This window comes from Hetaerina americana, unplaced genomic scaffold (genome assembly GCF_022747635.1).
Source record: "Hetaerina americana unplaced genomic scaffold, ioHetAmer1.1.p SCAF_4, whole genome shotgun sequence".
In the NCBI taxonomy this organism is placed as follows: Eukaryota; Metazoa; Arthropoda; class Insecta; order Odonata; family Calopterygidae; genus Hetaerina; species Hetaerina americana.
The window spans coordinates 9,964,156-10,108,334 of record NW_027286985.1 but is presented as its reverse complement, the minus strand read 5'-3'; the positions used below and the strand labels follow the sequence as shown (position 1 = coordinate 10,108,334).

At 37.4% G+C, this 144,179-nt stretch overlaps 1 protein-coding gene across 1 annotated transcript; it reads left to right on the top strand.

Annotated features, from left to right (window-relative positions):
* The first annotated feature begins 27,405 nt into the window (after nucleotides 1-27,405).
* LOC139692064 (uncharacterized) lies at nucleotides 27,406-130,021 on the top strand. The gene is made up of 12 exons (XM_071590093.1): nucleotides 27,406-27,566; nucleotides 80,032-80,129; nucleotides 80,857-80,994; nucleotides 107,152-107,277; nucleotides 109,601-109,840; nucleotides 112,193-112,321; nucleotides 114,927-115,056; nucleotides 121,977-122,099; nucleotides 122,585-122,798; nucleotides 124,169-124,426; nucleotides 128,750-128,841; nucleotides 129,719-130,021. Exons 1-12 carry the CDS (start codon nucleotides 27,459-27,461, stop codon nucleotides 130,019-130,021), a joined length of 1,959 nt encoding a protein of 652 aa, XP_071446194.1. The 5' UTR covers nucleotides 27,406-27,458.
* The last annotated feature ends 14,158 nt before the right edge of the window (nucleotides 130,022-144,179 follow it).

Below are 144,179 nucleotides of genomic sequence, written 5' to 3'. Positions count from 1 at the left end.
TATCAATGTTTAATACTTCACGTCTTATCTTTTATATAAGTATGATGGGGTTCCGTTATTAGAATATTGATTTAAGATACGTGGGTCAGTCACTAAGTTATCAGTAAAAAAATAGAGAAACTAATTGTGTCGGTAGTGTTTTTTATTTTTCAACATCTTTTTTATCTAAATACATGTTTTCCAGAGTTTCTCCAACTTTTTTAAGCCGTCCAACTTCAAAATAACCATCTAATAGGTATGCTTTCAGAACATGACGAACTAAAATTCCAGAGTTTTATTTACATCTCATTTCTAAGAAAGACAAATAATCCAAAAAAACATGCGAATTTCGTAATTAAAATATGGAAAAAGGGTAAATTACAAGAAACTCTGGGAGACGCCGCGACTGTAACTTTTTGACTGAGTCACCCTGTAATATGTATCACAATGTAACAATTGCAGAGTGTACAAATCATTCGCCTTGACCGGGATTCGGACCCGGATCCCTCGAGGTCAGGTCGAGTGCTTTAGTCAGTTAAGCCATGATTCAATTTAATTTCATTCGGTCCATAATATTGCGCAGCTGTGTTCATCTTATACATAATGTCAGCTTACAGATTATGGTTACAGCGCATTTTTTGCCTCATATAAATATATGTATACATATACATAAACAGCATACAAATAAATATGCATATGCACTGATACATACATGTCAATAAACATACATCCATATACAATTGTAACCATGAGCAATATGGTGGAAAGTTAGAAATGAATGCAGGGTTCACAAGATATAGTAATAAAATTTGGATTAGCAACGAAACATTATCTATGGTTGGAATTATTGATAGCTTTGAAGCACAGTTATTCGGAAAAACAATTTTTTAACCTCGGGCGAAGTGTGTCCGGCACCGGGGGCAGCCACATCCGTTCCAACTATGCTTGCATTCCTTTTTCAGTTCTTAATTGCATGAATTCCACGAGTAGGGTGGCCATTATGATAGATTTGATACTCGGAAAGAGCAAAAAGTTCAGGGTGATCAGATTTATGTCTGTAATGGCATCACCACCGAACAAGTCCCAGGTTTTATATAACTCGAGGCATCCCCTTGCACTCCGAACGTTTGGGGGCTTTAAAGGAACAAAATGTTGCGACAAAATCCCGTATATAGTATACAGTGTCATAGGCTTTCGTAGTCATTCGCGATGCGCCACTGTCCACGAGGTTAAAGCCAACTTTAAACATTAAGAGAGTGGGAGATGCCTTAACAGTAACTTTTCGACGGAGTCATCTGCTAATATGAGCTACAATGCAATTTTACAGTGTAAAACCGTCGTAATGCGTATGCGTTTGGAATTATCAACTCCCTTCCTTTCAATCCAAAAACTCTTCCGGATATTAAATAATTTTTTGTCCACCAAATGAGGCATGTTTATATCTCTCTTTAATATTAATATTTAATATACATACGTGTTGACCCTTTTACACATTATTTTCCGTATAAAACCAATGATGAAGCAAAAAACCGTTCAAAAACTTTGTTGCGGTTTAGTAAGGGTAATACTCATCCTAATGTGCTACCATGGCGTTGTCGGAGGTCCTAAGTAGATAAGTGCAATGTAAAATCGCATAAATTTCTTGCTAGTTGAGGAGAGCACAATTGCTTTTTGATTAGATTGAGACCTTTTGATGATTTTTTTTGTTTTTGAAACTTCAAGTTTTCAAGTGAGCGAAATTTTTGAAATAAAATAACCATACGTTTTGCACAACCCGCAAATCATTTTATTTCCTAACTGGTTTTTGTGAGGCGGTTTTCACTCGAGTAGTATCCAAGGCATGAGCTTTAAAATCTGTGACTGTGCCTCTGATGTTCTCTATTACCTTAAGAAGACGTGTATTCTTCCCTAGTGCTGTATTTCCCTCTATCTCAAGAAGGTATTTATTTTAAATTATTTAGTGTTTTCATTTAATTTACTTAAGTGTCATTTTATTTGAACAAATGATGTTTTATGACTTACGATTTCTTTTTTTGAAAAAAAAAACACCGCCTCCAGTCATTTGGTTTCAAAGGATGAGAAAGAGAAAGGAGACTTTATTCTGAATCTTTTTGCCTCAGTATTTTAATTAATATCTAAAACACCAACTTTCCTTTAGATGTGTTAAGAAAATCGGCGTTGGTATTTTAACGAAATTTAGCGGAGAGGCGAAATCTTGACGTTTCTAGATCCCATTTCGCCGGTGAACATAGTAATTAACCCTTTATAACTCCCCGGTAATTCATTCATACCAAGTTTACCACGCAGTCTCCTCATCTCGGCGATTTAATTCGCCCCTTCTGCGGCCACGCTGGTGCGGGAAATGGGAAAACGAGGCTGGCTACATGCGTGCTTTTGTGTTTGTGTGTGTGTGTATGAGAGAGTGTATGTATGTGAAAACTTGATGAGGAGTTCGGAGTTCAGGGAAACCCCTTTCCCCAAGAACAACATCGACCATGAGATGAAGTTTTGCACATCTCAAGGGCAGGGATGCACAAATAAAGCGGTTCGGCCTTCGAAAGAAGGCGCCACACTCCCCAATCCGACGGCCGTCCTCCCCGTTCGGTTCAGTGGGGGGTGGAGGGGGGGCGCCTCATCCCTTGGCGCCACCCTTCCCTCCGCCCCTCCGACTTATTTGTCGATCGACCCTGAGAAATCGTAAGTAGTTGGCTTTTGAAATACCCCAAGTCCCCCCTGCCTCTCCCCACAGCTGTTTTTCCCACTTGCGGAGATGTAAGATAACATTTATTTCATCTCAGGATGCTTTGAAATCATGGCAACGGACTAATTTTCGGTCTAGAGAAAGACCTGATTAAGTGGTATATTTTATTTATAACGCTCTACTAAATCGATGGTTTAAAAAATGTACATAAACATTGTCCTCACGACAGTTGATGCTTTATGGTTTTTTTTATTAATATCGCTTTCCGAATGAATATCCTGAAATCGTGTTCTCTATAATTTTCAATGTGTTTTGAAAATTTTCTTATTTTTCGGATAAATTTGCCAAACTGGATTTTCTGTGTTCATGCATCAAATTTTTAGTTTAGGAGTGGACTATAAATCGAACACATCAAATCCCTTTTAAAAGAAAAATGAAACAAAGTGATTCAAGGTAGGGTATTTCATTCGGATCTTGTATAACGGAAGAACCGAATGAATTAGCAATGAAAAAAAACCTCTGAATTCGCCGAAACGAGTATGTTGACATCGCAATGCAGACTTAATCAATTGAATTAATTCCCGATATAAATAGGAGCGAAGACTTCGAGAAATGTGTTCCATCTAGACAAAGAACCTAGATAAAACTCTTCCACTGCCTTTTCCCTACCTCATACTGAGCCAGGTAGTCAAATATCAGGTCCAGGGAGACTATTTTCTCTTCATGCTGACCCTGAGAATGTTCGAGAAATCTCATCAGCATATAGCCCTACAGTATAGGTTTCTCTCGGGGCCTTAGCTAAATCCAAACCCACACATCTTTCCAATTTAAACACAATCCTCCGATCAGTTTCACTGCTTCCAACGTATTAATCTAAATCCTCTTCCGAGTGTGAGGATTGGAAATTAGAAGAAATTAAACGGAATTCAATGCCATGTCGTTTTATAAAACATTTTATTATGGGCACAAGTCATGCGTGAGTGGAAAACAATTAAGAACAGGTGAAGACAACCGCATAGTGATCGCAGTGCGATAAATTTACAGGACTTCCCTATATCAATTACTCTTCAGGTACCAAAGTCAGCCATATAAAGCTGGTGCTGTCCTTATTAGCTCCTTGCAATTTGCAAGCTAGAAAAGAGCATGAGATTTACCTGAGACGCTTTGGCGCGATTTTCCCATTCTCAATTTAACTTGAGGCTCAAGAAACGGCAAGGAATGGAGCAATCCCAACCTTTTTCGGAGCGCCTCCGACCCAAGCAGCCTCGTCTTTATTGAGCTTCCCCCCCCCACGCCCTTCCCCGCCAATAGGCGTCCCTCAGACCCCGAGGCCGCCCACACCTGCCGCCGTGTCGTGTCGAACAAAGGCGCCCCCGTGGAAAGGACGGATGCTGAAAAGAGTTCCTTCGGTAACAGTCAACGTCAAGTCGGTGTGGATGAGACGTATATTGTTCCTGAAGAGACGTTTCGAACTCGATCATAGCCGGCTTCTTCATTCGAGGAAATAAAATTAAGGTTTTTATTTCCTCCCTTTCCGTCAAGGACTCGGTGAGATATTATTATCCCGAGTGGTTCACTCATGACCGACATTTATTTTGAGGCCACTAACGCCATGGCCCATACGAGATGCTGAGATGACAGCTATATCCACGATCTCAAAAAAGAAGTTTTATTTATTACCACTAAAGGTGGGCTTTTTGACAATCCCAAAAAAAAAACTAAAAAAAACATGATCATAGTCTATTAAGGACTAAAAGATCCCTTTAAGCTCATGACCGTATCGGGCCCAGGAGGCGTGTACTACAATTCTCCTGTGTATATTGAACAGAAGAGGTGAAAGTGGAAGTTAGGAGATGTAAACGGTAGAGGGGAAGAGTGGAGGCAGGCTTGAATAAAATGGTAGTAGTATTAGTTAGAATAAGAGGAAGTTAAGGTCAATAGAGCCCTTGGGGATAGGTGTATAATATGGTAGAGATAGGATGTTCAGTGAATGTAGGACGGGTTGAGAGAAACCTTGGGTCAATAGTCTGCTAGCACCAAGGGGCCACCACCCCCAGTCATTCAGTCATTAAACATCCGATCCAACGAATGATGTACTCCTTTCGAGTAGAAAGGAACAGGATAAAATTGAAAAAGCTTGCCACTGCAGGGCTTCAAACCCGCTCCTTCGGGTTGGGAATCCATTACGTTTGCCATAGCACCATTCTGATCATCAAAATGTGCAGGCAAGAGAAAATCGACGGTTTTAGGAAAAGATTATTATCTAATTATGGACAATTCAAACGTTTTGGGTAGTGGAGACAATGTATTTTATATTTAATATAACCTAAGCCACCGCTCGGACCCATCTTTGCATAATATCTGACGCTACTATGACAATCTTCGCCAGGAGACCGTGTGTCGGGATCGTTTCTGTGGCCAGGGCAGTTTCTCTAATTTTAATATCCGGTGGACGATAGAACTTTGTCCATGCAGGAATACCTTGTCCTACCCTTTCCACAGGTATACTTTAAGGATTTAAATGGGTGGGGGTGACGTACCCACAGATGACACAACTTTTGCTATTGTAGGAGATTTTCCTATTGGTCCTAGCTTTTCCTTTTGGAGGAGAAAAGCTCCTATAAAATAAAATCCACCGCTCCATCCGACCACACACACCACATAAAACAATCCCACCCCTGACGCAGGACTCAACCTTTGTACTACCTATTTCCCCGGGTCATACGGACTTAAAACCTTCCTTAAAGAACTGTTTCCAATTTTACATGACAATGACGCGACCTCATCCTTACTACCCCAATGCCCATCTATCGCATACAGACGACCCACCAATCTCAAAAACCTTCTGAGATCCACCAAACCTTTGGCGCCCCCCCCCCCCCCCCCGTGACAAATTTCCTAATATTTCCCCTACTTGCAACCGCCCCCGATGTAAAACATGTCTACTTATTAGATCTACTCCCCTCTCCCTACATCCCCTCATTGCCCCCTCATCTCGTTCCCACGCTAATTGCCTCTCAAAAACATTATTTATCTTTTGCCATGCAAACATTGCACTTCCTTTTATATAGGCGAATGCATTACCCCCTTATCCATTCGAATAAACAATCACCGGTACTCCTGCAATTCTGCCTCACTCTCTTCTTTTCCTATCCCTTCACTCGCCAATTCCCACAACCTTTCATTCGACCAGTGTTTTGCTCATAGCATCCTAGAATCCCTACCTGATTCAGCCACCAACATAGAGGTGAGAACTCGTGAATTCGCCTACATATTAGCTTTCCGTTCTTTCAAAATTCCAACCCTTAACCGCCATCTTTAATTTCCCTCTCAGCATTCCCTGCACCACGCCTCCCCTCCCCGCCCATACCCACTACCACACTCCAGCATATTTTCAGTCTTACTTGAAGATGGCCTCGGAGAAGGCCGAAAGCTCAAACATTTTACCGTGTGAGTGTCCTTTTAAATGTTTAATTGTGTTCTATTGTGCCGTCCCATTAGTATACTGCTCGTGTGAGTGTTTCCGTATAATCGATATATATATATATATATATATATATATGTTTGTGTGTGTATAAAAAAATACATATGTATATGTATATGTATGCATATATATTATATATCTATGTATGTATATACACATATGTGTATACATATATATATACATATATATATATATATATATATATATATATATATATATATATATATATATATATAACTTATGTGAAAGTATCTCGGATGCAAATAATAATGCATATCAAGATAGCGCTAGCGAACAAAAAAACAGAAACACACAAAAAAGAAAAGAAAGACATTTCCGAGTTATTGGTGATATCATCTTTCTCAAGGGAGATAAGAAAGGATGAGACTACTACTTCCCTCCTTCTCTCCCTTGAAAAAGGTGATTTTGCCCCCGAAAATTCGGAAACGTGTGAGTTTCTTTTCTTTTTAGTGTGTTCCTGTGTTTTTGTTCGCTAGTCCTTTCATGATTTACATTATTTAATATATATATATATATATATATACATATATATATACATATATATATTGTTATATGTATACATATATATATATATATATATATATATATATATATATATATATATATATATATATATATATAATCGTCTAGTTATTTTAGTGTTCCAGCCTTTCCATAGCATGGGTAATCGATGGGCAAAATTATTGAATGCTTGGTCTCATGAAATCCTTAGACGGTCAATAAACGTCAACAAAAATATTTACTGCATACATCCCTGCTTTAGATACTTTTTTTCACGGTCTGAAAATTTTCATGTCGGCTATGTCGCCGGGAAATTGGAAAAAAGCTATTTCTTATTGGAGAGAGATGTTGACAGTCTCTTTTGGCTTTTCCCATTCCCTTGGGGAAAGTAAAGCGTTCCCTTAGGAGGAGATGGAGATGATCGCGGCTGGGACAGGGGGAAGGGAGGGTGAGGGGAGGGGGGGAGGGGAATCGCTTTGTCTGATGTGGAAGGGAAAGCTGGAGAGAGAGAAGCCCGCGGGGGTGGATGGGTGGGGTAGGAAGGAAATCGAGGGGGAGTGGTCCGTGGGCGAATGGTAGTTGAGGAGGTCGCAGTTAAGTGGAAGAAGTTGAGAAGAAAGGGAGTGACTCCGGCCCTGAACAATTGACGGGCACATTGATCGACGACAAAAGTTTTAAAGCACCGAAGTTTCCTCGGACCCAGATGCGTCCCATCAAAACGCGCCGAATATCCATCTCTGTTCGACCACGGCCGGAGAGGCCTTTGTAGAACCGCTAAGTGATGATGAACTTATCTACCCTTTCCGACAATGCGTTTCTCTCCTGGAGGAATGATAATGTGGGTGTTCTAACCGCATTTGTAGTCTCAAGTCACAAGAATCGATCGCTATTCACACCGCAGTGTCATCCATTTGAAGGAAATTTCCATCTCGACTACACTTACTCTTTCCTCTTCGTTACTATTCCGTCTGAGAGACGTTCTTTTGTTTAATATAATCGTACCAGAGGAATAAGAAATCTCTTAAAGGCAAGAGAGATTTGCGTAGGTTAGGCAGGACATCGTGGTTGCAATATTAGTTGGGTAATCTTAAGACTAATAATTTCCAATATTCTGAATATAATACCACTATGGACATATTGAAGAGCATTGTCTAATATATAAATACCACCCTGTCCAATAAAAAATTGAACTGAGGCAATAAATACTTTATTTTGCAAATTTAGTCTAGATCGATTTTGTCCCCTGTTCAAAGTACTCTCCATTCGTTGCTATGCACGCTCGTTCCATCTTCTTTTCCACTGTCTAAAGCACCCTTGGAAGTCGTCTTGGCAGTTAGGCTTTTTAGCTTTTTTGCCGTTCCTTACTTTATTGTGTCTTCCACATCTTCCCCTTGATGTCCCCTCGTCAAATTTTTGCATTTTGGGGACAGGAAAAATTCGCAGGGGGTGACATCTGGGAAAATGGGAGGATGATCAAAGATTGTGATTGAATTTTTTGCCAGAAACTTACGAACAATCACTGCTGAATGCGCACGATTTTTGCACACAATTTTTAAAACCCAAATGTTCGGTTAAAATAGTGTGCACTGTTGATTTTCCTAGATTCATTTCATCAGCTATCTTTTGGACAGTTTTTTGACGATCGATAAGAACAAGGGACCGCACACGATCAATGTTGTCGTCAACACAGGTGGTTGAAGATCGTCCCGGCCTTGCATCATCTGCGGCATTTTCTCGGCCATCCTTAAAACGCTTAATCCACTTTAAAACGAATGTTTTCTTCATAGAATTTACACCGTAAACAGCAGTCCATATTTCAGTAATTTCTTGGTAACTTTTACCGCACTTCACCAAAAACTTGATGTTTATTCGTTGCTCCGTGATTTCTTCAATTTCCATATTCGACAAACAGTAAAAACAAGGACAGCAGAAACTAAAATAACTGGCACCATGCGCACAGCTCGACGATCCGCCAAGCACAGACGGCTCATTGGGTCTCAGGCAACTAGCGCCGCAAGTGGTCGGGGCAATAGTCGCGTTATGGCCGCTGGAGACAAAAAATACGCAAACTGGTGCCATAATGCACCAGTTTTGGGTATTTTTTGGGTAGACCACGTATTCTATTTAACATTGGCTTTAAGAGAATTTGCGAATAAGTAAAAAAGAATCATTAAACCCAGTAGCTTGATCAAACTTTTACAATTGAACTCTTTACAACTCAATCGTCATCCTCTGAAAGATAGAATTTAATAGTGACATAACATAGGTGAAAGTGGAAAGAATAACCAAACGAGGGAGACGATGTCACATTCAAGTAAATCAAGCGACGAGAGATGTTAGCTGAAATTAGTTTCAAGGCGTGTAAGGTATTTACCATCAGAGAGGAAAGAATGAAGGGCTGCAGTTTTTAAAATATACGAACATTGGATTGAATTTGCGAAAAAATGGAAAGCGTATTTATCATTAATTTCCTGTATTTTAAAGGTTCTAATGCTCTTCAGGGAAAAGGAAAAACTTCACCATTTCAGCATATCATTAGGATAACCTTTGAATTATTGGTGAATCACGAATTGAAACATTTGGTGAAAATCAGGTTGAAATCTAAAACCAGAATGAAATCACTCATATTTTTTATGCTCCACCGAGAATGTATCACAAAATCTACCCAATCATTTTATTTTAATGAGCAGTTAAATTTCCGTTTATTACATACTCTAAGAGTATCAATCTTACCTAACCTAATGACTAAGTGGATAATTAAGAATATTTCAAAATAAATTCTAGTACCTGAATAAATGTGCTGGCGATTTTAAAATAAATTAATCACCTTCTTAAGGTGATTTTATTTGGTTAATTAATCTTAGAATGCTGTTTACGTTTGATCACTCGATTTTATTATTACATTAATGTCATAGTTATTCTGGTAACATTTTTACAGATGTAAATTTCACAGGTTTAAAAACTCCTAGATTGGAACTTGAATTTAGGTTTCGTATAAACGGATTTTCCAAACGAAGTTTAAAATTTAGCCATATTGATCAGATCGAAAAAATTGTTTTAAATTTTTCAAATAGCTCCCATACTGGCCTAGATGTAAGTTACCAAGTACTAACTTTATCGTGACGCTATTTCGTAAAACGACGTGAAGGGAAATGTTCCATTTGGATTATATCATTTAGTCACCTCCAATTAGTACTTTAGAAATAATCGCAGTTTTCAACCCGAAGGTCTGATTGATAGATGAAGATAGGCTCAACTGCCTTGTACTTATCACAACGGCGTAGGAAATCAGCACATCAGAGCAAGGGAGGGGAATTTCCTTTCCTTGTAATTACTGCTTACAAACCGACTGATATGCACGGGATTAACAATGGTTAAAGGCACTTTTTGTTATTCCTCCAAATTCGACTTCTTTTAATTGGCTCTGAAGTGGGAGAGTTTGCGGAATAGGTACACGTGAGTAGATAGGAGATGGTCTTACGGGATTTTCCAAACCCATTACGTCGACTCAGTTTCGGATTAAAGAGAATTGTATTGCTACAGAGCCATTTTAAAACCAGCAACTCCATGGAAAACTTCACGTCTCAGAATTGAGGTAGTTTTTTGCTATCCATTAATGTGTTTTTCTGTAGTTTCGTTTCTAGCAGTCGAATGTGATTAGGGTATGATGGAAAGTGTAAGTAACAGCTGTGAAAGCTTTTTCTTGCCCCATATGGATATGAATACAGAGCCAAACTAATTCCAGAGTTTTTCCGAAGAGAATTCGTTTAAATTAGTGTAATTGATGAATAAATACAACTGGGATTAGCTCAAATAGAATTCTGCATTTATTCTTCCATGGAAATCAGTGAGATGTGGTGAAATGATAATACATATAAAATGATGATTCTATGGGGAGAAAAGAAAGGCTTAGTTTAACTTTCAAAGTTGATTTTGTAAAATAATTCAGGTTGAACGATTCACGCAATCGACCAGTATTTTGAAGAAATAGTTTTTGTTACCACGGATATTCGAATAATAATTCCAAAGAAAAAAAAGGAAAGTAAGCAAAAGGGAAATGAACGAGATTTGAATTCGAGAGAGAATAATTCCGTGAGTAACGTAATAATAATTAGAGCTCGGATAGAATATGTGTTTATGGAGAAGGATGAAGAATATGAGGTGGATAAAGAGAGAAAAAGGAACGACTATTTGGCAGATACTCTCTGGAAAGGGGACACGACGTATGAATGGAAATGGAACTAAAGGGCATAAAGGGCAAAGGAGACGAGGTCATTAAAAGATGCCGAGTAGGAGGTATAAAATGTGGTTCCGGCATGCAAATTGAGATAATTGTATGGAATACCTCTTTGGACAGCATTTCCTTACGTCCTTTAGACCGCTAGTATTTTCCAAGTTCAGCTTGTTTATTTTCAATGGGTTCCTATGGATACTGCTAACGAGTCTTGTTAGTCATAAAATGAATTCTCCTATGCAACTTATTAAATTGCAAAAGAGGTATAGTATGCGTTGTAGTACTCCTTCATTTTATATTTCAGTCTCTTCTCGAGAAGCCGGGTCGCTACTATTATCTCAATCAAAAGAAACACATACCATGTAGTTATGTCGTAATTATTAAACTCGTAGAAATGTTAATTATCTAAAAAAATTTAAATTCAGATGCACAATTTGCACACAACTAAATGATTAAACCGTTCTTCAAAATGCTGCTTCGCCGACTTTTACTGGTCCGGATACTCGTCCATTTTCGTCTGAAACTATGATTGCGTCGTGAGCAAGTGTGACGAGTTGTTTCCGAGGAGACGAAAAGAGTTGCGACGCGACCGATGACGCGTGGCGCGTGGGTGAGGGAGATAGCAGGCGGGCGAGAGAACCCGCCCCCAGCCCCTCCCCCCACCTTCGCTCTTACAGCGGGACCCCATCCTCCTCGTCACTGGGCCGCTGCGCCCTGAGCCCTTATCGCACTTGCATAGTGGCCGTGTGCCGCCGGGATACCCTTGGCAGGGAATGACGCTCTGCGCATCCGGGAAAAATGGTCTGCCCTTGACATGGAGAACAGCTGCAACGAATGCTCTTCGGGACATCCTCCTGGAGATAACCGGAATCCATCCTCCCTCCCTCGCACGCCTCGACAAGGCTCACGTCAAGCCTTATCTCCGAGGTGTTTCCCCCTCTTGATAAACACGCTGAAACTGATGAGGGAAGGGAGAAATTTCGCAGCTGATCGCCTCGCTAAGTGAGGGAATTGCAATTTTCTCTGGCGCTGAAAATATAATCACTTATCTCGGAAAATCCTTCCCCGGCTTACCATTATATAAGAGTACCTGGAGGTATATGACCGCAAATTTGGGGCAAGATGCAAAAATTCCATATCCATCACAGAATAAATTTCCCAGAACGGTCTGCTGACATCTAACCTAAGCTATTAAGTGCTATGTAATATGTACTGCCAATTCGTCACGGAATTGCAAGAATTTTGTGGAATTTTTGTGAGTATTTCAACCGCGTGGAAATGTCTTCTAGCGATCGAATAGAGCCATAGCATGCTATCCAGCCAACTCCAGTATTGCATTCCGTCTCAGAGAGGAGGACTGTATTTCAGTTCAATGTACGTATTGTTCTAAATTAAACCAGAAGTAAAATATGACCTCAATCCAAAGAAACTGCTAATGTGCATTTCAATGCAACAATTGGCGGACTGTGGCGCGTCGCGCACGACTACGAATGCCTGTGACATTGTGTGTACGGTATTTCGTATTAATTTATTTGATCAATTAAACAAAGTGGATACGTCCCTCATTTTATTTTGAAATTTGCATAAGTTGGTTTCGATAAACGGTCAAATAGAAATATGAGAGCAATGCTTTTCGAGAAATGAAAAGTCGTTATCGTCAAACAATCAGCCGATCAGGTTGAAACTCATCATAGATGGCATCCGAATCATGTCGCTATTCATGGATGCACGTTCGATGCTTTTAATGAGGCCATATTACTCCGTGTAGTACACCATCATAACGGTATAAATAATTAGCTACGCGCAACAGATAATTGCTCGGCAACGTGTTTTGCGCGTTGATAACTTGGCAAATTTTGTGATTCGTGATCTCATATTCGAGGATAATTGGTCCTGATTCAATTATTCTTTAGGTGTACGAGAGATGAGCTGATAATTTCTCAAATTTTATGGGAATAGATTCTACTGAAACAGCATTTGGAGTTGATAATTAGCTCCAAGGGAGTCGCGGTAGTAGTAGTATTTAGGGGAGGCGACCGACAGCTGAGGTCATTTGCGCCATTGGGGATGGGCAGGAAAGGATGAAGGGTGGAGAGAAACCTGGCGTCGGTATTAGCCTACTCTTTACGAAAGGCGCCAAGGGGTCCGCAGTTTAACGTCCCATCCGACGGACGGCGTACTCACTCTAAGTGCCCTCCACTAAGCATCTCAAGTAGGGATCGAGGTACCTCTGAAAAATATTCAGCACCGCCGGGATTTGAACCCGGGCCCTCTGTTTAACTTGACAAAGAACTACTTATATTAAAGCACATTACGCTTAGTTCCCCGAAATAATATTTTGATGATAAGTAACTTTTTTCAAGAAATGAATGCAGCAACACTCACTACCATTAAAGCGTTGCATATCGGAGGAAATTTCATTCATTTCAATCGCAATGAATGGATTGAGTGATGAATGGATGAAGAGTTGAGCTCACATAATATTTTTCGAAGGCACAGGACATTATATCTACGTCCATCCCATCAACACTTGGAGCAGTATGAACTTCGATTTTAAGATGACCACGAATATTTCTCAAGATTTTGAATCGTTTGATCAGTCATTGTGGATCGGCTCATGCTTTTCCTCTTTTGTCAAATTGGTACTGTGAATTGAAGCTCTGCAGGTTCCCTGGTAGTTCACTTGTAAGATTTAATGTGTGATAAAAGAATGATGAAGGACCCAAGTTATTTAAGGAATACGTTTTAAATGCATCAAAAACGTTTTTGCGTCCGACTAGTTCTCGAGGCTTGCGGAGTCTTTAGTGGGCCCTCTTTCATCCCGTGTTGTAGCGAGACCATCTTCAGCAGCAAAGTACCTACATAGAACACCGTCTTACCTGCTCCTTTCAAGCCTTTCACTTTTTTCATCGCTGTCTGTTGAGGAAACCTGTTTCTGTTTGAATGTTTTACTTAGCCGTCGCTGCTAACCTTTTTTTTCACCAAAAACTACCTTGGCGGACTTCTCATGACATTCACTTTGTTCCGCCCCCTTTGGGAAGAAGAAAGGCTTTTCCGCTCCCGAACCGGATGTAAATTAAAGTAGATCATTAGTTTCGCCGCCTCTGACGGGTGCTCTCGAATTTCACGCTCAGAAGCACGAATTGAAATAACAGCTGGAAAAAAAAGTCGACGACTTTTCGTTTCCGCGTGAAACGCGATGGCGGATGTGGACAATTTGTCGACTCTGCGTTGAGAATGAATCGTTAATGCTTAGATGTCATCTTTCACTAATGACCCCTGAGACGACAGCTTCACCAGAAGAACCATTGAAAAAAGGCGGCAGGGAAGGGTAAAGGAGAAGTGAAGAGGGTTGGCCATGTTTAAATCGGTGTGAATGAAATATTAATGAACTCTAAGGAAGAAAAATTTTGCGAATAATAACTAAATTATTGGTCATTAGTTAGCCAGATAATGGAGCTCATCAAATAAAGTACATTAGATATGCAACACATATCGGCACATCGGACATATAACACAGATCAGCACATCAGGAATATAGCACTTCAGAAAATCATATCCGCTTTTCTATGAGCAAAGAAGTCATCCACTGAATAAAGAGGCAAGTCATGAATGCATTTTCATGAAGTTTTCTCGGGTCTTCCACTGGGTCAGGGGTTCCATCGTGGCCAAGAAGGAACCCCTGACCCGGTGGAAGCCCCGAGACAACTTCATGAAGCAAATACGCCGGGTAAGCACCAGATCTTACTTCATGAATGCGAGGTTTATTTAAATTTGGCAGAGCTTTTTTTTCTAGCAGCCTGCAGCAATTGATTGAATAATTTAATACCAAAGTTCCTCCAGCAATATTTTAACTTGGTTATTCTACATTTGCCCATGGAGAGGTGATTATTATTCCTGATTACTATTATATTTTTATTATTTTTCAGCAATGATAGAAACCAGGAGGGTAATCTCCTCAGCGTTAAACCAACTGCGTATATGGAAGGGGTACACTTGAGGGACATGCATATACTGTGGGAGCTCTGCGGAACAGACTGAAGGGTTGCGAGAAATAAGCGCTGAAGATATAGATCCGAACGCTTCCTGGGATGACGAATATCTGTATTATGCTTTCAGCAGGGTTATGAAAAATAAAACACGACCCTTATAAATTATTAATAGTCTAGCAGTCTGGGCCAGGGTTTTAATCAACCTAGTTTAGCTGCAGAACTATGTAGCAGTTCTCTCGGTACTTAAGCTGCTACTTTCCTGATTTCAAGACGTGAAATCACTGTGATTAATAGCCTTTTTTGAATAAACATATATATATAATATATATATAATATAAAGATAGGTAGATATCAGCTTTCACATTTCACATTACACTTGTACATGTCCAAACTTACCCACAAACATATTTATCTACATTTATGCAGTAATATGTGCGTTCCAAAAACATTAAATTAGGCTCTTTGAAATAAAAATGTGATTGATCGGATTTCATTTTGTTATGAATATATTCTGGAAGAGGAATTATTTTTTTGGATCCTGATGAACCAATCAACTAATGCAATGTGGGTGACATAATCGCTATTCCCTCGGTGTCACGAGTAAACTCAGTTATTCTGCGCCTCTCTAATAGCCTTAACCTTGCTTTATCAATTCCGTTACGTCTACTATCGACTCTTGCCACTTATTTTACAAGCCTGAAGGCTTTCCTCGGAACTATTTCCAATTCCCTATGCATAATTTTCTTCCATGGACCCCAAATACCTGCCGAATATAAACATAAGCAAAAACATATCTTCCTTTTACTTTTTTGTTACATTTTCTTACAACTCGTTTAATAAGCCTTTCCGTGCATATTTTTGTTAAGCGTGTGTCCCATGAAAGGCTTGATTCAAGTATCACACCTTAATATTTGGTCTTTCCTGAGCTGCATAATTGGAACCCCTCTATCATATAATTTATTTCCGCTTCCTTTTCTCTTGTAATATGAAACTTCATTCGCTATGCTTAATTCTAAGCCCCATTCTCTCAAACCAATCCAATAGTTGGTCTAAATTCCTAGGGAGTGGCCCCAATACGTATCAGTCCTTCATTCTCGGTAAATATCTGTGTCGTCTGGAAATTACCTGAGGAATTACGTGAGAACTGTGGCCCGTTAACAAGTATAAAGAAGGATTGGGGCCTTATAACATAGTGGGCCAATGATAGGCCTGGAACTATATTTACCTTTAATAAACTGGGTTGGGTAGTGACCATAAAAAGTTCCTATTACATTTGATCAATTTTCTCATGAATATTGTGGAAGCCGTCGTTGATATCCCAAAACACTACACACACTTTTTTATTTCCTTCCACAGGTGTGAATGCATATTGAATAAAAATACTCAAATGTGTTTCGAATGATCAGTTCGGTCTTTCAAACACGTACTTGATACTTTACATACACTGCATTTCTTCTTATTTACATTGAGTTTTAATTTTTACTATGCCGAAAAATGTAAAAAAATATATCTCAGGCGGTCCATGCGCGTGATGTTATTCACATGTGTACAATTTTTATTAACTTATAACTTTCAGACCCTTTCGTACTTAGTAAATTTTATGTACTTACAACTTAGCACTTCTACTGCTGCCTCTTACTTACCTCAGTTAATAAACCTCTAAAGGTAAAATGCTCAATATGTTAAAATGGTGTTTTAGTTCATATTATACGAGAATGATTAATTTTCAGGATTTTCGTAATTATGATCTCTGTTCGGGGTCATGAACTTTGAAGTAAAAAAATAAAGTGAAAAATATAAATAATTGCTACTAAAACCATCCCACGGTCGAGTTTGGATTAACGTGAAATGTATATAATTTACCATATTGAGAACTTTTACGGATTTCCGTAAATCCCTCCAAATTCTCATTTCAGTACTTATGTCGATGAAATTAATTCAAATATAACCCTTTTAAAAATATGTTTGCTGAATAAAAAGGAAATTAAAATTAATAAATTATGTCATTGAATGAGTCGCTATTTAGTTGACAAGAAATGACGAAATATCCGGGAGATTTTTTGAAATCATAGGAATGAGTCGATTTTAAGCATTCCAAGCACTTTACGCATTGCGGCCTAGTTCCATACTTTTAACTGGAAATTGTGTGTTTAATTCATGTTGGTTTTATTTCGTAGAGCTGAGATATAAATAAATCTACTCTGGCATTTACGCTCGTCTTGTTCTGAAAAATTCCGATTCGCCACATTTTTATGGGAGACACAGCAGAGAAAGCGGCCGTAAAGTGGGTCGATGGAGTAATATAGGTCGGCCAGAAAAAAATAACGATTTAGGGAGTGCACAAACACCCCTCTCCCCTTGTCCCTCAATGTCCCCGTTTTCAATTTTGTTGTCCAATTTTTTTTCCTCCTGAGAACCGCCGAAGGAAGCACTGTATCACTCAAGTCCCGTTTTCAAAACCGTAAATTATCCCGAATTCAGTCACTCTGCAATACGCCATAACTTGGGCCTAGTAAAGCGGTAATGGATTAGCTTGCAGCAAAATTGATGGCAGTTAAATATTGAAATACATCTATGTTTATTTATGTAAAACTTTGTGTAATTTAATTTGACTTCCGAACTTCTATGCAACAAGCCATTATTTTACGAGGCTGTCGAACGTAATGGAGGAGCATATTACTACAAAACTATTATAAACCTACCGTATTTTAAAAAATACTAAAAGACTGCCATTTGTCTATAAAAAGGTGTTAAATCTTAGCGGTAAACTTTGAAAAAACTTACTCGTAAAAATGTAAGGAGTCACAGTACACAGGAAATATTCAGAAATATTAAACCTGCTATGAGCATCGAAGATCGTTTCCAAATTCTCTGAAATGTTAAATGTTTAAAATTTAAATTTTATTTTTCTGAGGGTAAACATCCTAACTGAAAAATTCGACTAGATAAAATTAGTCTGGAGGCGAAGGCAAGGTTTTTTAAGCTACCTTTTGTAGTAGTTATCCTATCTGAACTCTTTTTAAGATATTGTGGTTTCTAAATCTTTATAAATATATAAAATAGAGAATGCCCTGTTAGGTAAAACTGAAAATTACAAAAAATATAATTCGATGAAAGAATTCAAGAAGAATCCATTCTTGGTGGCTGTTGAAAGTAAAGCTATGCAGCGACGGTTGGATTGAAAGCTTCGTCTTCCTGGAAATAAGATATACTGAAAGAGGATTATAAGTGGAGTAAAATGGGAATGATAAAGTGAACAGATTAGAAGGATAAACGGGGAAGTGTTTGCCGGAGCGTGTTTTTGTAGGATAAGAGAGAAGAAGACTATATTTCCGAAGACAATTGGAATAAAATAGAAAAAATGAATGGAGGGGTTATTGAGAGATACGTTGTCTTACTCGTATCTCAAGTCTATTGTAGATAAACGATTACTAGGTAGGTACTCGGGTGAATAAGACGGACAGAATAGAGGATATTTACTGGATGAAGTTACTGAAAATTGGATGGAATAAAGGAGGAACATTTTGGAAAATAGCATAGTTTAATCTTCGGAAATAAAGAAGGAATGCGAATGGATATGAATAAGTAATCAATTGCCTCTCGCAACTTGGAAGACTACCTGAGTGTGTAAATACATCTTATAAAAGGTGGTTTGTTACGTATCTCTACGAGAATATTTTTGTCTGTTATTTTTACTATCTAAAAGGGAATTCAAGAGCATCGTTTAACACTCGCCGGACCGATTGCAATTCTACGTACACTAATATGTAACTATAAACCATTTATTGTGTGACATTTTAATCGAATGGTACAGCATGAAAAGTATAAGTCTACTAGGCTACTTGTAAATTGACTGTGTCTCTATTAAATGATATGGAGTGTGTGGAAAAAGAGTTACTGGCCACTTACCGGTTGAAATATGATACGCCACTTGACCCATGTTGAGTTTGTTTATCGAGACGTAAGTTTGAGATATGCGCTATAAACGAGTCATAAGAATGCTTGCAATTACAAAATTTCGACGAAATAAACCTTTTGGTGACCTACAGTGACCACAACCATTAATTAATCAAATTAAGTATCATCATTTTTGGCCGATAAAAGACACTCAGGTCTCCTTCAGGAAAGATTCAAAAGCGACCGGAGGAATTCTTGACGATAGTGTAGTAAAATGTTACGCGTGTACAGAGAACGTCAAAAATTATTCAAATCGTTCAATATATGATGAATTTCATGAGGGGGTGCAGCAGCGAAGTAATCGCCAAAATTAAGTAATCCGTTGCATTATCTTTCCGGTTTAAATGCGCCAACCACAAAGCGGAATGAGATAGGAAAGTTCTTGCCATGGTATTGAGACATATTTGCGAATGGCGGTAATGAGAGATACCCCGACCACACTTGGAATAAGAGAAGGAAGTTCCTGCCTTAGATTTGAGAAATGTTTCTGGATGACGTCATACGTTTAAAACCAGGAGAGACTGAGAGATTTCTCGATTCATTTCAAAGAATGAAAGTGAGGAAATTTTATCATTTCTCAATTCTGTCACTACCTATCTATGTCTATCCGTCAATCGCAGAGTCTAGGAAATAATTAGTTTCGCTCAAATTCATACACTTTCAGTAATCTCGTGTGTTATTTTATCAAAACTCTTCCCGCATGACCACATGGGACTGCCATTAAAGAATGTAGCGCTCGTTACAGTACTTCATACCCTGCTTTGTTTGTTTTCAAGCTTTTTCTGCTTCCATCCCTCGTCTCTCTCGCTGCCTGCCTCCTGCGGTGTGTCACATTCCCCCTTACCTGTGTATTTGGGGGCGGATACCTAGGGTTCCACGTTTATGCGATAGCGTAGTTTCCCCTTCTTGCTTTTCAATTCTAATTTACGCGTGACTGGATAAATGTATACTACCCTCTATGGTGCATGATTATGTTAGTTGATAGTATATGTATTTGTACGAGTGTAAGTTAAAAAGGTTTTCTCGTGGATATCACATTCGCCTCTGTGGGTTTAGGTTTGCATGGATATGTTGGTTTTGCATTTGGTTTTATTCTTTTTACGGATTTGTGACGTAACAACCCCCGCCACATGCCCTTTCGGCGGCTTGCGGGGTATTGCGTAGATGTAGAATTCATGCAATGAAATGCATTTTGGGTGGTGGATGTGATAAGATTACTCCGCATAATTTTACTCAGATATTCGGATATGCGATCCCGTAATCCATATTGTCGGACTCAAATCGGAGATCCTGCGTTAACTTCTTCTCCTATTTATTATATAAATGTATGTAAGTGTAAGTAATAGTTTATCTCGCAAGCGTTTAACATATCCCAGGAAAAAATGATCATTTAAGTTATTTTCCTTGCGAGAACAATATATACCTTGACACTTGTTGTTTTTTGTGTTGAGGACGTTTATTTTTTACAGCCTACACTTTTACTCCGTTACTTTATTTGACTAGACCCTTGATGCATGTCGTGTTGCAGATAAACTTTCTTGAAATGGAATGCGGAACCTTTTCAGATTTATTTCCGTTTAACTTCAGGTATTGTCGTCTGTAAAATGCAGTATTACGCAGTAAAGAATGGAGCGGTGCTCGTGGCAAGCCGATAACACCCACTGCAGTGGCGCACCTCCAGCATGTAAACGGAGGATGCCGAACCAGGGAGCGAACGAGCCTTTGCTCCTCAAACAATGGAGCAGCGCGCTGCGAGGAGTCCGTCCCATTTCGGTGGCGATTGCAATATGGCAAGCGTACAAGTTGGGATTTGATTCTAATGGGAATACAGAGCCTCCACAGTAGCGAGCCCTAAGGTCTTCTTCGAATTCACGATACTTGGCGTTTCCGTGCTCCCGAGTCCGGATTTCGCTGCGGTGGTGTGCCCTATCCTCCTCCAACCCCTATTGATTTCCCTACGGCTGCACGTGCGATCATTGTCATCGGATTGTTCTAGCCATTTTAATGAAGGGTTACAGTAAAATGAACCATTTGACGGGATTTTCTTTCGCCAGCACAAGGGGAGGAAGGAGCGAATTAATTAAATCGTTTCCGGTTACACCTCGTGACGATGGTTTGTTTGTTATTAATTAATCAATCTCTAGGGTAACGAATAATTGCATAAACGAATAATCGGTTTTGATTTAGGGTGGGTCGCGGTAGTCCAGGGGGTAGAGTGTTGGACTCCTGACCGGTGGGTCCCGGGTTCAATTCCCGGGCAAGTCTCTGGGCACCCAAGCCGCTTCACCGAAGCCATGTGATTTTTCGGGTACCAGATCTTCTTGGGAAACCATTAACCGGCACAGGGAAAGGAGCTGACCCCCCACCCTGATGTGTGAATTTCACACGCCGTCAGACTTAGTACTGGGTGAACTCTACCGTCACTTACCAAACTGACCTTCCGGTTGATTACTGTGCTTATGATTTTTTTAAATCTATGTTTGAAGCAGTAATGTGAGGTTATATTTTGAATGTATGATGATGAAAAAGAACAATTATTTAAAATTTAAATGGAAAAAGTTACACCGTCAAAACAAATAGTCCCCGCCGAAACGGGACGTTGAAATTAGGGACGAATTGGGTGTTTTATGCGTAGTGCGGAAATGAATGGCTTAGTTTTGAAGTACGGGTATTGTGGTGAGTGGAATATTAAGAAGTCTTTCCCATCGCCATGCTCCTTTTAAGTGCATTAGGCGTAGTGAGCCACCATCTCGTGGCTAGGAATTAGGCGTAGAAAGGCGAATGCTTAACTTCGCGTTTCTTTGAATATATGAGGCAAGGGAACAATTATTCTTCTCAAAGGTGAGCCCAGTTTGTCTTAAGTCCTAAGCGCCAGTAGAGGAAGGATTCTTATGATATATATACTATTAATAAGAAAACAAACAATTTATGGAGAATTTGGTGAAACAATTTTCGAGGGTTGGATATTAAAGTTGGGAAAACCTTAGCGTTTTGTAATTCAAAATATTCAATTTTTCTATAATTTGCAACAATATTTCCTCTATTCATAAATCATGCATGTTTTTCCTATATTCTGTAATTTTAGCGTTCGTTAAAGAAATCTTCTTATCTATTTAGAGCAAGGCATGATTGTTATTAGTATCCTAATTCTTATACTCATAAATATATTCTTGGGGCTTCCGATTATTTTTCGTAATGCAAATTTATGATTCTTCATATTGACGAAAAATATAACGAGAAATATTTTTATCCAGGCTGTAGATTTTACCTTTTGTGGCTTCTGAAAACAATCAGATATTTTCTCTTTTAAAATTATTTTGGAATAGTATACCAAGGACATATTTGGGCAAAATTCTGAATAACTATCAGGCTTCGGATATAAAGTAGGTCATGGAATGCCAAAACAGAATTTAAATTGATTTACCGCATCTGTCCATGCTAGCGCCTTTAATTGCTCCATTTGGACTTGTAACTACGAGCGACCTGACCACGTGATTGAAAGAAAGAAGTAACTTTGTAATTCCACACTCATTTTTGAATTAGGAAGTTACTCCTTTGGCTCAGTATGTAGTGTAAATTCCATAAAGTTAAGCCTCAGATAACAAATTACCACGTGTTTTTCAGATATTTTCTAGCTGATAACATAGACTGAAGGTGACCGAAGAATTAGTGTATGCATTTAATTTTAATTCAATAAGAACAATAAATAATCAATACTCTTTGTAAAATAGGAGGATTGTACCGAGTCCTAACTGTTAATTTCAAAACACACAGTTTAGTTATTTAAAAAACCGTCTGTAATAGCAATGTTTTTGACGATGATTGGTTCTTAAAATAACATAAAATGTTTTAAATATATCTAGTAATCAAAGAGGTGAAATAGAATGCCTCCCTAGTGATTGATTGTAATGCATATGATTAGCTCCGCGATGCATCTGATTATTTATGGCTCACAATTAAGTACCTTCTCTCAGTTAAAAATAATATATGCCACTGACCCACATAAGGAAAAGAATACCAGGAAAGTTCAAAAAGAACTCTGCCATTTGATATCGTCGCATGTTCCGGATAATGGCACTTTGGAACAAACTCACGCGAAATTCTCGAACCTTCGTTTGAACGGGGACCGGAGGCAATGAAGTCGTTCTGAGGCGGAAAAGACGCGACGTTTCCAATGGCTGCGCATAGAAATCGCTCCCGCGGGGGAAACGCCGATCCACGGGCGGAGGGATTAAGCGATAGCCGGGGTGGAGCCGCGTGCAAGGGAGGATATTAGTGTGTACCTGCCTCTCCCACTCTTTCAATCGTGAGAGCCTTCGGAGGAGAGACCGGATGGATGGATGGGGACAAGGACGGGAGGCCGGTGAATGGACTGGGGCTGGCCGCGAAGAGGGAGTGGAAGGAGCGCCGATATATATCTGCTCTGTATGCAGTAGCCGCTCACTCGGTCATCCCCTGTGCCCACACGCTCGTGGGAGCCGCCATCAAATCCGACCTGGCTTCGAGCTTCATGGCACCGGCGGCGAATGTAGGATCGCCACGGAGGTCGAAAGGGCATCAAGGAGCCCTCATTTTCAGTTGGACGCGGGGGCGTTTCTCTGTCCTCTGAGCATTTCTGAGAGAGGTCGTCACCGGAGGTTGCTACCGGAATTAAAGAATTCACATGGATCGTAAATGGGTTTGGTTATAGGGAGAAGGGGGAGATTAGCGCTTATTTTAAGATTATCAGGACTTGCATGGCATAGAATGCAAATGTATATATACTATATATATATATATATATATATGTCTATATATGTATATATATAGACAGACACACACACACACATTCGAACGCGAAATCCCCCCAAACGGCGAACAAATACTCATTCACATGGAAATAGATATAAGGAAAAGGGATAGGAACACACATAAAGGACGAATACAGTAGAGGTGGTGAAGGCGGAATATAAAATATTTCCTAGACCGCAACTAAAATATTTCCTTGTCCTGATCTAGGAAATATTTTTGCACTTGTGATCTGCTTAATTCCGCCTTCCCCACCTCTCTTGTGTTCGTCCTTTATATTTGTTCCTATCCCTTTTCCTTATATATATGTATGTATGTATATATATATATATATATATATATATATATATATATATATATATATATATATATACACATATATATATAAACCATGAACACAATAATTAACCCGGTCGGCTTGGCTATTGATGCTAGAATTCACCCAGTACTAAGCCCAACGGCGTGTAAAATTCACACATCAGGGTGGGGGGTAAGATCCTTTCCCTGCAAATATATTTACATATACATGCATATATATATAAATATATACATATGCATGTATATATATATATATATATATATATATATATATATATATATATATATACATATGCATGTATATATACACACATTCACAAAAGTATTCCCCCGAAAGTACATTTTCAGAGAGTGAATATCTACGAAAATTTCATTATTTTATTACTAATTCACCAACATTTTATTTACAATATCACTTTAATTTGAATCAATATTTTCATAAATACTGTTATATATTTATCAGGCGATATGGCAGCTAATGTTGATATATGTATTTATTGGGTCAAAAAATTTATTTGGAGCGTTAGGGCAACACCGCCCTTCGGAAGTAAATACAGCTATTTCATTTGTTCTATAACAGGGTCAATATACGCTCGTATGCGGTCGGAGTATTTTTAATAGATCTAATGCCACCCAAGAAAGATTTAAGTAGTATGTAAAGGTTCAAATTTTGAGCCTTAGAGGTGATAATTATAATTTTATCTCATTTTTTTTAAACTTATCACGTCTCATCATAACTTTGCAAATACATAAACATTATTTCTTAAAATATGTCAGATAACTAAGACAAAACATTATGCGCGTACGAGATGAAGCTTACACACGCCTTTTAGTTGTTTATAATTGTGGTGAACTGTTGATGTAGCTGTTATTTCAGTTTGGTTCAGAAAAAGTTGATAGCTCTATTATATGTCCCATATTAGGAAGTTAAACGAAGATGAAAAGAGACAAACGAAGGCATTCATTTCTGAGAAGGAAGGAAGACTGAGGGAATTATTGGAGGGATGAAAGGTAAAGTAGAACGGGATCAGGGTTATGACGCTAACATGGATGTTTGACGATTACGAAGGACGATAACGGGGAGCAGTCGAGAAGTTAATGCAATGCTTGGGAGTCACCAGAGTCATTTGACGGAGACTCGGTAGGGTAGAGAGGAAATGTTCGCCGAAGTAGTAAGTCGAATGGGAAGAGAAAGGAAGGAGGGTGACAGGAAAGGAGAAAGTGCGCTCAGTATATATTGGTCTCTTATTTTAAACATCATCTTTTCCCGGAGGATGTTTTCCGCCGATGGCAATTACCAGTCGTAATTCTTGGAGGAATCAGAAAGGTGGTCAAGTTTGTGTACGTTCTATGGATATAGGCCTCAGATATTACTCATAAGGAACACTGGTTAGTTGAATCAATTATCTCAAAGGGACTGACAGTTTTTTCATCTCTCAACCCATATTTTTATCACCCCACGTTAAAAGGCAACGCGATGCTTCGAATTTCTTAACGTCTCGACATGAAACTGCACTAACTTCAAACAAAGTAAGTAAATTATTGAAAATGATTACGGCAGATTCACTACATTATCCAGCTACTTGCCGTTTATATATCACATCAGCCAACTACTTGCCCTAAACACCAAGAGCAAGGTTGAAATCGGGTGATTTCACTAGGAGCCTTCCCCAAGCACGGTCAACTGAATGCCAAATCATTGAAGGAAATCATGGGCAGTTCAAATAAAGGCACTGAATCATAATCGCTGGTTGGTCAAATTTCACAAGCGCCTGGGGGAAAATAGATTAGGAGAGTTCGGCACCCTGTTTTCAAGCTGATACTTGAAATAAATGCTTGTGATTATCATGGAAATCTAAATCTAGATACAATGCTATGGCAACGCTACGTTCCTGCCGAGGCCAAGAACTAGATGTAGGGCGTTGGCATAATCGTATGATAATGTTGCATCGCAAATGGCTGTCTTCCCATCCTCATGGCTCGGAGGAGTGGTAGAAGATTGGGGAATGGGGAAGAAAGCTTGTCTTGCGTTGGGTTTGGATTTTCTGTCCAGACGCTGCCAACCTCAGTGGTTCGAGAAACTGTGATTCTACGGAAAGATGATTAGAATAATTGGTAGATACATTGGTACATGATTTGCCATGTTTGGGCAAAATTTATCGGTAACATTTGTCAGTGTTGCCTTCACTGCTGTTTTTAACAATTTTGTTGGTCGAAGAATTTACAAAAAGTAGTAGAGTGCAAAATTATTGCAATAGAATTTGTATAACTTGCCATACTATTAATATTAGAATAATGCCCAAAGTGCTTCTGCTAAAAAGTCAATTTGCCGTACGGCCCAACAAAGCGTCGCGCTTTAAGTTGACCTTGATGTTCAGTTTAGTGGTTTGCCGTTACTTTTTCAATTGTCAGTCTCACATTTTCAAAGTTTTCTACATTATCTTGGGTTCCCGGTCTAAGTATGCAATTCCTTGTCTTTTTCCCTCCACCCATCCCCTCTCTTTCCCTCGTCTCTATTCCCAATTTACTTTAATTATTATTATTTATGTGTTATTTGCTATTGCATCACTATTGCATCATTTACTATGATTATTTTTTATATTTTATTTATTTCTTTTCATTTATTGTGATATTTTTCTATGCATACATTAATTTTTCAATTTCTTAAAAATATGATACATAATTTTTTATTGTTCTCATGATGTGTATCGCCCTTTCAATGTTATTAGGGACCTGCTTATTAGTCATATCTCACTAGGTTTCACAGGTTTTTCACACGCCCCCCTTCCTGTCTGATTGTATTCCTGCTGTGGGTTTAATCTTTAAGCATATTAGGCCACACCCCCGAAGTTTTTCCCTCAAATGTATGCATAGCATATCTTTTCACTCTCTGCTCAATTTTTTTCAATTTGTTATTGTCATTTTATTTCAATTTTTTATTCCGTATTTTACATATAATATCTGTCCCAATTTCCACATTCTCTGATGTGATGATTGTTGACGAATTTATGTGTAAATAACTTAGGGATAAGGTGGAAGAAAAGACTTCTAGTCATAATATCGCCCAAATAAAGACATTTTATTATTTAAATAATTATTATAACCATTTCGCCTCCCAATCCCTCTCAGCTGCTCAGTTCTGCACCACGAACTCTTTCCATCCACTCTTCGAATCGCCGTGTTGACTCACCCTCCTCCATTGCCCACCACAGGATCTGCGGCGCCATGAGGAACCACCACCACAGGGTGTCCAAGGAGGCGGGGGGTGGTTTGGGCAAGGTGCAGGAGGACGAGGTGGGGAAGAAGGGCGTCGGGGCGGCGGGGGGCGGGGAGGAGGAGGAAGAGGAGGAGGAGGAGGAAGAAGAGGACGAGGAGGAGGCCTTCGGCTGGTACCGGGGCACGGGATCCTCGTCCTGCTGCTGCCGTGGGCCCTGCAGGGCCAACCCGGCCCTCAAGAGGGGCCGGAGGCTTCAGCTGCTGCAGATGCTGGCCCTGCCCTTCGTGCCCGTCGCGGCCCTCATCGTGCAGAACGCCCTCACCCTGCACAGCATCGTCATCTACCGCCGGGAGGTCTCGGACGTGGACAAACAGGTGAGACGACTGCTTCGCGCTCCCTCCTCGTGGGAAATTACTTTACGAAGGGTATTTTATGAATATATGAAACATTCGTATTTATAAAAGGGGTGGAGGTAGACCAGAGGTTGCGTGTCTGCCTATGGAGGCCGCTGAATGTCGCTGGATCGATTCCCTTAATCAGTGAAAATTTTTCAGCTTAGAAAACTATGATTTGTTAATGGTTTTTCGGAACGAGGCAATAACAAATTTACAGAATAATGGTATTTCGGAACGTGGCAACGAAAAAACTTCTACTAAACGACTCCTGCTAAACTGTTCCCACTAAAAGGCTACCCTGAACCCATGGTGGAAGGCAGCAGTTTTATCATTAGGCACTGGGGTAGATCGAGTGGGTCGGCCCGGCATCAGTTGCCACAGCTGCGGGCGAGAGAGAAGTTCGCGGTATTAGCAGCAGTACCGATTCTTTATTCATTTATTCTAAGTCCGAAAACAGCACTTTTTGACCTTTTACATCGGACTATCAAAAGTGATGGATACAATTACGAACACTCAAACTCTAGGTGGAGGAAAACCCACCCAAGCGGAAATTGAGGTTGTAGTCCAGGGGAGGGATATATATAGTCATCTTAAAAGATACCGAGAAATGTGAAGTTAATATAATTAAAACGACAAAATAAGAAAAAACTGATCCTTTTGATTTACTTGTACTATGATAATGATATACAGCCCTGGCTATTTTTGCAGAGTGGTAATTCCGATTAAAACCTTTTTAAGCTAGATGGTGTGTAATTATGAGCATAAAATATTTTTATTTTACAAGTAAAAATCTCGATTCAATTCATTCTTGAAATGAAATTGAAATTTGGCATCACAATAGGTAGCAGCTCAATATTATTTGGTCAAAAAATAGGCATATATAAGTAAATATTACTATTTGAATGTAGCTTTTAAAAGTACTTTCTTTTTTTTTTGAAATATTGAATATAATGTTTTGAAAAAAATAAGGTAATTATTACAAGGGTGCCATGAAACCAAAAGTAGTTAAACCCTGCAAAGATAAGGAAGATGCAATATTTTCGAATTCTAATAACAAAAGCGAAATAAGTACAGCTTGAGCACGATATTTTCCATTCTCTCCTGTTCATATCAGTGAAAGTTTCAATATATGGATCACAATAGAGATTCAGTGATTTCCAGAAACTCTTCTTATTTTAAATTGAGTCAAGAGATAAATAGAGTCCTGAGTATTCACATGTTAAATACAAACATAGTAACTGAATACGTAGTCTTTAGCGGGAATTATTCTTGAAAAAAAATTGCGTAAACAACGTCTTCAAGTTAAAAGACTTTTGTCCTAAAGATGCAGTACGTAGGGTCGGCGAAACGTCATTTTTTCGTTAATACATATAATGCGCATTTTCTCAAAAAGCTACATTCTGTCATTCTGAAATTTCGAATTAGTTTGGAGGACTTTCTACGATACTGAGGATACTGAACGAATAAAACGAATTAATATCTCTTGAGAAACTTTTTTTTTAGATTTCTGAGAATCAAACAGGGAATTTTAAATGAGAAAAAAGTTCCTTGTCGAGCCTTTCCAAGTACGCATTGCTCGAGATTGTAGTTAAAGGGAGCATTATTCCCAATAAAGCGTTGGGATGAATTCCGAGAACTCAATTCCTGGAGAACTTCATCTAATGGACAAAAATGCGAAGTATGTGTCTCACTTTCCAATCATGCGCTAGATTGAAGCGAAGGAAGAAATTACTTTTCCGAGCCCCTTATGGAATAAAATACCACCTGGAGATGAATTGACGAATGGCGTTCATCCGCGTTCTCGAAATACTAGTTCTTTATTGATTCCTTAATGGAGAGGTGCAGGCATTTGTCATATACATAGAGTTATTAATATTGCTCTATTATCATAGAATTTCTACACCCCTAAAAGCACAGAAAATTTCTCTCTCAAATATTTTTCATCAACTGATTAAGGCCGCAAGTAAAATTAAAATGGCATCTGTTCCTTGTTGACTTCAAATCACCTTATTGATCGCTCCTATAATATGAACGACCTATAAATCATTTTGGTTGCTATCGATTAAACGGTTTGGGTAACAATTGGAGTTTCGTCGATCTGCAGCAAATCGCTTACACCTGATACGCTTTGCATATACGTGATACACGTATAATCAGAAATTGTGATCTGCAGACTCCTAATGTCACTTAATCCATTACACTGGACGCCGCAACGTAATCAGCTTTTCTCTTGTTAACGTCATAGTTCCCTTTGTTTTTCAGTCTTCTTTCCTTTTACCTTTCCTTCCAATACTTATCCTTACCCCCCCATCTGTATTTCCTTCTAAAAGTCTATATCTATCAAAATCTACATGCTGCCTTGAAAGCCACCGCCAGAGAATGATGGTGGCAGTATCGTGCACAAAGTTTTCCTTAATTGTTTTTTACCAATAAATATATCAAATTTTTCAAATAAGGTAGCTAATATTAGATACAGATGCATACATATACACTTTGGTATGAAAACGTGAAGTAATTAGCTACAGATGCAATACAAGCATGCCAGTTACACCAATATCAACGAAATACGGAATGCATAAAATTATGACAGCATTGTAATGCAGAACTCTGTTGGTTTTGTTATCGGTTTAACTTGATTCAATTGATCTTATTTTCATGATCTCTTGCACAATATAACGACAGGGCTACGTAATAATTCATAATCGTGTAATAATTTATCATCGCTAAAGACACCTCCTTCCAATATACGCAATAGATTTAATCTTGAATTCGAACTTAACTTGATAAGTGATTACAAAACAAGTTCCTATTATAATCTAGATACGCTACTTAGTTTATCATAACAACGATTTACAAAATCTACACAATCTCTCCACTGCATGTGATCAAATTCGTCAATCACACCAACTTCATGAGGATACCATATACCTGCACCATCTAAATGAGCCCTAAGGAGCGAAACATAACGCTGCTCTTAATTTCTCGTCACATTTTCACGATATTCTTATAATAAACCTGCCGTAGAATGCTGCACCCTACTTACTATGCAAGAAATGTGTATATTTCACTTTTATTCACGTGAAATCCATAAAATCCATTGGAAAATTTTATAAAGACGTATTCGTTTTATAGTATTTATTCATTTTGGAAAACATGCAAGATATTCGCCTAAAAAGCTAGAGACAGGATTTAAAACCGCAGTCTTCAGAGAACGTAGTATTCAGTAAATTTTATACAAGTCCAGTATCCACTAACTTGTGTACCATCGGGTTTTCACAAATGTATTAAGTCACAAGGGTCTTAATTACTATTCTGCTAATTCTCTTCTATTCTCTTGCTATTTTACTCATCAGTTACTCCACTGCTGTCGAGTTCTTTGCATCCAGCCATATATGAGTTAGGAATATCATATTTCGGAGCGTGATTCAGAATATTGGACTTTCTTGTTCTATGCATTTTCCGACAATATTGAATGATTTTTAATATTTTAAATTCATATTTTAAATTGCGTAAACGGGGCGTACTTGTCATCCTGCTCGAACAGTTGAAAAATGAAATGCTACAAGAGTTTATATATTCTCACGTTTCTCATTGTTGACAAAACTTTCAATGCAATGAATATTTATTTGTCGGAGAACTCTGTCATAATCCATTGTGATAAAACATTTTAAAAGTAAAAAATAGGCACTGTTTTTGAATGAAGTTAACATTTTATCATCACCATTGAGGGCAAGCACACTTTCGGCAACCCGTAAAGTTCCTTGATGCACTGACCATATGTTATGAGTTTCAAGATACTGCGGGAGATTCCGCGTTAGCTAACTTTTAACTGAGTCTCCGTTAAATATGCATTAAAATCTGAAATTTTTGCATTTTAATGTGATGGGTCTTTCATAAAAACTTGCCCTTGGTGATGGTTCCAGATATAAATCCCATTGAGAAACGTTGGAACCACTCAGGCAAATCAGTTGTGCAAATTCCTTACTAGCTCGTCTTCCCGAGAAACCGCTGGCTACAAAGGGAGAGAAATTGACCCTCGTAGCTTGAAAGTGTGAATTTAACACGCATAGTATTGCCTTTTGCGAAGCCAGCTCTCATTCTCAACCAACAAACAAACAGCTCTAATATGAGACAGAGCGGGTCTAACACCGTGGTTTGATTTCTCTTCACGGCAGCAATAAGGAATTTTGCAATCAAAGCACATAAAGAGTTTTTCGGCTGAAGTTTTTATTCGTGGCATGCGAACTAATGTATAAAAAAAACTCATAGTATAATCATTGGTCGTTCAATCCTAAGATTGGATGACTGCAGCCCTCCATCCTACCCTGTCTGATGCTAATTGGCTTACTTCCTGGTTTTTTTTTTACAATGTACTTTCTTCTTTATTTGTCCCATGTATTTATCCCTTGGCCTTCCTCCTGGGACTTTTCCCTCTATTTTTCCTTCTATTATATTCTTCACGAATCCATGTGACTCAGGGTGTGGCCAATCCATTTGGTTCTTCTTTTCTCTATGGAGTCCCATAAGGTCCGTTCTTCTTCTATTCGTCTGTATTCTTCTTCATTTCTTATTTTATCCGTCCATTTGATCTTAAGCATCCTCCTCCAGCACCGGGTTTCGAAGGCTTCTAGTCTTCTCTGGTCTACTTTACCGATGGTCCATGCTGCTGATCATGCATTGTGCCACACCCCATACGAATATTTCCACGTATTGTTTCCTCTTCTGTAGTTCTATTTTCGTTGAATACAGCAGTTGTCTTTTCATTGTGAATGCTCTCTTAGCTTGAGCTATTCTTCGCTTGATGTCTATAGTACTTCTTCCGTCCCATGTGATGATACTTCCGAAATAGGTGAAGGGATCCACTTGCTCTAATTTCTATCCGTTCAGTGTGATCACTATGTTCCGCTTCTCTCTTCCACATACTAGGATTTTAGTCTTCGTCTTGTTTATGTTCATGTTGTATCTTTGAAGAACTCGATCCAATACGTTTAGTGGCCTCTTTTTTAGATCCTTCCGTTTTTCTGCTATAAACTCTTATAAAGTATTTTAAATCATAGAGATATGTATGAGGGCACCCAATAATATTGAAGAATAACTTTAACCTTTCAGAACTTTCTTTGTTACCAAAACCCTGTGGGCACAATTTGTGAAATACGGTGGGATATTAATAACATCAAACCGCTGCTATGTTCAAGACGTGACGATTAATTGCTTGGATAGTGGAATTGGTGTTGGCTCTGGGTGCGTGCGTATGAGTGGAGATACCCTTGGAGACGCCCATGGATTCCGTAGTCGACCGGAGAGGAGTGACCCAATTATTTCGTCCACAGTCATTCCGCCCCCGTGCAGTCCCGTCTCAGATCGATTCTTTTGCTCCTTTTCGCGCGGAGCTCCTCTTTTGTTCCGTAGTGAGGGGACGATCGCCCGAGGAGAGCTCCTTGAGGCGTGCGCGAAAAGATAAGGGGGCGTGGGGCCTGTTGTTCGGGGGAGATTGGTCGGTCGCTCATCCCCTTCCCCCATCCTCACTCACCATCAGCCCTCCACACCCTCCTCTTGCTTCCACCCTCTCTGACCATCTCCCGTAACCAGACACCGCGGATCCATCCCAACCACTTAACTGCACCCCATTCTCCCTCCGACCTCCTCTCCCCATTCCTCTTCTCACGATACCCTGAACGTTCACTTTCTCAAATACGTACTTTATCTACGACTCGCATTAAAACATACCTGGCGACGTTTCTGTTTTACCGCAGTATTTGGCGAATGGAAGCGAGACAAAAATTGCTAAATTTCTTTTAGGAAGAGTTATAATCCTTGGCATGCAAAAGGAGAGCTATAAGAATGTTTACCGCTAACCTGTCAAAACATTCAATCACAGATTCAGGTGTGATGTGGTGGACCGTTCCATAGGAACAGGTACGAAGGCTATTACAATTTTCCACTTAATAAAGATTTATTTATGCACTTACACTTGAAAATAATGTAGTGCATCGAAATTATTCGGGAATAAATCTTTATAAAGTAGAAAATTGTTATAGTCTTCGTATTTGTTATTTCCAAATAATTCTAAGCTCACCTCGTTCCTGTCTGCTTAAATATAACAATTATATTTTATTGATAATTGTGTGGCGATCACCTGACATATTTCATTGAATATTTGTCTCCAGGGAGTGTATAATTGCGTTCCAATATAAGGATTTTTTTCCTTCACATTGTCGATGATTTCATGCCATTTTGTAGATGAATGTATATGTCACAAAGGGTGTATTCAATGCAGGTTAGTTCTGATCAACTTAACACAGGCTTATGCTTTACCTTAGGATATGTATTTTTAGTTTTTATGGGTCTTTCATGGAACGTAAATGCACATAAAAGTAGAGTAGAACATTTCTTGTCATCTATTCTCGGTGTTACGTTATTTCCGCAATGACATCCCAAAAGAATTCACATTTATCAACGATTGGGGAAAAAATATTTTTTTTGTGAAAATAAGATTATTCCCGCTCAAAATCTATCGATAACCTCTGAATGAATGTTACAAACTAACTTAACACACTCTGAAACGGTCAAATGCAAGATATAGCCCTTAAAAAACAATCTGAAATTCCATCGCTAAGGATATTGAGAGCGAGGTTCACAATAGGCCTTATTTGATGAAGGAAACAATTTTTATTGTCCCTTAAATAACGTGAATTTTGGGTTTGGTTAAATGACTGTTCCATGAATAATAAAAGAAGTAACCTGCTTTAAAAAGCATCCGTTATCATTTCTACGTTATGTTGCGATTGAGAGACCTTCTTTCTTTCACCCTTCATCGTCCGTCGACTCGTTTTAGCGATCTTTATGTCTAATATATTACTTATATTTAATTTCAAATCTTAGTAATTCATATTTGATATAGTTGTAAAAGAAATCTTCGGTAGAATTATGGTTATTTCTTCCATTGCCTGAAAGAATTCCTCTACTAAGGACCAAAGGCTCTCCAAAGGGTGTAATAAAGGTTAGCGTGTGTCTCATTCACTCCGTCGGCTTATCCGAAAAGATGCTGAAAGCATTGGGGAAGAAATGAAACTGCTGCTACTACATTGGAAAAAGGTGGAGCTTTCAGAGACTTCTTAAAAGAGATTTGCGATTGCTATTTTCGGCCGGAATCCATCAGGTTCCGTGAGAGTTTCCTCCTCCCGCAGAGAGAGAGAGAGAGAGAGAGGTGGCTACTAGGCGAGTCCATCCCCGTGGACTATATTGACCCTCAAAAGTTCTCTCCGCTTTGATCGATCGCCAACACAGATTCTTTTTGCACCTCGTCCTCTTCTCAGTCCATCTCTGTTTGTTTCTGCTTTTATTCCATCTGTTCGATTCGGCAAAGTTCGACGGTTAAATTTTTAAGAGATTGGATCTCAAATTCAGTTAATTTTGACGTTCCAAAATTGATAAAAATCATAAAAAATAGTACAAATATGAAATATAGACCGAATAATCTCCGAACTCATGGTATTTGGATCTTATGGCTGGCGGCGCTTCGGAGAATTAGGAGTGAGTCTCAAGCCGGCTTGTGTCGGAATCTTTAGCATCAGAGATATTAGAAATTTGATGTAGAAGGATTTAGGAGGCGTGTCAAATATTTTCGCCCTTTTGTTCCTAAGTTTTTCAAACAACATGCGGGTAATAATATTGCGCTAAGCACAATATCAGTGTCTAGGTGATGAATCTTGTTGATATTCCTTATTTTCTATTTAAAAAAAAAATCTCTCACAAATCAATCGAACGACTCAATGAGGATAAACCTTATTTACACCGTGTTTTTTTGGAAATTAAAAGCTGGATGTGTTTAACTTACTAATTTGCGACGCGTCCCAAGAAGCTGGAAAATGCGATGCAGAAGTTCTCTCCTGTTAATCACTAGACGGATAAGGGAGGGCATATCCGTGCCCTAGTTCCAGTTGTTGCCACGGGATTAGGGCCCATTGTTGTGTAGGACTATCCCATGGCAGCCAGAACTAGTGTGAAGAGGTACACACTCTGTTTCTGAGAAATGCTCTCTCTGTTTGCGACTCCATTGTCTTCATTTAAATAAAATAAAATATAAACTCACCGTTTTTTCATTCGCGGTTTGAAACAAAGATAATGATTTGATGACGATGGACGGCTTCACACAGTTCACCAATTAGCAGAAGTTCCTTCGTCGCTGAGTCAAAAAAAAATACTACTACGCGCTTTATTTTTTAACAAAATGAGAAAATAACACATGAAACCGAAAATGGAGGGGTATGTAAATAAGTTTAGTTCATTTACAGCATTTAAACAACTTGTTATTTGTTTGCAATAAAATTAATCAAAAAAAACAGCGTTTTTATCTGGTTTCTTGCTTAATGAAATGCTCTCTAACTTAATTATTCAAGGATCTCATTAGGTAAACAAAATATGTAACTATTTAACGTTTTATGTCAGTAAAATATTAAGATTTGATTGCGAAAATGTATACTACGTAAAACACACACGCATACCTCATGGGTCATGAAAAACCACATTAATGAACCCACATCGTTCGTTTTCGTTGGTGAGAGTGCATTTCACTTTACACTAAGCCCCACGGCCATTCAACTTTCACACATTAATATTATAGGGGGAGTCTCTTTGGTTCCCTATAAAGATTTGGTCGCCGAGACATTGCGTATCATGAGCTATGCACGTATCATTTGACTATAAAAGATATTAGAGGTGATGCGGGAATTCTTCTAATAGGAGTAATATGTATCATTTTAATGCATATATATATATATATATGTAAATATATATATATATATGTAAATATATATATGTAAATATATATATGTATGTATGTTAATCGTGGTAGTCCAGGGGATAGAGCGTTGGACTGCTGACCGGAGGGGCCCGGGTTCGATTCCCGAACAAGGGACTCTGGGCCCCTGCAGCTTCACCCAACCTTAGTGATTTTTCTGGTACCAGATCTTCCTGGGAAACCATAATCGGCACAGGGAAAGGAACTGGCCCCCCTACCCTGTTGTGTGAATTTCACACGCCGTATAGGGCTGGGTGAACTCTACCATCACCTACTAAACCGACCTTCGGGTTGATTACTGTGTTTATGGTTATGTTATTTCTAAAAGTTATTTAATGTTTATGGTTTATGGTAAATATGTAATTTCTATGGCATTAGCACTGGTAAACAAAGACACAGAAACACACAAAAAAGAAAAGACCCTCGTTTTCGAATTTTCGGCGGTCAAGCTACCTTTCTCAAGGAAGAGAAGGAAGGAACTGAGGAGGAGGTTATAGCATAAGGTCCAGGAGTCGCTAGATGAAAGGGGAAGAGTTGGGAGGGGAATTTTCAGAAGTGTGTGAATAATATGGGAAGTTTTGGGAGCGGAGTAGAGATGAAAATATGTGAATATTGGAGTAATTATTGTGTAATATTAATACCTGGTTCTTTCCAGAAATGAAGGAGTTACAAAAACTTTTTATTTGTTTACCTGGCTCCTTGATTCCTTCTAAAATTCGAAAACTTGTTTCTTTTCTATTTTTTGTGTTTTTTTTATTTCTGTTTGCTAGTGCCAACACCATATACATTATTATTTACATCCGTGAGACTCTCACATTAGTTATATATATATATATATATATATATATATATATATATATATATATACACACATAAAAGCCATAAGCACAGTAATCAACCCAAAGGTCGGTTTGGTATAGGTGATGGTAGAGTTCACCCAGTGCTAAGCACGACGGTATATGAATCTCCCACTTCAGAGTGGGGGTGCCAGTTCCTTTCCCTGTACCGGTGTGGAAGGAAGATCTGGTACCTGAAAAATCAGACGCCTTGGGTGGAGCTGAGGGTGCCCAGAGAAACTTGCACGGGAATCGAACCCAGGCCCTTCGGTCCAACGCTCTACCCCTGGACTGCCGTGGCTCACATATATATAAATATATAAGTTAAAAAATATATACATTTAAATTATATATAACATATTATTTTGAGTAGACTGTCCGTTTTTAGATATAATATATTTTCATCTCTATACACTTTTTCCAGCGTTTCTTAACATTTTTTAAGCCGTCCAAAACTGTTCATAGGAAAGAAGGAAGGGGCATACGGAAAAATTGAAAATCAGGTTTGACCTTTAGCAAAATTCTTCATCCCTTCCACTTTAGTAAAGGTTTTCCCGCGTATATCTGGTTTATTAGATTGATTCTCATTCTGTCGTGGTTATGCCCATTCGATTCCCCACATTCTGAGAACTCGGAATAAATCACCCCTCAGGAGGAGGATGCCCGGATGGCTTTCTCCAAACGACGGACGGACGCGGGCTCTCTGAATAATTGCTCTGCCGCCGCCCATATCGGCCATTTGCCTGCGACCCGAACAATACTCTTGGCCCGCGCACATGCGCATAAACTCGGGGATTCGGATTAGGTGGATCATGAATGTAGCCCATCTAAATCATTACTTGCAACCTGCCGCTTTGAATCATGGCTTCACATACTACGACAGTGGCAATTTATTTTGGAAACCAGTGCCATGAAACGCTTAATAAACTATTTAGATAAGCGAAATAAAATATGGATATGCATACTTTACGTTACTGCGTTTACTGTAGTGCAGTTTATCCTATTTACTTGCTGTGAATTAAAAGTGATGTCTTAATTCGTAATTAGTCCTCAGTTGTCTTTAGGTATCTTTATACTTGATATTTTTATTTTATAGCTACTTCACATTTGTTCATGTTTCCTTTGACAAATATAATTTCCTTACATCATGCGTCTCATCTCTTGGGTCGCCTCAAATTGTTTCCTTCTCGTGTCTCTAGAGAACTGTTGTCATCCAGCCATCGTTTTGAAAATGTATCTGATATGATTATCCCATCTGATGATCAGTTTTAATTGGATATGTTTTATCACATGCTTTCTGTAGAAACTCTTTGTTTATCATGCCTTATGCTAAATCTATATTCATAACTGTCCCGTGCCTCCACATTCAAGCTGTTCTTATTATTCCATTAACTTTTTAAAAAATAGATAATAATTCGAAATTGTAATTTTAGCTCGTTCATTCGTACTTTTACACGTCCATTTGCAAGTTAGTCATATCTGAGGAAACAGCTTTCGATTTTGAGAAATCTCTTGATGATAAGATAAAGTTATCATGCTGTTTTTTCTGGCACCTCTTTTCTCTTAGGAATGGATGTTCTGATATTCTAGTTTCAGACCAGGCATTTGTTACTTAAATTTGGTCATTTTTACTTTGTTGAGGTTAAAGGCTCTTCATTGAACTTTCTTGTGCATTCTTAAAAGCGTCTGAGACCGCATTTCCTTCGAAATAACAAGATCTGTTTGAATGAAAGTCAGGAAGTGTCTTATTCGTAATATCTCAATAGTATTCTCAATTAATATAATCTGTTCTTTGTAAAACAATACGCTTAATTATAGTAGGTATACTAATCGTTCTACACAAGAATCAGGTTACAACAATGCAAACGAAAAGTGGAAGAAAAATATAAGCCAAAATAAACAAAGGAGTAAGACAAGGATGCAACCCTCGCCAGCAATATTTTAACGCATACCTGGAAGTGGTAATAAAAGGAGCAGAAAAATTTGGAATCAAAGGAGTCAAGGTAAATGGAAAAGAACCAAAGTGCTCCGGTTTGCAGATGACATCGCAGTAGTGGTGGGAACGCGAGAGGACCTGCAAGCAACTCCAAGTGCTAGGGACCAAGTACTGAGGGAATATAATATGAGCATCAACAAGAAGAAAACTAAAATCCTTGTGTTAGGAAGAGAGAAGCTGAATGTAGATATCACGATTCGAGGGGTGAAACTAGAGCAAGTGAAGAATCCTTCATCTGCCTGGGTAGCGGCATAACTTGGGATGGAAGGAGTTCGACCGACATCAAGCGAAGAATAGCCCACGCTAAGAACGAATTCATGAATAAGAGGCAATTACTATTCTCAAAGAACCTAAGGCTGGAAACAAGGAAGCAATCCGTCAAGACTTTCGTGTGGTGCATTGCTATCTATGATTCCGAGACTTGGAATATTGGAAAAGTGGACCAGCGAAGAATAGAAGCCTTTGAAACATGGTGCTGGAGAAGAATGATGAAGATTAAATGGACCGACAAAGTAACGAACGAGGAAGTACGATATATAGAAGAGCAGAAGGGGATAGGACCATATGGAGAACTTTATGGCAGAGAAGAAATAGATGGATTGGACACACATTGAAGCACAATGGATTTATTAGGAATATAATAGAAGGAAAAATAGAAGGGAAGATTCCACGAGGAATACCGAGAGACATGTCCATAGGACAAATTAAGAAGGATGTAAAACAGAGAGGGTATCAAGGATTGAGGGAATTGGCATTAAATAGAGTAGAATGGAGGGCTGCAGTAAACCTATAGTTAGGTTGCTTTTCCATTTGAATTAAAAATACGTGATATTAAATGAATATTTTCCAGTGAAATTTTTATCTATTTTTGATACAATGAGTAAAAATCACTAATCAATTGAATGTTTTATTTGTTGCATAAGAATACTTATTATATATACCCCTGATACTACATGCGGACTTATGTAAATGATAAAAGAATTGCAAACGCTGTCGTCTGCGTTGGGATAGATTAAAGTTGAGGATATTGTTTGGAAATATATTTCTTGTAAATAATTGGAAGATAATTAATGATATAAATGATTTCTAATCAAAGCAAATCTTTGCTTTTTGCTGCTGCACTGAATGAATTGTAAAGTGGTAACTTGGCGCCTGTTAAAATAATCGTTTCATTTAAGTGTAACATAGCTTACCCTTCAGAGACATTTCCACGGCGCAGGTAGAGGTAATAAAACGGGCTATCGACCGATCAAACTCCAACTCGTTGCAGTTAGATATCTCTCTCAAAATATTTCCCATTTATACTCCTTCAAAGGATCTTTATGATGTCCCTCTCCTCCTCGCCACTCTTTCTTGAGAAAGAAATTCGGCGCTGGCTGTAAATTTGGCCAAAACTTTGTTACATCTGGGATGGATCTAAGGTAAAAGCCATCTCTCTCTGCTCCTTGGAAGATATTTTTCGTTTTAATGGAATACAAACTGAATGTACATATTGCTTGTATCCGCGAGAGTACTTTTGAATTCATGTATTTACTGTCTTAGACGTAACATTATCCTCTCCAGGGTGTGTAGTAGTATCAGAATCAATAAGATCTTTTTTCAAATCACACATAATTCACAACTTAATTCGTAGAAAAGGATTTTTTTTAAATTTAGACTAATATTTAGGTAACCTTTGGACGGACACAGACAAACCAGCCCTACACTGCGAAGCCCCACTCAACAAGGCTCAACCAATATTTATACGATACATTCTACCTCATTGCATTCCGTTCGACATGCTCATTCTTTTCCTCCCTCTACCTCATTGCATAACGTACTCTCTTCCATTAATCTTCAACATCCCTCCACCAATTAAAACGCTCTACATTCACTTTTTTTGCATCCGTTGGATTTATCTTAATAATCATGTCTCCTCCCCTAAAATACCTAGTACGTATTCTTTAGTATTCTTCACCGTCCATTTCAATTCCTCCACACTACCGTATCTAAAATCTCCAATCTAGGATTGTTATTTTGTCCCAGCAACGAACTTTCCGTACAGTAAAAAATTATACTCCTTACCAAAATTTTTCCCCGACATCCTTGCTCAATTTCCCTGCCATTAACTCCCTCCTCCTTGTAAATGCTTCTTCACCTAATGATTTTTTTCTCCTTGTGTTCTTTTCTTTACTCTTCTTATGGCCTTGCTCTGAGAACACTCCCTCGTTGAATAACCCTCTTCAAGATTTTTATACTACCGAGACACGGAGACTTTCCTTAGTTCGCTTCAGATACTAAAACTCTCTGCACCTGCTCTCAAAATGGAGGATTCTCCATCAAGGAGCCCAAATAACGCGAAATAGCACCGATTCTTATTATTTTTTGTTTGAAATATTGCGAATCACTAATTCCAGTACTTTACCTCTTCACCGCCTTTCACTCCTTCCGAGGGACGGGGAGAAAATATGCCCCATTTTCCCTCCGCCATAACCTCTGCCTACTTCTGCGTAGCTGGCAGGAGGGGGGGGGGGAGTGGTGGCGAATGAAAGAGCCCTCCTCAATGGAATTGGGACGTAGATGGGTCCACGCCTACTCGTACAGCCTGAAAGCCTCACGCCGGAGAGTGACACGAAATGCAGGCGCCAATAGTAAAGGATGGGAAATGGAAAGGATTTTAAGTGATTGGACCCGGGGATATAATTGGGGAGGTTTTGGGTTTTGGGGATGCTGAGAGATGACGACTTAATAGAGATGGAGGAGCCGAATGAAGAGCTGGGCGACGGTGATTGCACCCCCCCCCTCCTTCGTTGGCGCGGGGGCACAAATAGGAGTGTTTTTGGGAGTAAGATTAACGAGGGAGAAATACAAGTTTTGTGTACCAAATAGCCTTTTTTTCGTAGACATGGTTCGAAAATAGCATACACTCCTCCGGAGTAAAATCAAAAGCGGATGAAAAAGATGTATTGAAAAAGGAAGAGCTATGTCATATAAATTATTTAAATTCAATCACAACATGTCATTTGGCAATAGATATAGATTAAGGAGTACCTCATCATTTGACATAGCCTCCAGGGAGTTGAGAAAGTTTCAATTACAAATATTTTGCGATGATATGCTGAAGAAAGGTTAAGGGGATTATAGAGTAAAGAAAGGAGGCGAGAAAGCGAAGCAAGAAACTTTCACTAAGTCTAGAATAAGGACTAATGGGAATCGGTAAATACTTAAAGTGAAGAAATGAGATGATTGAAAAACTGTTGCGAAGGGTGTATGGTATATAAAATCTCGCATCCCGCCGTTAATGTTTCGAAACTATCTTCCCTCGATTCCTACCATTATTTGCCCAACCCTCACCTTCCTACGTCTCGCAAAATTAATGTCACTCATGCTTGGAGCACCACGAAAGCTTCATCGGATTAACCCCTCGATTCTGATAGATACCCAAATCCGGTACACAAATGGGGAGGGCGAAGAGAGATGTACAGCATCATTTGGCTTGACCGGAATATGATTTTTTCCGATGAAATTGGAATCCTCTTTTCCGACCTAAGTCCAACTTGTTACACGACCCATATTTAGGCACATTCAGTGATAGAATGTGCATATGGAGAATATCCTTTCTGACTTTGCGGAATGACCCTTTCGCCCGAGCGGAGTTGGACTCGGAATTGCCTGCTTAAGAAAGTTTGAGACATAAAAGGGAATTGAGCGAAGCGGATATAATTCTGGTGAAAGAGATGGAAGCGCCGTCAACGGCAGCGAGGCATCATGAGGAACGGAAATGTAAACGAAATTCGCTGTTGCGTGTAGTCATGGCGAATCGAGTTACTATGGAGTCAAAGCCCTTTGCTAATCGATATTTTCCTTTTCTCCCTCCCTCCTTCTTGTTTTTACTTTGCACAGGGACTGCGAGTGTGTTTTTCTGATATTTTACAGTATTATATGAATTAAGGAAATCAAAAAAGTAACTTTTTGCTAGACAAACACATTAATGCGCATTTACTGTACGTATATTAATTTATTAATGCATTTCCAAAACTTTTGGTATAAAAATGGTCATAGCAAGCATATTTGCATAGTTTTAGGTGGCCCACTTCACATGTAATTATGAAATTGAATGTACATATATATGTGGTATTCACGGCCTGTTTACCGACCCCGATGGCGGTGGGGTAACGTCCACGCGCGCCAACCTAAAGGTTGCAGGTTCGTCTATTCCCGCCTTAGTGGGTTTTTCCCCATCGAGGGCTTGGGTATTTGTATTTGTTTACATTGTTATATCATTGTTAAAAGTCCGCTGTAAAAGACCAAAGTGCTGTTTTCGGATAAATGCTAAATAAATAAATTTTTCAAAATCCATTTGAAAAGGAGAAGTAGTTTTAGGGGAGGTGACCGACAGCTTAGGTGATTTGCGCGATTAGGGATGGATGAGAAAGGATGATGGGTTGATGAGAAACCCAGCGTCGGCATTAACCTACTCTTAACGAAAGGCGCCAAGGGGTCCGCAGCTGACGGACGGCGTACTCACTCGAGGTGCTCTCCACAAAGCACCTCAAGTAGGGATCGGGATACCACTGAAAGATATTCAACACCGTCGGGATTTGAACCCGGGCCCTCTCGGTGGAAAGCCTATATGTTAGCCACCGCACCATCCTGATCCCCTCCATTTCAAAAATAATGATAATTTCAAAAATTGAAATTTTCAAAATGTCCATTGAACCAATGTTTTCCATCCTTGCCTAGATGTCTAGGGGGGGTGAACTTGTAAAACTGCCGAGGTATATTTTAAAATAAAATTTAGGGAAAAACATTTCAATGCCATTTTTTTAATTTTTTTATTTTTTTCACCTATTTGTTAAAATTTTTCTTTTAAAAATTTTATTTAGTTGCCAACATTTTCATTGGCGTTAAAAAATAGAAATAAATTATAGGATGAGAAATTGACAAAATTGATTTGTTGCATTTAATTTTTCTACTTTGATGCCTACTGTTGAATATAACTTCTTTATTTACATTTTTATATGTACAATCGGTAAAAACCAACATGAAGTTAGGCAGTTCAACTTAAATAGGAGCCTGAATTTAGCTAAGCAAAGATTCATAAATTCCAAAATATCCCACTAGTTTTGAAATCGATGGATAAATGAGCAGGAAATTGAAAGCTTAAATGGTACAACAAGCAATACTAAAAAATAAAGACAATTATTAAAACTAGATAATGGAACATTGGGTACCAACCAAGGTATTGCTGACAGATCTTTTTATTAATTGTAAAACATACATTTCATGTGTAATTTCTTCTGTCACAAATTGCATAATTAAAGTTCATAATAATAAGGGATACTCAGATAAAATATTGATTTGCCGCATATTTATACTTAAGGCCAACAAATGTAAGAAGTAATAACTGAGCTAAATAAGCACAGCATGAATGTAAATTAAATATAAAAATGGATTTAAAAAAACATGATTGATTCACGTATACCTTTGTATTTCATTTTAACAAGCATTTTTGTTTTTGCTAAAGAGATGACTGCTATCATCATATATAATATCACTGGGTAATAAATGTTATGCCGCTGGCAATAAATACGTATATGAATGATATTTTATTTTGTTTTAGATTTGATCTAGTCACTCGAGTACAATTTGTATCACGGGTATTATACCTATTGTAAAATTTGTGCAGTGTATGTCGATCAACGGGGCACAATAGTCGATCAACTATCAATTCATCGTATTAAAGGAATGCTGGTGACCCATTTAATAAATATACCCTCGTGGAAATTAATTTCGATTCATAAATATCAAAAAAAGGTGTGCTTATAATGGGAATTTGAATGCAATACTCCCATAATTGTCGTCTGTAAAATAACAGCAGTTTGGAATGAATTTTACGTACTCGGAATATATTTTTAGTACCTTGACAGTAAATTAGCCAATATATTAATTTACAGACTTTATGAATACAAATCACATTTATTTGCGTACAGATATAGAATTCCATATGGCCAAATTTTAAATAACCAGGATGACTGTCCTCTTAAAACCGCATCGGTGTGCTTTTTTAATGTTTTTACATTGTTCTGTGTGTACATAGTAGTAATTGACCGTATTCACTCTTTCAATACTCGGGCACACACAGAATAACGTTGAGGGTACAATTTTTGATATAAGAGGTAAAGTCAATAAATAAATCGTAAACGTCAGTAAGACAAACGCAGGAGCTATTACAGGCATTTCATTGAAAACGCTCATTACATGCACCGTATAGTTCCAAGTTAGCCTCCAGTGATTTTCATTTGTCTGGGTTCCTGGAAATTCACTACTACGGCTGGAGTTTTGGAAATGATTATACCGTAGGGGTTACCCGTTGTCTGCGACAGCTAACCAAAGACTAAGTTACCGCTAGCTATCAAAGACTTGTAAAGTGATAGAATAAGTGTCTAAATTTACGGGGTGAATATTCAGAAAAATGAATTGAGCTACAGGAAGTTACTTTGAGTACTGTTGCCTCTGTCCAGTTTTGCGAGTTATTTATTGGCTAACCTCCGCATTTTGGTTCTCAGATATTCGCGGCTTCAGAAATAGGAAATAGGATGAAGCCCTACTTTTGAGATCCCGTTCGTATTGCGTTGCCTATTAATGACAGCAGTTTTTCCAGCAATTCTGCTGACATCTTAAGATCAGAATATCAACTGACCTGAATACGCCAGCCAACAGGAAAAAACCGACGCTACCAATGGACTACGCAATATGGCTGGAATCCCAAAATCTGAGCTTTTATTGTGATTTCGAATTTTAGGTGCTATTATTTTCCAAGTAAAAACATATTAACTCAGTATTTCAACTCAAACATAACCTATTGCATAAATATAAACTATCTACGTAATCTGCACTTCATATCCATATCCGTTTCTATGTGCTGCCAAGGTTATGTGGCAAAACTATTTTCCATATCAACCACGCGGAATTTAAACTAGTTTCTAATGAGGGAACATGTGTGTCAGTAATAGTTATGATATAAAAAAGAACTAATTTCAAAACAGAAAGTTGCTATACAATCGAGGGACAATTTTAAGAAGTCGCTGTATATAACTTAAATTTTACACGCTGAAAAACCACATGCTTCGGAAATATTCCAAGGTTACTCCAAGAATACCTATTCATTGCAATTTGTTAACAATAATATTATTTTGTAAAGTATAAAAGACTTCAATAGACTTCTTTTCATGTATTGCCGGGCGTAATTCACCGAAGTGAAAAGTACACCATTTGTTACCTTGCCTGACCTCAGCCATATGAACTTGATTGTTCCTAAAAACGCCCCAATTGAGGTATTTTGACAGGCTTTTCCGAAACTTGAAAAAAGATTGATATTAGTGAGCTGATATCCAGTACTGCTTATCGGTTGTTTGCCCTTTTCGAGTGACAGCATGGCCACAGTTTTTAATTGGAAATTCCGTGTTTGTTACAATGAATTTACATTCCTAATCTAATGCCAATCCAAAATTTGAAATGGCAATCTAAGGCGTTCTGGTATTAATGCCACCTGGTTCCAGAGAATTTTTCAAGGGAAAAAATTTGGTTAATGAGATAATATCATATCTCTTAACTGGTGCAGAATATGATGCCAAGGGAATATTTGATAGCTAAAGGAGTGTGTTAATATTTATAGTAGAATTTGTTGCATCGATTATGCAAAATAAAAAGTGACGATTTCAGGAATCGAAGATATTAAATTAACTATCATATTATCATTAGATTTTAATTCAATAAATGAAGAACACAATGTATTTTTTCATTGTCCTTTATTTACGCACAACTAGTTTCAACGCTTAGGCGTCACCCGTACCTGATGATGACGCCTAAGCGTTGAAATTAGTTGTACATAAATAAAGAAGAGTGGAAATATAGATTGTATTTTTTATTTCATGAAGATGAACTTTCTAAAATTTGAGCCAGAAACCATCAAATAGATTTTTATTTCTTGATTTTATGAGGAGTCACTTCTAATCCAACCATTAGGCTATTACGGATATTTTAAAACTAATTTATATGGTACTGATTTGAAAAAATCTTAAGATTTGATAAACTATTAATGAACTTTGGAAAATTACCTTATAGAAAAGAGTGCTATGAACCGAGGGTCATGCTAGGCGATTCTTAGCATACGTCCTAAACATTCGTTTGATCAACCAGTTAAAACTCAACATTTTTTCTATTTCAACCGTATTAATTAGGTCAAGTGTCGTATAAATTGAGGTTATAAGTGATCATAAAACGATATTTGTTGACACGCACAGGAGACTGGCAAGATTGGACAAGAAAAAAAGATAAAATATTCATTTTTAGCAATGAAATTTTAAGGATATTAGGAAGATACTTCAGAAAAAAATGGGCGGAAGTCACAATAAAATGCTGAAATTTCAACAAGGAGGATGTCCTTCCTAAAAATAGTTTGCGGCGGAACGAAGAAAAACTTACATCTTAAATTCAGAAAAGTTCCCTAAGATCCAAGAAGGTAAAACAAAGAAGTGAGATCTGCATTAAGGCGGCAAAGAATTTTATTCCCTAAATTTAGAAATAGTATACAAGTTAGACTCTGATCAAAGCTGGAATAATATCGAGTACAAACTAAGACGCTAATGCGCTAAACCCAACATTATTTTAAGCTAATCGTAAGGTGACTATTTGGACGAAAACCCGAAATCAATTTGGTCATAGGTTAGATAAATTCAGGAGAAACGGAATGGTGTACGAGTAAATTTTCCGACGGGAGCGAATGGTGGAAAAAGAATAGAGTCAAAATAAAGTCAGTTTTACAACCACTATTTTCAGATCGATCATCATCTGTGGCGACCGTACGTTGGACATAATACGTACTTTTACTGAAAGCCTTATCCGTACGACTTGGTTTCCAAAAGTTTTCCTGGGGATCGAGATGGTGCGGGGGCTAACGTACTGGCTTCCCACCCTGAGGGCGCGGGTTCAAATCCCGGCGGTGTTGAATATTTTTCAGAGGTATCTCGATCCCTGAGGTGCTTTGTGGAGGGCACTTTGAGTGAGTACGCCGTCCGTCGGATGAGACGTTAAGCCGCGGACCCCTTGGCGCCTTTCGTAAAGAGTAGGCTAATGCCGACGCCGGGTTTATCTCCACCCTTCATCCTTTCCTGTCCTTCCCCTATGGCGCAAATGACCTTAGCTGTCGGTCGCCTCCCCTCAAAACTACTACTACTACTACTAAAGTTTTCCTTTCATCCGAAAAAAAATCATTAAGCTCTGGTTACGGAATAATTACCCCTTATGATATTAAAGAACCGAACCCATGAAGTTACACGTAACTTGTTTCACGCAACACATTCTCAAATAACTTGCCCAAAGACTGCAACATGGCTCTCATTACTCCAGTCTACCAAGGCAAGGCAAATAGCAAGGACAGGTCAATATTTATAGCTTCGATATCGCACAAAATTATAGAGAATATACACATTTATAACATGATGACCTTCTTCGACACTCGGAACATACTCGGCTAAAGCCAGCAATGATTGAAAAGCAGTAGGTCATACGAAACACAGTTGGAACTTTTTCTCACGTCGTATTTGAACTAATTTATTTTAACGACGTATTTCACAAATGAATAAGAGAATTCCTATCGCGCTGCGAAAGCAAATTGTAGCACTATATGGCATTAGATCGAAATATACAAAGTGCCGCAGTGAAATAATTTAGGCTCACTACTCTTCCTACTCTACAGCAACGATATTACTTCCCACGTAAATAGTAGATTCCTGCGTCCCATAACGAATACCGTGTTAACATGAAACTCGATTGCAATTGATTAAGATTTTACAAGCATTAAATACTCCTCTTTACAATTAACGAGTATCATATATGTCTCAAAGTAAATTATAATAAATTGAGCGCATTGGACATAGTGGTATACAATCTCATTGACCTTAATAAGATTGCCCATCTTTGGTGATATGAATGGATAAAGCCTTAATTCAGCCAGGGATTACTTTTCCGTGATTTAAACAATAATTTAAATTGGTGCTTGGATTTATATATTAAAAAAATGTGATATATTGATATTTTAGAGAAAATAAATAGTAAATTCAAGACTGCAAACAAAAATGACCAGGTCGAAAGACAATATTCAGAACAATTAGTGTTAGAGTCATGGAACTGCCTTCAAAGAATTGGATTCACTCGACAAGTTGTAGGAAAATGTAATGAGAAAGTGAGAAAGAGGCGTGACTTTGCAATGATGAGACCGTACTTGGAATACGGGGCTAGTATTTAAAACTCGACGCAGAATGGGTTCATAAGGGAGACAGTAGAGGTACAAAGAATGACTGCTAGCCTTCTGAAGTAATGTAACAATAGGAAAGGGAGTGTACCGCGGTAAATAAAGAAATTGGTTATCCTCCAAGTGAGAAGATAGACGGTGAAACTTATAGACTATAAGAAATGTACTGGATATTCGATTTAACTAACGACACCGATTAAGACCCCTCAATATATCTCAGGATTCGACCATTCGGATAAAATAAAGGAGAAAAAACTGTAAAACTAATGGATACCAACAGTCTTTCTTTCCCCGCACTACTTGCAATCACAACATTCAACAATAAAAACGGAAATGCTGCGGTCGATTAACCGGCTACGAACAACTAACTGCAAACACTAATTAATTTAGTAACTGAAGGTTCATGACCCACTGCCACACACATTCTTGGCGGCTAGTAGGGTTCGGCTTATATTTAAATGTTAAATAAATGTTACTATACTAAACTGAAAATGTTGAATTTAACGTTAAAATCATTGAATCAACGATCTCCCCAGATTTAACTGCAATCGGAAAAATATTTAATTGGATATACATTTCCAATTTGTTAGCAGATATCCAGTTGTTTGTTTCAACGTATATTTAACCAATCAAAGAATTTATCTTTGGGGACATAAACGGAAGGAACGAGGACTGAAGACAGACAATCTAATTATGATCAATAAAATTTTATTTTCATTATGTCCGACGCGATAAACTGATTAGCTTTTATTTGGAGACATGCCTGATACTTTTTCATCGCAAAGATGTGTAATTTATGTTCCGAAAAACCTTGATCAATTTAAATTGAGTTGCATATTGAAACGTTACGGGACGCGCCGGTCTCACTCAGTGATAATGAAATGCTAAATGCAGTAGCCGTGTAAATACACCAAATATTTGCTCGGAAAAGAGAATTAATGCCAGTGGTGACCTAAAACCACATTTCAATTATTCCGCAGGAAAGTCCGTAAACACCGGAGGCAGTGATCAATCAAATGGACGGAATGACACTTAAAAACGCCGGGAGACCCGTTCCCTTTATCGTGGGTCTGGAATGACTATTACTCGGAATATTTGACCACGCCCAATTCTGGAGAAAGAGCAAACAACTTGTCAGGTGCGGCATAATAGGAGGGGGGCCTATCAGATTACCAAGACCCGCAAACGAGGGCATGTTTCGGCTACTGGCGTCCTTCTTTGAATTAAAGGAATAAGTCACGTGCCTTCCTCATCTTTGATGTCATGAATCGTATTTGCAGACAGTTGCACCTTTCAGAATTTTCACTTCACTTAATCTCCAGTAGACGTTGATGGGATATGTTGTGCAAAGTTCTAATGGGGTTGGTTTAGTCGTATCGGTAAAATTGGAATGGGGTCATAAAAAGAATATATGCAAGAATTTTCCGTTTTGAGTCTCGCGCAATGCGACATGTTTCGACGGTTCCTGCCTTCGGATTCGTCACTCGTCATATTCAATTCCCACGGCTTCTGCTCCTCCACCCATTTCCTCGCACATCATTTTGGTCGTGGAATCATTTTCTTCTGCCTCCCTCACTCCCCGCCCTTCCGTAGGTTCGTATTTCCTCCCCACTTGTTTGAAACAAAGGGTCTCAATGACGGTCTGGCGAGAATGCAGGACATAATGACCGCCACGGAATGGAATGGATGGAATACTAAAAAAATAAACCATTGCTTTTTTCCTTCGGGAATAACATGAGAGAACCTTTCCATGAACATACTCGACGCGAACATACGTATACGTATCGTTACTTTCTTCTCGTGGGAAATCATATTATTGTTATTGTTATTAAAACTCACATGTGCAGATAGACAATGTCAGGTGGTACACAAGTCTCAAGGATTACAATTAAACATGCCTTGGAGAAATAACATGACATCTCAAATCCAATGAATATCACAAAAGATAATGAATAAAATCAGTCAGAAAAAAAGCAATTATAGGAAACTTCCAAACACCAATCTCTAACACAAAAAGAAAGAAAATCCCGATCTCATTAACATAAGTTTCCCAATCAACAAGAAAAAAAATCAAAGCTAAGATGTTGCATACAATTTTACACAACACATCAATCAAATTATTATATAAATTGTTTAATTCTTTTCTTAAAAGTATTTGCCCTGATAGGAAGGGGATCGAATAGTTTTTAGGTGAACTGCTCCAATCAACAATTGTTTCAAGAAGAAATAAAAATGTTTTCTATTTGTTCTTTGTGCTCGGCATTTTACCTTGAATTTGTGATCATTCCTCCCTATAAAATTTGGATGGCCAATCCATATTGCTCACAGAAATAGGTTAATATAACAGAATTAATTAAAGGATCTGGTGTTGTTATTGGATAGCATTCTTAATCGCTTTGGTATTGCTGAGATAGTAGTTTAATTTTTAAACTTTTGCCTATTTCAAAATAAAAATTAACTTTCATGAATTAGCAACAAACTGCCAAAAGGTATTAAAACACAATATTACCTTTGTATACGCAAAAAAGGAACCAGCAAAGTTGTTTCCTCGGTAAATCGCATTCAGTAGATATATGACACGAAGGAATATCCAACACTAACTCAATTTCATCTCTGTTCCAAGGCTTGGCGCAATGTTAAATTTACACCTCTTTGTTTCCTGAATTAATAATTACTTCCATCAAAATAAAGATAAGGTCGTTTTTGCTATTCTCCTCTTTGGGAGTGCGTTCACCACTTTCGGTGTGCAGTCTTAGGCAAGCCATTTTAACAATACGTCACTCTCAGATATCATCAACAGTTTTGTAATCACCGATTCCTTAAATATTAAAAATATCACCTCATTATCAAGATTATAAGTTGAGCAATATCTAATTCAGAGCATCACTTCTGGTAATTGGTTGATTGGAACACCTTACCTGCAAAAATATTCGAGCCCTTTCCTAACAGAGTATATACTTTTAAGTAAAGATGTAAGGAATATATGTAATAATTTGATTAATGTGTGGTGTATTGTATTATATGTAGCAGGTTAATTTTTTTAAATTTATCTTTTTTTTCTTGCTGATTGATTGATGTTCATGAGATGGGGATTCTCTTGTTTTGTGAAAGAGATTTGTGTTTTGAAGTTTCCTTTTAGTGTACTTTTGTTTTACTTACTGATTTCACCCGCTATCTTTTGTTATTACTTGGGACTTGTGTGCCAACTGACACTGTCTATCAGCACATGCGTATTTTTAATAATAATAATAATAATTTTTCAATTGCTAAACTCAAGTTTATTATTATCCTAGAGCAAAACTCAACTTATTGGATTTTGGATTATTTCATTTATGACATTTGCAGCCAAATTCTTACTCATTTCCATCATTGCCAAAGAATTTTCCATTTTATTAACTTCCAAATTTTTCAATGGTAATTGAGTTATTTTTTTGTTTGAATTGCATTTCTAATTTCAATAAAATGCATGAAGAATGTCTGAGGCGTAACTATTAATCTTTTCGGTTTTACTTAAATTGAATTAAAAAGGAAGTGATATGATATACCTAGACGCTTATTTTTTTAAAAAAGTTTCTATGTATATCATATATCAAATTAATTCATGATAAATTGAAACATTTTCACAAATAAACACTTATTAAACCCTGAAAATGAATTAGTAGCATTTATGTCGGTCAGAAACTAGTTTTTGGTCCTTCCGGTACTCTAAAGCTTACAAACTTAATTAGTTTCAATTTGAAAATATATTTTACCTTATTAAAATATAGTTTATTAAACATCAAACGAATACGAGTATTTCCTAAAATAAGGAAATAAGAATATTCGATTATTTGGAAATATATTTTTTTTCCTTTTGATACAAACTGCAAATCAGTTGAAATCCAAAACAAAACTTCCAGGCTTAGCACCTGTCTAGTTCATTATTATCCGTAAAACATATTCCGCAGAGACCTGTAATTTGAAACGAAAAACTCAAAACGCGACTTATTCAAGACCTTTTGAATTTAATCCGCGGGTAAATTCTCGTTTTTTTAATTTCATGAATGTTTCCGTGAGTCTGAACATTGCTGGTAATCGTCATGTATTTCGGCTTATCATCCCCAATTGCATTTTAAATGAGCCGGAAAAGGCTGACTTTTTTTCCAAATTTTCTAATATTTAATTAATTTTTTACTTATTTCTCCTAACATTCGTACCTTTAAATTTATTTATTCCAAGTTATCCCGGGTAAAATATTAAAATTTGGTTTTAAATTCCTGTGAAATTTTCCATTATATGCTTTGAAAACGTATGCTACTGAAGTAATATGCATTTAATTTCTTTCTTCACCGACCCTACTCTGTTAGATGACTGCTAAAAAAACCTGTTGTTTTTAAAAATTTCACATTTAGACTTTTAAAGTTCTTCTTCCAGTCAACAACGATCTGATGTAACGGATAAAAATCCAAATTTTAGTTTTAAATTGACCTACGTAATACCACATTGAACCTAATTCAAAGGAGCGTATGTACATTGCGTGGAAAGTGTAAATATATATATATATATACACACACGAGGGTCATCCGGAAAGTAGTACCCGTTCGTGCCGCATGAAGTGCTGACGACGCGAGTAGCCGCTGGACGAGGTCAGATAGCTTCAGTGGCTTGTCTGCCTTCTCTGAGCCAAGTTGCGTGACGCTAGCATTGCCTGTGTTGTTTCTGTGATTGTTTACAATGTTTAAAAAAATTGAGAACGCCGCCAGTTGTGAAGTGAGGGCAGTGATTAAATTCCTCAATGCAAGAAACGTTCGCCCATGTGATATTCATCGCCAATTAAAGGAGGTGTATGGAGACAATGTAATGGACGAGTCGTCTGTTCGGCGGTGGTGTCGCAACTTCAACATGGGGAGGGGGAACACACACGACGATGAGCGTTCGGAGAGACCGTCTGTCATTACAGACCAACTGGTGAGCTCAGTTGACGAATTCGTGAGGAACGATCGGCGCGTCACAATTGATGACATCTGTGAGCATTTTCCCAATGTTTCTCGAACAATTGTTCATGAAATTGTTAAACACCATCTGCATTATGCAAAAATTTGTGCAAGATGGGTCCCTCGCGTATCTCAATGAGCTGGCGGCGAAGGACTATGCAGCAGGAATACAGAAACTTGTCACACGTTATGACAAATGCCTTAATTTGCTTGGAGATTATGTTGAGAAGTAGTTTAAAGTATCCTCTTTCAAATAAAATTTTTTATGTTTGTTAATATTTACTTTTGTCTTTTTATTTCACGAACGGGTACTACTTTCCGGATGACCCTCGTACATGCCCTGGCTGAAAAAAATTCAAGGTTTTTATTATTTATCCAGATATATTTTGTAAAGCCGTTTTATAGCAATTTTTCGCTGACGAACGTTGTACACGATTCTTTCCCATTTCAGTTAGATTATTGCAAACGTATTTATTTACAATTCTGTAGATGGTGTGATGAAAACTCAATCAAGAAGTTAGAGAGGAGAATGCTAGGCAAACGAGAAAGGGGCAGGAATTGGATAGTTACGTTTGATGGAATGGAGGGCAGAAGGAAATATGCAGAATTGAAGAGGAGTGTATTGTAATGTTAGATGTCAGGTTGCGTTTTGTTAGAAGAGGCAAGGAAGTTATCGTTCTGCTGTTGTGTTGCTTGTGTCCATCCAAAACTTACTTCAACCAGTAGATATCCAATGAAAAAAATAGTCATTATAGAAACTGCTCCACTTCGTTTGGGTATTTATTTCATTGAGTTTGATAAAAATGAATTAATCCGTTATTACAGAGAAGCGAAAATTATTCCTTATAATAAATACCCATTCAAGTCTATACTGAATGAATTTTTGACGTAGTGCGACTATTCTATCTTCAGGTCTTCGTGACGGCTAGTTAGCTGTGGTTAGTAAAGAACTATCTCTCTTCGATTTCTATATGGTAATCTGCAATATTGTGTTTGCGGAAATGGCTACATGGAGTCATTCCATTTTTTTTATAACAGCGAAATGTTATCATAGGGTATATAATGGCAACGCTAAGTTGACGGATGATGAAGTCATTTGGGTCTTGACGTATAGATTTTCTCGGACCTTCCGAGCGCTAGAATTTTCGATTACTCATTTATAACTAAACCTCTTCTATTAAGCTGGACCACTCGGATTAGCTTCGAATCCAATCTCAACCCCACCTGAGGTAAAGGTCGTGGTTCCATATTAATTGGAACAGTTGTTCCCGAGCAGAAGCCAGGGATTCGGGTTTTGAATATGCGCCTCGTGGTCGAATATTTGAGTGACTTTCGCTAAATCTCTATTTAATTAATATTTTCAAAAATTCATGCCTGGAAAAAAATATTTTATTTTGCAGATATTGATCTTTTTCAACAAACCTGATTTTTAAAAAAATCGCGTTGCATAACTTAGATTCTGAGATAAAAGTGATTGAAAAAACCGTATTTTCTAAAAAAAATCGTGTTTCGAAGAATCCTGTTGAAGACCTTACCCTTTAGTTATGTATCGTGAAATACAATATAATTAGTAGTAGCTAGTAAGTTGAATAATTGATTAGGAACACAAAATGTGTTAGCCTGAAAGAAAATTTTCAATGGACAGGAACGAATGGGATGAAGTGACAAAGGATTGAATAATATCCTATAGAGCAAAAGGGCAAAATACCTACCCCTGTTTAAATACATTGGGGAAATGTTAATAATAATTAAATAATAGTTCAAACCTATCTCTTACTTTCTGATGGGCTATCCGTCTAAACGTCCATCTCGATCTTCCTCGTGGTGCCTACACTATTCCATTCCTAACAAATCTACGAGCGTGTTTCATGACTCTCTAACTGTATTCTCATATTATCAGTTATTTTTTTTCTATCTTGTTATATTTAGTCTTTTTCTTTCACATATTCCATCATTGCTCATTTTTATATTCTGTTTTATCATTAGTGTCCTTCCCAGTAGCAGATGTAGATCAGTCGCATTTCTCCTTCGTCGGATTTTCTACCGGTCGATGTCTCTAATTCATAACAGAGTTAACGAGAATGTTTTTACTTTATACTTTCTTGAATGCAACATTTATTTTAGAATAATAGCTACGTTTTAATGATAAACGCTGATTAAGTTGAATTGTTAAACTTAATGTTGTAATATTCCCACACTCAAACGGGTGTACCAAGTGAGCTTGAAGAGAAGGAAAACAAACAAGGAAATGGGAAATAATTCTGAGGTTCATCGAATCACGGTACTTAGGGAAAATGCTAAAGATTTTATGGTTAGCTAAAAGTCCCTAATTAATATGCGCGTACTAAGTGCGTTGGGACGAGAATCTGATTAATGGGAAGAAGTGCACGAGGGAATAAACTGTCATGTTCCAAAAATCTAATGAAATATAATTGAAGGAATTAAAAAATTTAAGACGGGACCCACATCCAGGAAAGGTGATGGCTCACAAATAAGTCAGCAAAAGGGGAAAAATGGTGGACTTCTGTCCACCAATCTTCGGTTTTATAATTTCAACCATTTAATTTAGAAAATCACGCCGTCTATTAAGCTGAACTTTGACTGAATTCACGAACAGCGGACATTTTTTATCGAGGGTGGTACTAAACCTTTGAATTTTGGCACGTTTGCTTTGCATTGGTATTCTGGGGATGTTTTTCATTAATCTGATTGATTTGGTTGAAGATATAGGATCCTCGGCACTGGATCTTGGAGATATTTTTTGTAAAGGGATAGGAAATGGGAGACATTTTATCGGTAGAGTAACCTCCGGTCTTGACATATTAAATCTCTTCCACTCTGAAAGGTACCGTGAATTTTGTAGCAATGTTTTCAAGCTGCGGCTTGTCTTTTTCTCATAAAAATAGAGATCAAATGACATTTTAAAAGTTCCCCATTTTGACGCATATCGTTTACGAAAGATAAAATTTTCAAATTTTGACAGACACGATGGTTACCGTGGTTTTTGGGATAGGACACCAACAAATCACGCTGCATAATTTCAAACACAGGATGATGGATTCTGTGTTGAAATCAACAGCGGATTTTTTTTATTTGGAGTTTTATTGTCCCGGGTAAAATATAAATGCTGGGTTATTCCGTATTCTGCTGAAACACAGAGAGATTTTGAACTGATAAGAGTCGCGGAAAAACACACTCGCCACCAACGACACAGTTTCTTTTCCGATTAGAGAGGATACTTTTTAGTATTTTGTCATTATTAATGCTTTGATAAGATTAAGAAATTTTGTCTTATATCTAGTAAGTGCTTGAATAGGACTTAAAATTTGTGTATAACAGTTCTGGTATTCACTATTCTTTCTTTCCATTTCCATCAACGGTAAGGTCGGAACACTTCATTAATATAACAAAAAACAAGATTAAATGTCAAAATCCAGGATTCGGTGAGACGTTTAGGATTTTCTCAACGCCGGCCTCTGCGCTGGTCAGAGATCGATAGTTATCTAAGTAGGCAGTATGCACCAATTAATTTAATTGTCACTTCGGATTAAATTGACATTGGTTTTTATAACATATACGTCCTGAATCTGTAAAATGAGTGCCATTACTGGATTGAATGTGATAAATAGTGTATACCGAGGAAACTTCACTTACTCCATCTAATTATGATGTTTTCTAACATAAGAAGACTCGATTTGGCTTTGGATTAATTTTCAGGATGCAATAATAATTTATTTATAAATCACTTGCATTCTACATTTGTCTACGCTTACAGCATCGTCATGTTGTCTTCGCTCTTTAAGTTATTCTGGTTTTTCGCCCGCTGCAAGATTCATTTACAACGCTTAACGTAATTTACCGCCACGAGAATGCGCCCTGTAATCAAGTGCATATGTATTTTAATTTGGTTATTGGGAATCCTATCAAAGTTTGGACGGCAAAATTAGCGACAAGTTTACACGTGGATTTTACCACTTTTTGGAGTGTTTTCGGCTTGCATGTATGAATGTTAAATTTCTAGGTAAATTGCACTTCATTTTTGGTTTGGTGAAATATCGTACGAGCTTCATATTTACTCGCCGGAACTTATTTAGGACCTCAGAACTGCAGCAAAATTGGACAAAAGTCTTCGTGTTGAGAATATCCAGCAGTCTATTTTCCCAATCAACATCAACCTCATTGATAATTATAGAAACAAAAAATATTAATTGCATTGGTCCTTGTTTGTCGGCCCACGGTTTGCAATCACCGGCCTTTGTTCATTCTCGGGTGTTATCGCGCCGAGTAATTTGCTTTCGCGTCGAATTTGGTTTGCACTCTTCCTCCGTACTTGGGAACGTCCTCCATCGTATAAAATTGATAAATTACAACTGAAGCCAGGTGGTCTTCGACAAATACGCGCACTCAGTATGTTTGGATGCTGTATCAGGGCGGCAAAGTAACCATGCAAATGGCACCTTCTTAATTGGTATTCATGCATTTAATTTCGAAATTAAAATGCATGCATCTTTTTTTTTAACTTTCCTTGAAAAGAGAAATTTAAATGCTCCTTTTGTCATCAAATGATGCTTTAACTTCAGCTTTAATTATTGTCAAGGTTCATCACCATTGAAATTGGTTTCTTTACCTACTACACACGGCCGACAGCTTTATTCATATTGGATAATACATCACATCCGTGTGATTATGAGTGTCTTGTATGTTGATTTTTCAAAAATCTATGGATTGGTACAAATTTAAATTCTGTGAAATCTGATCAATCTCTATGCATCTCTAATTGAAGGCAAAATCAGATAAGGAGTCATAAACACCGAAGGAGTATGACTTGACTTACAAAAACATTTATTTTTTTATTAATCGAGACACGTGCGTCATTTGTTATACTGTTAACCTTTTCCGACTAGGCGTGTGTGCATTGTGCAATTAATTCGTTATGCATTTGAACTCTCGCATAATAAATATATATATATAAATATATATTTCTATATATATATATAAGAACCCGCCAAATGGCGAGCATATACAATAATTCACATGAATATAGATATAATTAAAAGAGATATAATCATATTCAATCCTATCCAATTGTGTATATATACAGTATATATATATATATATATATACAGTATATATATATATATATATATATATATATATATATATATATATATATATATATATATACAGGAAGAACTGAGTTTCTGGTCAAATCTGAATATCAATTTTCCCGTATTCTGAGGACGGAGTGAATTCTAGGTCGAGAGATCAAGCGCATTAGCAATTTTCAGAACAGGGTCGATAAAATAAAACAGTGGGAAGGATTAAATGGCATCAACCTTATCCACGCATCTCAGGAAGCATCCCGATGCGGGAGGAGAATGGGGTCGGGCGAGGGCGGAGGAGGGGCCGGCGGAATGAAAGGAGACAATAAAAACAAGACACTAAATCAACATGTCCAATCCCGCTGTCATGTTATTTTCGATTAAGGAAGACAAAGAGCTCTCCAGGAATGAACTGCTTTTTTCGCACCCACCGGCAAATCTGACCTATTTAAGAGTCAGGACGCGGTGCAGCTCGGTGGTTTTTATTGGGAACCCGAGCCAGAAGTGGAAAGGGAACCACGCATCCATCCTAATGTCCAAATAGTTCCATCGAATCACTCGATTCCCTTCTTTTGTCGGTCTCTTAAGTTGTCCCACAATTATTACAATAAGTAGAACGTTTACAATTTAGTCTTTACGCTGAACGTGAAGAAACAAATTTAGAGACTCTATGGAAAACGCTTGTCTAACTTTAACCATCCGTGTTTTCATGAAATTACTTTCTCAAACAAGCGTCTACTCACGTGTTTGACGTAATAGGATAGATGAATCTTCAAGGTGTTGTGTTTTCATCTGTTTGACATGAATTCGATCATGAGTTAATGAGTAACATTTTTCAATCAATCATCCAAATGCGTTAAAATCTTACTTTTTTGTCTTACGTGGATGATGTAACTTTTTTCACATAAAATTTCTCTTCCTATTTTGTGCTGGAGAACATGGCTTGCTTGCACCTCACCCATTTTCTTTTGCCAAGCCAAAGATGTTGGATAAAGAAAAAAAATTACTCGGTAATTATTTCATACAATCACTTGTAAATGCTCAGTTCATTGAAACGCGTCGTTATTTCACTGCCCCAAAATTTTGTGGTTACTCTTTTTATTCACATTAATAGATTTTTCACCAGTAGGTGTGATAATTTAGCTACAATTTTTAGTTGAACTGTTATTTTTGCGGAAAGAAACATCTCAGGTTCTCATACAAACTGAACTGAGTTTAGGAAAACCAATTTATTGGCAAAAAAATTATTCATTTTCTAAATCAAACATGCAAGACTTTAAAGTTCACTTTAAAACACCTCAATAAAATGGGAAGTTGTGACACAAAACTGTCAAAACAAAAATAAACCTTTCTAAATTGTTTTACTAATTTAGAGAAAAAAATGTACTCCTAATAAAAATAATATTGTTACTTCATATATTTTATTTTTCTAATGAATTATTTATAATTACAGGAATAAAAAAATCGGTAAATTTTTACTCCTAGAAAATGTTTAGTTTAATACAAATTCATGCTGCAAGTGCTGTCCATAAGTTTGTCTGTCAAATGTAATTAGTTTTGTTTGCCATTAATGCTAAATTTTCCCATAAGACGTGGGTGAATTTCCGAAATTGTGTATAGCATCCCATTAAAACCATGGGATGAACAGAGTCAACATTCTGGATAGCTGGTCAAGAGCATTAATCTACTATTTTATATTAATGGATCTACATTAATACTGGTAATTTATTATCGCATGGACTTATCTTTGACCTCATTACTATCGCATCATAGCTATGTTGTTTTAGTAATATATATTTGCTGGCGGGATAATTTTTAAACCCTCCAAACTAGTCCTATTTCAAAATTTCCATATTGAAGTGAATAATAAATCGAGAAAATGTCGCTAGACGAAAGCATGGACTTTTTAAAAAATCAATAATGTCATTGTTTTTTAATTGTTACATGAAACTTTTATTCGCTGATGAAAGTAGATGAAAATTGTTTTAATCATATGAAGATTAGTATTTTATATAATTTAGATCTCGCAGAAAATTTCACCAAAGGTAATAGACCACCGGTTAATTTGTTTGAATCATTAATTTGTTTTAAATTATTCTCTGTTAGCTCAATATCTTCAATAAAATTTTTTAAATTATTCAGATTTGCAATCAACGGAATATCATTTCTAATATTGGTTTATTGCAACCTCGCATTCTTATCTGTTCAGTAATAATTCCTGCATCTCCTGTCAGGCGTCTTTCTCGCCAAGTTTATCTCTTCAATTTTCTCGTCTTACGTGTTTGTATCTAATCCATTGTTCCCCAAGGTGTGCCCAACCCATCTAGTTCATTGCCATAAAGTATTCTCCACATGGATCTTTCTTTTTCTGGTATCATACATTTCACTTCTCGTTCCTCGTTCTTTCTATCCTTTTAATCTTCAGCACCACGTTTCAAGGTTTCTATTCTTTGCTGGTACATATTTCGAGTGGTCCATGCCTCCAATCCGCAGATTGCCATGTCTCCACATGAACGGGTTATTCCTGACTCGGAATTGGTTTTCCTGATACTTTATTCATTTTTATTCCCTAATTTGGCTAATTATTCAAGCAAGTATTTTTGATGCGTGAGATATAAGGCTGAATATTCTGTGTTTTTTTAATTAATCTGTTTTATTTTTCATTGGTATTGTTATGATTACATTCTTATCGAAGATCTCTGGTAGCTATATCGATCATCTGCTGTCGTAGCTATCTTCAATTTTTCCATAGAGAAATTTCCCTCACTGTTGCTCCTAGAACGCATTATGATAACTTCTCTACTCCTGGTACCCTGTTGCTCTTCAGGTATTTCACCATTCTGTCGAATTCATTTATCAGTATCTCCAGGGGCCTGTTTTTCATCTTCTATCATGATTTCTTCCTTGATTTAGGCATCGTCTAGTGGTTTGAGCCTTTGGTAGAATTTCTCAATACACTCATTTTATCTCTTTTCAATATTTTCATCTTCTCTTCGTATGTGTCCATTAGCATCTCGGATGTTGTGGAATTCGATTTTTCTTTCTCTAAATTGTTTCCTTAGCAGTGTGTAAGCCTTTTCGCTGTTTTCGTATCTTAATGCTGGCATTTATGTGGGTCGTGGTAGCCCAGGGGGTAGAGCGTTGGACTGCTGACCGGAGGGGTCCGGGTTCGATCCCCGGGCAAGGCACTCTGAGCACCTGCAGGTCCACCCAAGATTTGTGATTTTTCAGGTCCTTGGTCCTCCTTGGAAACCATAACCGGCACAGGGCAAGGAACCGGCCTTGATGTGTGAATTTCACACGCCGTATAGGGCTCTGGTGAACTATACCATCACCTACGAAACCGACGTTCGGGTTGATTAATGTGTTTATGGTTTTTTATTCTGGCATTTATTTCCACGCAGTAGCTTCCTTTTCACCCCTGCCCCTCTTGCACTCATGTGTGGATTAGCTTCGCAACTTCTTTTAAGAGTTTCCTCAATTTCATTTATTGAATTCTTGAGTTATTCTTACCCCAATGACTTTTTTTATTTGAGCTTTTAGCAATGGTCGCTTAAATGGTGCCTACTTACTCGTCAGTTGTTCATTTGCTGCTTGGTCATGATATTTATTATTTCCTTCCATAACTTTCCTATGCCAATCTCATCGTTATTATCATTTGTGAAATTTTCCTCGTTTGCTTTTCCTCCAGGATCTTTGTGTGCCATCTGAGTTCCTGTGTCACCATCTTCAGCTTCTTGTATCGCAGTCGGCTATCCATGATCGCCAGGTTGTGATCACTATTTATTTCTGTTCCGGGGTGACTCTTACATTGCTTAACTTGGTTCTTGTATTTCATTCTGGCATGGGTGTAGTCGATTTAGTACCTTGCCCTTTACCCCTACATCTTTCATGTGTATCCTTTTCTCCAATACTGCTCTATGAATGTTATTGCTAAGTAATGCCATATTTTACATATTACCGTACTTTTTTAAGTCTTTTTCAAGCCGACTTTCGTTTTCCAAATCTGAACTGTTCCACGCTACATCCCACTCGACACTCTTCGACCAAATATTTCCAGTTCCCCATCACGATTGGATTCTCCTTCCCCTTGATTGCTCCTAGAACACCATTCAGTTGTTCATATACTTCTTTTGCCACTTCTGAATGGCTGTAGTAAGAAATATACACTTGCAGTAGTAGTGTGTTCGAAGGCTTGCCCTCTAGCTTTATCATGAGAATCTTCTCATTATACTGCCAGCTTGACTCATCTTGCCCATTCCCTCTTTCAGTATGATACCTATTTCTGCAATCTTCTTGCCATCGAATGAGTGCATCATCTTCAGATATTCTTGAAAATGTGATGGATTACCGCTAAGTGAAAGTTCTTGAGGTTGCTGATAGAATAAACATCAACTGGAAGTGCGTGGATGAGTTTACAGGAAAGGTTGGACACGAAAACAGCATGTTCCAAATGGGTGCCATGTATGCTCACAATGGAACAGAAGCAACAACAAGTCGACGATTCAAAGAGCTGTTTGTCACTGTTTACTCGCAATAAATAGGATTTCTTGTATCGGTATGTGGCAATAGACGAAATATGGATCCACCATTTCACTCCGGAGTCGAAGTGGCTATCAGCTGAGTGGCGGGCAACCGGTGAAAGCCGTCCGAAGCGTCCAAAAACGCAACAGTCAGCAGGCAAAGTCATGACGTTAGTATTTTGGGATGCGCAAGGTTTAATTTGCATGGACTACCTTGAAAAGGGGAAATCTACCAATAGCGACTAATACATTGAGTTATTGGTGTTTTTAAAAGGGCGAAATCGCAAAAAAACGACCGCACATGGAGAAGAAAAAAATTATCTTTCATCAAGACAATGCACCTTGCCACAAGTCAATGAATACAATGGCCAAATTGAACGAGTCTGGCTTCAATCTGCTTCCTTACCCACCATACTCTCCATATCTAGCCCCCCAATGGCCACTGGCTGTTTGCTGATCTCAAAAAGATGCTCCAGGGAAAAAGATTTGGCTCGAATGAGGAAGTCATCGCTGATTAACTGAAGCTCATTTTAAGGACAAGAGGACAAATCGTTTTACAAGCACGGTATCGAAAAGTTAGAAAAGCGTTGGAATTTATTGTGCGTAGAGCACTTGAAGGTTATTATGTCGATGAATAAAAATGAATTTAACGAAACAAATGTTGTTTTCTTCGTTAGTTCCGCGACTTATTGAACGACGGGTTATGTCCTTGTACACATCAACATTTTATCGATATTTCAAACCTTAGAAAAAATACTTCAGGGCAGTAATCCGTCGTTCCAGATAATCGCGCTCACTCACCGGATGTCTATCCTCAGTCCATCTCCATCTTAGCATTTCCCAAATAACATACCGTTTCATATATCCTAATCCTACGTTTTCCTACCTTGACTGACTTACCAATGACAGTGATCTCAAGCCGGAGATTAGATTGGGGGACTATGTAACATCCTGAAAATTTTAACGCGATGAATGCCGTCGCAAATGCAAAGTTGTATGCACGTTAATCTCCTTGAAGATGCAGGCTTAAATTTATGTAAATGTGCCGTAATGGTATTCCTTACGTTAAGTCAAGGTGGGCAAAAATAACGATGTTATAATGTAAATAAAATAGGAGTAAAATGTAAAGATGGAAATGGACAAACGGGAGGTGAGGCATCATGAAAGTGAGGGGGAGAATGAGCGGGCGGCCCAAGGAGGACGACTTCTCGAACGACGGATTAGTTCCTTGCATTATTTTTTTCTAAGTTTTGAAATATCGATAACATGTTGACGTGTACGTGTGCTCACATTTTCAAGAATATCTGATTATTATGCGTTTCATTACTCTGGTACATTATATTCACTGATGTTTATTAGAAATTCAGAAGTAGTTAAAAATCATCAGAAATGAGTAGGATGTTAAAAGAAATTAATATGAGAAAAAAGAATAAAAAAATCAAATAAAAATTCGGGTTTGACAAAATTATGGGTCCTAAAGTTCCAGTTTTTATTTTTGCCCAACATCCAGTAGGGCATTTAAAATCATATCTACATACTCTGCTAATTCATGTGAGTTACGTTAAAAATGCGCCGAGGATTATTCGTTCAAATGTAGTCATCTTCGCAATAGCTGCATTTGGATGGGTGGTGAAACTGGGTATCAGTTCTTGCTGTCAATATAATCACGTTCAAACCATTCCCCTTTGCAGGAAAAAATGGAATTTAGTAAGCTTTTGTTGGTTATGCTCCCAATGCTGATCATGGTTTAATGAGTATCTGTGCAGATGACAGATAATGCCACATGCCTGGATGTAGTGACTGCGGCGACATTACGTGTCGATCGTTACTCATGCGGCAACCGACGTCACATCACACTTCATCACCCTCTATTAAGAGCTTTCTGCGGAACCTCCAAACCGATGATATCTTGTTCAATAATTCCGCATTAGTACTCAGAGGACCAAAACTAAAATATAGGCTGAATCATTTACGTAAAAATAGACCACATCTTTTTCTCTGAATATGTTTCAGAATTATTAGAAGCTTCATCATGAACTCGGGCATAAAAGTTTGAGGAAGGAATCGTGAAATTGATATGTCAAATATCCCATGCTTGGCGTTTGAGATGAGATAAACAATTTCATTTTGATTTTAGTTAATATTATGCGACGTTGACTGGGGCCGAGCCTTTATATTACACGAAATAGAATAGGTAGCCAAACTTAATGCCATTTTCATTTACAAAAAAAGATTTACGTAAGTAATGGTTAGTATTAATTATAACCACCATTATCATCTCAGATCGCGATATATCGGTATTCCTCAGATGTTAGATTTATCTAGTGCACGGGAACATGCAAGTTGTGCGTTTACTTTTACTCTATTTTGGATTACATGTAATTTTATATGGATGTAATTGATTATTTCATATTTTAAATCTCACGCGAAGAATATTGGGGTGAAAAAGAATAGTGAAAGGGTAGAGTATTTGTACGATTGCTGAAAACCAATGTACCATCTCGAGCGAATGAACATTAAAATGGCACTAGTTATACAACTTTATAATTTAGAAAATTGCTTCTCCACTTTTATTTGGCTTCGATCGATTTATTGGTAAAATATTACATGACTCTTATTGGTTATGTAGCTTAATTTATAAAAAGGGTAATTTGCAAAACACTATGACTAAAAGGAATATCAATTCGTCGTGAAGTAACGGCGCATAAATTACGGATATTTCTCAAATATCATTTCATTGTTTTAAACTGTAATGAATTATTCCAAATGGGTATAATTGGTGGTGAATTTGGGCGCTGTAAAAATATTAAACCCAGCCAATGGCTTGTAATTTTCAACTTTGGCAACGTAATATTCAACATTAACCAGTTGATCTTAAAATGTACATGATTTCAATACATTTTTATATATGTACCACTCTCGCCAACATTATAGAAGAAAAGCTCCAAAATATACATATCTATAACTAAAAAGATTGCCATTCAATGGACTTCAAATTTAAGTTAGAAATGTTTCAAAACAATATTGATGTTAGAATAGTTCTGAAGGGGCTCTATATCAGGTTGGAGAGGTAGCGAGCGCACTTAAGTGAATATTACTCTTTATACCTGCGCAAATATTGTCGTAATTCAGTAATTATTATTCGAAATCAAACCTTGTTCACCCAATGCCGCTAGCTTTAATACATTTCCCACTGCAAATAAATGGTCTTGTATCTGGCTGAGAGTGTATGGGCTTTTTTGCGGGATACAACATTTACATTGATGACTGTTTGCCTACCGACAGAGAGAATTGACGTTGTAAATATGTAATACACGTCTTGAGACGACACCTGTGATTAGACTGTGTAAATACTTGGAGAGTGGATTTGAGTCGTCATCAAAGAGTCGCGTGCTCTTTCCGTTCAGGCTCTCTTCAGTAAAAATCGTTATTTTGATTGTCAAAAGTGAAGAGGGAAGGGGTGACACAGAGATCACGAGCACAATATTCTCGGTGAGCGATTTGCATAAAGCTACGGATGGGAATCTTTGTGACTATGTCCAAGCAAAGGAGTTATCCTTTCTGTGATCTCGCTCTTATTGCTATGAATTAATGGTGTGGAAGAAAAATATCTTGGCGATAGCAAAACATGAAATTTTTCAATAAATCGAGAGATGTTTCTACTTACATTAAAGCGGCTGCCTTTGATTATCTAACAAATTAAGGAAGAATTAAAATAAATATTTTAGTGAAATAGAGTAAGCTTCTGATTTCCGAGCAATCTTTGAAGATCTGATGAAGTCAGGATTGTGTTGCAAAATATTATAATGCCTAAAATTTTCTTTATACTGTTTACTGATGCAGATACCATGAAAAGTAAACCATATAGATTTATCCAAATTGCGGAAGTTGTTGCATTCAAAAAACTTTTTCTTAAAAATTTCCCCATTCATAAACATTTCATCCATTCAATGTTTACTAATAGATTTTTCCTTAGATGTTAACTTAGAAAATAATTTGTCCTCAAACATATATCATAACGTTTGTGCTGTAATCGAAAGAGCATAAATAAGAATGTGTCAATATTGATCGACTAATTTCTGAGATTTTATGAAATTCTCAACAACATATTTTATTTTAAACTATAAGGGGAAAGTACTCAGAAATGAAGAATGAGTTTCATTTACATATATATATATATATATATATATATATATATATATATATATATATATATATATATATATATATAATATTGGTTTAAGTTTTTGGTGTCATGTAATGGCTCACACGTACTTTACTCTGTAGTACCAGGTTCCATCAAAATTTATCCTGAGAATACTATAAATAATAATCCTATGGACTGTCCAGTGCCTTTGCTCTATCTCAGAGCTAGAATTATCGGATTCATATATTTACAAAAATTAGGTCGAATCGAGCTTCATATCTAAATTGTATTTTTTTGGGAATTTTTGGCCAGATCCACACACTATCCCCAGGCATTAATACTCGGATGGAAGCTTAAGTATTAATTCCCAGATACCTATAACCGCAAAGGGTTGGAGCATTGGCGTTGCTTTGACCACTGACATTCATCTCTCCTTTGTATCCCGAGGATAATTATTTTTGATGTTTTGGGTCATGAATACGAATACCGACCATGACTTCATGAAATCCTATCCCATCATGCAATTATTTAATTTGGATCATAATATTATTGACATTAATTCCCTACCTCATCAGAAATATCAATTTATTGCCTCATGTTTGTCAACAAATTGGGAGACCTTAGTTTACTACAAGTGATGGAATTTTTTTTAACGTCGAGTTCCGTTCTTTTCAATCTACTCCCATTTGCTTTGAATTAAACTCGCCGTCACATGAATTACACTATTTCCCTCCACCCATTCACCTCACTTCAACTGTGTTACCCTCCTTGTCTGGTGAGCTTGACCTATGACCCCATATTCATGACTTCTTCGACGACAACGTCGGCCGAGTGCTTCTGGAGTTGTGCCGCGTTGGGCACGCTCAGAGGCTAATGCACTGACCGAACGTGGGGGCAGTTTCCGTTGTAAGCGGGACAGATAGATAGAGGTCATCATTCGGGCGAAATTGAGAAACCCATCGTGGTATACACATGATATTAGGCATAAAACTTACAGTTACATTCATGCGTACACATAAATACATATATACAGACAAATTCATTTAGAACAGATTTGCACATCGAAAAGAAAAGGAAAAAAATATAGACGGGATCGGAGGGGGAAATATAAAGTATTTGCCTTGGTCAAACCACGAATAATTTCCACTTACTCGATTCAGCAGCTTGGACGGCCGATATGATTTTGAAACATTACACTGAAGTAGCAATCCATACCTTCTAATTAAGCGAGGATATTTATTCCTGTGGGGGACAAAAAAAACTTCGCTGCCAAGTCAAAGTTACGCCGTCTCATCGATTAGACGAATTAAAAGGCGTGAACCGCGGTGCCTTCGAATTTTCAATCCTTGATTTCAGGGTTTTATAGAAGAAAAATGGCAATAATACGGATTTTTAAATGGAGGTGGAAAAATATTAAGTCGAATTGTTGCGGTATGAAACCCAATATTTGACAGATATGACCCTTTGTTCAAATCTATTGTTGGCAGAAGAAGGTCATAAATGTCGAAGGATCGTCAAATATTGCCACCCTTGGCATTTAATTTACTTTTGCACTAAAGAGAATATGATTAATATATTGCATGCAAAAAAGGCAGGATGAAATTAAGGACGATAAAATTAAAATAATCTAACGGATTAGTTCTGCTTATATAACTTTCGTAAATATGCTATTCATCCCCTTTCAACAAATAATGTGTTGAAATAAAATATCGACATTTAGCGAAAAGGTAATTCGAAACATTGATAGGAATGAGCTCTTACGGCTAGTAATATATAATAAATGTGAAACTCCAATAGCCGTAAACAGTTTACCTTTCTAAACAAAGTAAAAATGAAATTAGTTGGCTAGCGCCACAAGTCAAGAAGGGGTAAAAGGTAAAAAAGGATAATGAGGTAGGTAAAAGGGGTAAAAGGTAAAAAAGGAGAGGATAAGAAAGGTGAATACGAATACGCGTATTTCGGCCACAAAGTAGCCCTCTTCAGCGTACTGAAGGGTAATCGTCACTACAACACAAGTCGAAGTGAGAAAGGGTAAGGGCAATCCGAAGAATATATAGTGTTACATGTGTGGGGGAGGGGGGGGGTTGTGAAAAAGACAAAAGCCAATGGACGAGGCTGATGGTAGAGAAATTTAAAATGCACTTAGTTCTTTGTAAACCTATAGTCTCTTCAACGTTTGTGCTTCTTTCCCTTCCCTAACCGTCAATTTTCCGTTTTTGTGGTATTCCCTTCATCCTCTGTAACGGTTTTTTCCCACATCCTCAACGATTAGTTGTTGTAGGTTGCCTTTCACTTCTCCCTCCTCCTTCTACGTTCGCTTAACGGTTGTGTTAAGCTTCCCTTTCACTTTTTCCCCTTTTTGCAATGGTCATTTCCTTGACCGTGTAATTCCCCCTCCCCCTCACTACATAACCTATCGTTTCAAACTCCTCCACTATCAGCCTCGTCCATTGGCTCTTGTCTTTTTCACCACCCCCCTCCCCCACACATGTAACACTATATATTCTTCGGATTGCCCTTACCCTTTCTCACTTCGACTTGTGTTGTAGTGACGATTACCCTTCAGTACGCTGAAGAGGGCTACTTTGTGGCCGAAATACGCGTATTCGTATTCACCTTTCTTATCCTCTCCTTTTTTACCTTTTACCCCTTTTACCTACCTCATTATCCTTTTTTACCTTTTACCCCTTCTTGACTTGTGGCGCTAGCCAACTAATTTCATTTTTACTTTGTTTAGAAAGGTAAACTGTTTACGGCTATTGGAGTTTCACATTTATTATATGTAATTCGAAACGATAGGAGATATGGAATAAACATTTCGTCCACCTACCAGGGACATTCTAACAAGGGTTGTGGCTAGAAAACGTGGAGAATTCCACGTATCCAAGTACTGGTTATTAATTTCGTTCATCGCATGAGATTAAATCTATTGATGTCAACGGGGAAGGTTTAGAGCTTTGGGGGATGAATGCGCTCAAGCGTAGACGGTGAGTGGTGGTGCATGGGGTGGGTTTGGCTTACGTGCTAATGCGAGGGCAAATGCTGTTTGAAGGCACCGACGGAGGCGAGATCCAGTGCCCTTCCGGCCGTGACGTGGTTTCCGACGGTCTCTCCGGGTGACCGCCCGTCTGGTTCGATGCCGGTGTCAGACAACGCAAAGAGCGGAGGACCAGACCGCGATGCCGGAGGCTGACTTGACGCCTCTCACTCACTCACCTAACTTAACGAGAGATAAGGATGACCTGTGACCTTATTATCATGAAAAAATAAGACAAACTCGCTCATATTTTCCCTGCTAAATGTTTTTTTGATCACTCAAAAATTGATCACTTCGAAAAATTCGTCAAAGATAAATGATTGGACGTGGCAATTAAGATAGAAATACGTGTTTATTCCAAAAGAAAATGGATAATTACAGATGAAGACATACTTACATTGAACTTTTAGGCAACCCTTAAGATTATTAAACCTTCAATCATGGTTGTCTCCAAGTTAAAAATACCAGCGGGGGCTGTAGAATTAACAATTAGAAAAAAAATATTCAAAAAGATTCAAAGGCCTCCGTAAAGAAAGTATACACATTTTCCTGAAAATGGTTTACAAAATTGACTCAAGCAAATGTTCCCAAATTTTATGAGTAAAAATAAAAAAAATGTGATTAAACGAGAAGGATAGATTGAATTCGAATAGGAAAATAAAACCTGATGATGGAATAGATAAGGGGATCCATTGTAAATATGTGGGAAGCGCACGGACCTTGATTGTAAAATATATCCTGACATGATTTTAAAAAAGTACTGAGATAACCTTGTAAGTACTGATACCAAAAGATATAAAGATATATATATATATATATATATATATATATATATATATCGTATATAGTAACACATAAATTATTATTTCCATTTTTCTAAATTCCACTCCAAAAGATGTCAGTCAAGTTTTGGTTTTATGAAAATCAGTTTCAATGAAATACCAGAATTTTTCTCTAATTCCAACTCCGTATATCTATACTAGTATTATGTTTTGGAACCATTAAATAATTGCAAATAATAATGTACATATATTATATGTAAACGTTTTTATCAGTTAAACGGTGGCCTAAGTGTACAAATACGGTGATTAATTTAGCTCACAGATTTCTTTTCTATAAATTCAGCTTGAATAATTGAAGAAATTATATTAATATTGACGTGACGCCACTAAGAAGAACGAATTCACTGTATTCAAATGAGCTAGGGAATGGATGAGTCGCATAACATGTGCGACATCAACTGTAATAAGCAAGTGATAAAATACTGCCAGAAAACGTTTGGCAAAATATCAAATCTCCTTGACTCATCATATACCCGCGCTATAAATCAACGGTCAACTATAGTTTTCATTCTCCGTAAAAATAAAGGTCAATCTGCCTCTGGTTGCAAATTTATTGACGAAATAAAACAAGAAAAATCCAACCCAGATGAAAATGAGGGTAGAAAAAGAAAATTTGCCCTTCCACATAAAGATTTAATACTTCACACAACCTTGGTTTCGATGCTGCTCATCATATAAAAACCATGGTTGTTTGAAGCAATTAATTTTTACTTGGAAGTGCAAAGTTTCTTTCTCTACCCTATTCATGAAGGAATTCCTCAAAGTTAAGCCTGAAACTGTTATATTTATCAGATGAAAATGAGTTTTTTGCGATACTGATAATGTTTATTGAGGCTATGGTATGTTATTCTGTGAAGTTTAGATTAAGTAAGTTTGATTGGGGGGGGGGGGCAAGGGGCAAATTAGCGTTAAACATATAAGAGAAAAGTACTCGTACAGGTGACTGAAGGTGACGTAAGAGTAGTTGACAGAAATTAAAACGAGTAAGTTAACGCAGACGAAAATAATATGAAGGTTAGATCATGAGCGTGCTGGAAAGGTAATCGCGTTTAAGACTTTGTTTGTGATAGGGAAAAAGAATATAGCATCGTTTTAAATAACTTCTATTTTCCATCTTGTATGTATTTTGCAAGCCTTTTATCTTACATATGAGCATAATACTGCGTTATTTATTTGCAACTGGTTTTATCTCGTTACAAATCTAATCAGGTATCAATGCTTGTTATCGCCGAGGAAATCTCCAATCAAATCACGTCAAGATTGGTCGGAATCGTTTTTGTAAATATGTTTGGTCGCAGGGATTATAATGCCGCCCCTATTCGGTTATCAATTATATATAATTAACAAATATAGTTATAAAATTCCACTTGCCACCCTCAGCGTCTAAAAAATAATTAGTTGTATTTAAATGCATGCTCTTCCACTAACCTTATGTGTTTTGCTATAATAACCCATTCTTTCCGAATGACCTCATTCGTGTTCCGTTCATCTGTTTTTAAGTTTCCCTTTCAATCCCTCGTCCCTCTCCGCGGGGGCAAATTCCTGCTACCTGCAACGTTGGGTCGCATTCCCTGCCAATTAGAGACTCTTTGGGGGTAGAGTGTTTCGTGGTGCATTTTCATGTGGTAGTGATGTTTCAATTTCTTGCTTGTTGTGTCCTGGCTTCCGTGTTTTAGGATGGCTTTCGTGCTGCATCATGGGGTGCAGTTTTTTAGTTGTTTTGCGGTATATGTGTTTGCATGAGTATTTGATGAAGGGATTTTTGCATGAGTGTGTGCGCTGCTGTGGGTGTAATTTTCCGTGTTGTTTTTTTTTTGCATGTGGTATTTTTCTTTTTTACGGTTGGTGACCTAACACCCCCCGCCATACGCCCTTGCGGCGGCTTGCGGGGTATTATGTAGATGTAGATGTAGATGTATCAATAAATCATGTTTTATGTATCTATTAATGATGGGTTATAAAATATCTACAGCCATTACACCTATATTACTTATTCTTTCCTCCAATCAAGTCTCGTTTGCTCTAGATTGGACCCCTTTGCTGCTTCATGTACCTTCCAATTGCCTTATTGCCGTCCAAAAAAGAGTCTAGTCACTTTATTTCCCTTCCTTAGTTTCCAAGCCTTATCCGTTCAATCACTACCTTCCACATCTCACTACTTATCAATACATAATCATCCAATAAAAAGAGACGTTTCGGGCGTGACATGGTGGAATACTATGATTAATTAAAAATTGGCAATTTTCACACAAAATAAAATTTTCATACGACCGGTTTCAATGCAACTACATCATCATCAGGCGAGCCTGAAGACAATGATGTAGTTACATTGAAACCGGTCGTATGACATTTTATTTTTTGTAAAATTGCCAATTTAATTAATACTCATCTAAGTTTTTCTGCTTTCCTCAAATTTCAGTTAAAATCCCCTCAACAGGTAACAGGGCATGGGGAAGATAAAAATCTAAGGCAAGCTGAAGTATTGTGCCGGGACAGGGCCAGCTTGTAGCTATTCAAGGTGATTTCGATGCAGCGAATCAGTTGCGGCTCGCCAGTGGGGCGGCGGGGGTGTGAGAGGGTCGGAGCGGGGCCGGAGGTCGAGGAGTGAGTGGGAGTCGGGGGTCATGTCCCGCGTTCGGTCGGTCGGGAAGGGCGGGACAAAGTGGGGCCTCGCTCAACCTCGGATCAAACAAACCCACCTGCCCTGTCTCCATGTCGGACGGCGTCCGGGTCGACTGCTGCGGTCGGGGCCGCCTTCTCGCCTTGCCGCCCCTCGCGCCGAAGTACCCACCCAGCCCCCAATGATGCATTCCCCCCTTCCCCTACATCTTCCGCCCTGATTAATCCCTCCACGGGTTGACCCCATTCTCGTCCGACCCAGAATTTCGACTTGGTCCCGTACCCGTGTCACGCTGCGGTGGGTCCCAATGTTGTCGAGAGACTGCGATGACTCTGCGCCGCATTTCTGGATTCCGATTGTGTTCCCTTCGAGGCTCGGACTCTCTCTCGCGGAGTTGACACTTTCCCTGGAGAGCAGGGTGGAAGTGAATATTGGGCTGGGCCGATAGCTCTAGGATTACATTGAGTTCAAATGAATTGCTTTAAAATTCCATTTCTCCCGAAGTGCTACGAGTGGGTGTGTAAACTTTGCGGTGTCAGTGGAAAAATAGAACGGAGGGGGGGGGGGGGGTTCCTTCCAACATATTGAGATTATAAATTGAAAAGAGAGAAGAGTGATTAATTATCTTTTTTATTTAAGAGAGAATTGGTTATATTTCCATGCTATATTAGACTCGTAGGATTAACCTAATAGAACAAGCTTCAAGAGCCGACATATGAAGACGTTTTAGCCTTGCAAGCTAGAGCTTATTCCATACTATAGCGCTACCCTAAGAAACGGGAAAAGGCGTATGAAACCTAATATATTGAACTCATTATGTTTCTCTAAAAATTGAGAGAGAGAAGAAAAAAACAGAATAACAGATGATAGAAAGTGATGGAAAAATGTGGTTACTAACGAATGGTGAAAATAAAATGAGCACGTTTACAGAGCTAGTTCACTTTGTGGTTCACCTGGTATGTCACGTTGATGGAGTGAGAGGGCCCCTTTTTATTCATGATGAAAATGAGAGATAAGGGTTTCCACAGCATTGCATTATTTTCCGTATCACGGCGTATGTATATGGTATACGCAAGTCTTGTGCAAGGTGACGGGTAACTCCCATGCGATTCAGGCAATATTTCAGACAAACTTAAAACAAAAAAAATATCTGGATGGATGATAATGAAAAATTCTGCAATGGCGTTTTTGAATTGACAAGACTGAATTAAGTACTCGGTAGTAATTCGATTACCTGAAAGTCATACCACCGCAGTAATCCAATGAGGTCGCACATTTAAAGCTGTACGGGTTGGCACTCGTATAGCTTTAAATGTGCTTCTGCAGAACTACTAGAGTAATCCCAAAAGTAATATCTCAATTTTTAAAATAAAAATAAAAGTTTTTTTTAAATGATGCATAGTTTTAAAAATTCAAGCTTCCGTTATTTTTTCAAATTTTAGTTTTGGTTAAGAGAGTTGTTTTGGAAAATTGCCGCAATCAGTTATTCATCATGCTCGACTTCCATCACATTACGCCTGAAGCTACTCAATTTGTTAATTTTGATTAATGAATTTTTGCAGGTTCTGGGGCAGTTTTTGATTGCTCATGCCATACCCGCTCGGCATCATGTCGTTGAGGAAGTGTCGGAGTGTCCTTATCTTCCCTCTTTCCCCATCATTGCCGAAGCGCTTTCTAATCTAATGCTCTTTCAAGAAGCAAGTGATATAAGCACGGGGTGCCAAGTCTAGACCATAGGGTTGGTGCGTAATGATGTCCCATCCAAACTGTTGCGGGAGAGCGAAGATTTGAGGGGCAAGGTGGGGGCAAGCATTGTCCTGGAGGAGGCCCTTGCTCGGTATTCCGCTTCTCCGGTTCTGAATCACTCGTTTGAGTTATTCTTGTGTCTCACATTACTTTTCATCGTTTATTGTGGTCCCAGGAGTCATGACGTCGACCAAAAATGTCTCGTTTAGGACCATAAACACATTTCCTTTGGTTTTCTCGGCTTGGGTGAAAAGGAATGCCTCCACTCAGGTGATTGCTGTTTACTCTCAGATGTGATATGGGACACTTAGATTTTGTCTCCCGCAAAAGGCTATGATGGCTTGTATTATGAGTTGGAATTGGGGAATCTTTCGGTGAATGAGCATAACAAGCCAGTATTGGGCTTTTAGAAGGTTAGAAGACGCTCGATGTTAATAATTTTGCCAATTTAATTATTATCATTCTTGGTGTAATGGCAGAATACACCATTCAGAGAAAATATACGAATTACATAAACCACGGTGTTTAACGATATTAAAAATACTCACCCTGCCCTCACGCAAACCGCGAGCACATTGAAACCAAAAAATAAGCACCCCAACCAACATCTTTCCTGTCATCCGCCATTCCTTTTATCATAATTTCATAATCACCCAAAATTCCCTCATGAAAGACCCAACTCCCCGCATCATCCCAGCTTTCCAGGAAATCGTAAATTCACAGCGGATTATCACATTTCATCCCATTTTCCAAAAAATGAAGGAAAATCATTGGTTTCCAAAATAAAATGATAAATATGCTTGGAAGTTCGCATTCTACTTCGGAAAATTAAGGAATAAAAACTCATGGAATGAATTGAAGCAGTTGACCTAGTTGAATATACGAATAGAAATGGAAAATTGAAGGAACAATGGCAAAGAGTTTGCGAAAAACATTAATACACCAATTGATTAAAATTTTATTTCCGGGTTGAGTGTTGCATGAATTCAATTTCTGGATTTTTCAGTGATGGCAATGATTTTCAATTTTATGCATAAATCAAGTGCTCTCGGTGGACGAGATCCTATTAATAAATAATAATGACAAAATATAAATTGTTAGCTCTGTGTGTGATGCATATTAGGTTAATATTTCAATTATTTTACGCTAATATTTCATTTTCGCAATCGTTTCTTCAATTAAATTTTTATCATTTCTGATTTTATTTTAACCTCATTAAATAATCTTCTCTCACAGTGGCAGCCCTCCTGTTTTAACGTCATTGACCGGAAATATGTTTTTACGTCTTCTTTAAGGGTTTTTCTCTAGGGTCAACAAACGAAAATTTGCTATGGTATGAGCAGCTAGTGCAGGTCCATTATTTTGGTATCTTTCTTAAGATTTAATGCATCTTTCCAGTCATCATTGATATAATGATGTACGAAATAACTTACTTAGGAAAAGATTATTAATCATAAAAATATAATATATTTTTTATGTGAAACCCTTATTTATTTCGTAAATGATTGCATATAAGGACTCCATAAATCATAATTTTATGGTGGTTGATTTTATAGCATATAAAAGTATCACTTTTAACCCAAATATTTAAATTAGATAAGTAAATGACATAAGTGGATTATTCATGCCAGAATAAGTAGTAATCAATGTAAAGAGTTAATCACAAATCAAAGCAAAGAGTTAATAACATTTCAAGTTCTAATTTATCTACCCCTTACCACTTCTTACTAATCACTTACTTACTCTTCTTACCACTTATTCTTCTTTCTACGTACTTACTTACCACTTATTTTCTTATAATACCCAGCGTATAGTTGACATTCACATCCATTCCCAGGAAAGGGTGTAAATTGCGGAGTGATAAACTCAGTTCAGTATCATTAATTTATCAATTATCTATTAGAATAAGACTAGGTGGTTATTTCCATTTTTTCTTAAACAAATTCAGCAATACAATGTAATTATAATTTAGAATCATTTAAGTTTTACACATTTTTACAATGTGGACAAAACAATTGGTATATGTGCATGTAGATAAATACTTAAATACACCAAAATGTTTTCCCTCGGAGATATTATTTTACCATGAATAATATACGCATAAGGCCCGAATGGTGTAGGACATTTTTTTCAAATCGATATTTTTAATTAAAGTTTCCAAATTATTAACCAAGTTTCATCGTGGCGTCATCCCTTGAATATTCGCGTTTTTCATGAATTGCTCATTGAGTGGGACGAAGGAGCAATCAAAGCAAGAGATGGTACAACGGCGATTACGGAGCTTATTGCGATTTTGGAGATGGAAATGGTGATTTTTTTCCACTAGATAACCACGGTGAAGTTTCTATATGAACTCTGAAACTCCGGGTGGAGCATTAGTGGAGATATGGAGTTGAATAAAGCTGTAAAGCGAAGGACACACCAGGAAATCGTGACAATACCTCACTGCTTCCTTTGCTGGCCCATTAAAGATGGCGACGTCCTTGTTACGCTAACGGTCCATCATTTTTATTCACAACTAGAAGTGGAGTGAGGGTAACTGTTTGAGACTGTACCCTTACGCTCTTCTCTCCCCACGGCAGAACCGTCGTGAGGATCAGACAGTGCTTATATCCCGAGGAAAAGTTTTGTCCCATGAGTTTCAAAATGAGTTGAGACTTCCTAAACACGTAACTCATCTGTTTGAAGGCATTACGTATAATGTTTTAATAATAAGTGATGATCTCTTGCCGTTTTCACCTTCTGTAGAGAGCATAATTAATACATTAAAATATGATCATAAAAGGATTGACACTTAGGATTTTTGAAACTTCTGGGATTATATTTCACATATATGTATTGCAACAGAAGAAAATTTTATTGAAATAGATGTGAATTTCGAATTGAATAGTTAAATCAAGACCTTGAAGTAAAAGTACCATCCCATATTGCAGGCCAGGGTAAATATTTCTGCGATGATTTTAGAGAATCCTCTCCTTGGCGTAGTTACTTCGCGAAAAAGCGTTTGAGGAGTTCAACCCTACCTCTTATAATAAGTTATCATAAGAAATCTAATGAGTAACTCATAATAAGTTTCTGCAGACAATACACTTGGTAAAGAAATCTATCTTTTAATGGAAATATCATATGTGTATATATATTTTTTACTAAATAAAATACAAGAGTAATATGCAAAATATTTCTAGAATAACTTCCGTATTGTTGATAATGTGTATATGCATATATATGTATGTATATATATATATATATATATATATATATATATATATATATATATATATATATATATGCATCAAAAAAGCTCATGTAATTTGTGTGTGTGTATTCACTAGCATTGAAAAAATTTAATCCTTTGCAGTAGTTAAAATTGAAAATTACTCACATATTTGATGGATTGCATATCCCAATCATTTTTCCTCGAGGAATTAGGATTATGGGAGTGATTTAACGCGATGATTTTGAATTGTAATCCAATTTTTCCTTTAACTTGTCTTCAATGAGGTTAATCGCATTTGATTAAAATTTCAGGTGACTTTTGCGACCGATTTAGGCAAACTGGTAACGCAGATGCAGCAGGAGAGATCAGAGGTGGCGTTTTTCATATTCACCAACGGAAGTACGCAAAGGTTAGTGTTCGATCTCATTACCTGCTTGATAATTAAACTCAATGCAATGGATACATTGATTAACTACTTTGATTTTCTCTACATTTGTTAATTCAAAGCAAAATTGTGAATCATAAGGCAGCTTAAGTACTCGTATTTACATATTATAGATCATGTCTTGGATTAAGGCTTCTTCCCAAAATGCAAAAAAACAGACATTTTTACCTAATATTCTCTTTTTTTCTATTTTTTTCTATAATCAAGTTAAAAAAGATTAATTTATACCAGATAGAATATAAACTAGAGGTCTACGACAAAAATGTTTATCTTGTAGCAGGAACTTTTTTCAAGAAAGGAAATTTTTAAAAGATGATTTCCTTATTAAATTAAAATATTAATTACCATAACTCTATGGAATTACACAGATGTATTTCCCTTTATTTGCTGATTTTCTATCAATGATTTGATATCAATGTTGTTTGCTAATACGCTAGGAGTGTTTTTAAACATTTTCAATATAAGGGAGTATTCTTTGCTGTTACTGATGTTGAATGTAATCCTGTAATCTGGAGCTGATTCCCCAGAATGATGAATCAGCCCCAGAAAAATCTCGTTTAAGAGATGTTTCAGTATTCCTTTTATGTGTATACCTTTGCAAATATATGATTAAATGCGCTTTAAATTCTTAATTATGTATTCTTTTTAAAGCATGGAATAATTAAATTTGTGATAAATTCATCCGTTTCAGGTCCAACCTATCACAAAGGTTCTCGGTTACGGACGAGGCGTTAGCTAACATGACATCCTGGCCAAAAAATCTTACCGTGCATAAAAATCTTACATTTCTCACGAAGGAAGACTTCCAGTCCCAACTCGAAGAGTTTCGGTAAGTGCAAAATCACTTTTGTATTCAATGAAAATAAGTAACAACTGAATTGAGGAATTACAAAGCAGCAATTTCAGAGAATAAAAATCATTCGTCCTGACCGGGATTCGAATCGCCATCCCTCGATGTCCGGCCGAGTGCTTTAGCCAGTCAAGCTATTGAGGCGTCCTCTTACACTACAAAATTTTGAGGACTTTAAAAGAAAAAGATTTCGTCAAGAAATGTCGTACATATAATGTCACAAGCATTCGTAACATCTTATTCCTTTAAAGCCCCTAAAACTTCGGAGTGTAATAGGACGCCTCGATAGCTTAACTTAACTAAATAAAACACTTGGAGGGACATCGAGGAATCAGGGTTCGAATCCCGGGCAAGGCGAATGATTTTTAAACTCTGAAATTGTTGCATTAAAATGCACATTAGCGGATGACTCCGTCAAAAGTTACTGCTGCGGCATCTCCCGCAGTTTCTTTGGAATTTGTCAATTGAGGAATATTAAATATAAAATTTAATTGAGATTTACGCTATGGAAGCTGAAACGGAAATGTCCAACTACTCACTCCTTAACCCACGGTTTCCTTCCCTTAATCAATAGATTTCCATAAATGCAACCCACGCTTATCGTTACGCATTTGTGGTTAAATTAAATCTTGCATCTATGGAATAGTATTTGAAGAGATATCACCGAAACGTAGTCTATGAGCAAGCTGCGACCTCAATGGTAGAGATAAAAGCAATGCAGAGGAAGGAAAACGGAAGACCCTCAAGTGCTCAATCTCCTACTGAGACATGAAATAGTTAACTGAAATTGAAAATATCATTAGGGGAGATGGGGGACTGAGTTTGAACTGACAAACGGCCAAATGCTAATTAATCCAGGGATTGGAGATTCAATTGATTAATATCACGAAGCCTATTAATCTCACAACTTTGTCGTATCATTTTTACGTCGGCCTATGAAGGCAACGAAATATTTACGTACGCTCCGCAGCCCGATTCCACCCTACACAAAGAAGCCACAGCAAAATTACAGGAGTTTCAGCATAAAATAATATAAAAACCTTTTAAGTTTTGAGCCGGTTGGCATGCGCACAGATACGCAATATGTGCCCGATAACTGACCTACGAAACCTAGGCAATGTTAGCGCATAATAAAGACGCATGGATTTGGATGGACCACGGTTAAAAACTAATGGCAGGCTCAGTGATATTGATAGTGCCCTCAATCAAATGTTTTTATATTATTTTCCTCAAAAGTAAATTCATCATTTCCCGAGACTTCAGCGTTGATGAATGTTTCGTTATCACTGCGTGTATATTTCATCATCGAATATATAATGATTAAATATAAGAGATTAATAAGAAAAATGTCGTTTATTTAAATGCCTGTTTACTTGACACATTATTTGCTATTAGTTATGCAATAATGTTAATTCACGAAATATTTGAGTAATTTCGAACGATTGGATACGGGCGATGATACATTTGCACTGCTTGTTAATGTTATGCCGATTGCATACATTGTTCTTGATTGTTGATGCCCCCGATTGATGCCACAAATAATGCTTCATTCAGATTATTTTTATTGATTTGTAGCTATTATTTATCAACTACCACTCGAGCAATGAAATGTCAACATAAATATGCATGAAATCAGATGTCCGAACGGTGGACTAAAAATTGCTAGACTCAATAAATTTCTCATCGTCCAATACTTAACGAAATCTTTTGACATCCCAAAGTAATCATCGTAAATGCATTTCGGTAAAGTTATCATTGCTTACGCCACTTGAAGCGATACAAATCCTAAAGATATGTCGTAGTAGTATTTAGGGGAGGCGACCGACAGCTGAGGTCATTTGCGCCATAAGGGATGGACAGGAAAGGATGAAGGGTGGAGAGAAACCCGGCGTTGGCATTAGCCTACTCTTTACGAAAGGCGCCAAGGGGTCAACAGCTTAACGTCCCATCCGACGGACGACGTACTCACTCGAGGTGCCCTCCATAAAGCACCTCAAGTAGGGATCGAGATACCACTGAAAAATATTCAACACCGCTTGGATTTGAACCCGGGCCCTCTAGGTGGGAAGCTAGTACGATAGCCACCGACCCATCTCGATCACCCAAACGATATAGAATCGTATCAGACGGAACAGTGTCGCATGTCGACTGGGGTATCAATGAATTGGCAAATCACCTTTTTTGTCATGCTGTAATATTTTTAATTATGCTGTAAAATACAAATAATAGCATAAGCGTAACAAGAAAAATTGATTCACCTTATGAAAAATGGCTCACAGAATAAAGTGAACAATTATCAGATTATTATGTAATGCACATTTAGCGGATGACTCCGTTAAAAGGTACTGTGGCGACATCTCTCGCTTGTTCTTGAAATCATCAAATCGTTGAAAATGGCAATCCTGTTGAATGAACACCGTATTGTGGATGATTTAAATTAAAGTCCGAGATTGAATATATGTTGATGGAAAATAAAGTTCATCGTAGTATATTTCTTTTACTAGAATACATTGATAAAAATCTTTCGTTATGGTGGCTTAAGCATCCCCATATGAAGAACACATACAGGCTAAAAACCGATTTTGTTTCGCATTTTTGCGCGAGAGAGTTGCGATCCAGTCTGTGCTACGTATTTGATTTCCCGGAATCATCTGCTGCTTACTGAGAATACTTGTAAATATAATTAATCCCTATAGCTGACTATATAATAATATTAGTGAGTATATTTTATGAATACAATTTGATCAATGCGAAGCAAAAAAACCTTGAAAAACGATACGGCGAAAAATCTATATTTTGTAAAATTCCTTACTGGTTATAACTACGATAACTAACTATAATAATATAAAAAACCTTTATCTCCATCTGTAGTTCTACTATATCAATAATATTAATGACGAGGTTTGTGTTTTTCACAATTTTTAAAAGTTTTGAATCTGAATTTTTATTTATGGAGTCAAATTCAATGATTAGGAAACAAAGTATATGCTCTTTTGTCATCAAATCCATTGAAATAATTCATACAATCTCGATATTTTCCTTGCATTTTACATTCCAGCATTTGGCAGTAAGTAGCTGATAAATTATTATAATTACAATCCATTATTGAATTATTCATTAGAGAACCATTAGTGATAGTTGTTAGGTTGTCTTCTTGGAATAATTTATTCTATTCCCATTACTGCAATGCTGACTAATGGTGTCTGACAATGCCCTTATACTTTGTCGCCAGGAACTAAAAATGAGTGAACGACATAGCTACATATATGACTATTTTCATAATTACTTTAGATTCACATAATTGATTTTATTGATCATATTAAAATCCTTTTAAGAAAAAAATGAACTAATGGCAAATTCACAATATATTTTATATATATATATATATATATATATATATATATATATATATATATATATATATATATATATATATAAACGTTTCGACGGCTCGACCGTCGTCATCAGAATCTATATATAATCCAATATATATATATATATATATATATATATATATATATATATATAAAATTATATATAGATTCTGATGACGACGGTCGAGCCGTCGAAACGTCAACACTACATATGTGAGTGTCCTTTCTTTTTGTTTCTATGTTTTAAAAATATACATCTGTGTTTATTTATATATATATATATATATATATATATATATATACACATATTATGTATGTATATTATATGATCTGTGTTTATATATAATATATACATGAATCATATTAATACTTGTACATAAATTTCATAAAAAATGGAATATATTTTTTTTTCATTTGGTGAAAAATAGGAATATATAAGATTACAGTTACCGAATTTCCATGTAGGTTTCGGATTTGATCGAAAATTAGGTAAGATAGATTTAACTCTAAATTTTTCTTGTTCCAAAAACAATTACTTTTTAATGCTTAAAGCATGCTCAATGCAATATAGTGCAATCTTCCACTTAGAACTGAAATATTTTAAAGAGGTTTCTGTTTCTTTAGGCATGAGGGGCGATGAATAGTTACCGATCATTGACTTGGAAACTTTTGCCCTAGCGTAAACTTTTATTCATTCCATTGTTCTGAAACTTTCTTCGGATAAATTTCCTTTGCGTCCCAAATATGAGGGTATTTCAAGGATTTTTTCTACTTCTATACGATATCCTACAAGCTTCCGCCAGAGTCTGTGGAAAGGGTTTAATCCCCTCCTCTCCTTCAAAGGGCCAGGCCATACAAATAGAACGCGTCTGTAAAAGAGAGATATGCTTTAATAAGGCGATGTTCCCAAGCAGCTCATAGGGTGGAATTTCCCTGGATTTTTTATTTCTTTTTGCCCAGTTTTTTTCTGTTATATTCCTACTAATACAAGCAAGAGTAATTGAGGAATGGAACTGCAAGAAATATATATTTTTCCTTTTTTATTAGTGGAACTATTTTTCTATAATGCGTCTGACACACAGTTGGTTCTTCAAGATACATTTTTCATGTAAATTGTAGAAATAAGTTTCTTCTCACCTCCGTTACATTGCGATGATGACACGAATAGTTCAAATGTTTACGAAATTATTTCAATCGTTCTGGTACTCGGATACCTTTTGTTTAGTTAGGCGTTAACATTCCAAAGATGAAACTTTCATAATCGGCCATTAAGTACCTTTTTAATTTTAAGCAATACTCATTTTCCCTGAACAATTTTCCTACCACCACATTGGCAAACGTGCTTCACCAAAGAGTTCGTCTATCTCTTTTAAACTCCATTAACTTGTTTTCCAGAACCATCCTTTAATACGCAGTTGATATCCATGCTTCACAAACGTTGAAGGCCGTTAAAATGGAGGCATATGTACATGTAATATCCGCCTCAGCAGGCCGCCAAGATGGTGTGTATATAGGAAAGAGCCCCTGTTGGTCCAATAGAAAATCAAGGGAATATTCCGGAAAGATTTGGGGTCGTCCATTAAAGACGTTCACGGTTTTTGGAATCTTTTTTACCCCCCCCCCCACCCCGCCTCCCCGTTCCTACAATTTTACGACATCCGTTTTCATAGGCTGCAAGAATTACTCTTCGTGGGACGTTTAAAATTTCTATCACCCCAAAATTGCAAAATTACCTTTTTTTAATTGGTGGACTTATCTACTACTTATCATGATGACAGTATTGGTTGATCATGTTTAACGAATTTATTGATTCAGTAATGAACCGAAAACTTAGGTTAAGCTCATGAATAGGATCGGTCTATAAGTTCAGCTGCTCCTTATGTACCTCATTGACAGGAAACTTCCCTAAAATGGATACAGTAAACAATGTAACATTGTAAAGTAACCATTTTAGTGTAGCAATGTAAATCTAATGCAATAAGCAATTTTAGTATGGTAGAATTCTTTCAAACCTTATTGTATAGATAGAATTACTAAGGCCTATGAATGATATAAATATTTATTTATTTTGATAGATTGACGGTCATAAAAAACTGAACCATCCCTAATTTTAATTTTACAATATCTATAACAAATGCCTTCCGTGATCGATCAAAACAATGCTCAAGTCTATCTGCCGACATGTAATTGAGCCAATTTTCCTCTCATGCCTCAAATATCAACATTGAGAGAAATTATCGAAGTGTTTGCCTTAGCGCAAAATCCTACTTTTAAGAATTGCTTAAGATTTTTTTTATTTCATTAAATTACCATTTACTATTCAGTATTAGGTTATATTTATACTTCGATTAATAAAATTAGCATCGTAGAAAATAAACTACTTACAAAAACTTTCTACTTCAGCCAAATTATTGCGTTTCTTTACAATTTTAAAGCACTGTAAGTAGCTAGAGGGAGAGAGATTTAACTACTGGTGGGATCAAGTTACTTCTTCAAACATAAATTTTTTTTGGTTGATAAAGCACCATCTGTGGTAATGTTCATATGTAATCTCGTGGAAAATACCGTGCCCAAAGATAAGTGTTTGCAGGGAAAAAATAATTCAACCGTGATTATTGTCACTCCTTTTCGAATGGACATAAAAATGTTATTCTTACGAGGTAAACAGCTCGCTTCTGGTCGTTATGATCGAGTGTTTTTCATCGCCTTGGGCGCAGGTTAATTGCGCCCGGGCGGGCGTTTCAGCCGGGCTTTGTAAGGAGCATTTACGTCGCGGAATGAGATTCGAAGAAAGTGTAACTTCAGTGCCAATTCCGTTCGAATGGCGACCCTAAACTTTTAAGCATCGCGACCGAACCTCATCCCGCAAACGACTTTCCCCTTCCCCTCACCCCCCCCCTTTTCATCCTAAACCTCTCTTCTCTTCACACGCCTCTTGGGACCCCCACATCCCAAAGACGTCGTCGGCCCGTTTGCTCACCTCACTCCCACGCCTTCTCTCTCCCTCTCTCGGGTCCCTCCATCCGGCGGCCTTCATTCCCCGCGTCAAGTTCAGGACTTGGGAGTCGTTTCAGCTGTTTAAGCTGCGGAAACGAGATAAATAAAAGGAAAGGTTTGAAACGGAGCGCCTGCATTTTCGTTGGATGGAGTAATCGTGAAAATTAATTTTTTTACGAGGTCGCTCAAGTTGCTTGTTTCTCCGAGAATACGACGTTTCGATGTTGATTGGGACCAACAGGCGCGCCTTATTTCACGCGAAAAAGTGGATCGCCGGAATTATGAATTTCTTTTCGTTTATTACGTATCTGCTTCTCTCTTTGCAGCAGCGAATTGATGTACACGTGCTGGAGCGTTCGACCTATATTTATAGTATTTAAGGTAATAAATAAATTATATACACGTTAACCAACGCATGCATCCACAATTATGTTAATATTGAAACATATTTCTGTGGTATCTTTCTGTACCTGCATCATTTTTCTCCTTGAAGAGGAACGAAAGTTTCGACTTATACTTTTCGTACGAAGTTTCAACCAAAATCATTTGAAATTTTTCACGAAGCAGTTTTTATATCCCTCTGAGCTTTCATCTAATTTCAAAGTTTTAAAATCAATTCTCAATAAATATTTATTGTAAATATTCTTAATAAATTGGTATGTGTACGAGGGTGAGGTGAAACGTTCTCGCCCTGACACAGAGATGGCGTTCCAATCAGTGAATATTTATAATCCCTTCATGGGTGAACGTGTCATTAATTCGCCAGGCAAGTTTCATATTGCTATCTCAAATAGTTTGTTCACGCGTATTTTTGCAGAAGACGTCTTTCGTGTTTTTCCCCTTGAGCCAAAGTTCAAGGGAGATTATGTAGAAACAAAATCATTTTTTAACAAAAGTCGCAATCTTTCATTGCCAGGCCGAGAACTTTATACTCGTGGTTTTTTTAGGACTTTAATAGATGGTTTTATAGTGGTGGTTTAATAATGGTTGATGAAATTTATTTTACACCAATTTTTTTCACTTCGTTTTCCTAACCGTGCTCATATATACCCACTTAATAATTATATTCAAGTTGCAGAGCAAGATGTTTTGCCGCATGGTAACACGTAAAATATCGTATCTTATCTCACCGCTCAAATAGGAGGCATGCAGGTAATTTAGAGATTTAAAAAAAATCAAAAACTTGACCGTTATTACATTTTTTAAGCAATTTTAAATCTCGCCATCATATACATTTAGTGACAATATTGATACGTGCATCATGCCGAAAGTTAGTCATCGGGAGGAGGTATTATATAAATTTCATGATAAATTTTTGAAAAATTACCAATACGTCTGGAAGGAAACACACGATAGAGTTGGGGGATGGAAGCGTGATGTTAGGCGAAAGGAGAGATGTTTGGGAGGAAGAATGGTTTAGGAATAAAGAGGGACGGCGAAGAGAAAGCTATGCAATTTTCAGCTGAAAGACCTTCATGAACCTTAACGCCTGGTGTTAACATCAACAAAGCCTAATGAACATATGAAATTTACTGGGAGAAACCGACAGTACGAATGGGATTGCATCATGATTAAACAAATGGTATAGTTTATATTTAGAAACACATCGGTAAACTCACACAAATTCTCTGGAGCAATTGGAGATTTGGGTCATAAATTAGATCTTCTAAAAGGAAGTTGAAAATTAAGGAAGACTAGGAGGATTTCGATAAATTGTATTCCAGAGAATAGAGGCCAAAGATATCGTGTAAAGTAGGAGGAGACTGTTTGGGTGGAGCTTCTTCGAAACCTATGAAACCTTCGAAACTCTATGAATCATTCGGCAAATAGGTAGTGGAGGATGATTAGCGTTGGCAGTGATAGTCAGGGGAATAATGCAGGATTTTCTGTTATCCTTGGAAATTTTAAAACCATACTAAGGGAATTACAAGAGTTGTATAATATAGGATGAGGTTGAGCTGGGAATAAAAGTTGGAGGGAAAGGCGGGCCCCTTGAGCCGTACGATGTTGCCTGATAACGCTCTCTGGCCTCACGTGGCACTAAATATAGGAACAAAACGCCAAAGCTCTGAATGGCACACCAACAAGTCTCCCAAGACCAAAGGCTAGAATGAGCAACTCGAAAGTGAAAACAATACTCGTCTTTTTTGTCAGTAAAGGAGTGGTCCATAAGGAGTTTTTGTTCCTCAAGGATTGGCAGTTAACACTGCCTACTTCGTGGATGTGCTGAAAAAACTCCGCAAAAGGGTCATCAGGACGAGAAAAGACATCTCCGCTACCTGGCAACTCCATCACGACAACGCGCTATGAGTCCTCGAGTTCCTGGCCAAACACAAGGCGCCAACGTTGCCCCACACCCCTATAATCTTGACGTTCCCCCAGCAGACTTCTTTTTGTTTCCTCGGATAAGGCAGCCCTGAAAGGAACCCGTTTTTCGACCATAGAAGAGATCCAATCAACCGTGACGAAGACCTCGCAAGAGGTCACCGAAGACGCCTTCCAGGTCCAGGTACCGGTCATGGCAGATTTGCTGGAAAAAATGCGTAGAGGCCCAAGGACAGTACTTTGAAGAATTTTAAGTGTTTGCGCAAATCTGGTCAATAAACTACAGTAAAAAAATAATTACATTACTTTTGGAATTCTCTCTCTATTTATGGATTAATTCCAAATATTATATTTACACCAGCCGCCGGAGTTGTACACCTTACGTGATATTTGTTGGAGATCGTTGGAAAAATACTATTAAAAGGCAGATTGCCGTTAATGATGAATAATTATTCATAAAATATGCTAGGAATATTTGTTTATGGATGTACCGAACTTTAGGTAACAATTTCCAGTATTTTTGGAATAGCTTCTCATTTTATCAAATGTTCTGTAACTATTTCAAAATTACCTAATCCGTATTTACTTTGACGAACGTGAGTAAAAGGTAAAGACACAAACAGGGGATGTATCAGTGATATGTTGTCAAACGATTAAAGCTTATATCTGTTAAACACCCCGCATCATATTGGAAAATACTCTCAAAATATTTTAAAAACACCGCTTGGATCATTAATGGCTCTCGGTAAACCAGCCGTTAGAGAAAAATTGAATTTCGCGGTTTGTGCGTAGTACAAGCAGTTAACAGCTTAAATTAAGCAGGAGATAATTTAATAAACACCTATCTAGCTCAATAGTTTGGATGCGGGAATTTCGTAATACGTACGTGTACGGGAGTATAGTATTTCCATTAAGCATTAAATTGGCACAAAGTATGGGTACGGAAACGAAAAGGAAACCGAAGTGCATAGTAACTGGGTTTGGGTTGAGTGAGCGAGGGTGCGGAAGAGACGAGGGATGATAGAGTGTGTGTGTGTTGTCGTAAGAGAGTGAACAGCGATGAGAAAGGGTTGAGAGCGAGATGAGTCCAAGCGGCGGTGGCGAATAAAAGAAGCCGGGAGAGGGAGACAGAGAGAGAGAACGGTGCTACCAAGAGATCATCAGTTGAAGAAAGAAAGAAAAATGAATTAATTCTTTGGATGGGAGGTATTTTAGGTGATATTAAACGAATGTAATCTTCAGAACTGAAGATTTATTTTTAAACTCGTATATAAGGTCTGTCCCAAGAGTGACATATGACATTTTTTCCGGATGGACGAACGGAAGGGCTTTCTCTGTCTGGGTTCGAGGGAGGAGAGTCTCAGGAAAGACAGGAGGTCGGGGGCCCTACGCCATCAATTTTTGCGTGAAACTGGAAAAAAAAACGGGAAAGAGACTCATTACATGCACAAGGCAGCTTATGGGTTGGGTTGAACGGGAGTTTTTGAGTGGAACAAGATGTTTTGGGGTTGTAGAGAAGATGTTTAAGATGCTGAACTTTCTGGACTCCCTTCGACCTCAAAAAGTGACGAAAATCTTCCAAGAGTTAAGGTTTTGTTATACAGAGATCGTAGATTAAATGTTCGCATGGTTTTTGATGAACTTCGGACCTCTAAAAGTGATGTGCACCGAAAACATGGGCATAAGACAGATGTGCGCGAAGTTTGTGTCGCGAGTTCTCTCGAACGAGCAAAGGGAAACTCGCGCGTGGATCTGGCAAAAGGTTCTTGGCCATGTGAGTGTGAATCCAAATTATTAGGTAATATCCCGCGATACTTTTTCCTCTTCCTCCACCTCGAACTCGTGTTGGAAGGATCTCACCATGGCTCGGTGGAAGCGTTACGAATAACAGGACGTGAGGAGGGAGCTTAGCAGCATTCACGGCGCCGCCTTCCAGAAGGAATACAAGACATGGCAAACCCGTTGGCAGCGGTGTGTGGACGCACAAGGGTTCTACCTCGAAACCTTTTGAGCGATTGCATCAATACTGGCCATACATTTATTTGATCGACTAAGTCCTACTACTTTTAGGACCTTGTAGTGTGAATTAGTTTAGATGGACAATCAGAGTTACTGAAAGAAATATTAGAGCAGCCTGACTGAGAGTAACTCATGGAGCGAAGGTTACATGACGGATTGAAGCTCTTGCATGAATTGGATGGAGGTCTCTTCAGCAGTTATGTTAAAAAAGGAATTATTAGACCCATCGTACTACGGTAGGAGAGATCATGTGAATAAAATTAGAGAGATTAAGTGTAGAACAAATAATTTAAGATGTTATTTTTTCCAACAACAATAGGGGATCATAATAACATTGTTCGACCGCGGTAGGGCCATGTTCGGGTAAAATTATTCTGGTGTGTATTCACACCCTGCCACACACCCTGGCGGTGGCTAACAGAGTATAAATAAATAAACCCAGTTATGTTAACACTATCAGTTCTTACTGCTTGATTATTACCGGAGATATATTTTTCAAAGTGACTGGATTTGATTCTGTTTAGAAAATAATGAGACTTCGCGAGAATCAATCGTTTGAACGTTTAATCCCTTATACGTTATGCCGGTCAAGAATTAAGTAATTAAATATTCACTTTGTTATGCGGTGAACAATCTTTTAAACTGTCGGGTTTGTGAATTTGGCTTCTAGAGATACTGCACTAAGTATAAATTCCAGAAAAGGCGAAGTATGCCCGTCTCTTTGAATGATATCTGGACAAGTCTTCGAATTTTTCGTTTGGTTGTTTCTTCGTGAAACTCATTTTTTGTCATTCAAAACTTTAAATATAGAGTAATTTCAGTTTACTTGTACAGCTTTCTAATATCTAAAGTCATGTCGCATTTCAATAAATTTTTGAGAATTTTAGCACAGTCGGAATAAATGTTTAGACTGTGCATAAGTCAATAACTCACGATTAAAGAAGAAGACTTAATTAAGACATTTCAATTTGTTGGAACGAAGGAGTTCTGAAGTTGGAGACAGAGACGAGGGGAGGAATAGCAAGGAAGCAGGAACTTGGAGAGAAAGAGAGAGAGTTGGAGGGAAAGGGAGTGAATGAGGGGGAAAGTTATTTATGCGTCTGGATATCCGAGCTAAGGAATGGGCGGTTGCGAGGAAAGCCGTGGGAGGAGCAGAGTTGAGAAGGATGGAAATCGCTGGATTAAGAGACGGGTGAATGGGGGAGAGTGCCGAGCTGTGAATGTGAGGAAGCCTCGGTGATGAACGCAGGAACTCGAGTGAGCGAGTGGGGATTCCGCCAACGCGCGGTGCGTGGGAGGGGACGGATTGAAGGTTGAAGGGCGCTCGGGAGGGGAGGCAAGGGGCTGTTGCGTGGGCTTTTAAAGGGCAGAGAGGGAATGGATGGCCTCCGAAAAGGGAAACAGGATATCTTCCGCCGGGTGGGGACAGAAACAAAGATTTCAATTTGTGCCTCGTTCAAATCCTTGCGAAACAAACGCCACTTGATTCCCTCACACGAAAAATAATCCTGGATCAGATGAATGAGCACTTTTTTAGATTGCCGTATTACGGTTATGAGCAAAAGCTCAAGAGCCTGCTTGACGGGATGAAAGAATATCATTAATTTAGTAACGGCACACCACTTAGCTTCGTGCCACTTAATCTAATAATCACATTAAAAATCCGGCTTCAACGCAAAAAAAGTAAGCGAGGTGATAGAATTTAAAAAATATATAAAATTTCATAAAACGTTGTTGTAGGACGTAGGGCGGCGAATAGTTGAATAAATGCGGTATCAAGCTTTGAAGTTAAAATTGAACTCTATCATCATCAATTTACCATTGACAAACAGATGATAGCACTTTGATCATTGCTCCCCAGTAAATACTACGCAAGGCTGGGTGGTGGCCTCAGATATATAGGTAAAGATGAAATGATTTTTCCGACCTTACTAACCCGGTAGATGCAGCACTGCCAATCAATCTAAAAGCCTCGGTTGATTGCTGACATCTATCGTTATTTTCGTCTCATGTATTATGAGAGTAGCACATCAGTATAATTACGCAGTTTGAGTTCCCCAGCGGCAAATTACGTTTACCGTGGTACCATTGAATATTGTAAAACAGAGCCTTGTATCTTTCAATCATTCTAAGAGATTATTTCTAAGTTTTATAATTAGAAGTTTTTTCAATCGTGTCATACAAAACAAGAGCAGTTTGATTTCATAGTTTAAGTTCTCCAGCGATAAATTATTAAAGTACAATTGAATGTTCTAAAAAAGGAGTCATATATCATGATATAAATCTATGTTCAAGTTCTGAATTGAGTTAAACTTCGCACGTTAAAAATCACGCTTAATATAAAAGCTAATGCATGCGTATTACTTTCCAAAGGATAGCAGATAAGTGTACTTGATAAATGTAATAAAACGGTCAAAGAGAAATTTTATCTGTCGTGGGTTAGGCCTCATTTAGAATATGCTACAAGTATATGGGATCCTCAGGAAGTTGGATTGATTGCCAAATTGGATTTCCAGCGTAGAGGAGCTAGATTTGCAAAACTTCGTTATGATAAACTTAGTAGCGTATCTAAAATATTAGAGCAGCTAGACTGGGAATCACTCAGGGAGCGAAGGTTTGTTTAAAAATTGAAGCTCTTGCATAAATTAGAAGGTATCCGTAGCAGTGATTAGCCAGTAAAAATAGATATATTAAGTGTAGAAAATATAGATTTAAGATGCCATTTTTTCCACGAACGATAGGGGATCATTATAACATTTTCCTATCATGGTAGGGTCATGTTCGGCTAGGGATTATTCTGGTGTTTGTTCACCCCCTGTCAGACACCCTGGTGGTGGCTTTCAGGGTATATATAAATTAAAAAAATGAAAATAATTTTGGAAAAGCTCCAAAATAAACACAGAAAACTTTTCGAATGAATTATTTTCAATCGGTAACGTCTCAGTCGTTCATTTTGACCAGAGGAGGCTGATATCAGTGACTTGGACCATGATGATCACACCGTGGAGGGAAGTCCTCGTCGAGTAGAGGGCAACCACCGCAGGTCGGCAGTCGGCAATGCCCTTCTCGATCGAGGAGGAAGAGATACGGGAAGAGGCCGCATATCTTATCAGTGGGGAGGGGACGCGGGTAAACGGTCAGTAGGAGTGGAGCAACGGGAGGACGGCGACATAAAGGGAGACGGCGAGGAGGTCGTTCTAGGACGAACCGCTCCGCATGCGTGCTCGGGGCTTTAGAGTGCTCGCTTGGGGGGGACGGGGGTGAGGGGGATGTTGTGGAAAGGGGGGCAGGTCGTCGCACCCTTTATTCCGCCGCGAAATTTAAGTGGGTCGGCAGTGCGCGCGCGTGTGGGAGGAAAAGGGAGCACTAAACGTAGGTATGGAAAGAGGGCAGAGGAGATTATGGCGATGAATCTTCCGGGGGGGGATAGGAGTAGGAGATATACAACTATATAGAGCATGGTGGGTGTGGTGTGGTGGAGACGAGGGATGGTGGGGGGGTGGAGAGATGAAGTGGGAGAGCAGGAGATTCTGGCGGACGCCGAGGGCTAAGGAGGACCGAGGAAGTGATTAAGGGAGAGTGAGCGGTTTGGCCTGGGAGAGTAAATATGATCGCGAAGAGTGGGTTAGATTGATGGCTGCGTGGGCGAACAGGAGACGCAGTACTTGAGGGAGGGGAAGGGAGGGAGAGGGTGGGGTGGAGGGATGCGTGGAGGGGTTGGTAAGAGGAGATGGTAGAAAAAGGAGGGAAGATGCCGATAGGGAAATGAGCTCGGCACGGAAGTGTTTCCTTTTTCACGTGCGAGGTCGTCAGCGCAAAGTTGGCGAATGAAAAGGGAGCACATCAATATGCCGGGACCTTTTATCAAGTATGGAACAAACGTTGTTGATCTGTCAGCCATTCTTAATCACAACTGTCGTTTTTACTGAAAAATTACAGCAAACAAAAGTCAAAGCTTCCCTCTCTCGAGACGTCCTCTCGAGAAATAGGATAAGGACACGGAGAATATTTTTATCGATTAAATAAGATGAAATCTTTAGACTGTCTTGTGTAAAGTGTAGCGCGTGAATCATTTAGTTTTTCTCAAAATTTGAAGGAAACCGTGTTAATTTCTTCACAACTATTGACGGGGTTTCATTACTTAAAATAAAACTTTGAATTTCGGGTCAATCGTTTGATTCCTTGTTCTTTGAATCGATTGGAAAACTCGAAGGGAACATAATGTGAAATTTTAACAGCTTTGTTCATCTTACCACACACACGTAAACAAATTTTTCTTTTAAAATCGTCACCAGTCATATAAAAACAATAATAAGCTTAAAAATTTTTGGATTGCCTTATCTTGTTAACGAAGGACAAATATTTCCTAGAAATGTGGTCGTGAAGGAAATGAGGATTCATTTTCTAATTAGCTTAAGGTAATCTTATTTTTTTTAATAGTCTATCTATAATACAAATGATGGCGTATATCATGCGTGAAGTCTCTTGGGCTTTGCACGCGTGTGATGTTCGGCTTTGCTTTAGATTGAGCAGCAAGGAATACAGGGAACAGCAATATGGAATGCTTAGGAGGACAAAGTAAATTATTGGGTTTCACTGTTATCAGGATACCTTGTGATAACTTGCGTTTCAGAGGTTTCGTGTCGAACGAAAAAACAAATAGCTACACTTCTTTACGTGTGAGCTTTGTATAATGAATTCAAAGCAAGGAATTATTTGATATTTAAATTCAAAGGATTGCCTGGAGTATATTGAGATAGTTTGAAAATTATATTTGTAGCAAATATATTGGAGCCGAAAATTTGTTATCAATCGCCATTTCTGTTTTAGATGAGGTCATATGCGGCGAGAGTAAATTCTGTAAAATTTGATTGAATTACCGTTCTGGTATACATCTCAACACGAATAGAGGTAAATAGAAAAAACAAGGTTTATGAAGCCGTGAATTGCAGAAGTAATTACTAGGATGACGGATGAAAGAGGAAGATGAAAGAAAGTGAACTTAGAATCGGAAAGAACAAAGTGCAAATAATTAAACATGAAATGGGGCGAGGAACTAATAGTGCAAAGTTAACATAGTGGGAAGAGAAATGCTAAATGTAGATACAGGGTCCGTTCAATAAGTATTGGGACAGGAGCCAAAAATCAAAATTTATTGCATTTATCGTTACAATTACTTAATAATCTTCAAAATACTAGTAGTACATTCCTCCTGCATGGATACACTTAGTTCAGCACGTCTGCCACTCGGCAAAAGCCCGCTGGAAGTCGGTTTCCGGAATACTGTTGAGAGCCTTTGTCGTCGCCGCTTGAACCGCCTCGATGGAGTCGAACCAATATCCTTTGAGCTCCTTTTGAGCTATCATTTGAGGTAAAAACGTTGCCGAGAAAATCTTCATATTCCTGGACGCAGTGACAAATTTCCTGCGAAATTTCCACCCTCGACATTTTTCGTTCCTCGTTCAAGTCTTTCGGCACCAGCTTCGCGCCCACTTTCCTCATCGCAAAATCCTCTGTTACAATAGTGTGGAAGGTTCCGACTGAAAGGCCGGTCGCCTCACTGATAAGGGCGATGGTTTAACGATTGTCAGAGTCCAAAACGTTTTCACTTTGGCCACCTGAGCATCGATTCGAGAGGTCGTCGGTCGTCCGACGCGGTGCTCGTCTTCGATAAGCTCCGGGCCTTCCTTAAATATTTTGTGCCACTCAAAAACTCTTCTGCGGCTTAAGGCATCATCTCCATAAACGTATTTAATGAGTTAATGGGTCTCCGACGTGGATTTTCCGAGTTTAACGTAAAACTTCACAGCTTAGCGTTGCTCGACGGTGCTCTCCATGCTGGCGCGACGACACCACAAACAATCACACGTCACAAAAATTCACCTCCTCTCCCAAAGCATGTCCGGAGGCGATTGAACTAAAGTGTGCCTGAGTGGTAGGGGACACCTCTACCAAGTCGACCGGTCGAATCCCCATCCACCGCTCCGTTGAGGCTACAGCGAACAAGTAACTATAATTATCGTACGGACCCTATAGTTCACAGACTCAAGGGTGAATTGGGCTACCTATGCAGTAAGCTGAAGAAATTCTCAGGTTGTTAAATAGAAACTCCGTTTACAGTATTGGATTTACGTGCAGCGTGTAAAAGTTTGGTCTTTAGTTAGTTAGGCCTCACAAGTCCAGTGTTACGTAGTTCCAGCTAAAAAATAAAAATAAAACATGAGGCATTTGAACAAAACATAACAAATACACCATTAGTCTGTAGACTACTGCCAATTAAAAATTAAACTTGACAAAAATCGTAAGAATAAATTCAGGGAAAATGTAGTTTCGAGACATTAATGGGCCTAAAACAAATATAGTGTTTTTTATGCCCATTATGGCAATCCGACCTTTTTTTCTAGTCTTATTTTTTACGAGAGCTAGGAGTCCAGTGTCTTGTTTAGTTTAAAATTAAAATATTAACTCAAAGGAGTCAATTGAAATTAACCAAGTAGTTGAACAGGTATATTGATTATTTTGAAAAGTGCAACTTTGAAAGTAGTTCTTTATCGACAAAGTAAAATATTTATCCCATTTAACGCATACGGAGCGTGAACTCAGATCGACATTTTTTTATTTAAAAAATGCAATGAGCGATTTTAAGCAGGGGATTCTGAATTTGGGCAGAGTTTTTTAAATTCTGAACTGTGAGATGCAGGTGCTAAGGATGCAGCTTGGAGGGAAATGGGAAGGTGGGAACCTTTTTGACTAGAATTCCGATTAAGGCCAAGTGGCTCATTCTTTTCAAGTTATTTCATTATATATATATATATATATATATATATATATATATATATATATATATATATACATTCAAACACGAAATACCGCCAAACGGCGAATAAATACTCATATATACAGATCTGTTTCTGTATATATGAGTATATATATATATATATATATATATATATATATATATATATATATACATATATATTATATCCTGCAAGCCACGGCCAGGGTCTATGGCAGTGAGTGAATACACCCTAGAATAATCCCTACCCGAATATGACCCTACTGTGATATGACTATGTTATTATGACCCCCTAGCGTTAGTGGAAAAAATTACGTCTTTAATCTATCTGTTCTACACTTAATCTCTCTAATTTTATTGACATGCTCTCTACTACCGTAGTACGATGGGGGTAATAATACATTGTCAACTTCACTGCTAAAGAAACTCCCTTCCAATTCAGGCTTAAATCTGTAATTTAACCGTCGCTCCCCGAGTGATTCCCAACCTGGCTGCACTAATATTTTAGATGCACTACTAAGTTTATCATCATAAAGTTTTACAAATCTAGCTCGTCTACACTTCACGCGATCCAATACGTTCAATTAATCTAAATTCGTGAGGATTCCATATACTAGCAGTATATTCTAAATGAGGCTTAGCCAGCGAAAATAACATTTCTCCTTGACCTTTTCATCACATTTACGTAGCACTCTTCTAATAAATCCAATTTTTTTGTAAGCTTGTCCACTGTATGTGATTCACCCAAGAGAGATCATGAGTGAGGGTAACGCCTTAGGTATTTATTTGAGTCTATACATTCCATTTCGGCGTTACTAATGCTTTATGGTGGGAATCGCTCTTTTTACAAAAAATCATGAACACGCACTTTTTTAAGTTTAATTCTAATTACCAAGTGTCCCAACAGCGTTGCATAGCATTAAGGTAATCTGATAAAGCTGCTGTGTCCTCAGGATCACGGATATCACGATAGACCTCTGGATTGTCGGAAAATAATATTGACAAGTCAACACCTATCCGTCTCCACAGTTCATCCTCCCTTCCCACTCTCTCTCTCTCTCTAGGTGCCGTAATAGTTTAGCCATAGGGTGTACTAGCGGTGTCTTGCATTTTCATGAAAATTCTCTTCCTATCTGGCTGCACTGTTAAACTCTTTTCCTGAGGGAAACCTCGTGAAGTTGATTCTTTTTCCTCAAATAAATGAAGAGCCATATCCCAAAACCCTTCCGACGTTCAGTTTTGGCGCTTCTTAGGGTTGATAAGGCGTAGAAGAAATTTCCACACCGAGTAGTGAGATGGAAAACGTCGAGAGGGAAGGGAAAGGGGAAGTTGGAAGATTGATGGTCCCGAGTGGAAGTCGGCCTCTTTAATGGCCATGGGTTGTATTCGAGGGAAGATGCAGAGCGGGCATCAGGAGGAATAAGGCGGAACAATTTGAACAGAAGATCATAAAATGAAGGCGGGAATGGAAATGGGGGAACGGATGGACCCTCTTTGGCGAGTGTGAAGGGGTTTGTGGGGTTGTGGCGGGAGAGGAGCCGGGGGTAAGGAAGGCGGGAGTGGGTCGGATAAAAATTAAGAGAAAATTTAAGGAGGGGCTGTGGGATAGTGGCGAGAACACCTGATGGCTGATTGGCTCCCCTTGACCGAAGCATTAGCAACTTTCAGCTTTAGGTCTAGCCTTTCTGAATATTTAATGATCAATTTGGACCTAAAATGAGAAAAGTTAGTTATTTATGTGAGCCGAGTGCTAACTGTGGGGTTTCGTAAAATTTCGCATCAAAAAAGAAATATTATAAACCTATTTTATAACATTTGGCCGGCACAATAGGACACAAACAAAATTGATAACAATTAAAAGGACCCTCACATTGTACCTGTAGATTGCTTGAGCTTTCGGGCTTCTCCGAGGCCTTCTCCAAGTGTGACTGAAACTTTTCGGAGAGAAGTTAGGGGTTTGGAGGGGGGTGGGAAGAGGAAGGTGCAGGGAATACTGGGAGGAGAATTAAAGATGGTGGTTAGGGGTGGGAATTTTTAAAGATCGGAAAGCTAGTATTTATGCGGATTCTCGAGTTCTCACCTCTATATTGGTGGCTGAATTGGGTAGGGATTCTAGGATATATTTTTCCAAAAATGTATGCCTACGCACTTTTTCTAGTTTAGTTCTAATTTCGCGTCAGCGTTGTATAGTATTTAGGTAATCTAAACCCTAAACTTGGTAGTTTTTTTCCTTCCAAAATTTCCTTTAGAAATGTTTTAAATTTTAGTATTAATTGACATGCCTACGAAATATATTTACCATATGCCTGGGCATGCAAACATTTTTTAATGGATGGTATCACTGAATTAAGCTGCGTTTGGGGAAAAGATTCCCACTATTATTAATCGAGCAATGGGACTTTGGTATTTTTTTCTAAATAATAGACATTTTTTTAATTGATTCATCCTAACACGGCAATCGCATCAAAGAAAATATATACTACACTCTTTGAATGATAACATTTCATCCCATTTATTTTGAAGAGCAAAGAAGAGAACTAAGGAGGATTTGTGTTACAATTAGAAATGATGGTTACTTGCGGAACTTAGAAAATGCCAGTAATTAGGGTAACGGAAAAAAATTCGGAGAAGAAAGGCATGCATAGTTCTTAATTTATAATAATTGAAACCAAAATTACTTGTCTACACTACAGGTATTCTATTTTAGTTTTTAGCAATAAAGTGCGGGGGAACAGTTATGAACAGTATTCAAAATAATAAATAATTTTTGCCTATGTAGGTCTCACTATACTTTTTCGAGAGAGCGGTGGCTTCAATCTACCAGCTGAAAAAATACATAGAATTCCTTAGAATTGCAGTAGCTTTTTTAGGATTGCTCAACTATCTGCAGAATAAACATATATGAATGGAATTTTCATTTATATTGGACCTTTTTGTCAATAACCAGCAACAGAGTTGCATAATTAGTAACTATGGGAAATTTCACCAGCCGCATTACGATCAAGAGGTATTAAATAATTTTAAATACAGAGAGAAAGGATGTGTTGATTTCGGTTCTCAATTGCTAAAATTAAATTAAGACTCAGGCTCTTCAATCAGCTATAGATATATCTTCAACAGTTTCAGGCGTGATTTTATAGAAGTAAATGATATCTAGTAGTGTATTAGATGTCATGTTTTCTCTGTGCTCATACAATACTGTGTAAAAATACGAGCAAAACCAGTGTCGTGATGATGTTTCAATTGGGTGTTGAGAGCAAAGGTTCTCCGCAAAAAAGCAGAATTTTTCCACCGTTTCATAACCATGGAAGAAACATGGGTCCATTGCTTCACACCCGAGACAAAAGAATAATCGTAACAATGGAATCAAAAGGGAAAACCCCCTCCAAAGAAGGCGAAGACCGTTTCATCTGCAGGCAAGATCATAGCGTCGATTTTTTAGGATGAGCGTGGAATAATTTTCATTAACTATCTTGAAAAAGGAACAACTATCAACGGCGAGTATCATGCGAACTTATTGCAACGTTTGAGGGAAGAAATCAAGCAAAAGCGGCCGCATTAGGCTAAGAAGAAAGTGTTTTTTCATCAAGACAATGCACCAGCTCACAGTTTCGTTATTACAACGGCCAAAATTCATGAATTAAAGTTTAAATTGCTACCTCATGCACCCTATTCACCAGATTTAGCCCCCTCGGATTATTTTCTGTTCGCAAACTTGAAAAAATGGCTCGTTGTTCAAAGATTTTCCAATCGTGAAGAAGTGATGTCGGCAGTTAATGGCTATTTTGAGGAGCAAAGCAGTTCTTATTATAAAAAGGTTATCGAACTTATTGAACATTGCTGGAAAAAATGTTTAAGGCTGAAAGGAGATTATGTTGAAAAATAAATACATTTTTTTCCAAAGGTTTTGTGTTTTCTTTGTCGGGTCGGGTACTTCTGGGATTACCCTCGTTAGTACTTCTCCATTTCAATTTATCTACTGATTTACGAGAGGTTGACATGGTCATTTAGGCTGATATTCCCTTTTATTATTGGAAACAATGGAATAATTCTCCGTTTGTTCGCTCGAGAATCCTCATTCGCGGTAATGTCATAATATACATTATCCAAGTGATATAATGGTTTGCCAGAGTCTTTCTTCCGAACGGAGAGGAAATTTTCCTCCCATAAACTACAAAAGGTGGAAATTGAGATTATTTTCTGCCTTTAAAACCCATAGCTTCATCATCCTATCAGAGCCTAATTGATTGGATAAAAGTGAATATGAATCTCCTGTTGACTTTTGTGCTATCTCTCACCGATAATTCTCTGAAATGGCGAAGAAATAAGCATCATGGGTTTTTTTTAGAGGAAGGAATTGAATGGAACCATATCCTTAAGTCTATCTTGACAAGAATGAAGAAAACAAATGGCTAATGATAATGGTCTAATGTCATAATGGTCTAATCTGCGAATGTATAAATTGGGAATTCTACTTGAGGAATTACAAATCCAATTGTAATACAATTATATCGTATAAATTCTACAAATGATAAACGGAAGAGAAAACAACCACACAGAGAATTTATAAGGAACAAATAACGTCTAAAGGCCCAAGAAGGAAGTATTAGGAATAAAGTAATTTTACAAAAATCTTGCGATTTCGTGATAATTCCTTAGGAAATCGAGTGAAATAATATCAGTAAAACTTAAGTAGGTGCCCCTTTTATGGAGACGCCATTGTATATTATGCGCATACTTGTTCAAGATTATAAAATTATACACACTCTTTTTAAATACTCCTTTTTATGCGGCAATGGCAATTACTAATGCTTCACTCTTTTGCCATGGTACTCATTTTCAAATCTGAGAATAATTCTTTTTCTAATATGTTAGATTGCGGAAAAGGAAAACGATAAATAATCTATAATTTTTTATTGTTAAAAATTATAATACTGAAATAAAATAGCTATTACATAATCGAAAAATGTTTTAAATAAACCTGTTCTGCTCAGTCTTCTTTTTTCTTCAGCTTTCTACTTTAACCAGAGCAATGGGTGACAGTAAATAAATGCATAAAATAAATTTCTTTGGTCTCCTGGAGATGAAAACGAAAAGCATTTCTTATTGTCTTTATTACTACCATTATATTTGGCCTTTCAGAGAAGGAGTTTGGCACTTCGCCAAGCCACCAATCATAAACGAGAATTAAGAGGCACCCCCAGGCTCAGGAATTTCAAGTGACGGTCAATACTAAAAGAAAAGATGAGGCAAAGGGTTGCTATAATTTTTGCTGGTTTTTCTGAAAGCGGCAGATATCTGTAACAGAATAAAAGATAATCGTCTCGTTCAGTTGAATCGTATAATATTTTTGCTGTTTGGCTGCCCGCTGTCATATGAACTTCTACACTTACGCATAGAAATGTCTTTAGTATTAGAAATTAAAAATGTTAAAATAAAAGAAACTACTTTAAAAAGGAAGGAGAACGAAAAAGTAATTCCATTCAGTCGAATCAATTTTAAACGTCCTGGTAAATACGATATACTCTGATGGGACTAAAATAATTTCAAAACTATATTCAACGAGGAAGCGTATTGATGGAAATTAAAAAAAATTGTTCGAATACTTTAAGGTCATATTAGAATAATATATTCTAAATATATGCCCTGAAACTATTTATTTTATTTTTATCTCTCATATTCCATAATTTTCTCTACTTGCGAATTTGAAAACCTTTCTTTATACTTCATTCATTAAATTAAATTAAAATTAAATTAAATTCAATTAATTGAATTAAAACCCTCCTAAATCTTTAAGGCGACATATTTTTGGCATTAGGCTATTATTAAATTCTTTTTTAGATTCTAGCGAACTTAATGCATTTATTTCTTCCCAAAAAATGCATACATTTTCTTTGTTCCACCATAAAACATTTAAGCTTTACTGAAAATTTCTAATTGTAGTTTCAAGCCAGTATTGTGTTTACTTAGGTATAGAAGAATAATTTTCTTTATTTGTTGGGGATCAAATTTAGTTTTAGGTTAATAAATTTGCTCTATTATTCCTAACATTTATGGACAATTGATCGCTGAAACGTGTAAATTGATATATTTTACAATTGCAAAATTCATTGTAAATTGAATTTCAACCTTAATTTTGGAATTATATTTCCACAATTACATTTAATGGCAGTACATAGTCGTTCTAATTTAATTTTGTCACTGGATTAGAAATTGATGGGAAACTTGAAGAGATTCTTCAGACATGACTGCAATCAAAGGAGAAGTATTTCCATGAGTATAATTCAAACAGGAATCTGAAATAAGTACATTAAAGTTTGCTAAATATTATCTGATTTGAAATAAATTAGTAAGACAATTAATCGCCAAGTTCATATCAAATAAGTTAATGCTACTGATTAATGGTAACTGAATATAAAAGCTGAATTAAAAAGAAGACAGAAACAATATGAAGAATATGGAAAAAGACTTGACGTTGATGATACACGAATATAAGCGAAAGGTACCAGGGGAGATAATTTTTTAATGCATGTTGATGTGATAGTGCACGTTTAGTATTTAACTTTACCAATATCAACCCCGGGACATGCATACCGAAAAAGCCCAAAGTTCTTTGTGATTTGATTTGAATCTCCTGAGTGGAAAATTGGATCAACAACAAAGTGACTCTTGGTCTTGGTTCTTTTAGGGACTCTTGTCCAGAAATTAACTTACGTTTGGAAATAAAATATAAGCCTCGTGACGAGACAATGTTTTATTATATACATTGGAAAGCCAAATTGTTAAACTCTTTTTCTTCTTGGTCGCCACTCAAATTGAGGCATTTATCATTATGATATAGAAGCTTTTCAATTGCGTCCATGAATAAATCTACCGCCATACAATATAACCACTTGTTTATATCAGCATGCGATTATGCTTTACTGTCCAAGTACTGTGTTGCAAGCCTTGTCTTGCGAGATATCCGTGATCGAAAATCAGCGATTTTAACGAATTTTTTTTGTTGATTTTCACAGTCAGTTCACCCTGTTACAAGGTTACACCGACCGCTGCGGTCCTCGTCGTGAACATTGTTGCGGCCATTTATAAACTGAATGCACCACCGCCTCACTCCGCCTTCGCTCATTATTCCGTCTCCGTATTCCTCATAAAATTGTCTATGAATTCAATTGGCTCGTGGTTTTTTGCCAGTAAGAACCTAATCACAGATCATACATAATCGCGGGATTTTCTATCGCAGTGCACATTTTAACAGTTCGCAGTGATCAAATAAGAAGAATTTGAGAGATGTTTGAGGCCGATACTTTGTAGAAATGAATCTGTAACGCACGAAGAAAGAATCAAAGACTTTGCGTTTCTACAAATTCATTTCTGTGGATACGTAAAGTCTTTGATTCTTTATTCGTGCGTTAAAAGTAGAAGAGCTACAGTCTGCACTTGACCACAGCAAGGTACTCACCGAGAGTAGGGACGTTTAGATACCAATATAGTATGGTGGCTCTAACCCTACCCACCGCCACTCTAGACCAAAACGTTACTGACTTTTTGATCAGCCCTAGTGTATTCTCAACGTATTCAATCAAATCCATTCCTCCAATGACCACATTCTGACTTTTAGAGAAATCTCCTCATAAAAGGTACGAGTATTTTTACTTATTTTTTATTCGGAGCTATAGTAAGATATTCATGACCAATCTATAGGTATAGTATCGGAAGTAAAAACGGTTAACGTTCACGACTTAATCAGGCATGATGATTTCCCAGGATCAATGATAAAAATGGCCAAATGCGTGCTCTAAATAGTTTGGCAGCTTATAATTATTCTCTTGACAAAATGTGGAGAGAAAGTTAGTTCGTGATTTACAGTAAACGTTACGGTCGACCCAATATCATAAATAATCTTAATGCTATCAAGTTAATGTATACTCTTAGTCAGTAGCGTCACCTTCTGGGAACGAAAACGTTTGTCCCAACTTAGGCATAAGTATTGTGATAGTGTAGTGACCCAAGAATGACACAGTGCTTTTCAAAATTTCGGCCACCATATTTTGATTATGAAACAATATTAATTGCGAAATCACTAATATGGTTAATTGCTAAAAATAAAATATCCTGAATTATATACCAGTATAGAAATAAGTTGAATGCGTTGCTACGCCATTACTGTTGATTAACGAATTAATTCTTGAAATAACTCTAATGTCAATTTAGTTTTTCTAGACTCAATGGAATAATTCTTATTGCTAAACAATTAATCGAAAAGAAAGTATATTTTTTAAACATTTTAATACTACAAGCACAGCATTTCTGTATTTTATTACGCTTTACATTAATGAGGTCAGACGGTTTATATCTCTCCTGCTAATGGGGCTTTTATTTAACGTTTACTTAACCAATACCCTTTTCTTATAAGCCATGCTGAGAAGGCCATTCTCTTTTCTATGAGGAACTCAACGGAAAGGAAACGCCCTTTCCCTGGCCATAAAACAGTCATTCAATCTTTCCAAGTACTAATTCTCTCTTTCCTCTCTTTCTCTTCTCAAATGGCGTCACTTCGTGGGTCCACATCATTTGATCGTCGCCTATATGCCGGACGAAAATGAACGACGCTATCGGTCGACGCAGCCAGAAGATAAGCTCGGAAGAGAGTAGTATAGCCGAAGTCTTGCAGTGGTACAACTCAGTCAACGCCGCTACCCTTGATCACATGACCAATCACATAAAAGAGGCGGACAATAGTGGAGTATGGAGGTAGGTTTTTAATACCTGTCTAGATATTGTACGGTTGCACTTTGCTAAAATTGAGATGTGTTTTTTAGTCCCGCTAAAGGGTTAAAATAAGCATGTGGAATGGACAAAAATATCCCTCTCTCGAAATAATTGTTCCTTTGATTGGAGAATCATTGATCCATGCTCATTATTACGTTTAAATATTACTTGTACATCAATATTTTCATTAGTAGCGAAATTAGTCCCTCAATCACCTAATTGAATTTCATATGTTATCAGTCGAAACGTCGTACAGTTTTCTGTATATTTAAAATATTGCTGTTAAATTAAATTGTTCTGTGTTAAGTCCTGAGAAGTAATCTTAAACTCGGTTATATTGCCTTGGCATTGATAATACGAAAGACAGAATGCAAATTTTAGAATTAATTTTTTAAATCCATATTCTAGCCATATCAACTTATATTTTAATAAATGCTGAACGAACAAGTAAAACGAATCTTAAAATTCCAAGTAATTATGCTTTGAATTGACTGTATCAAAAAATACTTTTCATGAATGTTAACGTATTTTATAAAAATTATGATTATAATAACAGCCTCTTTTAGCACTGAAATAAAGCCTAGACGAATTCATTGATCATATAACATAATACTTCCGTTTTATTGGAAGAAAATTTGAATTTAAGATGAAAAATATCTCATGGAACAAAATAGATTGCTGGTGCCATTCTGTGGAATGCTCCCTTGTCATTAAATGCCATCTTCCAACTTTTCATTAGTACATACAATTATTTACAGTTTATAACAATTTCGTTATTCTGTTATTTCGCGGGAATACATTTCCAAAAGTATTAATACTTATAAAATGTTTTCCTCTCTCACCGGAAATAGTTAAAGATCGCAGCAACAATCGAAGGATAAAGTAACCTTTAACCATAGAGGCCTCATTCTCATATATATATATATATATATATATATATATATATATATATATATATATATATTATTTACACATATTTTTATTTTAACTCCATGTACTCACTTGTTGTGCGCCGTTGAATAATGAGTCGCTAATTCCGGTTGTTATGTGGTATTTTTAAAGTATCGTCATAACTTCATTACGTTGCAATTTCCACATTTTCTAATGACTTTTTTATTTTGATAAAATTCAAAAGAATGTCACAAAGAAAATAAAATTGGCTTTCACGAATACGGTCAGGTAAAGGATAAAGTTCTAGTAATAATTTTGGATTATCCAAGTACTCAAGAGGAATTTGAGATGGTTCAAGTTCACGGCAGTTACATCTGTGCTCACGGAAAATGGCACGAGTGGCAATTTATTCCTTTTAGTTATTTGCGCCGTTGTCATAGATATATTGTACTCAAAAGGAACGGGTGTGGTGAGATCACGTACGGGCTCAGTCAGCCAAACCGGGAGTGTTTGATCGCCCGCTTGTCTGCATCCATCACTTCTTCTCCCTTTCATTTTTTTCCTTCTCTCCCCTTATGATCGAATAGAAGGGGTAGTTTATTGAGTCGGGGGTGGAACTGCGCGATCTTACGATATATTGACTGTCAAGTGCGATACAAAAATTCAATATTGTATAGCAATTTTGAGATACTTCAATACGACATTTTAATGCCACGAACTAAAATTGCTGTCTGAGGGAAAACTCATTTTAAGTATTTTATTTAGATGTAAAACATGGAATGAGGTTAAATATATAAAGCGAATGATCATAAGAGGATATTGTTAAATAATCATAATATGCTGAATTTATTCATATCATCTACGGTGACCATATGTCCAATGTGCCGTGTGAAAACAGCATTGTGCAATATCACTGTTGTAATGCATGGACACTTTTCTCCGTAGCAAAATACGATAAGAAAATAATCCTCTCCTGTCCATGACCTCACTGTACCCTCAATACTTGATTTCGAGAATGGTATCAGATTGAGTCAAAATAAAATATCAGGGTGATTAAAAGTTTTAAAATCACTTTCTGCTATTAATTGCCTTCACTATCGGTTTATTTTACCGCCAATATTCATTAACTGGACTGTAATACACCATAGCTCTAAGCATTTTTTCTGGAGAAATCTTTTCAGATCAATGCATATATTTTATATTTTATTGTAATGTTTTAAGTTAAGTTTTAATTAAATTATTATGATTTCTACTGAAAATTGAGTCCAAGAAAAAACTTATTTGAAGAGATAATGAATTCGACGTTATAAAAAGGGAAAATATCACTAAATTTTGAATTGTCAACTCAAAATATACAGCTGCAGCGTTTGCATTTGAATTGAATAATGGTACCACTTTTCTCGATGTCCTACAGGTATCTTATAGCATTCAAGAACCTTTTGAGAAGCATAGAAAACGGTGGAATATCAATGGTGTACGGGATAAACTTCTTCGGTCGAGGAAAGCTACCAAGCAGGAACTACATTCAGTACGTACGACACGACGCACTCAGCAGTGACCTCTTGAGCGGGGCATTGAACTTTGTCCCATCTCTGCATTCAGCTTACCAGAATCTCAAAATGTCCATGAAAGGTTTCAGCGAGGTAGAAAATAGGTATGTACTTTAACAGTCTCTTGTAATACTTGGGGAATCGAGATGGTGCCGGGGATAACGTACTGGCTTCCCACCCAGAGTTCCCACCCCGCCCGCCGGGATTTGAACCCGGGCTCCCCGCCCGTGTTCAAATCCCGGCGTTGTTGAATATTTTTCAGTGGTATCTCGATCCCTACTTGAGGTGCTTTGTGGAGGGCACTTTGAGTGAGTACGTCGGATGGGACGTTAAGCTGCGGACCCCTTGGCGCCTTTAGTAAACAGTAGGCTAATGCCGACGCCGGGTTTCTCTCCACCCTTCATCCTTTCCTGTCCATCCCCTATGGCGCAAATGACCTCAGCTGTCGGTCGCCTCCCCTAAATACTAATACTACTTGTAAGACTTCGCCTTTGTCATCAAGCTCCATATCTATAATCCGAAGGCAACCTGTTAGAAACATGAACAACATAGGTGTTTAAATTGATTTATGCTTTAACAAAACGAATATTTACCTTAGTTTTTGAAGTTTCAACACCAAAAAAAAAGAAACAAAAGAACGCAGAATTTGCAATAAATGACTATATTTTGGCATAAATATTCCCAGAAGTATTAGTTTTTCATCGATTAAAATTATTCGAGAAAATTGACTTAAGGCACTGTCCAAATGTTTCACTCAAAAATTAGGTATCATCACCACCATTGATTTAAAGTTACTCCCAGTTATATCGCCTCTCTAATCATTATTTCTTAATTTTTTTCACATTGGCTAAAATTATTTTTCAAGCTTTACCAACACAGATAGATAGACGTTTTTAATTGAGAAAAACGGCGAAATTGAGACAAAATAGTCCCTTATTCCATTTAACCCATCACCAAATACATAGTATTGCCTTAAAATTTAAAAGGCCAAAACAATACTATACATATGCATACACTTAAATGCATATAGACAGACAGACATGTATTACGCACAGCTATGTATGTCTAAACAAATTTATACATACATACACATATATTAATTAATATGCACCCACACATGCATTGCGAATAAATTAAAGTGAAGAAAGAAAATAAAGAAAGTGAGCAAAGATGGAGGTTTGTGAAAAGAGCTAGTGAGAGGGTGGCGTTGCTCACTTAGTAAAAATCCACTTAGAAAAACACTCACGAAGAAAAGGAGAGTGTGACAAGCCTGTAAAAACTCTATTAATTCGAGGAAGGATACATATGCATTGTGATGATTATTTTTCACATTGTATGTGTACATATTATCATGTCACTGAAACAGAAGATAAGAGATTGATAACATTATTAAACATGTAAAGTGATGAAAATCATAGTATTAAAACTATAGATTGTGATAATGATGCAAAATACTACTGTTTGAGATGACAAAAGAAAAAGTAGGCAAGGTAGAAAAGATATCCTGTAAAGCATCCCAGTGAAAGGAGAGACAGGTATAATGGTTAAAATTTGTACCTTAGGAAAATGAAGTTGTAAAGTGCTCTCTTAAATGTTGTAGAAATGTTGTACTTATTGGTATACGAGTTGTTAAATGAAGCGTGAAATATTTTTGTTCAATTGATTTAACAAAAGCATCTCGCATCTTTAACTTAGCGATTGAAGTCATGTATTTCTATCAAAATCAGTTTCGACAAAGCATCTCTTCCAGGACATATGAGAAAAATTAATTAGATTAATATAATTCCAATTCCGACTATGTCTACTCATCATAACCTATTGGAGTCGCTTGTCATTTACACCGTAGTATTCTTACCTTTCCAACACCAAGTTTTAATTGGTAACATATACCCTTTGCGCCTACTATAATCAGTTCATGCATGTGTGCACAAAATAATTTCACGCCCGAACTAACAACCTATTTGTCCAATCACTGGAATTAAAGTATGCTTGGTTTTCGAAATAATTTTTTAATTCCATAAAAATCTTTAAACTTTATTTATCTCATTTTAATTTAACTTAAATAAAAATTGATGACTGAAACTTTTTTTAAAAAATTTGCACGCCCTATAATGATTTATAAGAGTATTGAATACATTACACATGTGTAACTTCATTGGTTTTGATCAATTAATGTGTTTTACCGGTTTCCATTCGTCCAATCACCAATTTATTCTCCAAAATTATCATTCAACTCTTAGATATAGATTATGTTTCTTTAGGGCGACACATATTTTTCAAAAACCCACCATCACTGTAACTAACGATGCAATAATAAATTCCAACATCACCATAAATTCAAACAATTGCGAAATAGAAATTTCTAAAACTTACTTGCATGACATAATATTCGTACAAAATAAATTAGAATGTGATATTTTATTTTGAAATGGTTATATTTTTACTTCATGCCACAGGAGACATGAAATATTGGAAAACAAAGAACGAGAACCAAACGTGAACGATGCCATTAGTTACTTTGACTCAATGGTAAGCTACGTGGATGAACTCCGTAAGCTTCAGTTGGATCTAAGAAGAAGAATAAGGTATGTTTTTTTCAAATTAAAAATTATTAATATTTTTTGTGCGTTTACTGACGTAAAACTAAAAATATATTTCATATTATAACGATAAAAACATTCATAAAACCATAGTCTTTGAGGTTACCTATGAGAAGAAAATTTTTGATTATTTAGAAAGTATGGCTTAACTCTGTAAAGTAATACATCCATTAGTGCGGTATCAATATTTTTTCAGCTGTTCCAATTATATGAGTGTGTGGTTTTTCAGACGCGCCACCATTTACACTGATGAGGTAGCGTCAGAAAAAAATTCAGTTTTTGATGTCTTATCTTTGTGAAATTTCGTACTTTAATTAAATTACAACTTTTTTATAGAACTAAAAATATTAAAGTACACTAAGCTTTCTCAAGGAAGAGGTAATTGATGGCGTTGAGTAAGGATGCTTGTCTCTGCATTTCCAGGTTCTCCATTTGTACATTGAATTAAATAAATGTCCACACTGATCTTTTATTCAATTCTGTAAAATTTTGGACGATTTTTACGTACACTTATCAGACAGATATGACAATAGTCCTGGGGAATTGGCCCCCCTACCCTGATGATTGAATTCCACACGACATCGGGCTTAGTAATTTGTGTACTCTATCACCACCCAACAAACCGACCTTAGGGTTGGTTATTGCGTTTATGTTTTATATGACAAACGATTGTGCATACGCACAATTCAACATGGACATAAATTGGTGAAAAAGAATATTACTCCTGCAAAGTGTCCATTCTCAACATGTCGGCAGCAGCACTCTTAATGGAGTCGCTGTAAGGGGTGGTGTGAAAATGGAAATATTCGTTATTAAGATGTCATTGCCGTAAATATTTGTTTTAAAGGCAATACGCCTAAGCAAATCAAATATGAGTTAGGCGCTGTGTACGATTATGGGAGCATCATTTATGATCGTGAAATTTTGGACAGCTGATTTTAAACGTAGCCGTACAAGCTTGGCTGGTGATGAGCGTTCGGGGCGGTCAAAAACTATGACAACCAATGACAACATCGAAAGCGGTCTCCAAGTGCTACCGAGCGACCGTAGAATTAAGGCTAGAGAGATAGCAGAGGCTAGGCACATATTTTGCCATAAAGTGATTAAAAATTGAACTTGCGTAAGTGCTCACTTTGAACCAAAAGAATGCCCAAAAAACATTTGATGGCTCTTAGAATAGTTTAAGCTAAGCGAGTCAGATTTTATTTATCGATTCATAACTGTAGCTTGAACGTGTATGCACCAACGAGACGACACTCGCATGAGACGAGAGAAAGGTTAAAATAGCAAACTGCAGAGAGGGAACGTGCTACGGAATAGGCGAACAAGGTTCCATTGGCGATCGTGTTTTTTGGGACATGCACGAAATCATGTTCATCAATTATATTCCAAAAGTAAACCAATAATGGAAGAGTATTCGGGATCATTATTTGAGACGCTGAAGGCAGGTACTGCAAAAAAAGAAGACTGCATTAAAAGAAGAAGTAAATGCTTTTCCATCAGGACAGCGCACCTGCTTACACTTTGGTGGTCACCATGGCTAAAAGTCACGAACTCAACTTAGAATTGGTTGAATGTATTCATTTTATTCATCTGATCTGGTTCCCGATGACGTTTTCCTGTTTCCTAAAATGTTCGCTTGGAGGACAGATATTTTCGTTGGACGAGGACGTTATCGAATACGTAAACGCTATTTTGTGGAGAAAGACGTCAACCACTACTCGGAAGGATGGTTAAAAAATTAGCATTAATGCGGGGAATAAAATGTATCGACTTAAAAGGAGACTATGATGAAAAATGAAAATAAATTTGAAGAAAACATGTCTCGTTTATTTGTTAGGTCAAGATGTCTTCAGACTAACCTATTTCATAGCCCAATTCAAAGTTATAATATTTTTAAGTTAAATAAATTATCATCAATGCCTTCCTTTTATGTAAATAGGGAAATTTTGGTTGAATTAGGTTCCATTATCTTTGAGAGTTCTTTAACGCCTCAAAAACGTAACCAGCAATACATGCATGTATGCGTGCAGCCTATGCTGCAGGATGTTTTCAAGGCCTAATCTTTCAATGGTTGAACCAAAGACATTTCAAAAAGGTTTCAAAAAAGTTTCAAAGCAGTTGATTGAAAGGTACATTTGCATATAGATGCGGTAATGATCTATTGTAAACATGTGATGAGCAAATTATTTGCATTGAATGATGGAAAATAATGGTTTTCCAAGACCATAGTTATGAATCTAATACGAGGCTCATCGCCAATATTAATTCAGTTGATATAACTTTGCTGCGATGGTTAATTGAAGGATAAAGTAATTATCATATGATTTTTCACATTATTATAATTTAAATAAGATTTCATAAAACTATTTCACTTTTTTTCTATCATTATTGTGCAACCTTGTACTCTTTGAAATTGCAGGATTTTGAGACTCGAAATGCTTATAGTGACTTTCCTCTCTCAATTCTCTTTAAATTAAATTATGACAGAAAAAGGTAATGTCATTAAATTTTAAACAGATTGATAAACCAGAGCATAGTTGAAGTTCGAGGAATGATTGCTTCAATCTGATTTTTGCTTACTTTTCAGGGAGTATGTCAATGATATTCTCCGGAAGGCTAACAATGAGGAAGCAGTTGGAGTGGCCATATTGGCACTCGTTCTGGTAGTTTCTCCAATCATTATAATCCTCGTCAGAAATGCCGTGGCAACTATTCAGGTAAGGCGCTTAATTTTTCTCATTGATATATAAGCTATAGCTATGTGATTTTTCGGGCACCAGATCATCCTGGGAAACCATAACCGGCACAGGGAAAGGAACTGTCCCCCCTACCCTGATGTGTTAATTTCACACGTCGTATAGGGCTTAGTACTGGGTGAACTCTACCATCACCTACCAAACCACCCTTCGGGTTGATTACTGCATTTATCATAATATCAAATTGTTTCTATAATTAAAAATTATTTTTAAAAGGGATGTAAATGTGTATATATTTCTTTACATATTTTCGTCGGACGAGGAAATTGTGGTTGAATGATTGATAGCATTATATGTTAATTATAGACTAATCCGCCCTATTCACAAAATAATCTCATATTATATTCTCATTCATCAAGTATTTCTAAAGATTCTCTCTCTACACACACACACACACACACACACACATAATATTATTTATATGTATATACATATGTAAAGACACCGAATCTTAAATGTAATCCTTGATGAATTAATAAAAATAAGCATGCTTCTACAGGTATGAGTAGAATATATTAGATCAGTTAATAAGAGAATTAATTCTGAGGATGTGTCTGCGCCAGTACTTGGATTGTTCTTTCATCGATCAATTGGTTTAATTATTTTTTTCGTGTTTCAATTTTGTTCTTTTTTATTTAATAGGAGAGTTTTTATTTGAATTATTCTCAGTTTTTTATTTGGCAGAAATTCAATATTGGATTTATTCTCATCGTTACTGCTCTAGCTTATGTGTTATATGTATGTAATCCCCAATGAAATTGCCAATTTATAGATTCTCGCTTTGATATCAACTGTTGTGTGCAAATTTTTAGTACTAGGTATTTCAGGTAACCTGATACTCTTGTAATTTTTATACTTGTGTTTTATTTTCTCCTGTAAGTTTCTCTACCTCCCCATCTCATTTTTCGTCCATTTTTATCATTTCGTTTATTCAGCATTAATAATCATATCGTATTTTCATTCTCTTAAATTGAATTTGAGTAAATGTCACTGTATGCTGTTTATTCTTTCAAGTAGGAACACTGCTTAAATTCTAAGTATAATGCGTTCCAGTCTACAACGTCGTTCCTTTTGTAATCTGTGTACCATTTCAATCGTTTGAATCTTAAATAAAAGTAGGTCCAACCTCTAAGTAAGATTTCATTTCAAATATTTAGTTACAACTGCTTTTCTCATTTTATTCTGATCATAATAAGACAACATCGATTTTTAAGAACATTTTCCATTATGAATACGCGGAACCCTGCCTTTTATAGTGTTGCTATAATATTTATGACTGCAGCTCTACAAAGAGGTGCAAGGGTAATAATTGATGGAATTATTAGGTTTATCTCTTTTCATTAAAATATTTTAAGAAGTGTAACCCTTTAATGCATTCAGTGATAATTTTTTCCGATTAATAAAAATGAACATACGACTAAATGCCATTTTTCCGATTACCAAAACCTTGTCACGACTCTTCACCACAGCTTCCTTCCGCAACCATCTTAGCCAACGGTCATCTTCATAACCATCAGTATTTATATCCTAAGACTGGTTCGCTGAGGCCCTTCATCCTTCTCTATTCTGGGTTAATTCCCTCATCCCTTAAATCTTTTTCGTTATTCGTGCTATTTAAATTTTTCTGTGAACGTGTCTCTTCGTCTTCCTCGCGGAATTTTCCTATCACTTTTTCCCTTTCCATCATGTTTCTAAGGATTCCATTGTAATGAAAGGTTTGTTCAATATATCTAGTTCTTTTTTGCCATAATATAGATAGATAATTTCTCATCATATGGTCCTTTCTTTTTCTTCTATAAAAAATTCTACTTCCTCCTTACTCACTTTGTCTGTCCAAATTGATATTCAGCGATATCCTCTTCAGTGGCATGTGCCAAAGGTTTCTACTCAACGCTGGGCTACTTTTCTTATGATCCTGTGGAGAGCCATGGAACATTTGCCGTACGTTTTAACAAACTGGTTCCTTGTATTCGACCTCAGTTTCTTTGAACATAGAAGATACCAACTTCTTTATGAATGCCTTCTTACCTCAGACTATTCTTCACTTGATGTCAGTCAAATATTTTCCAATTTAAGTTGTACTTCTGCTCAGGTAGAAAAACGATTACACTTTCCGAAGGTTATCTTAATATTAATTTTCTACGTTTCTAGCTGTTTCTGGCAATCGTCGAAGATAATATTGCATTGTAACTCATTTCATTAGTTAATCTGCTCTGTAACCTCCGTAAATAATTAGCGTGTCTTCTGGTATTTTGTTAACATTAATTATTATAAATGTGCGTATCTCTTACGTTCCATTTAGTTATCCACCTTAAATTTGCCGTTATTACTCTTGCTAAATTACGATTCTTAAATAAATTAATATAAATTTAATGTGTCAGCGATCTTACTCGTGAAAGTTTCCTTTGATTATTTTTTTGACGATGGCACACATTTTCATTTCTTTTAGTTCATCAATATATTCTTTAACACAGTGATCAATTCATTCCATTTACCGATTCTTAAAATTTGTGTACTTATTCTTCGAAGAAGTAATATATTTGCATTGTACATAAAAAAATCTTTTCCCAATTATTTGCTTTTCTATACCATGCCAAAGTTTTCATCTTGCGTTATGGATCAATTCGGGATCCGAAGAATTACCCTGGATTTAGTGACTATTTGTTTTAATGTGGTGATAGGTTGTCATCCTGATCGGGAATCTTTGTTTTGTGCCCCGTCCTGGGACTTTTAATGCGGTTGGAGCTGGAATCCTAGCGCCTCCCAAGGGTCCGATATCTACAACCGGGTTTTAAAAATTAAAGTAATTCCGTTAATTATCAAATAATAAATGAATATGGTTTTCATCAATCCCTTAAATTGCCTCACCATTACATGATATGCGTGTATTAAGAGCGATAATTTAGTCCAATGATTCTTTCCACTCGAAGCACACGATCAATATCGAATGTGAAAATATATAGACTACCCCACCGGCAATCTATCTTTAGTTAAATTTACTGGAGGGTGTCCAAGATCACTACGGTAAGTTCATTTTGCTGAAGGAAGCAGATTTTTGTGGCAAACTTCCCATTTCCCTCAAGTTTCCTTAATCTCCTCTCCTCCTCCTTGATTCAGGTATATGTATATATCTGAATCAAAACCTTTTAAGTGAAATGGGATTCATTTCGTTATCTGCCATGCTCGGTTCCGTTGTTTTCCAAGCATGTAAAATAGCTCATCCATAGATCATCGATTGATTTGAGGGAGGAAGGGATAGCTTAATTGGAAAAAAATATGTGTTTATCACTGTAACAGTTCTCTACTATCTAATTCTTTTATGGGAAAAAATAAAAGTTTTTGCATGGGTGAGCGTTTAGAAATTTAAAATTCACTAAATACTATGCACATAAAAAGAAATGTAGAGAAAATTGTGAGACAAGAATTATAGATGAGTATAATAGAAGAAAAAACGAACATATAAAAAAGGGATATCGGAAGCGAAAAACAAAACTAAAGTAAAAGTAAATAGAAAAAGGACCCGGAAACCATGGATTACACACGAGATGATTAGTATTATTAAAAAGAAAAGGAAATAGAAAAATGTAAGCTCATATTTTGGCAGATACCTGTGCAAAAATTGAATAAACTGAAGCGTGACACTTATAGAGTGAAAGGGGCGCGGTGGAAGACGGAATCCGAGGATATGAAAAGTTGAAAAAAAAGATAGGGCGGTAAAGATACGCAGTACAGGAAAAAGAAGCACTGTAAGGAATTAAGTAGGAAATATCCGACCAAGCAACCAAAGTGAAGTCAGGAAAATTACTACTTGGACCATAAAAAAATCAGGATAATTGAAAGGTCAGCAAGCTTCAATATAGAAAAGTAATATGGCGTAGATGAGACTTCAGACATATTTAATGGTGATATAGAAAGAGTATTAAAGAATTCAAATCAAATATGCGGCGTAAGTAGACAAAATTCTGCGGAACTACTCAAAGGCTTAGAAGAACGCTGGAGGGATTTTTTTTATGGACTAATTCTTGTCCAAATATTTCGGCAGATCAATGTAACGTTGTTCCTATTCCAAAAATGGAAAGGAAGCCATATAGGTGAGAAATACAGAACAATGGGCTTGATTTCACACGCAGCTGAAGTGGTTCTCAGGATCATCGTCAAGCGGATGGAGAGCAGAGCAAATCATTACTTAGGAAATGATCAATTCGCGTTCATGGGAAGAGGAGAGTTACACGTGATATCATGGCAGTAATGAAGTCACTAAGGGCCAGAAACAGAAAACAATGTTTGCCTATTTTGAGTATTTCGATAATCCGTTCGGTTAAGTGAAATGGGAGAAGCTAATGAATATGTATTGCAGAAAATAGGAGAAAATTGGAGGGATAGGAGATTTATCCGTAACCTATACATTTTTTAAACTGCTCAGGTGCAAGGGATTGGAGAGTCCAGATAGACTGTATTAGGAAGAGGAATAAGGCAGGGTTGTCCATTATAACGTGTCTTATTCACTGTATATGTGTAGTAAATGATTATATAGGCATGGAAAAACCCGGATGTAAGAAAAAAGTTTGTAGACAATTTAAATAATTACTTAGTTTTGTTGATGATCAATTATTATTTTTCCAGTCTGCCCAGGGGTTAAAATCATAAATAATTGCATTGTAAAGTCAGTGCGTTAGGTATTAAATAAGAATGAGAAAAATAAAACCAAGTTAATGCACTTTTTGATGTGAAATAAAGCTACGTTAGTCGCTAAAGTTTAAGGGCAAAATTAAAAGTTAGAATAACAGTCGGAAGATGATCACTGACGTAGGGACCTCAGGAGAAGAAACACATTAGGCAAAGAAGCTTTTACAGGAAAGAGGGTGTTAAAGACAGGGACGTTGAATAAGTGCTAAGAAAAGACGTAAGGTGTGGGACGTGATTTTTTTCAGTTCGGGTTAATGGCCATTGAACTAACACGATGGATATTCAATTGAAATGAAATTATTGACTTTGTGATTCCACACACTTCCACACAAAGCGTGTGGAATTACAAAGTCAATAATGTCATTTCAATATGTTATGCAAATTCCATACAGTTACGCCGGAGACAACACATTTTGAGACAATAGATGTTGGTCACAATCACTTAAAGCGTGGATGTTGAGAAGGGTTGAAAGATAAAATGGATGCAAAAGAGAACCAGCAAATAAAAAAAGAGTTAGACGTGGTTGGGGAGGAGAAAGGGTTTGGAGATATTCCAAGAGGGCAGGAAAGATGAATGTAGTCGGCGATGGTATGTTGAAGACTGTGACAAAGAATAGGATGTTAGTCAGGCGGTTTAGGGGAAGCTAGACATTTTGGATGAAATGGAGGGAAAATAAAAGTACTCGGAAATGAAGAACGTTTGCTCTAGTGTGGGGTGTCTAGTTGTCTTTATGGACGGAGCCGGAAAGTACAGCGAAGATCAGGCTGTGTCTATTTAAAACTTTCTTTAGACTTCCAATAATATTATTAATAATGTATAAATTAATGTCGCAATTTTTCTTATATAAATATTTACTTATATATTGTTCGAAAGCTAATTCACCCTTTAAATATCTTATTGTAATGGAAAATTGGTTATACATTGCACGACAGTCTAATCAATCTAATTAGTCCATGGAAATTTTAAATTCATGTATTTGATTATCTTTTATTTCTCTGGAAATTGAAAATGTTATTTGCTTTTTTTAGATCATCGCTTTGCTATACGTATGTAGAGTGAAGCGGTGATCTAGATATTTGATTCAAACAATTTCCTTGCCATAGCTGTAGAGTATGAATGGCTGAATATAAGTTGGTGTCAAGGGAATTCTTGTGTAAAATCAATTCTTTCCATGCACCATTCTAATAGACGTTTCGGCTTTTAAGGAATATGCGAGGAACGCTATCCATTAAAAATAATATAAAAAGCCATTGGTACAGGATGAATGGATCACCTACTCTATTTAATTGGCCCGAGTGAATTGCAAATTGATTTCGATTGGGGTAGTACTGTTCATTTTATTACTTTTCTTAACAGTTTTCAATCCACCCGTGAACTTCATTCATGTGGATGTTGAGTAAGACGTGTTAAAAGCTATCAATTTGGCTTCGATTTCGTATTGCCTTCAGTTTTATTGTCATTTAAAAATGTTTTAAATCATTCTGTTGATCAATAGGCCTGCAGATACAATGAAGTAATTGGAAAATAAAAGAGGTTCTTCTTTATATTATGATTTAAATCGTAGGATTAACTTAGATACATTTTAAATATACTTTAAAAGTGTTTTGTGACAAAAAGTCATTCACAGACTGTAGCCTCTGCATGGATTATTCTAAATTCCTTCATGATAATCTACGAGAAGTTACCGTTTAAATATTCTTATCTGACGAAGTGGTTTCTTTTTTGTTACAGTTTTAATCAATTGATCGATTAGGAGAAGTACTTAGGTTACTGTCATGTGCCGCCGCTAACGTGTACATATCGCGGGATCATGCCAATCTCTCAGATTTCCTCTACAACATCAGTAATATATTACTGACTGATATATGGTGTTTTTGCAACAGTTTCAATTATTGTGCTCCTAGTAAATTGTACAAGACTATGAATATATTAAAAGTAGTTCAAATTCGTGGACGAGCATGGGTATTATCGTGGTAAAGTACTCACACACAGGTAAAGTACGTGGTAAAGTACTCACTTACTCCTGTGCATTGACCTTAGATTCATATTATGCTAATTTAATGTGAAATTCAAAATTAATTAGACTATTAATTAAATTTTATTGAGTCTAAAATCAATTTCAAATCCAATGACATCGCGTAATACTAACTCATTTACAGATAACGGTTTCATTCACTCAGATGTATCGTTACAGATGTACGCCGCCAGCCTTGTGGCGAAGGCAAGCGAACTTAGAGAAGAGAAACAAAAGAGTGATTCTCTTTTATTCCAAATGTTACCGCCGAGTGTGGCCCAACAGCTGAAGCAAACGCGGCAGGTGAGTGATTTTGAGTGGAGGAGTACTTGCTATTCGACACTGCTGTTTTAGTAAAATACAGCCCTGTGTGTGTATATATATATATATATATATATATATATATATATATATATATATATATATATATATATATATTTATATATATTTATATATATTTATATATATTTATTATATACATACATATACATATTTATTGAAATATATATATACACACTAATAGAAGAATTTGGACATTTGCACAACTATCTTTATTAATACCTTTGATTAAGTAACATAACTACACATTATTTTAGTATTAGATGCAATAGCGGATCAAAAATGCATTTGTTGTAGCATAAAATTCTCCTGAAATATAGGATATGTTCACAAATTTACAATTTTTAATATTAATTTGAAGTCAATTGCTTCATTTTCCTGACTTCACTCATCTTAAATATTCAAGTAAATACTGTATGTATTTATCCATTCTGATTCTTCCCATATAGGTCCCTGCGGAATTTTACGAATCAGTGACCGTCTACTTCAGCGACATCGTTGGATTCACGGAGATTGCTGCTGAGAGTACACCCCTTGAAGTTGTAACATTTCTCAACTCTATATATAAACTCTTCGATGCGAGGATCGAGAGATACGATGTATATAAGGTGGAGACCATTGGCGACTCTTATATGGTTGCCTCAGGACTACCCGTTAAGAACGGTATGAAATTGTGGTGGGTCGAAATGCGAGGGTTTAAAACCAATGGTTGTATTCATATCAGATTATTGAAGGAGTAAATATAGATGGGATTTTGATCTGTAGATGTGATCATAAATTTCAATTTCGTAAGAATTTTTTCACGCATTTTAGAGTGGACTAAATATTAATTTATGTCAAACTGGACGCGCATATGTCCAGTAGAAACCGTTATTTTTTTATATAGAGGAATACAAAATACTTTTTGGAAAATATCATTTCCCAGTTTGTTGCATATTGGCTTTGCTATACTTTTTCTGCTTGTGTGCCCACTTAGAGTGAGTTAGATAAAAAATTGTATGACATCCATGTGAAAACATGTACAAATATTCATATGAATCTGCATTTGTTTCCGGCAGTTTTACCGTGACAAAATTTTGTATATCTCGCTAGCTCTAAAAAATGATTTACAATTAGTTTGCTTTATTAATCTGAGTTCATTAAGTGTAACTAAGGGCAAATATGAGGGTTACATTTTGAATTCCAGATATTTAATTGTTTCCGAAAAGTGAGTTCAACAAAATAACTATTCAAATTCCATCTAAATTTACTCAATTTTTGTAAAAAAAATATGGATGCATTATAAATATACTAATTCGGGTGTACTATAAATATGTCCGACTATATAATATAGAAATATTGGCTGAGAAATGAGAAATTCAAGGGGCGTAGTTGGTATTCACAAGTCATGGGGAAGTATGAAAGATGCTTTGGCCTTGTTGAGAGAATGAATGAAAACCGAACTATCGAGTACACATTTTCTAAAATTACTCTAAACTGTACTCCTTTGTTTTGCTTACCCCGGAGGGGAATGGCATCAAATGTATAAAAATATGCATATTGAAAAATGGCATTATCAAGTTTGCAGTAGAATTCACCTGATTATGATATGGTCACATTGAAACCGGTCGTATCAAATTTTATTTCGTGGAAAATTGCCTATTTTTAAGTAATCATGATATTCCACCATATGACGCCTGGAACGTCTCTTTTTATTTATGTTAAATAATCGTATCGATACGTTACATTGTAAAAGATGATGCCCCATCAGAATTCTTCGCTCGTTTCTTGAAACACCTGTAAGCCAATCCTCAGCAATGAGAATTGGTTTCATACCAAACATGACTTGGCAGAATTCTACGCAAACGGATGGCATTTGAGATGATTTTATAGACCGTATTGGGTCGAAGGAGGTAGAGAATAAATTCTTCCACCACCAATCTTGAGTGTGGATAGGGTAAGGCGAAGAAAGGGTTTGATGGTGGGAATGGAGGTGGAAGTGGTTGAACCATTTTAGATAGATGAACTGACGGCAGGTGTATCCTGGCGAGCAGGCAACCAGCACGTGTCCGAGGTGGCTACAATGGCGCTGGACCTGCTGGCCGGCTCGACGGCCCTCCGCATCCCGCACCGGCGGGCCGCCGTGGTCGAGAAGGCGGACTCGGACGATGGCGGGGGGTGCAAGCTGCAGATCAGGAGCGGTATTCACACGGGGCCCGTGGTCGCCGGCATCGTCGGCTCCAAAATGCCGAGGTACTGCCTCTTTGGAGACACGGTTAACACGGCCTCGCGGATGGAGACGACGGGAGAACGTGAGTGATCCTCCGAGTCCCATCTACTCGGACTTCGCCTGCTTGTCTAAATACGCGCTTTTGTTTCCCACGAATAGACAAAATTGCGAAACATCTCTTTAGTGGAGTAATTTTTAAGGTATTTATTACGACAACTCAGCAATTTAAATAATGTTTGTTAGGTAATCCAAAACCAGGAAGAAAAAATGCGGAAATAATTCTTTTTTTAACCGCAAATGAAATTTACTCGGCCCTCTGGTCTAATTAAGTTAGTTATTAATGTGTTTTCTGTCGATCACAGCTTTACTGCAAATAATGGCTGACAAATTACAACTGGTGAAACGTTTCCTTCCAATTGACATTCATTCAACAAATCTAGGGAATTTGAGACTGTAATAGATGCGTGTAATCACAGCATCATAATTGGCACAGAGTCTTAGCTTAACGATAGCATTACATCGGCCGAAATTTTTCCGTCAAATTACAATGTCTATCGAAGGGATAGAGGTGGGAGGGGCGGAGGAGTATTAATTTGTGTTTGTAGCAACATAATAAGCTTTTTAGATTGGCAAAAAAGTAACTGTGAGATACATGTGTGTAACGATACGTGAAGCAGAAAGTAGCAAATGGTTAAATATAATTACTCTGTATAGAAGTCCAAGCGAAGGTATGCACTCGTTGGAGATCCTTGCTGACTATTGTTCTGAAAACCCCCAAGATAACATCATCAAAGCCGGGGATTTAAACCTTCCAGAAATAGGGTGGGGGAGCAAAACAGCGGCTGGCGGGCAGGCACAAGATCTGGTAAATGGTCTCATTAACGAAGACGGGTTTACCCAGGTAGTAAATAAGCCCCCTAGGGGAGAAAATACCCTGGACGTTTTTCTACTTAGATCTCCAAACCCTATCATTAGTATAGATGTCTTTCCGGGAATAAATGATCACGCAGCATTGTGCCTTCAAATGGACTGGTTTAGATCAACAAAAGGAGGTATGGGGGATTAAAAGAATATTTGGCAATATACCTGGGCAGATACGGAAGGGTTCCGAGAATTTTTAAGGGGCAAGTTTCCTGGATGGGCAGCTAGTGGAGCGACCGTGGAGAAAATATGGGAAACATTCAAAGAAATAATTCTTGAAGGGCAAATGAAGTACGTTCCCATAAAAAAATTGAAACAGAACACTGATCCGGAGTACTACAACAAAACCATAGAAAAACTCAAAAGAGCGGTAAGAAAGGCACACAGATTAAAGAATGAAAGTAAAGAAATGTCACACCATTACAGGACCTTGGTCCGGAACCTAAATAGGGAAAAGAAAAAGGCAAAGGAAAAATTTCTTACAAATACTATTTCGAAAGACAGTGAAACGAAATTTTATAGATACATGAGAACGAGGAAAGATAACAGGGAACGCGTGAATATATTAAAAACTAAGGAAAATGGCATTGTAACAGACACTATACAAATAGAAAATATATTCAACTCCTGCTTTACGGATGTTTTTCGGGGAATGGAAAACAAAAAGGAAAGTAAGGCTTGCCTAAATAGCTCAGAAACGACAGAGAACTTCATCAGCATAACAGCACCAAATAGCTCACTGCCCTCGATAAACGGTATTATCGTGGAGGACTCGTATTTTGTGAAAAAAATAAGGAGGATGAGGAAAAATTAGTCAGTGGGACCGAATAGTATCTCAATTGACATTCTAAAACTGGGTGATCCGCAATAGCGTTGTATCTGAGTCATATATTCAAAGTAACTTTAAATAATGATGCCTTCTCCAATAATTGGAAAAAAGCAAATATTACACCAATTTTCAAGAAAGGGGATAAAACATTAGTCAACAATTATAGACCGGTAAGCATAACCTCAGTTGTTTGCAAAATAATGGAAAAAAAGAATCGCTGGCTACATTCGGGAATGGTGGACAAGAGATACATGGCTATTCAAACACCAACATGGGTTTAGAACTCGTATGAGGTTTATACTCGTATGAGACGTAGCTTTTGGGGTTTAGCCAATATATCGGCGGCGCAATAGATGAAGGAAAGGATGTGGATGCAGTAATTGTTGATTTTTTGGCAGCTTTTGACCGAGTGCCTCACGATAAATTATTGTTAAAGTTGGATTCGTTACCATTGGACTTGAAGGTAAAACAATGGATAAAAAATTTTCTTAAAGGCAGAACTCAAAAAGTAAAATTTTCAAATGAGGCGAGCGTTTTAGCAGGAGCTCCACAACACAATGTCCTAGGGTCATTACTCTTCATAATTTACGTAAATGATCTACCAACAATTTACATTCCCAAATAAGACTCTTTGCTGATGACTGCATTATATACAGATGGGTCGAGCATGTAAATGACCGCATAATACTACAAAATGACATCGATTGCCTTGATGGAAGATGTGGAGCTATTGGCTGTTAAAGTAATAATCTCAAGAAAGAAGATCCTAAGGCCAATAAAAATAATTAAGAAGAAACTCCTATACCGGTATTTCGGTCACACAGGTGACCATCAACGGAGAGAAAATCAAATAGGGCACTTGAACTAAGAAGAGGAATGTGCACAGGCACCGTCCAAAGCCAAGTCACTTGACTTTGGACGGTGCCTGTGCACATTCCTCTTCTTAGTTCAAGTGCCCTATTTGATTTTCTCCCCGTTGATGGTCACCTGTGTGACCGAAATACCGGTATAGGAGTTTCTTCTTAATTATTTTTATTGGCCTTAGGATCTTCTTTCTTGAGATTGCCTTGATGACTGGGTTACAAATAATAATAATATGGGCATCAATGTTAGTAAGAGTGAGCATATAATTTTTTCAAATAAAAATAATGCAGAAAAGGAATATTACACCCTCATTGGAGAAAGAATCCCATGTAGCAGTTATTGCAAATATTTAGGCATTTACTTAACTAGGGATCTTGGGTGGGGAGTCGAAGTAGATAATTTGACACGGAAGGCATTTAAAGTATTGCATTGGGTAATGAGAAATTTAAAAGGAAGTAGCGTAGCCACAAAAGAAAAAGCATATAAGGTACTGGTTATCTCTATCCTAGAATACTCCTCCATAGTATGGGATCCATATGAGGTGGGACATTTTGAAAAGATAGGAAAAGTTCAAAGAAAGGCAGCAAGATATGCACTCGGAAGGTACAGAAGAACAGATAGTGTCACGGAAATGGTTTGGATATATTGAAATGGGAGAGTTTGAAAAATATAAGAAAAAGGAGTAGGTTAGGCGTGATTGAATTAGAATTGTTAAAAAGGACGAAGCATGGGAAGATTTATGGCAAGTGATAGAAAAACGACCATTTTTAAGAGAAAAAACGACCACAGTTTCAAAATAAAAATAAGGACGCAAAAAACAAATGAGAAAAAATACTCTTTTTTTAAATAGAACTATTACTGATTGGAACCAGCTGCCTGGAGGTTTGTTTGAGCCCTTTCCATCCAATTTTAGAACTTTTAAGTATAAATGTAAAGCAGCCACTGGGTAATAAACTTCATTATAGTTATTAAAATATTGTTTGTATGTGATGTGGACGGTATTTTGTATGTGATGTGGAAGTTTCTTTGCATGTGATGTGGAAGTGTCATTGTATGAAAGAATATTTTGTCTCTTATCTGTTTTTATAGTGCGTGTATGTATGTAATTTTCGTTGAAAGAGTTATCTTTGATCAAACTTGACCGTTGCCACCAGGAAAATCGCCTAATTGCCATTAAAAAAGAAAATAAATAATAAATGTAAGCACTTTCACTGCCTGAAGCATAGAGGTATCCAGTACCACTCTTTACGCTGATGAGTGTAGCCTTGGCATTTCAACACTAATATCAAAAGGCTAACTCAATTAAAATATTTTAGGATTTATAATGTAATATTCGATATTTTCATAGTCTATAAATGACTTGTTGTTATAAATGCCATAATTCTGGTAAATCCAACTCTTTGTATGCTATTTGGCACGATAAAACCCTTTGTACAAACTAAGTTTTCAATGGATCGCAAGAATTTAAAGGCTATCTTTCAATAAACCATAAAACCAATATGCATTGAATATACGATGCGTTGACGGCGATTTAAAAGCCGAAAAACAAAGTTCCAAGTCTATTCTCATAGGGTCATGCACGCTTTTTTAAATAACCCTTTCAGAATTTAAATAAATCATGTTAATAGTATCTGAAATGTCTTTTTTTACTCCTGATGATTGCATTAACCACCTTAAAGAAACATTACATCATACTTTGCATAAGGTATTGAATCAAGTATGAAGTTTAATGCTTGCTTTTAGCTCTTCTATGGACTAATCATAATTAAGACCCTGTTTTTCTTAACCAAGCATTAAGGATTCATATCACCCTGGAGATGAAGGAATCCTTAGACTCAGTGGGCGGTTTTACCACGGAGCATAGAGGCCTTGTTGATGTTAAGGTAACTATTTTTATAATATTTATAACTCACTGTATCCTAATGTGTTTTGTAGCTCCCTCAGCATTTAGCTTCAAAATACTTCACAAATTGAATGCTACACAGCTTTTAATATCACTATTCGTTTGAATCATTATATACCTGATACTTTTCAATCGTTGCTACCTTGGTTTTACATTTGGTGAAATGTTTTGAGATGGTTCAAAATTCAGGTGTTATAAATTTGATTTTTATAAAGCAATATGATATTATTCGGAAATCAATGGCCCTTTAATTGGTTTACGTAATCGGAGATGAGGCATACGCGTTAAATAATTTTTGTATGATGCTGACGAAAACTAATACTTAAAGGCTTTTTGGTTCGCATAAAATGTTTATTTTGGTGAATACAATATTGATTTCTTAGCCACTGTCAATGCTTAAGGAATATTGGAAATTTGCCTGAAAGTAAAACCTGCAACTGTACGATTCATAAAAAGTTGCTGAATTTTAATTATGATTCCAGTTTCATAAAGCTCCAGCATATATATTTGGTTACGAATTACTGTTTGTATTAACAAGAAAGTCTTTTCCGTACTTGATTAAAGAAAAATGTAGGACATAATTTCGAAAGCTAACGAGTCACCTGGCGACTGAAGGTGAGTTACGGAAAATTGAACCAATAAGATAACTGTTTTCGGCCAGTTCTATGACCACGAACAGAACGGAATAAGCATTAATTTAAAGTGCCTCAGAGCTTTAAATACCTAGTTATGGAATGAAGGCAAAAAAATGTTTTTTCTAATCGATCCATACCTCATGGGCGTAACTTATAGTTGAGACTGGTGTTCGTTTTGTGCAAAACAGTCCGATTAAACAAAAAAAATTATTACGTTCCCAGGGTAAGGGGCTGATGGAAACATATTGGCTGACCGGAAAGATCGGAGGGATAGTCCGGGCTGCCGAACTGGACACTCCCGGATTTTTCGAGGACGTCCAGCCGGTGTTCATGAGGAGCCTGAGGCCGGAGAAGGCCCCGAAGGCTGGGAAGGAGAGGGGAGGCAGCGCGGGTACGGCGGCCGCGACTGCGCCTCCGGGTCCCCACGGGCCACAGGGCGCTGCGGCGGCCATCGCGGGCCCTGTTCCGCCATCGACGGTGGCGATGAGGGACAAGGAGCGGGAGAGAAAACAAGAAAGGGCTTGAGTTTATCAAGAAAAGATGCTTTGTGAACGTGCAGATATTCGCACGAGCAGAAGCACGAACGTTGAAAGATTCCGAATGAAAGTTCACTGGTCCGTAAAAGGTATTATTTTTGGTAGCATGTTGATGGAAAGAAGGTATAACATTTCTTTTCAATCGAAATCCATTTAAAATGTGGATCTCTTCAAGAGACATTCTTGTTTCGAGTTTCAAATCAGTCCGAGCTGTCTACCTCCTTCTAAGTCAATTAAAAGAGTTAATTTTTGTTAATGTCCACCTCGGGTTTTTTTTCGCTTAAAATGAGCGAAAATTGTCTCCGCTCGTTAAAAAAACCGTTATTCACGCCCTAAAAAAACCCAAGGGTTATTCCTTTAGCGAGGGGTAAGCACAAATGTCAAATATGCACAATATTCTATACTATTCTAGGGCGCTTGGGTTGCTCTCTGGTCAATGTACGTCGACACATTTATTTTACTAGACTGTTTCTTTAAGAAATTTTCATTTAAATCTATTTTATAATTAAATATACTCTGATTTAGTGGCGGAGGCTGAAAGTAATTCAGAAAACATATCAAGGAGGTATTACTAACTAGTATGGAGAAAGCGATTATTTATGTGAAATTTTAATTGGGAGAGTTAAAGATTTTGAATGCATCTGAACACCAATCAAGTTTAGACTTCCGTTATTTTTGGGTAAAAGTATCAGTAATACTGTATGGTTATTGTAAAAATTATGAAATAATTAATATCCGTGTACCCCAAAAACTGCTCTGCTTGAAGCATAGTATTTTTTCATCTTATGATAAAATGAACACAAAAGCATTTATCAATTTCCCTGAACTCAGTTTAAATGTTCATATTTTTGAGAGGCATATCAGGGGATGTGACAACACTGCTACCGGTAAGGAATAACGGCCAATTAATTAAAAAAAAATAGAAAATCACATAGCCGAACCTGACAATTTACGTTCTAGCATGTTTACATATGGCTCAAAGAGTCTCCGTAAAAGAAAATGTATTAGTTATCTGATTTAAGGGTGTAAAAATTGTAGTTTACCGTTAAAACTTCGTCGAGTAAATTATCTGAAGTGTGCTTCCTAATGAGGGGAGACTAAATATTGTCTCTGATCAAAATGTTGAATATCTAGTCAAAAGCGTAAACTTTTAACAATTAATTCTTAAAAGCCTCACGCATAATTCAATGACGTGAATATGCATGGGTCAAAAAAGAGTCATTGGGATGTAAAAAAATAAAGTTTAATGAATGGCTTTAGTAAAATTTCCATTCGATTCTTAGTTTTAAATGTTGAAATTAATTAATCAAGGCATATTATCATCCGGCGCATTACTTGTTAATATCTTACGTAACCTGACGTAACAATTTCCGCATGGCGTGAAATAGAAGCTAACATTAATTTGCAAAACGTTGTACAACTGCCCTGCATATCTCATTCAATTTGACAGTGAACTCTGGCGTACGCATGCGAGTTTTCTATACGTAGATTTCGTTGCATAAATAAATCACCTCTGCATGTATGTTTAATTTCGAGAAGTAATTTTTAAAAAACGAAAAGTGACGGACACTTTCCTATGGACATATTTTAATGCAGTAACCCACTTAAAAGAGAAAAGAATCCGCCTTCTAATGACAATACTACGGCACTGGTCGAGTTATCAAATCACCTTTAATGCCTAGTTGAATATTTTCGATATTTACTAACGAAAACTGTTAGAAGGGAATTATTAATATGCATTTCCAAATTTTCGAATTGTTAATAATTTAGTCATTGTGAAAACATATATAATTATCTATATATATTTATTATGTATGCTCTGCTATTTATTACCATGTTCCTAATGTACTTTTCCCACTGTAATTTTTTAAAAATATTTTTAACCTGTGAATTAAATGTGCGTGACGGATATTTCATGTACCATTGGTGACTTTACGTGGCAGTCACGTGAGATTAATGTATCATGACACGCATCCATATACTTGTGGACTTGAGATTACCGCCGTCTTGTTATTCTTACAAGAAATATTTACGATTTTAATTGAATTTTCGTTATGGGTTGCAAACACCATATGGAAGATGATATTTTTGTTGGTTTGTGTTATTGCCTACATAGTCTAAACATTCCTGCATGATTGTTTGGGTGTATTAAGGTATCAATACGTTTTTTGTATTCTTATGCACGTAAAACTGAAATATATGGAAGTACATCGTTGTTGAACAATATTAAAGTATTCACTTACATTAAGTACTACTATGTGAGCAAAGTGCATTTCTAAAGTTTCATCTCGAGTTGTTAGAATAGCTTAAATGTGCACATTTTATTGAACAGATCCTTGAAAGGGGAAACTAATGTGAGTGCTAATTTGTCAAGCGATTTAACACTTAAGAATTGAGAGATGCTTGTTCTCATTAAGAAGTAGCGTCTGTTTTGAAACGAAAGGGAAAATCACTGCTTCGAGGAGTGCATGTATGTATGTGAGTGAACTTGTGATAAATAGTGTCGTGAATGTGCGTCTCTTAGAGAAAAGTGTATGACTTTTGTTTTCAAGTGGAGAAAGTAGCACTACTTAACTGTGGCACAAGAAGTACTTTTATTCAATGTGAATGAATCCGAATAAGCATTAATGCATGTACGTAATTTGTTTCAATAAAAGAAAATTGCATATGATCTCATAAATGTCACGCTTGCTGTTTACTATTTCGAACGTTACCTTCAAGATATATTTTACGTAAACCGACGTATGTCTTAAAATGGTGATCGTCAAAATATTTCATAACGATTTTGCCTTGAATTCAACTGTTAATGAATGCCGAATCATTTCCTGGTATTTACGGGGACATTTATGGTGAAATTAGTCTAAGCAGAACCAAGGGGCATCGAAAATTGTCACGTAATCACAGTTAAGAGGTGGGTTTGGTCATTCACTCTAGCTCTATTCATCACTGGTGAAAAATTAACTGCACTTCTGATTTGAAAATATAATATTTAAAACATTTGTGTATATTTTGTATAAATTAATTAATATGTCGTAAAAATGGTATGAAGTTAAGCTCTTTCATCTCAAATTACACATTTTGTTTAATTATCTCTTTTCGTGAGCACATGAAAAGATAATGGTAAAAAAAGGAACATCTTGTTAATTAAGACGAGTTTAAATGTAGGAACTCAAAGAAAGTTCCGTCTTCACGGCACGTTACTCTGATGTGATACAACGAGTCTACATCTACATCAATACCCTGCGAGCCACCAAAAAGGTGTGTGGCAGGGGGTGCAGCACCAGGAGGAAAGGGTAAGGGATGAGGGGGTTAGGGTTTTTCAAATGGTTGGGGAAAGGTGGGCGGAACCTGCAAAAAAATATAAATATACTAGTATAACCCTGCGCAGTCGCTACCTTGTAGGTTAATACTTATTATGTCGAACCGACTCCTGGGGGATTTCGATTACAAGCATTCTGGTCTCTTATTGTTCTTGGATAAAATGACCTTTTAAACCTATCAGTCTTGCAGTCTATCCCCCTGGTCTTATATTCGTGATCCCTCCGCCCGTAATACGTTGGGGTTCGTATTATGTTCTTGATGTCATCGGAAAAGGACCCATTTTTAAATGTTTTAAATAAGTTTAATCTATATTGTAAACACCGCTGTGCAATGGAATCCCAGCCTAGTTTTCTAGCAAAGTGGTTACGCTACTGCGTTGGTCATAACAATTTTTGACAAATCCAACCCCCCTCCACTGAACTCGATCCAATTCCGAAATCGAAATTTATCTCTTGAGGATCCAATATACTGGCAGCATACTCTAGGTGGGGCCTGTCTAGGGCAAGAAAACATCGTTCCTTCACATTTTCATCAGATTTACCTAGCACTCTTTTTACAAATCCCAATTTTTTATTTGCACGACCGCATATTTCTCGTATGTGCTTTCCAAGTGCATGCGAGTAAAGTATGTTTTACGTCAATTTTTCTGACTTTTCATATGGGACTCATTATGAAACTTAATATAATTGTATGGATTGTTTATCGATGGCTGTGGCGGACTGAGACAATAAAACCTTATCAAAAAACAACATGGTGGTCGACCAATGAAGTGATCAATGAGAATGAGAAGTAAAAAAAGCATTGAAAACGAAAATCATTTTACTCTTCATGGTTAAATGCACGGCTGTTCGAGATAAAAGTGCTCTGTTTATGCTCTCTACTCCTAGGACGACGCTGCTAATCTCTGATATGGTCATCAATTTTGAAGAGCTTACCCTCAATCGTCTCAGAGACCAGTCATGAGCACCACCTCATCCTACTTGACCCGTCAACGATTTTTGGCGGCCAAAGAGTTCCGATTGTTGACCTTTACTTCTTACAACTAACAGGGCCCTGAAATGCCCCGAGTAAAATGTAGAGGACAGGGTATGTTGGTGGGCCATAGTTGGCCGAACGAGTGGAGGAGGAGGATGGGGGGGCTCTCGGTGTCTTGTGCATGCGCTGGGCTCTATTTGATTGGGGCCGAGCACCTCAGCTTCGGAATTTCTAATTCGAATCTGACGCATTCGACCAGGTCTCGATAACTCGCAGCGAATGAAAAGCAAAATAGGCGACTCTTGTCTGCGGAGTGGATCATGCGGGAGGAAGCTCGCGTTTAATTTTGTGCGAGTCGCTGAGAGCTACACATTAAGACGCGAGGTTTCGTGTCTGCAGAATATTTGGCCGTCAATCTTGATAGCACTGGCTGAAAAGAGGAGTCGTCAAGTTGTGGAGACTATTGTGTACATATACTCCATCATAACGAAACCTATTATTCAATTCTGCAATGATCATAAACATCCATTCTCTCTCTGGCCCTCAACCTGAGCGGACCTGCCTACTGAGCGCTCCTGATAACCGGTTTGACCCACCAGAGGCTACCTGCCTGCCAGCTTGATTCTTGGTGCTTTTGGTTTTAGTGAAGTGTAGTGTAGTGTCAACGTACACGTTGCTTCGTTCATATAGTTTTCGTTTTGTGTGTGGTTTGTTAACCGTAGTGTGTGGTAGTAGTAATTTATTTTAGTGGATTGTGGTGGTTTTTGTCCTTCGATTCTGATTGGTGATCGGCGAGTGCTTTCCTTTTTTTTACTACCTTTTTTTGTCCTCTGAAAGCCAGACCTTACTCAAGCATCGTTTTTTTTCCGCTAGGCTTCATATTCCATTCCAAAGCGTAACTTATTGATTGAGCTAAATTTAGCTAACCCCTTTTAGAAATTTTAGGATAGTGTATACAGGTTAGCTTTTGTTGGGAACTCGGTGGTTAAATTAGGATGGCTACATCTAGGTCCCCTGTTGCCATGCTCGAAGGCACTGGCGAATGCGCGGCTTTAAGGGCCCGTGTCGTCATGTTGGAGAGAATGGTGCGGGAGCTTCGATCGGAGATCGCCGGCCGGAGGGCTCCCCTTAGGAGAGATGGTGCTTGGGGCGGGAATACGAAAACCCGCCACGCCCATAGGGATGCACGGATGCTACACGTGGCTGGGCGATTAGAGACCTACCCCGTGTCCCATCTCTCAACGAGGGAGTGTCTCACGTCCGTAGGTCGAACGATTGGAGGGTCGTCTCTCGGGGCAAGGGGAAGGTAACGCTGCGGCAAGGATTGGACTCTGCGGAGGCAGATATCATCCCCGTCTCCACCAGGTACCAGGTGCTGTTGGATGACAGCACCACCGTACCTGCAGCCCCTACCCCTACTCCGAGGGCACTGCCTAGGGTAAGGCATCAGCTGTCGGGAAGGGAGGGAACCGTTATATTAGGCAGCTCCAATGTCCGGCGTATAATGAAACCGCTGCGCCGCAGAGTCCAACAGGAGGGAGGTGTTGGACTCTTGTCGTCCTGGTGTACACCAGGCGGCGGGATACCCCAGGCGACGCTGGCGGTGAAGGCGGCCGTCAGTAATACAGGCTGCTCCAAGCTACGCATTGTGGCTCACGTCGGGAAAAAACGACGCCTCGGAACGTGGATCTGAAGAGATCCTGCGCTCCTTTAAGGAGATGCACTCGGAGGTGAAACGAGTCGAGGCAGAGTTGAAGGTCCCAATTAAATTAAGTATATGTAGTATTGTGCCGCGTATAGACCGCGGAAGGCTCGTTTAGAGCCGGATTGAGGGTTTAAATCAGAGATTGCTGGGATTTTGCCGGGGAATCGGAGCTAACTTCGTTGATCTGAGGCCCGTCCTCTCATCGTGTCGTGCACCCCTTAATCGCTCCGGGGTCCATTATACTGCCGAGGCATCGCAGTTTGTAGCGCGTAGGTTACACGGACACGTTTCGAGGGTTTAGCATAGCTGGTAGGCAAGATCGTAGGTCATATATTGGGATAAATAAAGTAGAATCCAGCGCTTTTTGTCAATTCAGATCAGGTTATGCCTCTCAAATCCCCAAAAAAATTGAACAAACAAACACTTCCGTTGAAACAACATATAACCCACGTAAATTTAATAAAATTGGTGCTTCTAAATACATAACAGCTAGCAATGCGAGTGAATGTAATTCTTATGTCTCTGTTAACCACGAATCGTCTCAAAACAGTTTTGTGAGTGCACATAAAACCGAAAAACAAAAAGTAATTGACCAAATTAAAATTATAAAATTAAACTGCCGTAGCATTAGAAACAAAATATCGGATATTGAACATATTTTTCTCAGTACAAACGCAGACATTGTAGTTAGAACGGAAAGTTGGCTCACGGGAGATATAGCAAACAATGAGGTTTTTCCGAGTGGTTTCACAATTTACAGAAGGGACTGACCAAATAGATTGGGTGGGGGAGTATTCATTGCTGTAAAGTCACATCTTAGTAGCCAACGATACGAATGCGACGTAAATGACATAGAAATCGTGTGGTGCAACATTAAGGACTACAATGGGAGAAGCCTATTCGTGTGTTCATTTTACAGACCCCCAGATTCAAACACAGATGTTCTACACAAGCTCGACGAACAAATATCCACTCTCAGCAGCAGGCATAGCAACAGTATTAAATCCGAGATTCATGCTAAGAGCTCCTTCATATATTCACAAAACACTCTTTAGAACAAATTGTTAAATCACCAACACGGGGCCAAAGCATACTAGATATCTTTGCGACTTCTATGCCCGAAATCATTACTAACATTGAAATAATAGACGGAGTCAGTGACCATAAGGCTATTTTTGTATAGTTAAAAACTAAGTTCGTCAAAATAAACAAAGAAAAGCGTAAAATATACCTATACAACAAGGCAGATTATAACGAACTACGACAATATTTAAAAATAAAATTACCAAAATACAAGGCAAAAACACTGACAACCAATACAGAGAACACTTAGAATTATTTCTTAAATATTTTACACGAAGGAATGAAGACGTACATCCCGTCCAAACTCAAATGCAGTAACAGTAAGGAACCTAGATGCTACAACGGGGAAGTTAGATCGGCATTAAGAAGGCAAAGATAGCTACAGTCAAATTTCAAAAAGAGTTTAAAAAGTGACGATGTAGTTTATGTGAATAAATCCAAACAGCAACTAAAAGAATGTCGTAGTAAGACTAGGACTGTATAGTAAGACTGTGAATATCTTTTTGCATTTCAACAATTTGAGCCAATTGAAAGAAAAAACCGCAGTAACACCAAGTAAAATGCATAGTTTCAACAATGTCCCTCATGTGGTGTGTAAAATGATGTGTCTAGCTGTAGTTGATACTATCAAAGCCATCAAACTAATGCTATCACAAACAGAATGTTACATCCCAGAAACTGCGGGAGATGCCACGACAGTAACTTTTAACAGATTCATCTATTAAAAGTGCATTACAATGCAACAATTTCAGAGTGTTAAAATCATCCTAGTCAAGGTGAATGACTTTTATATTGAAATTTTTGCATTAAAATATTACTCATTTAAAAAAACCATAAATACAGTAATCAATCCGAAGGTCGATTTGGTAGGTAATGGTAGAGTTCACCCAGTACTAAGCCCTATACGGCGTGCGTGAATTTCACCCATCAGGGTAGGTGGGCTAGTCCCTTTCCCTGTGCCGGTTATAGTTTTCCAGGAAGATCTGGTACCAAAAAAATAACATAGCTTGGTAGAGCTGCATATTGCTCAGAGAGGATTGCCTGGGAATCAAACCTGGGTCCTCCAGTCAGGAGTCTAATGCTCTATACCCTGGACTACCTTGGCCCACTGTTACTTATTTACTTGGGCAAAAAATTAATACTTATTACATACATGCAAAAAATAGATCCAATTTTAAGTTATGACTTAAAGCTTAGCCACATGTACTAATTCCTTTGGCATTGCTCTCATAATCATAGAAGAATCGTTGCTTGATTCCTAAGACTATTTCAATGCATATTTTCACTCAATTCTTGTAGCAGCGTTGGTAGACTACCGGACTACTGACCAGAGGGTTCCGGGTGTGATCACCCAAGCTATGTGATTTTCCAAGTACCAGATCTTCCTGGGAAACCATAACCGGCAAAGGAAAAGGAACTGGCCCCTTTACCCTGATGTGTGGTAATTTCACACGCCATTGGGCCTAATACTGGGTGCATCACCTACCAAACCCACCTTTGGGTTGATTATTATGTTAATGGTTTTTAGCAATATACGAGCTCGTATTATGGAATAACTTTATTAATGACAATTACTGATATTCTACCGAATAAGGTAGATTTTGGATGGAAACATGATCAATGCGCTGCACATAATTACAGTTATGTTTAATTCATTGGTTTAGATGAGCAATGCTCTATTCAATTGTAGGCAAATACAAGTACACCATTGCATTTAATCTTGAATAGTTATTTCATGTTAAATGCTTTTTTTTCTTTAACACTATTATTCATCTAGCCCTCTCAATAAAACTCATCATTCAGACTCCATGAACAAAAGGGGCCTAATCACAAATATCATTTTCTTTTGCAATCAATAGTGACGATTTCTGTTTCATGGGATTGGCTCCATAGACGGTTGAAACTACAAGTATAGTTCAATCACGATCAATCAAAATCAAACACACTTTTTCAATTCAATGAAATAATACTACGCCCTTGAAAGATCTTAGCTTCCATTCTTTTAATTAACTTCAATGACTTCAGTGTACAGTTTGTAGGAATTACAATGTCAAAGATTATTCACAATTGGTTGAAAACTGTACAATACAAAAATACCAGGTGGGTGGTGTATGTACATGATCTAAGGTAGGTCAAAAAGAACCAAAGGCACAGGCTCTAATAAGATACATAAAAGAAATGATGCTCAGAGTTACATAATGTTTGGCACAAACCCATGAACATTGGCTGTAACATACACATGAAATATCAATTCAGAAAAATCATTGATCATTAATATGAACTAGACTATGACCATTGCTAGAAACTAAAAGTATGAACTTACTGGTCAAGAATATTGTTGAGATATTCCTCAACTGAGTAAAACATATTACGCTGTAGATATCTTTTTAATTTATGCCTGAATGCAGCAGTTCCCTTCGTATCCTTGATACTTTTGGGTAGTTTGTTATATAATTTGATACCCATTTCATTGGGTCCTAATTTCAATGCTTTAGTTCTTATATTCCCTTAATGGATGTCATTCCTTCCTCTGTTGTAATGATGATGATAGGCAGAGTTAAGAGAATAGTTACCAATGCTATTTTTTATATATGGAATTAAAAACATAATGTAGATGCACGGGAGTGGTAGCAAATACAATTCATGGAAAATAGGCCTTGATGGAGCATTGTGAGGTTTCCTGGTGATGATTCTAATAGCTTTTGCATTTTAAAGATGTTTTGAGAAATAGCTTCTGATCCCCATAATATTATACTGTAGGTTATATTTGAATAAATTTCCCATTAGTATAAAATGATTAGTACAGTTTTACTTGTAGTTTCATACAGGCGTCTTAGTAAGTAGCAAGTTGAACTGAGCTTGTGTTGAAGGGCATTTACATGCGTATCCCAAGAAATATTTGCACACAGAGAAATACCTAGAAATTTGCATTCTTTCAAATGCTCAATTGATCGCTCATTAATTTTTACCAGCAGATCATCTGACACGTTCTTATTACGTGTAAAGTATACTGTTTTAATTTTAATTACATTTAAGTTTAGAAGGTTGTCTGTACACCACTTGTTTATTGCAAGTGTGACAGACTATGATTTTTCCACAAGGCTGGGATATGTTTGTGTTGATATTATTACATTAGTATTGTCATCATACAACACTGGTATTATTCCCTCATTACTCTGTAAGCAGTTATGCAGGTATTGATGTACAGGGTCGCACCCAAAAGTGGTAGGACTCATTTTTTTCCAAGAATTTTATTGACGATATACTTACATCGGCTTAATAACCTTCAAAGTATGCTCCTTGAGCTGCTACACACTTAGTATAACGTTGCTCCCATTCCCCGTACGCCCGCTGGAAATTTTCTTTGGGGATGCCATTGATGACCCTCGTCGAAGCCTCTTGAATGGCCTTTATCGAGTCAAAACGTCGTCCCTTGAGCTGTCTTTTCATCAGGTGGAAGAAAAATCACCAGTTATCACATTGTCCAAACAATTTTCATCTCGGTGCAAATTGGCTAACACTTCTTCGGAAATGCGCACACGCGTTGCCTGTTGGTCGACACTCAGAATTTTCGGCACCATCTTGGCGCACACATAGCGCATGGCCAACTCCTGCGAAATAATGCGTTGGACGTTGGATGCAGACAGACCCAACTGGTCTGCAATTTCTTCACTGGTTAAGCGTCGGTCTGTGTTCAGCAGTGTCCTCACTCTGCCCACATTCATGTCGTTCTTGCCGTCGACGGCCATCCGGAGCGATGGTAGTATTCAACGAGCTCCATTCTCTTACTACTGAAACTCGCGATGCCGTCTGATTTCAGCTGAGTAGGCAGATAGTTATGCAGTTGTATGTTCATATTATGAAATGTGTTGTAAGTTGATGACAATCTACAATAAGGAGTATTTAGATTTGCTTTACCCCTTGTGGTGTAGTTATGGATGTGAGATCTTAATTGGCAAATTTATAGATTAACCTTTACATGAATTAGAGCCTTAAAGATATATTAAATAAATGCAGTCATGATTCCATACCTAATTAAAAAAAGGCTCGCAGGAATCATGTGGTGGTATATTAGCAAGAGAGTAAACAGCTCTCTTTTGTGATAGCAAAATTTGTTTAACATGTGGGGAATTACTCCATACTTCAACACCATAATTCAAATAACATTGAAAGAAGGCATGGTAAAGTGTAGAAAATACAATTTACAAACTCTCACCAAATTCCTCTAAAAGCCAAAATTAAATTATTTTCAATGCATATCCAGTTTCTACACATAGCTTTCATTTCTTGTACATAACTTCTATAATGATTTCTCAGTACTTTTTTTGAGTATTGCTGTCAGTAAGATGAAGTCTATTATGCCTTTAAGCATCTGGCTTTATCAATTTTTGATCAGACATCTTCTGATATATGTATCACCAAATTTTTACTCCTTAATGCATGCTAATATGTTTCCCACAGTTGATACTTTGGCCAGAATTTATTTTAAACTTTTAAGACCCATTAATTTTGTACCCCTGATTTTAAATCTTAGACATAATTGAAGGGACTCCTTGGTAAGCTCTCCACCTTCTTTCCAGAGATAATGTACAGTTCAAAGTCAGATGTAGCATGTACAATCTATTTTTCATGTGCATGGTGGTGTCATCACAGCATAGACTACAGAGCCAATCTTGATTCACTCTGTAGTGTTTATATGGTAGAACTCTTTCCCATTAAGAGGGATTTATGGGTATTCACTAATGCCATTCTTCCTATATGCACTGATCCCAGTGAGCTGAAAGTCTTCTCTCTCTTTTCTCTGACTCATTCTGTCACTTAGAATATTCAGTTAATGATAAGAAGAAAGTAACAATATCATTCATGTGGATACTTGGGCATGTGGGAAAAATCAGAATGAAAAGCTTCACACTTCTAAATCTTTAATTAAGTGATCAAGCTTCCTTCTCTTCACTGGTACTCGGTGAGAATCTCAGAGCTGCGTTATGAAATATATGCCTGGAGAAGCATAAGGAGTCATGGGCTTCAGTAAATAATAGTTCTGGAGAATGGAACCCACAATATCTGCATGGCCTAGTTCCAATCAGTCAGTCGTTTTATGAAAGAATCCTGTATGACTTGGATGAGAATAGAGGACTGTTCCCTGAGCCACTCATACTCCCTCAAAGAAGAAAAGGTGCTGCCTCAGTGTGATATATGCAACTCCCCACTAACTGTTGGTTATCATGATGAGATTAATGCTGACTGGACTCAGTAGGAGGCAAAATATAAGAGGAAAATTGGGTTAAATTCTAGATTTGGTATTTTCCCAGCATATCAGCTGCATAAATTCCTCTCGGGTCCTCCACCACCAGGTTATATTGTCCATCTCGGGCGCCGTTTCAATGTCCGACTTGTTCTTTGTCTTCAGGGCTTCTGAAGACGATGACGTCATTTGACCGAGTCGGAATTCGAAACGTCGGCCGAGATGGACAATATAACCCCGTGGAGGACCCAAGAGAAATTTACGCGGTTAAATTCTAGCCCCCAACAGTCTAAGCGCAATGATCGATTTACTCAAAATAACTGGCTTGACAAGGATGTTTAATGACCAGGTCAAAATAATTCTCATTACATGAGCTGGGTTTGGAAACTATCCAGCCATCCAGCATTTTGAAAAAAATATCCTACCTAGAACACTAAGGCCCTAGTTCCCTTCGAAGTACTTCTCTTGGGACCTCACACACTCATCCCAGGATTGCTTCCACTTTTCAGAACAATTGACAAAGTCCTTTTATGGAATGGTCATCAGCTGCCTCATTGCATTCTCCTTTATCTCGTCAACCAACTGTTGGGAAGACTGGGCTTTTGTTTCATGGTCATAGCCATAGACCTATGTTTCATGATCTTTATTAGAGTTATGATCTTTTTTAGAAAACTTAGGTTATTGTTTATGGCTTGGAGCAAGTTCCCTGAGACTTCAGTAGTAGTATTTAGGGGAGTCAAACGACAGCAAAGGATGAAGGGTGGAGAGAATCCCGGCGTCGGCATTATCCTACTCTTAACATAAGGCGGCAAGAGGTTCACAGCTTAAGGTCCCATCGGATGGACGGCATACTCACTCAAAGTGCCCTCCACAAAGCTCCTCAAATTTCACATTGTCAGTAATATCTTGTGTCCACTTGGAAATAATTATTTTGCCTCATATGTTTTCACATTTTCAGCTCCAAAAAGTTAGCCATTATAACTCAGCATGTGACATGACCTTTTCATACTGTTCCCTCCTTTGTAAAACACTTTTTGTGTTCAGATTACTCTTCCCCTTTCATACTATGTGCATGATAGCAATACCTAAGAATGCCTGACTCCCATTTAGCCTCACATTGTCATAATGGAAAATTAGGTCCCCTTATCAAACATTACTTATAAATAGTTTCCACATTTATTTTCCTGCGAATATATTTTAACTAGGATTCTTTAATGAAAAGGAGTTGAAAAATTTCTAATGTTTTCAGTTCTTATTACCTAGGTTAAGGTTACAGGTAAATCATACATTAATCATGTTGGTCATTCCGAGTTTTAGGACCAAAAATATTGGCCTACTAAAATTCCTCCCTTAAGTCCTATTCTTAGACTATATTACATAAATTCTAGCCATATTAGATAAAAGAAAAGCAATGTTTCTTTTATTTAAAAAGCCCCAATTTTATTTTTTAGACTGAATTCTCTACCTAATTCTTTTGAATAAGTTTTGAATTGTATTTTTTCTGCCATAGCTTCTGATAGCTTCCAGTGACCTGAAACATTGGTAGGATATGAAAAATGTTTTTCATTTATATAGCAAACTCATAACAGAGGTTTGCAACCCCTTTTCAATGGGCACCCTTCAAAATTCACTCCAGGGAAGCATTTAGAGGTAAGGGAGGGAATATTAATTGAGAAAACTCAAAGTTACTCCCAAATTAAGATACTGTTTGTCAAATTTGTAGTCCAATATCTACCCCCCTGGTTGACCAAAGCTCCCATTTTTTCAAACCTTGAGTGTGTGGTATCATAGAGAGACCACTGCACTGTTCTCTGTTTG

Coding starts and splice junctions, on each gene's coding strand:
- LOC139692064 (XM_071590093.1), top strand. CDS start 27,459: ATGCTGGCCCTGCCCTTCGTGCCCGTCGCGGCCCTCATCGTGCAGAAC. Junction 80,995..107,151: donor TCCCAACTCGAAGAGTTTCG/GTAAGTGCAAAA, acceptor CGGTCGACGCAG/CCAGAAGATAAGCTCGGAAG. Junction 109,841..112,192: donor TTCAGCGAGGTAGAAAATAG/GTATGTACTTTA, acceptor TTCATGCCACAG/GAGACATGAAATATTGGAAA.